The 129,533-nt window shown below is 36.6% G+C and overlaps 1 protein-coding gene across 10 annotated transcripts; it reads left to right on the top strand.

Annotated features, from left to right (window-relative positions):
- The first annotated feature begins 19,090 nt into the window (after window positions 1-19,090).
- On the top strand, window positions 19,091-110,853 carry LOC117215006 (synaptogenesis protein syg-2-like). Of its 10 annotated transcripts, none has more exons than XM_033461375.1 (18): window positions 19,092-19,347; window positions 25,570-26,053; window positions 65,369-65,407; window positions 92,584-92,713; window positions 93,156-93,364; window positions 94,408-94,515; window positions 94,712-94,795; window positions 97,637-97,843; window positions 99,363-99,517; window positions 100,922-101,066; window positions 101,184-101,314; window positions 101,502-101,661; window positions 101,903-102,202; window positions 105,232-105,531; window positions 106,137-106,361; window positions 107,009-107,169; window positions 108,608-108,670; window positions 109,539-110,853. In XM_033461375.1, exons 2-18 carry the CDS (start codon window positions 25,996-25,998, stop codon window positions 109,908-109,910), a joined length of 2,847 nt encoding a protein of 948 aa, XP_033317266.1. In that variant the 5' UTR covers window positions 19,092-19,347; window positions 25,570-25,995; the 3' UTR covers window positions 109,911-110,853. The 10 variants fall into 10 exon arrangements, with proteins under 10 accessions (XP_033317273.1, XP_033317266.1, XP_033317265.1 ...); XM_033461374.1 differs by having other exon boundaries at window positions 19,092-19,307; XM_033461376.1 differs by having other exon boundaries at window positions 19,342-19,361.
- The last annotated feature ends 18,680 nt before the right edge of the window (window positions 110,854-129,533 follow it).

Consider the following 129,533-nt stretch of genomic DNA (forward strand, 5'->3'; position numbering starts at 1 on the left):
TTCCGCAGCGAATTCCAAAAGCATTCGATGCGAAGGGTTACACTTGCAGGACTCGTCCCGTTTCGCTCTCGACGTCCCGTTTCGTGTCTCTTCTATCTGTTGCGAATATACAAGGTGATAAACCGTAATTAGTCGTGGTAAGAGAAGAATGCTCGATCATGTTGCTACGAAACATTCCGGCGATAATTCCTCGGAAATTCTCATCGTTAGTTGCGTACATCGCAATTTGTATACCTGTCAGAACTTTTCGTACACCAAGAGAAAATTTATTCGAAATAATATAGTCACATCCTGCAACTACTATGAAACTGTTACTAATTATTTGTCGCCTTACCTTGTGTTAAGATGAGGGCTATTCGCTACGTTTTTTTTTTTTTATCTCTCGTGCTTGTACAAATTTGCGAAAATCGTATTGTATCGGCTTCTCCTCGGTAGATCACCGTTAGATATTACCAGAAAACAAGAGTCTAAATCGAGTTACAATTAGTACAGCGGTAGTAGTAGCGGAAATGAATTACAAAACTCCCGGAAATGAATTAAAAACTTAAATATCGAATATCGATATATGGAATATCGAATATATATATATATATATATATATACATATATAACGAATATCGTCAGCGCCTTCCCAATGCATTTTCAGCGCGCCTTGACTTACAATTAACGAGGATGAATGCGATGACTATGTCACGTCGACGCGAGCATACATTTACATCTGGTTATAAATTTAACAGCAGCAAGGAGTTTCCTTTAGGTTCGTCCCTAGAGTCATTGTATCCTTGTAGGTAAATGTATTTTCCTACCTTTTGGAAATGCCTGATTTATGACAGTTTTCTCGTCCAAGATGCAGAATAATGCCAATTTCTTCTGCCCCCGATGATTATCAAGTATCCAGAATAAATCTCGCACGAGTTTCCAATTGTTTCTAAGCTGAAAGTCTATCTTAAGAAAATAGCGATCTGCCCGGCCATGCCATAAACCGTGCCACACGATAAACGGTTATTGCGTGTATTGCGATAAATGTTAATATACTTGACGAGATTTATAACGTATTGGACGATACACCGATTAAACTATACAGTGATTAAAACCAGAAATAGTAAACGTAACGTAGCATCGATCCGGAAATACGATCATGCGCTTGATAATTCAGAAATAAACGATAAGAAACACCAAGTTCGACATATTATTTACGGAAAACTTGTTACGTTACGTTAGTTATGAATCGTCTTTAATAAAAATCCGAGGAACGTTTAAAGAAGTCGGTAGCTGTAATTTCACAGATATTTTAGATTTTCTCTCCTCGTAAAACGTGCAGCGTATACCTAGGGTATACCAAGAACGACAGGGGTGAAAATTGCGCGTCAAGCAGAGCGCTCGGTAATTATTACTTTCATTTTTGCCGGGAGTAAACGCCCTATGAGAAAAGAAAAAAGAGGCGAAAGAGGTGGTGAAACGTACAACGAAGCTACGGCTGTTACTTATATCTATGTATATACCTGCCTCGTCGTTATGGAATCCCATAACCGCGGCTCTATTCTCGAGTGCTTCTTACACCAATCTCCCCGACGCGACGGCACTAATATTCCTGGCGTAACAGCAAACGTCGAGTTAGCTCTTGCTATTTTATTCGTCTGCACCACTTACCGCGTTAACCCGCATTAACTAACCCGCTATCAATTAATTCTATTCGTGGCAATTATGAACAAATTCATAACTTTGCTTTCTTGGAAATCAAATTGAAAAATTGTTACAAGCTAATTCTTCTGATCGTGTTGCGAAAGATTATACCGTTTTTAAGCTAGAATATGACGAGGATTTTCACAATTATACGTATGTCCGTATCGTATTCAGAACACAACTGCACGGATGCTACTACCATCGACGTTACTCTAAGCGCTTGTTTTATGCTTAGTTAGAGAATAATACGGGGCAAGTAACGAAAATCTGACCTTGGAATTCAATCTCAAAGTGAATTTTGTGGCAGTTTTCTCACACCATTTTCCATCGAATTGAAAATGTAGCCAAGAATCCAAGTATCGTAGTCGTGCGTATCGGAGCTGCGTACCATGCGAATGTCGCCAGTTGTTTTAACGTTAAAATCAGTCTAACGATCCGCAAGCAATAAAATAACAAAGCACACCAAGTTTAAGGAAAGGAAGAAAATGTACGTTAATTGTCAAAAAATCCGCGTCGCTGGATCTTTGTCCTAGTTGCAAACGGACGTGGATCCCTTAAAAATTAATGTTTTATTTTACTTAATTACAAGAAGCGTGGAAGAAACGACTTTTACGGTAGAACAGGGAACGCGTCTTGAAATTGATGGAACACCGCGGTGGAGACGGAAATCCATGATGTAGATTTAGGCTGGCTAAACGAGAATAATGAAAATAGAGGCAAATATTTTTGATTATATTTATGAAAAGCGATCTATATTATGTGCAAGCCGAACGAAGAATTCGCCACGTTCGAGTACAAGAGAAAACCTGTGGAATATTGGAATAGCGGCAAGTCAAAGCGATTAAAACTGAACACTGTACGTTCTAAATTCCGGCTTATAAAGTCTAAAAAAATAATGCTGCACGAATAGACTTCGGGAAGCTGAACAAAGAGGTTCGTAGAAATCTGGCGCGTGTGTGTGCGTGCGCGCGCGTGTGTGTGTGTGTTTGTGTAACTGTATCCGGTTTCTGGTGCTGTTGATTATTAGCGTTAATCACCGTTCTAGCATCACTCTAAAAACTCGATAAATCGCGATCTGAGTTGCGATAGAGTGAAATTACAGAATCATATTCAACATACGTAGGTACCTGTACAATATTACAACTTGTCAATTCACCCTTATAACACGATATAATATGCACTTGACTGAAATCAACAAAGTAATAACATCAAATTCACGTAACTCGTGCAACGTTTATGAATTCGTTTAACGCAACAATTGATCGTACGTACAGGTACAAAGTTCCGAAAGGAAGGAAAAAGAAGAGCAAATGCATTCGTCGAGGTGCCGTAAATGTACGAGGACGAAAAGAACGCCATAAGTTGCTCGTAAGACACTGTTTCTCATCTGTATAGCAGCACCAGTTGGCGCATGCATCATCCTCGGCATTTTCTACCATGTTATTCCATTCTAGCAGCGTAATCTGCATTCTCCGTTTTACGTTGTAGAAATATCGGGAGAACGTGGCCAAGCTGGCTTCACTGCCAAACTCTTTCAGACATCATTTCAGCCATATATATGTTCAGCCTACGTATGTGCGTATGTATATATGTATGCGAGTATACCCATCCTGTTCCAAACCTCTCTCATAAATACGATTATCGATCATATCGTGTCTCACCGTGTCTCATCGTGTCTCATCGTAATAAATTTTCTTAAAATACATTTCGCCCTTTACGTTATGGCATAAATAATATCATCCATTTTTATATGTTCGATTCGTCAATATCATTGGTACTATTCGTATTGCGCATATATTATAATTACGTAGTTTACTTAAGTAAAACGCGATACATGTGTATCAAAGACAGTGATACTAAAATAGATAATCGCATCGGTAATTTAATATATAATATTTATAGAAACACGCTTAAAAACGCTAATATAACGAAATTAGTAGCGGTCAAGGACAGCAGTATCCGGGTTTCAATCCTAACTGGAATTAACGATATCAAAGCTTTTTTACAGAAACCTAATCTGCGAATAATATATGACGAGATATGGCTGCACTCCTTATGAAAATAACGTGGACAAGCTTCATTACACGTGAAAAGTTTCATTACACTCGTTACTTCTTGTCATTCTACAAGCGGTAATACAATATAATACAATATAAACGGTCAAAAGACTAGTCGATCATGCGATATTTTAAAATAACGCGTCTGAGTTGCGACAAGCGTCTCATGAGAAAATTTTCGTTCGATGAAATCGTAGAAAGACCGATTACGCTCCGATTTCGATGATTTTTTAGATAGGTTTTAGATATGTTTAGATATGTTAGATATCGATATTTCGAACAATTTCTTCCTTTACATATAAAACGGGTGGATACGCTCAGTTTCCGAGATATTTGCAAAAAACTGTCGGTAACGTTACGGCGTATTACTGTTTATAGTTGTACGTCTGTGGCAGTGCATGCTACGAGTATTGGGTTGCCGGCCGCTTATCTGTCATTTATAAACGCGGATTGGGCGAGTTTAAGGCCCCATGCACAAAGGCCACGTGTAATAACAGAAAAGATATATACCTGAGTTAGACTACGAGTTAACTAGCATTAGAAGGACTAGTACCGAAGCCCTTTATTTAAGCATTTTATTTACACAATTAAGAGGAAGGCACTAAAAATACAAAATACTACGCTCTAATCGATGACAAAATATCGACTAATACGTAAAGTTTTCAAAGATCTCGTAAAAGGAATTTTTACGATTTCTCTACCTACGTAAAACTGCTACAAAGATAATCCATTCGCAAAGCCTTTACACTAGCACCGTATAATATTTGGAGCACATATATATGTCATATTATAATTTTATACGCGAAGTTATTAATATTTATCGAGTTATAAATAATTACATTATAATACACACGAACGATACACGATTAACCCGTCGGTGAGAACATACATGTATCGACAATGAATACACGCTGACTGGTTTATGATGGAAATGCTGTATCCTGCTGTATGCCATATTTGCCATATACCACTCACGATCAAATTCAGTTATCAAAGCGTGTCTGGTTGAATGAAAATCAATTCGTATTGATATATTTTAAGGAGCAAATACGAGGACGCAAGCGTTCAATTATTAATATTAAAAGATCCAGGCTGGTGTAAATTATGTATATTATTAATAAGACGATATAAATAAAAGGTAAAGCACGTAAGTATCACGAATAAGAGAAACATTGTGTCATAGGAAACAGAAAATGTCTTTCTTATTTATTGTTGTAACACACGAGAAAAAAAAACCCTTGCGTTATCTTAATTTCAATAGGTTATTATACGAAAGACATCTATAATTCCCCTTTTTCCTTTCTTCTATTTTGTTCTTTTCTTTTTTCTTTTTTTTTTCTTTTTTGCGCGAACATGTTAAATCGATGAATACCGCGTCATAGTTGAACAGTGGAGGATTGAAATTTCCTCATAATCTATACACGTATGGAAAGTTTCTACATACCAATTTAAACAAACCTCAAAGTAATACTTCGATCGACACGATTTACATCGTGACACATTCGATTACTAAGTTAATTGTAAATTTAATGGACATCTTTATCGGTCTACATCTGGTAATGCAAAGTAATGCAAAGAGGGATAAAAGCCAAGTATTTATAATAAGTATACCTGTATACAGTTACAGGAAAATTAACTAAAATTGTTTGAACGACCATTTTACATTTACTCTTCTTCCTATACTTTGTTTACACGTGGTTGTTGTTTCAGTGGAATGGAAGGAATTGGAAGTTGGAAAAAGCGAGCGTAAGCACAAGCCACTGTGTCGATTTAAATTGGTACGATAGTGTGCATATTTTCAGCGCACGCGACTGCCTAATAAGCTTTATTTGCTTCCGTCGGCATAGCACTATATTTAAGAGAGAATAGCGTGGTTCGTGGTGGCGGCGAGGCGCCAGGTAACGTAAATATCAGCCAGCATTATTAATAACCCAAGGTAATTTTACGTAATTGAAAATGCCTAAGAAGGGTCGTGCCGGTATTTTCCTCCGTGGGTATTCTCTCGCTCCTGAACTTAATGGCGGTCTTCTTTCTGTTCCTTGGTACTCATAGTCTGCGAAAGTTTGCCAACAGAGCACAATGAAATCCCCCTTGGGCCTCTGATTTTTCATTTTCACGACGTTAAACGTATGTATTTCGCCAAAAGCTACAATTTATTTGCCCCTTGTTTCGATGTTTGATAATACATGTGGCAAGTAAATAAATAAGTATCGTGTAGAGTCGTGCATTAGTCGTCGATATACGAAATCGAAACATTACTGTCCCCGATGTAGTACTGCCGTGTACAATAAAAGACGCTTTATATCGCCAATAAAAGATACAACTTTTAATTCGACGAAGAATTATCGACTTAATTGTTATTCTGTGTGCTGTAAAGTATGACGCAGCTATTTTCAAATAATTTCGTATAGTTCTTACGTTCATATATATTATAGTTCTATCGTACGTATAACAGCGTCATACGTATACTAAATACATATCACTTTGCTTGTTTATCGAAAGCATCTCTATGAATAAAAACTCAATTATGACGCTCATAAAACAGAGAATACTTTATTCGAATCTTCATGCATCGATAGGTTCGAAGGTAATGAATAATAAAAGTAATGCTCGATGATAAGTACGTAAGTACGGTTGTCGTAGCAACAGATCATGGAAAATCAGATGTGTAATAATAAATAACGTCGCGTAAAAACATAATGGTTCCGTCATTTGTGATCTTGTCGCAAGAAATATAATTAGCCACAGACAACAATAGCACATACGACGTTTCTTTCTTTAATTCAAGACATTACACGAACAAAACAAATAATTCCAAGAGCTGTTATAAAACTTTGTCTATATTGTGACAAAATTATATTAAAAGTTGTAATAGCAGTTGCTAAACTCATCGGACGAGTTTGATACCTTTGAAGAAGTTTACGACAAACTATTTGATTCGGATTTGTACCATATTGATGATTGATCACCACCTTACAACCATACGATCAAAAATAAAGTAATAATACAAAATAAAATAAGAAGCACAAATTTCCTTCAATTTTATATACGTTGTCTTCTTTAACTTTAAAGACTTCCGGTTCGAAATATGATTATTTCTAAGCAGTGACAAGTGTACATGCTCGTAATATGGGCACTTATACGTCCATATAAACGTACTTGATACGTACACCTGAGGCGGAGATTTTACGAAAAGATCTGCGCGTGATTCTGCAAAATGCAGAAAAATATTGAGGGAATAAAAAACGTGAAAATCAGAAACTGTTGCAACAGCGTGACGACCTGACGCGATATATCCTCGACGCAAATGCCTTACAGACCAGGATAACGGTGAACAGCGTACGACTTATTACCCTTGTCATTCCTGATTGACCATCGCCAAGCATTTCGCACCCACTGTACTTACACAGCCAGGCAGGCAATGCCAAGCTCCATACTGACCATGTATGCATTACTTACCTAGATCTCTCTTCCTTTCTTCCTCTCCTCCTCTCTATCTGTTTCCCTTCTTCGCTTCCTCGTGCCGGCTCGTGTTTACCCTCCCGCATCGCTATCTTTCATCGATATTATCTTTGAAATCACACGCACACACGCGCACACACACAAAAAACGCGCGCGCTGCAAATGGTAGACATTTGCTACGCTATTGCATCATTCGGTTGAAGATTGGTCCATCAGCAAAGATATCGCATCTCTCAGATGCGCGATTTGAACACGCGCTAAACGAGTGATAAATCCTGTGATCCCTGTACAAGCTTCTCGTGTACGAGATTTCAGAATCACTGTATTTCCCTATGATACATTGAAAACTCGCCCTGTCACGAGTGATCGACTGACCGAATATCTCCCGTTTACCGATATCTCTTTTTTGCTTTCGCTTCTCCGTACGTTTTACCTTTGTATTCTATTTTGTGAAATTTTAATTTACTTTCCATTTCATTTATTTCGAATGTAGCGTTTTAAATGTACGTACCTCGCAATGTAAATAATTACACAAGAAGTAGATATATCTTTCAAATAATCTATCGTTATTGTCACGCATATACATGTGTTAATACAACAACTCGACGACTATTTACGATCGTACTTTGTTCGCGAATAGCTAGCTATAAGCTATAAGCTATAAGTTACATCCGTTCGTTACGAAGAATCCGAATCGGACTTTTTATACAAGCGTCGTAAGCCGTAATCGATAGAAGATATCAAATCTGGAGGAAAATTTGTTCGAAGAAATCAATTTCATACTTAAATTTTCTAAGCTACGTACTTAAACGACTTGTTGCAGTCGGTTAAAACCAATCCATATATTGTCACAAATACGAGTATATTCCCGATACCCGAAATTTTAACAAAGTTTTCGTTACTACGGATTAACGTAATTAAACTTACTCTTAGATAAATACGACAGAAAATCGTTTCTAAATGCTGGGGCGGTGGGTAACAGGGCACGATAACACATTCAAAATCGAATCTCGTGGGCGCAAGTGATTCAAGATCAGTGATTCGAGCAATCTATCATTGATCGAAATTAAACGGTCGGTTATTATTGAGATCATCGAGGCACACTCTGCTCGCCTACTTGATTGGATTCTCGATGACAACCATGCTGACAGTGTTCCCATACAGGTGGATAACTCCTCCGACGCAACCTATCGTTGCTCGTAACATCCGCTAACAACCATACTCTGTCGAGCGAATATTTCGTTCGACGGCTTAACGACCAGCAAAACCTTCAAAAATATTCAACGTCGATTAAGCTGTGTTGTTGATGACGAGAAATATCGTTTGCTGTATCTCAATCGGTCATCCATCAATATTTATTATCTATACTTTACTTATTGTATTTGAGTAAAATTCATATAACATATAAACTCGTCGGGCTCGTTATACATCTTCGCTTTTCATGTATTTCGTAATAGCTTTCTTTAAAGTTAATGGAATATGCATTTAAAAAAGGTAGTTAAAAAAAGTATTCGGATACTAGACTTGGATGCTAGATTTGAACACCGTCAGAGTTTAATACATATACAGGTATATGCGTGAACCATTTTTTATAAATCACCAAGTATCAATCATGTCACGCGTCGTTACTATTACCTACTAACGTTGTAAAGCAACCCGCTGAGAAGGTACAGAGATAAATTATGAACCGCGTAACACGACTACCTCTAGTTTGTTCTTAATAAATTGATCAAAAGCTTTTCATCGCATATAATAAACCACCTTTTATCCGGTATGCCAATCTATGGCGCAATCTACGAAGCAGAAATGCGTGCATTGTTTTCAATCAATAAATAATTTATTTTTTCAGATGTAGAAATAGCAAACGAAATGTGACGCGTAAACACGGTATCGAATATTCATTGAAATAATTATCGTTTATTCTTCCGTTGCGTTAATATGACAATACAGAGATCAACTAGTTACTCCCTTGCGCATTTTACTTTCACGAAATCAAGAATTTCAACGACCAACGACATAATCAATTATGGAATATTTTACTGTCGCTGTCCCTTTGTTGAGAACTGTGCCGTGTAACTAAAACTAGAGTTCGAAACAATGTATCTCAATTCATATTAGTTGTCGTGTACGTCGTGTCGTTTTGCGTCGCGTTGTAAACTTGGATCGCAGGAAAAATTCGGTTGTGATTTACGAGACCTGAAGAGAGCATCGAAACGGCAATCCTGAATATCGATGACGCAGAAGCTCGGTTTGTTTGACGTTAAAAGACGCGACAGAAGAATCGCTTAGTTACTCGTAGAAATATAATTTGTCAAACCCTTTACAGTTTGAGAAAATACGAGTATGCAACGAATAACAAACACGCGTTACACAAACGTTACGATGTCCTACTAAAGATAAAAAGTCACATATTATCACAAGCGCGCGTAAGTTTCTTTAAATAGAGTGGTGAAATATCATTTAGAATAACTTTATCCATTAACCGTATTATTATTTTATTATTCCAGATTTATAAATATCTTCAATTTTGGAATTGCTGCGCTCGCAAGATTTTTCAATTTATGAATTAGAAACAATTAATCTACTAAAAAGCTATCTAAATGATATAAACGATGAGAAAACCACCTTTTTTTACCAATGTCTTGTACGGCAGCCTGTAAGAGAAATTTAGCCCACTCCTGAAACGGCAGCACTTTAGTCTAGTCACTTTTAGTAGCCGCGCTAAAAGGGACTTTGTGTAGCCATGTTTTCCCGGACTGCAGCCTCGCGAAGGGCCTTTTTTCGCCTGCTCTCGCTAATCAACGATCATCGCACGAAAGCGTTTAATCTTGTACCAACCACGCGCTAATCGCCGATAGATTATCGTATACGCCTGTTTCGTAAGAAAACGTAAGACTTCGAACGGTCAGAGCGGTTCCCTGCATTTTATCACCTCTGATTGTAGAAAGTGAGATAGCGAAAAAGATCGAGGATGCCGTAAATTATGCTGCGTCACGAGTCAAAGGAACCCAACGGACCCCAACGGTCTCGCGACTGCAACACCCTGTATACCTCGCTATTCCTCTATGTAGAACCGTCAAAGCAGAACCACGGATCCTGCGGCAGAAAAAACGATGCTACGCGTATTCAAGCATCCCGAGTAAAACGCAATACTATGGGTAAATCAGAGCGCGTGTATATAAACTATAGGTTATCTCTTTCCTTGACATTCGCTTATATTCAACCGTATATGCGAGGCTGCAGAAAATGTCTTGGAAAATCTGTTTCAACGACGGCACAACGACGGAATAATTAAATCCTTCGATATCGTGGCTGAAATTTGTCCAATTTCAAACGATAGTAATAAAATCTAGAGCTCAATACGAATTGTAATTATATTTGTATTTACTAACCAAACCTATATAACGTCACGGCGGCCGGATTTAAAAGACTAAGCCGCGTGATTAATGGTAATCATGTTTTCAATACGGAGTTGTCCACGGTTGCGTAATCCGAAGAACCCGTGAAATACGCTCAGTCTCGTCCAGTCTTCGTTTATACGTACTAGTTTATATAAAGAAAAGATAAGAGTCAGGTTTGGGAGACAGTCCGACAACCGATACTGTCGAACAAGTCGAAACGGCAGTTACGTGTATGGGCAAGAGTTGTTCAGAATCATGTTTTCCCGACAATTAAAATCATATTAAGGAATCATCGAAACCCAAGATACCGGCAGCTTCCTAAATAATCGTGTACCATTTTCTCTATTGAATTTGGTTCTTCGTAATAAAATATTATTAATTATCATACGTGGTAAAATCTGCGGTTTATTCTACTTGGCGTTCGATTAATTACTTCCATCTTCGAACAACAGCCACTGTGTACATTGTACATCAACGCTATTATATAACAGATATTTCTCGAGTAATATCCTTGCTTGAATTTCATTGATTCCGAAGATGTATTTAAAACCGTGTAGTGTTTTAAGTTAGCGACTTTTTAAATATTCTTTTAGTAATCCAGTTCCCTTTTTCTTGAAGACGAAAACTTTTTAATAAATTCTTCCGCTTACATCCATTCACTCGTTTACGCCTTTATGTTTGTATATGGCACTGTGCATAAACGCTTGAGTGTTTCTATTTCTTCCTTTATTTGCTTTTCGATCGCATGTGACTTGGCAAACGACGAGGAAATCGCACGATACCCGTAGTTTGACCGTGTCTAGTTTGTGACCCAACACTTACCCATTTTTTCACAGATATAAAATTTCAACTGCTTGCTATAAAACGCGGTGGCGTATAACGTTTAGAAAACGTTAGAATAATATTTAGTACGATAATTTGAATATTCCTTTTATTCGTAATCGATCAAACACAGAAAACAATAACTACAAACGAATATTAAAAAAACAAATTTCACGAATTATTCAAGACAGGCGGATTACGTATCGATCGTTGATCACGAAATTGGAGAACAAAGAGAGAACTGGACATTCTCTAGTTAGCTTGTTGGTTGCGCGAAACAGGAAAGAGGGAATACGGGCGAAAGGGCTTGTCCGTGCAGATCCGCAGGAAGCGAAAAGGGATAGAACGCGGGAATACACGCAAGCTCCAGCTGCATGCAATAAACGTGCGTTAAGCCAGCGCGTATGGTCTAAAGCCATCGAGATTATGGCGAAAACTAATTAACTCTCTTCGACCAATCCGTTCTTCGTTCTTTGTCTCCTCCGTTGCTTCCTCCGCTGCCTCCTTCGCTCGAATGCCGACAAACCGATAAATCTGTCAACGATTTGTGATTTTCAACTAAAGCAGTCGTTAAAAACTAGCTGATACGACAAAGTTACCTTGACATTATGTATTCAAAATCTGTTTACTGTTTCGTAAGTAGGAGAATCTCTTTCTTTTGTCTGCCCGTCTACGATCTACAGTCTACGATCTACAGTCTATGATCTACAGTCTACGATCTACCGAACCGATTGCCAGCGAACTGTATAGGCGAGTTCCTCCGAATTCACCATCGACTGTCATTCGATCTCGTGGCAATGCATCCATCGGACGTCGGTAGACCGAGTGTATCTTTCTTTCAGCAGGCGTCATCCGCCGAAAACATATTCGGCAAGATCAAACGCTCCACATTCACTTTGCTCTTGCTTTTGCTCTTGCTCTTGCTCTTATATACATATACATATATATATATATATATATATATATATATATATATATATATATATATATATATATATATATGTCGGGTTCACATTATGATTAGGGTTAGAGGCGTGAAACGAATCTTCATTTGGATTACACATTGTTGTTATGCAATAGAGAAGACATTGACTAGTGCAAATATGATTATTAGTACAAGTGTGGATATTCCAGAATTGACAAGTAACCGCGGTGATTAGACGCTAATGACAATGGTCTTAGGGTCGAAAACGAATCCGCGGTCGGCGGGATGCGTTGGGGTGCGTAGCTAAAACCAAGCAAAACCAGGAAGGATTACATTTTTATTCAAAACTTGAAAATTGACAAAAAATAATAGAGTAAGGCGTGCAAAAGAATTCGGGGAATAGCCGATATACGCGGTAAAGTACACAAATGGGGTTTCATCGAGGAAAATAATCAACTCAGTTTAGAAAAAGTGATACGTTATACGGAGCATGGCCGATATACCAAAGAGAATAATCAAATAATCAAACTTTTCTTTATAAGATATATAATAGTTTTAGTGCAAGTATAAAGAAAACATAAGGCTAAGTGTCACTTATATTACTTTTTACTAAAATTCTGACTTTTTACAGTAAGTGGTAATTTTTTATTTCACACGACGACTATACAGGTCAATCGCACCAAAATAGAATTTTGCGTGGATACAGATTGGACTCAATTAAGCGGTTAATAAAAGATTAAGACGCAGGAGATGACTCGATCAAAGATAATTATCGTTATTTCCGTTATCCTCCGTTACAACGATAATGAATATGTATACATGTTTTTATATTAGTAAAGTTATCTCGATAATTGACAACGATGATACGTATCGTTAAAGATTTCTATATAAAATATAAATATATTCGAAGGGGTTCGTAATGATTCTATAAAATTAACTTTTTATATATGTACGTATCTGTATCTTTATTTCGCTTCAAATCGCGTCAAATCGGTTCGAATCGCTACAAATCTCAGATCAATTCAAAATAAGATTATGTTCGAAAAACGGAACTTGAATTTGCTACAATCAGATAAATGGATACCTGACAAGCAAGTAAATATGTATGTAACAAAAAGTCGATGTTATCCGAGCGAGGGTTATGATTTTGGTAACACCATGTTCCTCCATATCGCTAAATAATGATCGATGTACCACCGTAAACCTTCGACAATAGTAGATTTGAAACAGGAACTGTGAGATTGCGGACCGGTTTGCCAAATTAAGGTCGTATGCAACATTCCCGCATTGCATGCCTGCATACCCTATACAGCTGCTTGTGTGGAGTGTATGCAAAATTCAGGAAACCACCCTCATGGCGTTCTCACGTTCTCACCTCTATCTGCAACCCTTCGGATAATCTCACACAAGTTACCACGTAGCGTAGGATTCGGCATTAAATCAGTTTTTCAAATTTAAATTTCATCAAATTCTTAATTACTACGTACTACCATTTAATTACTACTTTTATACTATTCGAATACTCGTGACATTATAAATAATTACCATTCGTATTCTTCGAGATTCAATTTCAACCAACCTACACGCTAGATACATCGTACAGATTTTCGTAATGGCTTCTCTCGGCGTACTTCGTCACTGTCGATAAGGCGAACACTGACAACCTCGTGTTTTCTATACAATAGCAACTTGACCTTTCCAAATTTGCAATGGAGTTTATCTTTCAAATTCAATGCGATAGATCGTACAGCGTTAAACCGTAAGCCGTAAACGAACGAAAACTTATTAACATAGACAATCTAAATTTTAATATGACGCGAGGTACAATTTTTCAATTGTACAATTGTCACGGAGCACGGTTCAAGTGTACAAACTAATACAATATCAAGCTATGCGACAATACGTTACTACACTTATACGTTACTATAGTAAACTCAATTTCCAGCACAAAAGTGAATAAATAATCAATGTAGCACGAATCTTCTCTGAAAGTATTGTTTTGTGTTCTTTTTAATTCGTAGGTTGACGGGCGACAATTTACCGAAGTGAATAGTTAAACGAATTGGTATCTCGAAACCCGATTGGAATACCGATACATTCGGTTATTGGAGCGCATTGTTCCTAGAGTTGGTGTTGAAACACGAATCGAGGAAGTATTTAAAGGTGTGATATAGAGGATAGCCAGGAGTGAAAACAGCTTTCAAAATTTCAATGAAATTAATTAGATAACATTTAATCTTTGTACAACGAAACAGGTTATTGAAAGGTCATGTAGTTTTAACGCGTTCCCGCTTATTCGTGACAGAATCATCTTATGTATGTATACGTAGCATATATTACGGTAAACATATAGAAATATATAGATCATAAACTTTGTAGTTCCGTTTGTACGAATAGAATGCAAAGTTAAAAGAAACAAATAAATTGCAAAAGCCACGACAAAAGTAAAAATAAAAATAATATTTTCTTGCGTATCGTAGCCTGTAGCACGACATGCCTGCGACATACAAAGAAACTGATACGAAGAAACACGGGAAAATGAAATAAGAAACATCCATGGTAGAATAATAATTTTTTGATAAAAATAGCAAAGCCTACCATGCACAAAATATATACATAATATTTGGGATAATCGCGCGTTGTATTAATTCAACGTTTACTCCATTTTGTAAACCTATCTATTCATAAACTTGAAATTAATCGTCGTACTAATAACATGTACATGTTTATCGAAATCCAAGTTATTCGAGTGCTTTAATAATATTATAAATTTTACAAAGTACACATAACTTTCTGGTCATGCAAAGTTGGCCTTGTATTATTCAATTTTTTATTTTTCAATTTCAACGAGATACGCAATATGTAATATATAGTAGATAGGTAGAGTAATCGATAATATCAAAGCCTGCTATAATACTATCGAAACTTCTAAATAGAAAATATGTTGAAACACGCGACATTCAGAATACAAATATCCAATGAAATATACGCAAACAACTGGATATAATAGATATTATTGTATTGAATACGAGTTTGTAGATGGAGTTTATAGATCGGATCACGGTAGTTGTATTTGAAAAAAGTATAGTAGCCTGGTAATGTAGCAGGATAATTCAGTGTCGAGCCGTTTTCATTGATCGAACGAATCGATAATTGGTATCTCGGAAGCAAATTAGAGTGCTGATAGAGGTAGCTGTCGAGGGTGCATTGTTGTCGTGGTCGTCGACGGAGCAATAGAGGAAACAAGCAACTGGACCCGACCGGCCAGGCGGAGGGGCAGGCAGGCAGGCAGGCAGGCAGGCAGGCAGGCAGGCAGACGCGAGTAAATGCGAAGCTTGCTGTTTGCTCCGCCACGGCGTGCAGCGGCGTCCGATTAATTTCTCGGGCAAAGCCTGCGGGCTCCAAGGACATTGGCAACGATTGTTTTCGGCTTTGCCGATCTCAAAACCGTGTAAACGTCCGGCAGTTGCTTTCGCGTGTTTCCTAATTAAACTACCACTATACGGCGAGAGAGACCTTAGCTACCATATCAACGACAAACCGCCTCTCCTATTTACATTAACATCTTAATACTTAATACTTATTAACTCTTAATACATGCTGTGTCTGCGATTCATTGTGTCATGCGGTTTTATTCATTTTCGACTTGATTAGTTTCATAATTAATTAATTAATTATTTTCAGCTTAACTATTAACTTGACATTAATCGTCCAAAAATAATGGAAGAATAATCCGAATACCAGCGATAGTCGTTAGTTTTTCGCTAAAGACTAAACCGTTAAGTGTGAAATTAAACGTAAAATGGATGTACAATAACGAGGCGCTATCGCTTGTTAACGCTTGTTAACGTCGCAGTAGAAAGCTTAATACGTTTCTGTTTTTCGAGGTAATCATCTGATTTTCGATTACTATTCGTTTCATTCGCTGCAACACCTTTTAATAGGAAATAGTCTATGAAATAAGGACATGGCTACGAAAAACAGTAGTTAAGAGCTGAACATGATAAGTGATAAAAAAAGGTAACATTTATTTATATCTTCTACGTACATACACGTACATATATGTATCTGTAATAATAAATATACCTGCCTGAGAGAAGTTGAAATGGGATAACATGTCGTACGAATGTACATAATAATTAATATCTTTAAAATAACGAGAAAATCTTCGATTCAATGAAATTTGCATGGGAAGAGGATAGGTACTAATGAAAATCGAGGATCTGCATTTCTCCAAGGTTAATGGGGCAAGAAGGAACTAACGAATTCAACAAACTGTAAGAGTTGGTTGATCGCACGAATTTACAACACAGCGTTATGATATTTTCCACGATATGCTGGCAAGTTTCCAAAACATCGTCGAACGATAAAGAATATATAAAAATTGCTAGTTTACTTACTAGCAATGTTTATTTCTTGCACGATATCGCCCATCGATGTGTCTTGATCTCACGTAATACGTAATTTCACGTAAGAAACGATTTAACGAACCGATGATGTACCGCGATATATAGGTCCATTTTACGATAAATTCTACAAGATGTTGGAACGGTATGAGAACCGGACCCAGTTGATCGATCATGAATATTAAAATAAAACGTTATGGAAAACTTAAATGTGCACAAATTTACACAATGTATACAAGAATATACGAAATACGAGTATCAAGGTAAAGTATTCGTTGTAAAATTTTAGGGTATGAAAGAAAATTAGAGCGTTTAATTGTCTTATTCTATTGCTCCTTTTTGACCCGATCCATGAAAATGTAAATTTCCATAAACATCCACGATCTAATAATAGGTGATTCGTAGTAGCAATAAGCAATAATTTCCTGAGTAGATGCTTTAATTTAAGATTTTTTCATAATTTAACAGCGCATCGTAAGATCGGCAGAAGATCGATATCAACGCATTCGTATCATTATCTGTACGATAGAACTCCATTTATCCGAACCCGTTGAGGGACAAACAGTTCATGTAACTAGAGGTTATACAATAGGAATTCACCAAATCTCTCTACTACCTATGATTTCTCGTTCGAATAATTGGCGTTCGTGTTCACTTAATCGAGCACTAGCTAAAATTTCGTTTCGATAAATGACATTCTCTGCCCTAGTTTACCACAAATGCAAATATAAATGCATCCACTTGTTCGCAACAGTCTGTGGATAATTACGACATCGACGCTCCCCCGCGTCACCACGATAGATACGTTTTTGCTTTCAAAGGACAAAGTTCAAGGGACCCAATCTTTGCCCAAGATTTGCCCAATCTTCGATGTTCAAAATTATTTTTTACAAACAAATTGACAAAGCTGCCTAGGGAGCTCGCATTATAAACTTAATTTCGTCTAAAAGGCAATCGTAGTTAAGTTATATCTCGATCGGCTTAAACAGCTTTAACGCACTGCTTGCATCGTATCTCGCACGAACATGCACGTGCAAGTAACCATGTAAATACATTCGTAAAAGGTTTCGACCGGCCTGTAAAATTAAAAACAGATACAAATACCTCATACGCCGTTACAAGACACTCGCCAGCGATAGATGCGTGGCTTACTTTCTGCTCCACTAATTATATTATAATCGGTCTTTCGGATAAACTATTGTATACATACATATTTGGCTTCTCTTTCTATCGAGCAATGTTCGGATCGCGACTGTTTCATTTTCTGTATCATTTTTCATAGCGCGTGATACAAGGGACAAATACGAGTTGGAATTTTCCCGTAAATGTACTGCCGCAAATGTACTGTTTCTCGTAAACGTTGTTGGCTTTTATTCAAAATGATATATCGCGTATAAAGAAAAGAAAAATTATATATATTTTAGATTTTATGCCATAGATTAAGTTCTAGTAGTTTAAGTTTCAGTAAACGCTTATTGGATTTTTACTTGTTTCGTTGTCACTTTTAAGCCGATCGATTACAAGAACAAAGTTGACAAAACTAAAATTCCACCATTGGGAATTCTATAACATTAGATAGAGCTCGTCTAAGAGCACCGATATACGTGGTATAATATTGGATGGGGAATAATCCACGAGGTGTGATAGAAAGCGAAACAAGGGGACTAAAGGCAGTAGCAGATTAGGATTCGTACAATAATTGTAGCAGTATCGATAGTTTGTGCCATTATATCGTTTTATTATTAATCGCTTACTGTCACTTACTGTACATTTTGTCACTGTATCGTCGTTCCTACGAACGATTCGAAGAAGATGGGCAAACGTATTTGAAGTTAAGTGTCCGAAGCAGTATCCAGTAGAGAGTTGTCATTTAGCAGGTAGCACCGCATCAAAAGACTGTACATTGTACATTGTACATACAGGTGATGATACGAGGCGTCACGGGGCGATCGAGAATGGAAATACGAGATCCGTCGAGTCTCGACGGGGTGAGGCATCAGAGGGCGAGAAGGGCGAGAAGGGCGAGAAGGGCCGAGGCGAGGCTAGGCTTGGCTAGTCTGGGCGAGGTGAGGCGAAGCGGTGGGAGGTGGGATGGGGTGGGTTGAAGTGAGGCGAGGCGAGGCGAGGCGCGGCGAGGCGAGGCGCGGCGAGGCGAGGCGCGGCGAGGCGTCGCGAAACGAGGAGAGGCGAAACGAGGAGAGGCGAACCGAGGGATACCGTGAAACGTGCCGGACGATTTGAGAGGGCCGGCCGGCTGACGCGAACCAAGGGCTGAAGCACGGAGTGGGGCGCGAGAAGCGTCGCGACGCTTCTCGGTAGCGCCGGGAACTAAAAGTCCGGGTGGCACGACGCGCCAGTATTCAGCCCGCGACGGTCGCGAGCGTTCGCGTACTTTCAGCTTTGCTAGTACATATGTATTTATTTGGGCTTGTTCTGTGCACGTATATAGTATATTAGTATATACACAAACATATATCCGAGTTCGTAAGGATAAATCTCGTAACCGGGGCAAGTGAATTTTTCTCAAGATTCTTTTCGACCACGCATATCGGTGAGGAGACGGAATTGAAGAAACTTTTAACTTGTGATGGGTGAACAAATTTATGTAAAATGTTCCAAAGTTCGAACTTACCGAAGGCAGTTGCTTTGCCGAGTTTCATTTCCTCCTCTGTTCTTCGTATCCTTTTTGTTCCCATAGGCAACAGCCGCATTTCTCTATCTAATGGCCATAAAATGAACTTGGCCGAAAGGAATCGCGTTTTACGTTATTATTATCCTTTTCTCGTTCTTTTCCTTTTCTTTCTTCGCTGTTTTTCTTATTAACCGCGGAAAAATAACAGAAATTTTGGTCCCGATTTCATCTTGCCATTGGAGCACACTTTTTACCCTTTCTACCGACCATGTATTAACATTAATCGAATACCGTGCGATCATTTACCAATATCATAATCCAACAGAGAATTCTTCAATCCCTATCGTTTCCCACTTTGACGCTAACGATTTAACGAAAACTTTCTACAATATATATTCCACGTTTTCCGCTTTTTCGTTTTTGCAGTCTCAAATATGTTTGACATTTAATTAAATACATACATTGTTTTGTCCGAGCATTCTTCGATAGACTATAAGTGTTATCGAATTTGATTCGCGATTGGGATGCGTGCAATTGTAATCGCACGTTTGCGATACCTGTAATTTCTGTAACTATATTTTACTCGACGATAAAGAGAAGGAAAAAGAGAACTGACTCAATTTATTTCCTTGCCGATACCTTGTCGTTCTATTCTGTCTATATGTCGCACGACAGTATGTAAGATGACAGGAAATTGTATAAAGAAAAGACCTCTGTCTTACAATTTACAGTCGTTCGCTTCGTAGCCTCCACTCTAGCATCAATTTTTATTTTCATTTCATTTATCGATATCGAACAACCTAGAGCATACGTGACTTCGGATACGTTACCGCCAGATACATCCTTGCCGTGATTTCATCCTCGTACGAATCTTATTCGACGTTGAATCGTTGCGTTGGGATTGGTAACAGGACCGCCGCTGCGGCTTAACGAGTTCAACGAGTTTTTCTCGGTCGACCGTTCGGTAATTGAGGATCTGGTGGCACACAAAATTCCCACCGATACGATACTTTTATCGACGAATTAATTCGTATTGATTTGCTGTGGTGGAACGAAAAAAAGAAAATAGAAAAAAGAAAAATAAAGAAGAGAACGTTTTTCAGCCATTCGATACTCTGACTTGAGTGATACCGACAAGTGTTTCCAAATGAATCGAGAGCACCTAGATTTTGACAAAGTATAAACGTATGCGATTCCTATCTTCGTTCGAATGAACAATTCGTTGCCGTTCGTGAGAATTTATAGTGATTTCGTCCTTATACCAAAGTCGTGAATTTCATCGATCACATACTTTAAAGATAGATACGTATCGTTTAACTAAATAACCTTAACAACTTTCTTGTCGTTCTGTCAACTTCTGTCAAAATCTTTTTCAATTCTAATACAAAGACTCTGTTAAAATATTTATATATACGTATTTATTTGTAGATAGGAAAAGATGAAACCGACTGAAAAGATGAAGCTTCCATGCTTCACTCGATATATACTCTCAAACGTTTCCGAATAAAACAGATACATAATTAGAAAATCGTCTAATCGTTCTGTTGCATTTCTTTCGTTCGATTCGTTGCGGATTAACGAATTATTAGCAGGAATGCGTTAAAATATACTTATTGAGACCGACTATCGCATTACGCAAAGTACCCATTAGAAGTTCAAATTCTTTAATCTTCTTTAATCTTCTTTAATGCGCGGTATATATAGATTGCGTTAATCGAAGGATATACTCGAACTTAGGGATTGCATTAGAATGCGACTACTATTAGAATATCCACTGCTTGTTAGAAAAATTGAGAAAGTAACAAGAGCTCGATTATTCTTTTAAATTACGTGCTCGTATGATAATAAATAGCTGTTAATATATACGTAGATATATAAAGTACATTTGTATTATAAAAATTGTTAATTGTTTCGTCGTATATATATATATATATATATATATATATTTATCAAAATAGAGATTTAAATAATAACGAATAATCTGGCGAATTCAGGGAAATGAATAATATCGATTTAACGCAGGAAGTGAAAATTGTCGAACCGACGCGACGAGCGGAGAATCGCATTCGAATCTAAATCCTTCTTGACGCGAACATCGCTTATAAACGTTTTCAGTAAATAAGTTGTTAGAAGTGATGTTTCTCTCCCTGCTAAATAACCTGGACAACGTTTCCTACCGCGCGACGAGTAAAGTCCCTCTGGGCTGCTGGGCGTATTAGCAAATTCGATTCGGTGCGGTAACTTCCACCGTTCCATCGTTCCACCGGTGTAACACGGATGGAAGGGATAATGCGAACGAAGCACGATGACGTCGACGTTTAATAAAGTTTTTCGCACTCGGGGTTCCGAGTTCCACCGAATTTTATAGATAAACATCACAGGAACCGACAAAAAGTGTTTCTATTTTACACGGTTATACGTATCGTTATACGTTCGATTAACGTGTTTAATGTTTGTAAGTCCACCTGAAGATGCAGTACAATCCTACTAAAACTTTTTCTATAAATTCAAACGAATTTGATAAAACGTCCGTTTCTTACGATATAAGTTAGAAGATGCTGTTAGTAAAAATCACTGTGGTTTCGATTTTGCATTCGTTCGGTCGTACAACTCACAATGAAATATAAACTGAAAAGTGTGAATCTTTGGCACTTGGTGACAAATCTTTTCGACGGAAAACCGACTGAGAGGAACTTGTGTTTCTCGAATGAAACTAGTTGCTTTTTAGTTTCAGAGATGCGAAACTTTCCTGAAATCCAGTAAATTCATTGATTCCTCCTTTCCAGCGAATCAAAACCTCTTCTATTCTTGTGCCAAGTTTTAAACTAGTAAAACTCGACCGGATCTAGACGTGAGAAGGCGAACAAGTAAATTCGATTTGATAGCGTAATCCAAACTATAAATCATACAGCTTTTTCCTTGAAATTATTTGTAAAAGAAATGTAAATTGCCAATGAATATAACTCGAGTAAAAGTAAAAAGTGGAGATTAGAATCCAATTATAATTAGTATAATATAGTATCCAAGTATAATTGTTTATCGTTATCATAAGTACGAAGCGTTTTTACAGTTAGCAAAATAGAATTTAGTTTTACATTAAATTGTACATCGAATCTGTAATTCTACGTATACGATTGATACACGGGTATCGATGTGCGTAGATATGAAAGGAGGCCAGTATAATTCGTTGCGCGAAAATCTCCACTTTTAAGAAAGAAAAGAATAACTTGCCGGAAATACATTTACTTCGTATCAAAATTAACAACATCTCTCTTCAAATTAAATGATTTTCACGCAAATATCGTTGCACGTGTAAATCTTTTATTTGCAACAACTTGACGAATAACAGCACATTTGCAAAAACTATAGATTTATGTATAATATCATAGATATTTAAGATAAAGAGAAAATGTTTCATAAATGTCAGTGAAAAGTTCAAATATTCTGTATTTTCAGTTTATTACGCGTCGAAAGTTATCGTTTTCTACCATAACGCATGGAAACTGTCCTCCGTTTATTTCTGTAGTATACATATACATATCTACATAGTTGGATACGTCTTCTTCTGTATTATTTCGCACGTTCGGCAATCCTATTAGCTTTTACCCTATTCTTAACCACAGCTGTCCGTGCATCGTTTTACCGCAAATTAGTCACTCGGAAACTTCGTTTACGATTGTGTCCTTATGTACTATATAGTAAAACTTACTGGTTCTGCGAAAATCATTCAAATATTATAAAATGTACATCATAGGAAGAACGATTATGAAAAGTATAGTAACACAAGAACAATAATAGGGGAATAATTTTGCGATACAAACAGAATATAGCACAGCTGTATATTTCAATTCAAACTTCTTCCGTGTAACAATTTCCAATGAACAAGCGCAAGCGTTATTGTTCACATCGAGAAATCTTTCTACATTAACTTAAAAACTAATGGAAAAATATGTACGTATACATGAAAACAACAACATTCATCGAAATAATCAACAATTTTTTAGAATTGAACATTTATCACATTCGAATTTAATGGAATCTCATAGTACCAATCTATACACTCGAAAAAATGATATTCTTCAATTATATGTTACGTTCGATCACATTGCTGAAATATAATTCTCTCGTGTTATTTATTGTACAATTATATTTGGATGTGGTTTTATTTGTAATATATCATTTGGTGCTCGTACAATTGACACGTCTCAATAAATGCCAGAGATACGTGTTATGTTGTATTATAAACTTAATAACGTTAATATTACGTCGTAATTGATAAATGAATACGAGTGGATGCTAATACATATGTACATTGTGAATAGAGGATAAATAAGGTTGAAATTCCGTCGAACCAAGGTACGCGTGTATATTGAAACGGCGGAAAAAGTGAAATGACGCGGTAAATGTCCTTTAAAGTCGAGTACGAAGTTAGTTGGCAAGGAAGAGCACCGCGAAGGTTCATACAATTAATCACTTAGCAGTTTTATTCAATTATGTCTTGCTGCGGCCCAGAGTGCCAGAACGCGAGTAGGAGGATTTAGGGTGGCTAGCGACAATGGCGTAGGTTGAAAGGAAAGTTGGTAGAAAAGGAAGAAGCAACGGAAGCCTTGCTAGTGGTATTTGATTTGTAAGCGAAAGCATAACACACTGTTAGAGTTACGCTATAAGGTTGCACAGAGAGATACGTGTTCCATGTTCATCAATCATCGACGATAAAATCCATCGAAAAGTCGAGTTGCCTTTTCAATATGCCGTTAGCATATTCGCGTCGTATCCCGTGGTATCGAGAAAGAGGGTCGATAACGAAACAGACAGAAAGCGAAAAGCAGTAGCATGAAACACAGGAAGAGGAAAGTTTTTATCGCAACTCAAATCCCTATGATTAGAAATTCTCCGTATGATTATTACTATTATGTTACAACTGGATAAATTATACGCAATTATATATATATTTTATTAAATAACAATTTTCTCAATTTCGAGCAGGCTTTCGAACAGAGGAGATTCTGGCCAAAGATTCTTCGGCTCTACCCTCTATTGCTCTGTATTACGGTATACTCGAGTATTTTGATTCTACCGAGTTTGCTCACTCGGTTTGCCAACTTTCTTTCACGATAGTTCTTTCATTCCTATTTCTTATTTCCTATCAATACGGTTTTTCCTTCCTCTGATCGAACAAATTTTCGATATGGAATCATGACTGATAAACATCGATATCTGTACGTAACAATTTACATAAACAACCTTTCATCAAAATGTTTTTCACATTATTAAATCTTTTTGAATTTTTCGATACTTGTAATTGGACAACTTGAACAAACACAAAGCGTTTGAATAAGAATCATGTCTTGATAGAAGATGATTGGAAATATCTTTGTTGTTTTATCGACGTAATTGTGGTGTGTATAGTTCTAGCGTAATATATCTGCGAGAATACCGTGATCTTTAAAATTCAAAAGCATTCAATACCTTTTCTCAACGCGGGATAAACTGCTGCGATCGCATTCGTGGAAAAAAGTCAGAGCGTTCTGAAATAACCGATATCCTTGTCGAATCAGTCATAACGGCGCAATAATTTCGTCATCTCTCCGCATTTAATTCCAATAGACTTTCGTCCATTGAGTTACGTCATGTGTTTGGCGCATTAATCGTACAAGAAAGTTATGCTGTTTACGTATTACCGGCCGTACGAATATACGTATTTATCAATTAAATATATTCGTTTCATAACTTATACACAAGCTGTCGTTAAAGTGTTGTAATAGAGATCATTCGAAAGAGCTTTTCTTTTGAATCTTGGTTGATACGTTTTTACGTTATACATACGTTATACATGCCATGTATGTAATCCTTTTACACAATACTATAAGTAATTTTGTTAGTTATTATGTAATATATAAGTAAATTCGGAATGTTACATGGTGTGATTTTCGCATCAAGTAATCTTTTTCGACCGTCGAATTTATACAAAGCATATTTCGTTTCGTAGTGTATTATTTTGAATTAAGATACACAGTGACCATGTATGCTTTACGAATAAATTGTTGCATCGTATTCGTATACTGCTTTAATATTTAGCAAGATTGTTGTAATATTAGTAAATGTTAAATATCGTTTTGATAAAAATCTAATTATAATTTTGTTTATCCAAGTCTGATATGTGACGTTACTTACATTCCAGAATGCAGAAACAGAGTATGTCGAGGAGAGTTTCCCGAAGAATCGCGCGAAAGTGAGAATCGCGACGGGTGACTACTTAAAAATACCGATTGTTTATTAGTGGGGAATTCTAGAAATAGCACAGTAAAAGAAGAAACGAAAACAGTGTAGCGGAAATCTTACGAAACGTGAACGGCGGGTGATATGAGTGAATATAGGATCTTTCGTGACGTTAAATGATCGAGTTACGGCCTGGTCGAAACAAACCCCGTCGATTAACCGGCACGCGATACGTCGGAAACACGATTAAAACACAGTGCGTCCTTCTCTTTTGCGCAAAGAAACCGACAGATTCGTGAGCTCGCGTGGAAAGTGAAACAACGTTGGATACAGGGGAAAGAAGCAAACGGGGTGTGTTCAAGAAGAGAAGTGAAAAAAAGGAAAAATAATGTGGTGTCACGTCCTCGCCACCGTCGTCGCTTTTTTGTGTGTTGTCTACGCTCAAGGTTAGTCTGATTTTCATTCATATTTTTATACATATTTTCATTCCAATTTCGAATCTGCCATTGCCTTCTACGGTCAAGGTGTAACAATGGGACGTTCGTTGTCAAAAGATATAGAGCATACACACGTACATTTATTTTTACGAATATGTAACAGACAAATGGTCAAGGATTTGTGATTTCCCTATTTAACAGAATCTTGCAGCTGTACCTTGTAACGGATGAACTCTTGAACAGATGATGTGACCCATGCGACCATATTACCTGCGTGATTAGTTCGTACGAATCAAGTACCCTCATTTTCATCCAAGATCGCATCACGTTTCTGGAAATTATCGATCAAAATTTCAAAGTATCTTCAGTCTTGCGTACACGTATACAGGCTTCGCTCCACAAAAGTCTGTATTCGATGAAACTACATATACGAGTACGTATCGCGTGCGTATTCATGACGAAAAGGTAAAAGCATCTATGGTTAGAAATCAGAAAAGAATTTCCAAGTCCGATCGATACGCTTCGAGATCCTTTGAGAAAGTTACCTCTGAACTCTGAATCTACATATATTCATACGTTGAACTCGAGCTTGTAAAAGTGTTAAAATGTCTCGTTATTATGTTATCTACGGTCAACGAATTTTACTTTTTCGTACAAAATTCAATATATAACCTATACGCATAATCTAGCAAATATAAACGAAACGGGTTTTTTCCTATATTATTCTGTATATACAGGTTTCTTTCACCCCCTTTCGTCTAAAGATCCGAACATTATCTCTGTATCTTATCTTTACACACATATTATTAAGCCATTTATATGATGAATCAGTAGCTCGAAAATAATGCCAACTTCATATTTCTTTTACTAGGCTGTGTATTAGCGCACCTAGGCATATTGTTTTATATACGTATCATACATATTTTACTATCGTATTTTACCACGTTTGTAAACATAGATTAGGTTCATACAAATTGTTAAGAATTTTAAAACTATCGATAACCATATACGAGTTCTCGCATATCTTGCAACTTTTAAACAGGCGCAATATTAAATTTCACAATAAATTACCAATGACAGAAAGAAATTCTAGTTTTAGGTAAATATGAATATATTTTGAGTTAATTGTATGTATATAAAATATCATATAAATATAATATAGAACATCAAACTTCAATAGAAATTAGAAAATGAATGTCTCTCTGAAACTTGCTTTGTAATAAAATAGGTCCAATAATACTTTTGTAATAAAGTAGGGCGCAATAACGAAGAATTAAACGAGTTGATGAAAACCTTATCTACTTTCAAATGAGAGCAAGCCGTGATACAGATCTTTCGTTGTATCTGCCCACCATACGATACGAAACGTATACAGATATGTTTCATAAAAATATTTCTTTTTAAAATGCTTCTCGCTCCGTCGCATCGTGCCGATCTAAAACACACACACACACACACAGATCGTCGTTCCGTTGTTTTATAATTTACTTTCACTTATGTTTTTAGATATATACGTTGTCGTAGTAGATATATGTAGTTACAAACTGTTGCACGTAATAAAGAAGGAGTGTAATTCAATGGGATTTATGAAAATCAAAACGATGCTATTTGTTCCGAAAAGTAATATTCGCGTTTCTCGTGCATTTTAATGCTACTCTTCCGACCGGAAAAACAAAAGGACTGAATCTCCATAAATAAATATTAATAATGTTTATTACGAAAAGCGCAATTGGATTTACAAAAAAAAAAGAAAAGAAAAGAATTTCTTTATGCAATAAATAACGGTGATTCAACTGCTTATATTTTATACGCGAATGTAGGTGCGTATTAGTGATACTCACTTAAATGAGATAAAATAAAAAAGAAGATGGATATTATCCGAGACATGTCGAGCAATAGTAAACTTTCATTAACTACAATACTATATTTTTCGATTGGCCGTCCTCCTTTCGTAATTTTTTTATTAGCAAGGTTTCTTATACACTACTCGAGTGGGTATACTAAATCGGTAATGCCTCGGAAAATGCAATTCAAAGGGTCACAAAATCTCCACCAATTCTTACAATCGAAATCGCTATCAAATTACACAGCAGTGTAAGATATTGTAAGGTGGGAGTGAGAATCGATGAGACGCCATTTGAATCGATGAAAGACGAAACTTTTACAATTTTTGCTTCGTTATAGTACAAATATCGCCATTTTGATTAAAACAAATCAATACACGATGCAATCAGACCATCTTTTAGGCGATAATAAATTGATAGATACAATAAAATATAACAGCCCAAGCCGGTATAAGATGTATTTTATATATAGTATGTACATACATGTATACAAATAGATATTATGAATTTCTCGAGTTCCGTCATTTTGTTTGCACTGGCAAAAACTATTCCCAAACACTATTCACATTTGGCGACAAGTACGTGCTTATTATACGTGCGTATCGATACATACGACGTTCGTAGATCGTATTGTAAAGTCAATGATTTTGTCACGCCTATTCTTCGACTTGTTTTAACGCAAGCGGAGACGCAACCCTAGGCTGTTGCTGTTGTGCGTCGCGAGACCCTTACGTGCAATCGAATCGAGGTCGCACGCGTGTTTGCGTCGACGAGTGCATGCGAATTTGTACATACGCACGCACTCACACTGTAGTCACAAGCATCGAGGCGTGGTCGGCAAATTATGTGCTACGTGTAGGGACACGTACGTAGGGAGTTGTGGCGTTACTGCGTCACCGACCTTTACTCGTGCACCCTCTGTTTCTTTCGTCCACCCCAATGGATCGTGCAGTTTACGGTTCCCATACGGCCGTGGATAGATTCACCCGTAGCTTCGTACACTACGTACATACGTGAAAACAGCTTTTGCTGAAACTGTCGAGAGCTTTGCGATGCTTCCTCGGGCTGATGACGAGGCTTTGAACAATACTGCAACATTCGAGGTTGCATTCTGTTTTTTATCTCCTCTCTTTCGTTTCCTTTTACTCGTATAATATGCCCAAAAAGAGTAAAATTTCACCTAGCGTTTGATAATTTTCGAAATTTTGTATCACACGCGTATCGTGCATGCATCGCAACGGCAAATATGCTGGTGAAAATAGACGAATTTCCTAGTTTGACAAAGTTTAATATCACCCTGTAATATTTAAAAGTCTCCGCAATTAGTACTGATAGTGTTTAGCAAAATAAAACGATATATAACATGACAGTGATTAGGCATGACTTTATTAAGAAGTGATTAGGTCGTTGCAATTATAAATGGAACATCAAGATAACGAACGTAGTCTACGCTAAAATGTCGAAAGTTTAGTTTTGGAAACGGTTTTGGCGTGTTTTATTGTAGCTGTTTTTTTTTTTTTTTTTTTTTTTTTATAATATCGACTAGGTATGACGGGCTATGGTCATGTTTTTGGAAAAGTAGACACGCACACGTTCGCTAGTGTGCACGAAGTGTACGAGTCAGTGGGACGTATGAGATTGCTAGCAGCGTTAGAACATTTTTGTATCAATGCTTTTAACGTTTGTGTCATTTTACTTTGAGAACAAGTTGTGCGCATCGCATTCACGCTTCGAAGTGGAATGCATTGCGCTCAATGTACGCAAGCATTGTTTACTAAAATTGACATTTAGCATGATACCGTTATAATAGTACCGTTATATCTTTGTGTCTTTTCCGTTTAAACGTAAATTTGTACGAGACGAAACTAGAATCGTGTTGATTTCGAAGCATTTGATATTTGCATATTCCCCGATAGAATATATTTGCTATGGTAATTCATAAATTTTCAGCCATTACGCTATCTACTATACTATAATATAATATAATTCTATGTGATGACTTCACTCATCACGATATACATCTGTCGATCGATATAACGAATTTAATTAATTCGGTTGACGCGCAGCGATCTTAATCGATCGCCATATGTTCTTACTGTCAGCTGACGTTGAATTCATGCGTTTCCGTCGCTAGATAATGTCAGTTATCTATTATTCATTATCTATTATTCAGTTATCTATTATTCTGTATTCATTTTAACGAATACCTTGATAATGCCCTCTTTCTACTTAAATCGTTAATTTAATATCTTATGTACAATCAATTATTTATTTTAATTGTATAAAATAAATAAATAAAACAGATTTAATTCCTTTATGCTCGGATTAACACAAACGATGTAATAATAAAATCTGACCAAATATTTAATTCAAATTTTAATACCTTCGGTATAAAAATAAGTAATTTGGTCGATAGTGTTACTTGTACATACATATACATATGATACATTTGCCGTAATATTTAATTACTACAAGTAAATAGTCTTGTGCCATTTTCATGTCTAGATAGCGATTAAACGCAGAATCAAATCACAGTATTATCGACGATCTGTGTTGAAACTAGCTATAGTGTAATATATTTCGAATATAAAATGTACAATTTAAAGCAATACAATGGAAAGAATGTGACCGGAATTTTCATCCATGCAGTTTATATACACATATATGGAAATACATATGTACTTACCAATAAAAGCATCAAGAAATGAATTCATACTGTGAACACGTTGCTACTACATGTACACATTACTGTACATAGTTATTTTAATAAACAAAGTAATAGTATACATTTGCTTATCGCTGAAAATGTTACTGTTGTAACTTTAGTTCTCTTTCTCTTTCTTTTTATCCTATTACGTGTATATATATATATTGTTATTTATTATATATGGATCGCCATAAATCAGCGAAGATAATAAAGAAAGAGAGGGAGGGGGAGAATGTCGAATTGCAGGAAGAAATTTTGCACTAGTGGTTTTTCGATCTTGCATCAGTGGTCGAAATAGTGGTTCTTTACGAACAATTGTTTTTGCGAAGGAATCGACTGGTCCGTCTTGGGCAAAGAAACGATACTCTGATAGGTTTAACGAGACGGGAAAGATTCTGACTAATTACCACCAGAGCTTCTTCTGTAAGTCACTTATCATTGTACAAAAACTAAAGTAGTGCAAAAACTAAAAGCTCTAGCTCGCAACAATCATCCTGGATTCAATTAATTTTCAACACGCGCATTATCGCACATCGTATCGCAATGTGTAGCGGCTTTTCAAAACTAGCATCGTAAGTTTGCATTTGCAAATTCCAACGAATTAGAAATCAGGCGTTTCGCGAGCGTTTTCTCGAATTGGGCTGTTTAGTTGGGCTGAATGTTCATTTTCTCCTAATGTACACAGAATTCGAAATGTCTTCTAAAGCCGTAATCAATTTTCAAGCTTTAATCAAACATGACTTTTCATTTAACGAATACAGATATCATTACATCGTAACATTTTAACGTATATCATATTTAATCAAATTTCATCAAATTTCATCAAATTTATTTCATTCTTAAACAACAATGAAAATTACAGCATAATTTTTGTTCAATTATAATGAAGGTGTATAATAATTTATAACATTTTGTAACGCGCTACGATGCTCTATCCGAGCTCTATAGGTTGAAATTATTTCGAATTAAAGATACATTTGCATACGCCTTTCACAGTGTAAGGACGAACGGAAAACGTTTCATTTGCAAAATCCGAAAAGTACTTTCTAAATCGACGATCTTTAATATTTCAAGTTTGGCACATAGTATTTAATTCGCTATCACTTGCCAAAGAGTTATCTTAGGAATTAGCAGGCCTCGTTGCCAGAAGGTAACTACGTGAAGCACCCGTCCGATTGCCTCTAATCCCAACTACCCTCTATTGCATTAATCCAGGTATCTGGAAGCTGTTACCAGCAAGAATACCGAGTTCTGACTCTACTTGTTCCGTAGATCGGTGTATCCAATACTGTGCAGTATTGTATTACGGGGCGGCAGTCATCATTCCCTTCAACGTGCCAGAAAATGTAATTGTTTGTCCACGTGGATTCGTCGCTTGTATCGATCTTACAAAATATTCTAAAACTTGATCTAATAATCTAATTAATAACTTAACCGTAATCACTATGCTAGATATTTAATGCCCGGCGGGAACTACATATTCGTTATCCTTATGCATATTTGGACAGCGACCGTTACCTTCGAATGTCGCGTGACACTACGCCATCTCTACCGTTGCTTCAAACAATGATCTTATTACTACAGTGACTTGTAATTTATTAGTCTTTGCGCGTTTCTTGTAAATTTATGCTTTGCTGAATTTCTTTCAATAGTATATTGCTATGCAATAGAGATTAATATAAGATCGTATTTTACAGATATCTCTTTCTTAAAGGCTTTTGAAAGTACGCAACGTATTACGTATGTATATAAACTGATGTATATAATGTATGTATAATATAATTTTAATACACCATTGATAATTTTGCACTCTTTTATAACGAAATCGTTCGTCTTATCGTGCCATATTGAAATTACAGTATGATCTCAAGATTTATAAAAGGATTTGTGTATGTTATTTAATACATCGGCTATCAATAACGTTCGAGTCGCGACTGTGCTTTTGTCTTCGTATACAGTATACAATACGTGTACTTTGTTGCTCCTCAGATTTATGTTATCGAATCACAAACGGTAGCGTGCAACGTTTATTAACATAAAGATATTAGTCCTTGATTATCGTTTAAAGCTACTATATAAACTGTTATTATAGACGATGTCTATTTTTTTTATCGGCATCACCAACCACGATAAACGTATAAAATTCGAAACGGGTTAATTTAATGAATGCGAAAACGCTTACCGTTGAAATCAAACGGTAATCTTTTTACACGCATGCACAGAGTTAGATTACGGTAATTATTTGGTAGTCTCCCCTCGCCACTGATTTCGATGATTTTTCATTCATCGACGATTCCGACGATTCCGACAATTCCTATGATTCCGATGATTTCGTTGCCGAGAGCATAATTCTGAACGACAACGACCTTTTCCCATACACGTGACCGTTGCTCGACCCTAGTTACCGGGATATTCGCGAAATACTGCCTTTACGGCACATTGAATCCTGCCCATATGCGTGTATCCGTGACACAGTCACAGGTATAATCGACACGTTTTGCCGCTTCGTTCGCCGCTTGACGATCTGTTTACATCCATCAGTCATCGATCTTTTTATCTTTGTATCATACTTTAGGCGTCTAAACGAACAGCCTGTGGGAAAATCTCGTTCATAAATTGAGTATACGGGACTGTAAGCAATTTCTTTGATAATGTTACTTCGCTATAGATCTTTCTTGCTATCTGTATAAATCAACAAGCTCAAACATGGATGATATTTACTTTTAATTCAGTTGTAACAAACATTTCTTAGCGCCCCGTGTATGCAGTTGCGCGTTGCAGTTTCGAACTTTCTTCCTAAGGATCCGCGAAATAACCAAGCTCACCCAACTTACGTTTATGTTTATAATATACTATAAAGAAAAGACAAGAGTTAGGTTTAGGTTAGATCATTTTATCCGGTCAATACTAATTCGCTGTAGTGGTTTTTTGCATAGGCAGAGTTTTACGAATACCTTGGTATCTAAGTCCCAAGCGGTGGTTACATGTATAGAAAAAAGTTGTTCAGAATCATATCCTCGACAAGATCGTAAAAAATCATCGAAACCTATGATGGCGATAGCTTTCTAAATAATTATCTATGTTCTTTATTCGCGATAGAATAGAGCATGATTAGAGGATTTCAGTGACCTGTAGCTCTAGAACGCGATATCACGCGAGGCTAAATGACGGAATAAAAAGACGATTCTTGCGTCATACAAGGTGATCGAAATAATGTAAGCAAGTTAAATTCTATTAAATTATAACGATTTCTTTCGCTTCTATTTTAATTATTGTACTTGGCAATGGTGTCTCTCCGACAAAGTTTTTCTCTCGTTCCGTGCTCTCTTCGAAAAAGTCTCTGCTATCGTATACCTCTTGTTGTTGTTGGTGTTTCTCTGCCTACTATCGTGTTACAGACTCGGAAACAGTAATAGACGAAACATCCATCGAAACAATAACAAGATGGTAACGGTATAGCCACGTCTGATCATATCTAAAGTCCGAGTCCTTTACCTTACTTGCGAAACGTTCGAACTACGACACGAGGAGATCACCGATGATTTGTTAATTTCGTGATTTCCTGTGTTTTCTACGTGACAACCGCGCTGCTTGTCACGGGCCTTATTGCCGAGAAAGAGACGCGACAAGACTTGGCTAAACGATGAGTCTGACTGGACGGTTTTGAGGGTCGTCGTGTCTTGGACTTTTCCTCCGATTCCAAACCAACGATGTCCCAACAGCTCTACCTTGGACGATGAATGGTCAGCGTAAAGCTAAACGGCGCATACACATAAAATCGTAACTGCAACGATACTGTTACTTAAAACTTGTCGATACGGTTGACCTTTCTTAGTACGCAATGGCCATAAAACTTCGTCTCTACGTTGCGAATAAGTACTTGTGATAGAAAGTAATTTAGGTAATTGATATTACGAATTCGTGAAATCTCCGGTATACAAAGATATTCTTCACGGTTAAAGTTACAAGTAATCAAGCATCGACACCGATCGATACAGTACCACCAAGGATTTTATTTTGCGCAATATCCTGCCTCTCGATAGACCGAATCAAAGTTAAGATACTGTACACTTGGTGCGTCTCTGACTGAGGTTTGCAGCCCTTATTTTCTCAGGTTTCTGTCAATTCCCTCGTCAAGATGTTCAAACACGTAAAATTCGATGCCCGATTTCGCTATCTCGCTATATTTCTTTCACCAACCTAAAACCTTACGGATTATACCTTGTAGCATGGTATAGCTCTGGTTGTCACCACTTTTTTCGTTACTTCTTCGGTCATTCGTCTCATAAAATTCGCCTCATCCTTAAAAACTGACATTCGCCTTTTCTATTCATCGGATACACTGCTATCTGCATGAGCAACTATTACTTTATCTATTATATCTAAACACACCATAAAGTTACAAACTTTCGCACACGTTATCGATGCGTTAATGCTATTTGATATCGATATTGATTTGAAACCAAATCAGTCTCATCGAAATCCATCGGAGTATGAAACGATAAATATGCCCAATGTCTTCTATACGATAGGATTCGTCTAAGCGAACAAAAGTACGACGATTGTTCTGTGAAATACGACTATAGTGGACGTGTCGGTTATTAAAACGTCTAATAATACGAATAAGAACGTATTTCGTGTCTTTGACAAACACGTTCTCCGGACAAATCGATTTGCTCTAATGTATGCTAGTTACGTTCCTTCTACGATACTTAGAATTAGAACAGACTACTACTCGAAACACGCACGTGGTCCTGTTACGGTTACTGGAGTTAATTCTGTCGATTCGATATATGTATGTCTGTATGTATGTATGTATACAGTCTGTATGTATGTATATAGTATGTATGATGTAGCTTCGATCTATGAATTTCCACTGCCATACGTTACTTAGCGTTATCTCGATTACCAGGGATTCAAATCGATTACTAACAATTTGTAGCCATCGGTACATACACATACACGCACTTAATCTCGCAAACCAGAATTCATATACATGTATATCTACGTTTAATTCGCATCTAGACTTAAGCTACAAAGTTAAAATAAATCACTGTCACTTTGAAGAATCGGGCGTCTTGCTTTTCGAAAAAAAGCAAAACTGATCTATCTCTTAAAGATTAGCGTTAACTGGAATTTGATAACCGACAGTTTAACTTTTCTTTTTTCTTTTCTTTAATGATCGATTATGCATTTGGATGGATAAAATCGAATAAAATAAAATGTTTCAATTTTGTAAGAAGAGCAACTAGGGAGGATCTCTCGAAAATATAAGAGAAAAATAGGCGTCTTGGTATTCATGGAAAAAACTCGATCCAAACCGACATGACGCCTCAAATCGAGCAAAAGTATTTCGGATCATATAAAATATGAAGTACCGTTAAAGGTTAAACAAAGTGATCGGTATGAAATGATACTGATAAAGGCATGTTTGATAGCGAGTACGTCAAAAAGTATGCAAGTACTATGTATGTACATACTAATGAAATTATTCGGATATAACGATGGTTCTATCGATGTATATACTCGTCTTCGGTCATCTTCGGAGACGTGAAACGTGCGAATGCGTGTAAGGATGGACGAACGCGAAGATATGTGAAATTTTGAGTCGATGAGAGAACGAAGACGGAACGCGACGAAAAAGAGGAAACGAATGTGGCATTACGCGACAGCTATGCCATGTGTCCCTTTTCTTTCGTCCTTATAATATCGTATTTTATTTCGTTAAATGTTACTTCGCTTTTACGTAAAACGACGACATTTTTGATCCATCATAGGAGATTCTATCCTACATGCGTTGTGAAAGAATAGCAAAAAAAGAAGATTGATATTCCGTGTCAGAATATGTTAGAAACGGGCAAAGTAAAATATTTTAAAAGTTTTAAAAAATGTAAACGTTGGAAAGATCAGGCGCAGAAGGGAGAATCTATCGAAGCGCGGAAAGCATTGATTACGAGAACAGAGAACAATGTACTAGATTAAAGCGCGATAATGCGGAATAGATTGAAAAAAAGAAGCTTAAAGGTATGGAGTGCAAATCAAGTGGAAATGAGACGAGAATGAATTCATATATGATAATTCCAGAAAATGAGAAACGGTATAAAAGTTAAACTGAAGTGGATGAAAAATATGGGCAGGTCAGCTTTCTGCTGATAACAGCAAGAACTTAAACCGGAGATTAACAGATAACGATTGTGACCTCTTAGTTTTGAAAAAAATTTATATCATATTGAATACTTCTTACGTGCAAATACGAGTACGGATGATATAGAAAAAGTTGTGAACGTTTCTTAGTAAACAGGTGATTTTTCAAATAAATGAAAAACTATATCGATCGATATCGATATATATATATTTATTTATTTATTTATTTATTATATACTGTGCTGTATAAGGATTTCTATCCTCAAGTCCCTTTTAAATCATTTTTTCTAGTTCTAATTTCTCTAATTTTCCTCGTATATATTTACATGTATCCGTATACATATACGATATACACATGTACGTACTAGAAGATGATTTGAAAAGTCTGTTCGTTCTGTAAACAAATCCGTTTAAATTTGTTCATCGGTATCGTTATCTTCGCTATCTCTTTTATTATTTGTACAATTATCGATAATTCTTGAACGATGATTACTTACAAACGATTTCTATCGATTTCTACAAGATACAGTGCATTGCCGCGAGTGTGAACGTTTTGCGACAGAACCATTTCCTACTCTTCTAGAAGAAATTCAAATGTACCAGTAAATTGTTTGTACAATATATCCGAGTGTATAAACGGCAGTATGCATTTACTTCTCCACGCTTTTCAAATGATTTATTCGTACGATGTAAATAAGGATTTGATGACCGATTTGAACACAATGTTGCAACGCAAGTTTTAATGTAACATGTGACGAGTTAGATTAAAAGACAAGATATTCCACAATCGCGAAAGATATTATTAAATTCAAGGCTGTATGCGCTAGGTACTCGATTCTAACTAAATTCTTCTCTAATCCTTTATTTTTACAGTACAATTTTTTGATAGTATGTCGAATTACTTAAACGAATCAATTCAATTCGCACTATTTTACTCGTCTATCCAGTCAATCATCATTATTTCATCGAGACTGTATCGTAGTAAGATTAAGATAATCCTCCTGTCCTAAACTAATCAATGATTGACCCGTACAAGCTGTTCAATACTTATCCGTATGAAATAACAAACTGCATCACGTAATGTATTAAAAATAATATGACTCTATATATGTGATCTATAGCTGACTTTAATACATCCAATCTTTAATCTCATAATGCTTCCTTTGCACTTTACATACGTATGCATGTACATACCTGTAAAAGCATTCTTTCTACACGGTTTATTTTTTGAAATACTTGCAACGATAGGTCGAAATAGGTCAACCTGTATTGTAGAAACAGTTTTTAATGTTTAATCGATGTAAATAAAGGTTATATAGTATAGAAACACAACTAGGTCAAAATGTATTCTTCTCGCTTTGCCAGTTCTACCTATCGATAATTATTGTAAAGTATTCAAAAGTGTTAAAAATATAGTGTTCTTTGTATCGTAGCGATTCATGTATTTAGTAATTACACGATGTTGTAAGGAGTTAAGATTTTTTATTAGAACGGCATTTAATAAAAAATATTTGATTGCTTTGAGTGTACACCATTTAATTCTAATTATTTCAGATAATCGAAACGCTGTTGAAACTCGACTGCAAGATTACACGTTTAATTTTCTATTAATGTTTCTTAAACATTGCGCGGTGGCATCAACGATGCTCTTGAAATTCAAGTTTATATCTGTAAACGTTACTCATCTGCCTCATACTTTCCTTGTAACTAGCTTCCCTTGTTTCGCTGCAAATTAATGCAAATATTATTCGACGAACTAATCAACGTTTCCTTTGTCTTTGCGTATTTTTCTGAAGTCACTTCCGAGATCTAGACATATTGTTGTAATAATTTCGCGTTACAAACTACCGCAGTGCAGGACGTTAACCAACGAATTTCCGCGTTGTCGGCACTCATTGCGCCCGGAAAAATTACACAGGAAAGTGGCAACCGTTTTATTACACAAGCGTAGCAATTCCAGCCGCTAAACTATTTTTCTACGCAACTACATCACTGTGTCCTTTACGCTTTACGAGTGACTTGGCTGTTACAGATCGTTTGCACATGCACATGTTTGCCCCATGAAAACGTTACCTGACACATACCATGCATCGAAGAAACCACTTTACAAACAACCATGCTGTATATTCGAACTATAAGAACCATTTCTATTGTAATTGCGAGTAAAGTACGTATATCGATATTAAAACGATCTCTTTTCTTCTGCACACAGCCTATCTCTTTTACTCGCTAAATACGTATAAATATATATAATAAATAAAAGTAGAAGATAAATTTTCACGTATCTTTGCCAAATTGTCACAACACGATACGCGAACGGAAGATAGAAAACTTTGGAGTAAGACAAAAATTGTTATGAAAAAGCACAAGAAGATAATCCGAATGAGAATACAAGAACGAATTGGATAGAGCATAGAAGAGATTGGCAATCACACGAACAACCCGCAAAGATATGCTTTAGCGGCATCATAGTATATAATACGGTAGTATATTCCAATCGAGAGTCGGAATAATCCTTAATCGACGATAGAAATCTTATAATTTTCAAACAATTTGATCCATTTTTAACTTTTTATGCTAACAAACCGAAACATTTTAATTTTTGTTATTAGCAGGATCGATCGATCGTAATATTAATCGAGCAAATATCCTGATATTTTGATCGCGTTAAGTGTTAAGATAGTGTTACGATATGATCGTTTATCGATACGATACAATTCTAACAACAATCGAACAGCGTTGCTTTCAATATTCAACATCAAATATTCCGATGAAATATTTAATCGATTTGGAAAACTTTTAGTTGTTGGCTATTATTTTTCCAGCTTACAATTAGAAACGGAAGGGAGTAGCGCCTGTTTAGAATTTCTAATATGCAAAGCAACTTGTGTTCCCGGTAATATAAATAAGTCTAATGGAAAAGGTTAAAGTATGGAAAAGAAGGTAAACCGATCGAGTAAAAGGAACAAAAGATACATTCTGCCTCTCTCGATTTTATGTAAAGCACAGTTCAATTACTCGATAGACCCTCGTTTCGTTAATCTTTTCCTTCTTTCGTTCCTCAGTTTCCAGTTGGTTCGTCTGCTTGATGGCAGTTCTCTTTCGTCTTTCTCGCAACGGCGAAGACAAACTCGTTCTATTCGTTGGCCTCGTGAGAAACCCTCCTTGCAGTAAAGCTCGACAACTTTTCGCTTCAGCATTGCAAATTGTTTGGCACGAGTTCTGTCGGAGGCTACTTACTGAGTTCTCTCTCTCTCTCTCTTTTTCTCTCTATACCCTTACTCTATCCTAGACGCGGTTACTTCAGCATTGGACTATCGTGTTTCAATTTATTCCTTTCTTCTCGACACAATCGCACCCGCTTTCATCGACAAAAGTTTCACTCGTTCGTTTTTCCAAGATGTCGTGACGGTAACTCTTTCGTGGTTGTATTTGTTAAAGAAATTAAAGGTTTCGATCCCGAACGATACAATCGGTAACGATCGACCACGCGCCAACGTATATACCGCAGCTAAACCCGTTTTATTTTATCAACACTTATTTTATAGTAATTGATCCAATCTACTAATTTCCAGTATCTCGACGTTATCGAACATTCAAATGTACGATAATGTCGTCTCATCTACGAATCAGATAGAGTGTCTGTGTCGATTCGTTGTCAGTGTTCGTTTAATGTCTTGCACGTGTTCTTTTCCATTCGTCGGATATCTTTGGCTCTGTCAGCTAAACGTTGTTCGCATAGGGTATAAATGGAAATTATTCGATTTACATACAAACACTCGATTAAACACACAATTGCATATCATGGTTATTCCGTGTCTGATCCATAGAGATTACTTTACGCAAAATTGTTTACTACTAGTAAATATATTACGATACATTTGAATGAAAATATAAAACTATTTACAGATATCGTATTAAGCAATCCTTAATTAAGAAGGGCAAGTAGTTGCGTGGATGCTTCTGGAGAGAGGAATGATCGACGCGCGAACAAAAACCGATAGTTATTGGGTCTTGTAGTACGCGTAGCCAGAGTTTCACTATTAATCAGCCATTTCTCTAGCAACTTTCCGACGACAACTACATGGTTTTCCAAAGTGCAAACAATTTTAATCGATGAACTTTGCTTTCACGTTCGATCCAATTAGTTTGCACAAAGGAATTTTATTGTAATCAGAACGCGATGAAAACGAATCTCGTTCAGCCAACTGCGAAATCATTTTGAATTAGAAAATACGATTGAACAATTTTACCCTTAATAGTCTTGTGAAATTGAATTTCGACTATTTAACGATTTAATTAGCACAGAATATGCTGGAATGTCTTGTGTGTTAAAAAGAAATTAATATCATTTAGTACGGCAACAGAAGTCGTGCAAATAAAACGCTTAAAATTATAACAATTAAATTTCATATACACGTGTATATGCCTTTTGTATAAATAAACAAGTAATAAATAGATAGACGCACACACACACACACACACACACACACACACACACACACACACACACACACACACACACATAAACACGTTATTTATTGAATACACATATAAGTAATAGTGTATAAAGAACTTATTTTTTATTACAAGTTTAACATCCTAACAAGACGGAACATAATAACGTATCGTATTTGAACTTTTGAATCGCAGTTACGTGTTTTGTGTTTAAACAGTGCCTCTGATGCTAGTTCTACCGATAAAACATAATATACTTGTTCTACATGATATTGCGAGATAAAGAACGGAGCGATTCGGTCAGACCACCCATGGAACCATCTCTGAATATCAGTGCAATTAACCTGCCCATAGCATTCACGTAGCACACCCATAAGCTGCTATGCAGGTCAGCCTGTACATTTATCGTTATTACAGTGCTTCGTACTATACATTATTGCACTTTTCGTTAAATTATAATTGGGATGTGTTCAACGCAATCGGTTACATATATATTCTTATACTTACAACGTTCTCATAATATACAGCTGGGTGTATGTTAAACGTTTCAGAGTTGTTATCAGAGCCTGTGCCAATGGACAACGTATTTATATTTACGATCTAACGAACGCTGAAAAGTTCTACATGGATACCCAGTATCTAGCATTTACGGATGAAACAAAAATTGTCACTTTTCAGCAGTGATAGCTTTCAAACATGTACGTACCTACTTGATGCACGTATTGGGTCGTAACATTGTAAAACGTTCGATTTGGAACAAATCTTATCTCACTGAATGCTAAAGAAGAGGCGTAAAGAAAGAAAATTGTGAAAGAATGAAAATTTCGCAGCAGGCAGAAAGTTCTTAGGTCTAGGAACGATATATAAAATGATAATTTTGATAAAGGCAAGTTTCAGAAAATTGCAATTGAAACTCACAACGAAATCGGATATGTCATACGTTATCACTTCACAGCAATCTTAATATGTGAATATACTATGCATGAGAAAACTGACTAACGATGCTAATGAAAAAACGACGAAACCCTCGGAAATCTGTGACGCGAGAAAGCCAAGAGCGATCACGTACTTACATACGGATACAGATATATCCGTTGAATCAATACTGTTCTCGACTTGCTATTTAGCCTTCTTTCTCTTCCAATTGAAAGCAATTCTCTGTATAACTTTAACTTCAAAGTGAGTGGAAAGCTGGAACGGGAAGGGGAACGGGCTATTTTAATATCTACCGATCGTTTCCCCTAGTCGGTCGGAGCCGATAAAATTGATTTTAGAGACGCAACGCTCTGTACAAATTTAGGCAAGCTGGTATTTTTGCAAGTAGAAGAACAAGCAGCTTCTTTCGAGTTGAATTCTCCCTTTGCTTGGTTCGTTTCCCTACTCGGCCGGTTCCACTTTGTTTTCTCACAGTCCGCAGCGTTCACCAATGCGCGGAGAAAAGTTGAACAAAAATCGAAGGCTTTTCTTGCTAATTAAAGAACGATGTAAACGGTCAAGTGGCTTTTATGGAAGGAAAACGAGAGCATAGCGGAGGCCTGAAGTTTCGCGGCAGTTCGCGTCAGGCAGAATCTATCATGTACAGGTACAGCGACCTCAAGTATGCAACTAATTAAATTCCGTATGTACGTATGTCGTGTGTCGTACTTAGGTAAAACGTGTACCGGCGCAGTAGCTGCATGCACTGCACACTCAACGAGAACTTGTTCGGAACAGCGGTCGCGAGTCATTCGTTTGCACGGTAACTAGCTTCGTCGTTTCTCATACCAGTGAGCCACCCTCTCTTCCTCTCTTCCTCTCTTTCTCTTTTCCCTCTACCGTCTTTGCTGACACAATTTCCTCTATGTTTACATATGCAGAAAACGCGTTCAAGATCAACCAGAAACGTATGTGTTGTTTTGCTTCCCCAAGTTCTCGATCGATTCAAACGTCAATTATACCTGAATGCGCATGCATCGGTTGCATCGTTTCCGAGATCCGTGTAATGCCATTTACTTCACGTACAATTCGTCTTATCGTGAAAAAATCTTTTCGTTTCATTCTTTTTTCCTTTCGTTTATTCGACCTATACGATAATGTACATACATATGTATTATTCTATATGATGAATATCCGTCGAATTAGCTAAATCGTTTGAACAAGTAAACGGTCAAACCGTCGCAGCAGTGTTTTTAGAAAAACACGCTTAATCATTAATCACGTACGGAGAAACGTTCTATAATAAGTATGCCGATTGGACGGACCGTAAAACTTTCTAGCGGAATTGAATTAGTAGCCATTTTTCAAAGCAAGGGCGTGTATAATTATCCAAGTATAATGATAAATATTGAAAAATATAATCAATGAATATCTGTTGATACCTAGAGGATGGATATAAACCGCGGAAAATTTAGTAACATCGATGTATGCGGTACAGGGCTGCGTTGCATCGGGACCGAAAATTTTGTTCGATTTTGTTGAGCCGACTAGTCGTCATCTCCGTTACATATTTCTCGAAACTACCTCCGCGCGATGCAACTCTAGTAGGCGTCACTGTCCATTGTATCTATTTATCTGCTTATTAATTTCACGCCGATGTAGAATTCCTGTTTGTTATTCACCTCTCCTCGTATTCTGAGCACATTCGGTGCCAGATCCGACTCACGATCAGAACGCAAACCGGTACCGTAAATGTTTTACTTCGATCGACTTGAATTCTTTTAACATTTCTTACGACGCGTTCTTGGCAAGCTATATTTTAATCAGCACTTAGCCCTTTTACCGAAACTATCCGTATAAAATTAATCCTTTATGGCAGTACATTTAGAACTTGTATCGAATTTTCGTCGTTCTCGATAGTCGTAGATGGTTATTGTCCACTTTCCCCGAAGCATAATTCAGCGAAGAAGCGCGAAAGGATATTTACGATAGCGTAGAGAAGCAGGTCGATTGCAAATTATCTACGAAACATTTGAAGTAGCATACTTAAATCTTGATTTAGCGTTCTTTCAAGTTTCGAATTCAAGTTTCGAATTTTCAAGAGTTTCAGCATCATCCAGATTAATCTAGGATCTATTAAAACAATCCTCCAACAATACATAGTTGGATGAAATTAACCTCTCGAACCATCGTTCAAAATTATCTGTTGATAAATTATTTGCTGTACAGAATAGCGAGTTGAAACTAAGAACCACTCAGTAGCATCATATATATCCATTCGTTCGTTATCTCTTGCCATTCAAACTTATCATATTTAAGTATTAACTTAAAGAATAACTGGTCGCAAAAGTTGGCGTATCAGGCTGTTTAACGACGAGCAGCGCGAGCAGTGTGATTTATAATCCCAAAGAGAAAACGTGGATGTCTGTGAGAAGTCCGATCGGAATGCTTCCAAGTGTACCTTGGTGCGATTTTCCAGGATCCCTAAAGACCGATAGACGATAGATACTTCATCACTCGAAGCAGTACGAAAACGCGTTTCATAAATATCGTTATTGGTGCGCAGTAATTCGAATGTCGTACGCAGAAGTCGTACGTTTCCTTTCTGTACAGCCATTTCCGTTGCAGCAGCAGCAGCAGCAGCAGCAGCAGCAGCAGCAGCAGCAGCAGCAGCAGCAGCAGCAGCAGCTCTTTCTTTCTCCATTTTTCTCGTATTCGCTCGTTTGCTTCTCCAATCTTTTCCTGTCCCATTCGCTTAACCCCCGCCATCTCTTTTGCCTTATTTCATATCCTCGGCCCTTCCGTGCTTTTTCCTCGAGCTTCCGCTCTTTTCACCGTTCCCTTTTCGTCTCTTTCTCCAACTCCGAAAATTGCACAGTCCTTTCGTTCTATGGGTACTCATTTTTCGAGAACGATCGAGCGAAACAAGCTTCGAAATATGACTACTTTTGCGCAAGTTTCCTCTTCCGATGGAATTCTCAACCTACTAGCTAAGATAAAATGCCACATTAAATCAGACATCTTAAATATTAAATATTAAAGCGTGGACCAGGCTTTTTCTTTTTAGAAATTCATTATCACTAAACGTACGTAAGAGGAACGCATCCGGAAAAATTGTGTCAAGATCGTTGAAAGAGATCGTTGTGTGAAGATCGATCTATCGTCAGATTCGACTTTCGCCGCTTTCGAAAAGCTTCGCCGCTTTAATCAGTGTAGAATAAGCATTATAATCTGTACGTAAACGATCGTGTTTACGTTTCATCGATGATAAATGGTAAACGTATATTTCATTATTATTTGTTCCTCGTTTCTTCAGTCATGTCTGATCTGATCTTTTGCATACTTGGAAAATGCTTGAACCGAATGGAGCGATGGTACTCGAAGTTTTCCGGTGGTTGAGGAACCAGGGTGTAAACGGTCGCTTTCGCGTACGGAACGCATATCGGCGTCAGCTGTAAATTCAATGGAAGAGGGTGGTAACAAGAAATGGACAGACAGATAGAGAGATAGATAGAGAGACAGAGAAAGAGTGGTACCCAGGATGCTAAGAGAGGGCGAAAGAAAAGGAAATCTGTTCGTAATGGCGAACTGGTTATCGGTGGTGGGAGTTTGGTCACAGTACGATCGTATATATAAAATGTGAAAAGGAGGTCGAATGTTCCTTTTGGCTGTGATCATCGCGGCAGCTCGCATTACGTTTTTCTACCGAGATCGATTCGGTGTTTAAAAGTCGTCTCGGTTTATCGTCCTCGTTGTAGCTCTTCTCCTCTTTTGTAATCTACGATGAATCGGAAACGCGAAGAAACGTAAGAAATCGTCGGGCACGAACAAAATAGAAAACATAATTTTCTCGTTTCTATTTCATGGAAATGATTATATTATATTATATTTTATATTATAAATGTCAATGATACATAAATGTCAACGTACCCTCTCCCCTTTTTATCGATATGAATCGACACCCTCGGTTACTGGCGGCCCACCGATTTTCCGTTTGCTTCCCTGCATCAAGGATAACTTCCTGCTTGTGTATATGATCTTCCTTCGATAGGCGGGGAATTGTGAAACCGCAATGCACAGAGGAAGATGCATGCATACCAAGAATGCAGCTCAATGTACAGAGATTCGTGCGGAAAGCCACGAAAACGGGTGAAAGCTTTCGGAGTGGAACGCGATGTTTGTCGTCAAAGACCAAGTCTTCTCTTTCTCCAGCGTTTCCCTCCTCCTTTCTAATGTACGAGACGATTCATAGAGATAGGGAGCGCAACAAAAGCATCGGGATTCTTCAGCTTTTCGAAAGAGCAGAAATATTTTAACATGGAGAATCGTAAATGTTGCGAATCCTTTCTTCGCAACTTATCTGCTTCGAGTTTCTAGTTGTGTTGCACGAGAAAACTTTGTTCGCTGTTATTAATCAGCTTCGTATAAATTTATCTTCCAATATCCTTTCTTATCGTTCTCGCTGAATACGAAACTATTTGCTACACAGCTATTTCCTTCAACATGCTCTTTTACTGTATTTACAAACAGTATCGCATTAACTCAGAATTAAGAAAGAATTAGGCATGTTAAATCCACGTGAAATATCCTTAATATATATAATGGTTAATCTCGTTAGTAACTATACTCGTAAGTTGCAATTAGTACCATCAAACGGGACAGTTTATTCTATCGATTAATGTCTATCAACCTTATACGTCTTAAAGCAAGGTATTTGATTCATAAAAATGTAAGACGAAGAAATGTAGGAAATTACGTATCATATGCAGGCTGTTCACGCTATTAGCGCCCGGCTGTTTTCTGGTAAACGACAGGTATGAGGAAAAAATGAAAAAGGAACGAGATGAATGGTTCAAAGTCCCAAAGAGCGCTACATGTTCGCGATAATATTTTTTCTTTTTAAGTGAAAAGATGCATGTCCCTCCTGTAGTTCTACTTTTCTACCTGTATCTTTTTTAAAGGAAATCTTCCTTCTCTTTGCATACTGACCATAATATAAATAAATAAATAAATATATATATATATATGTATACTTGTTATGCGACGGATTGCCCATGTTATTAGACCGTACGTTCTTCAAAGCTCCGAAGCGTTTGATCTTTTACAATTTGTCTGTTACGTTTTCAGCAACAGTTCGGACTGTTGAGCCACAGTAACGGTGTTGCAACAGTAGAGACTAGAGAGCAGAGGGTAGGGAGTAGAGAGATGGTGATGCGCATGTATCGATAAAACACGATACATATTTTCTTGTTCGTTATAAAGTCTGATTTACGCATAACGATGAATTATACTTTGTATAATGTTGTCAATGCCAATTGTTTTCAAAGCTATTCAGGTTATTTGGAATAGTTTCGAAAGTACAGATACATTTTAAAGTTGGATCATTGTTTTACCGTATCGTTTTCACGTAATTACTTAATCTGCATTTTTGTAATATCAAATTCGTTATCGATAATTTGTTCTAAACCATATGGAGCGTAGCAAAAGTAACGAAATACCGAAAGCTAATCGATAGTTGCATTTAATTGACAACAATGTCAGATTTTGATTAACGAAGAAAAGGAATGCTTCTTGTTCATTGACGAAGTTTGGACGCTTTATCCAAAGCGAGTAAGCGAGTAAGCCAGTAAGCGTGCAAGCGAGCAAGCGAATAAGCGAGTCAGAGAGTAGGAGACTTGATGTGTCAATAGGCACGTGCATTATTCACATAGTGAAACGAGGATGCTTCGACCTGGGAAGCGAGTTCGATGCTTAACGTCTCTTATTCCGCACGCGGATCGCAACTATGTAGTTCGCCCTCGAACACTCGAGTCATCGTTTGAAGTCTGCGTTCGCTTTGTGGTCGCTATTTAACAATTACGAAAACTCTAGCAAATATTTAACAACCATGATTGCTGTTTGATTCTAAATGCAGAATCTAGAAATGTTAATAGTCGATCTTAAAGTTTAAGTTAATTACTCCATAGATATTCTAACTAATTACCGGTCTTAATTACAATTAGCATAGTGGTATGTGATACCTATCGGCTCTATTTATGATATTCCCTATTGGAAACGCTTGTAATTATTAATTATTTTATCCTATTACACTTACAGTCTATTGTTCCTTCGGCTGTCAACATTATATAATAATACACTACGCTTCGCTACCTCTATATCGCAACATATCCAATTATTGTATTTTCTATAATAACGACTATTTATCGATTAACTATGTCGATATCTTTCCCACCTATTGTTAATTGTCTTTTAAAAACAATAACGTTAATACATAGAGGCATAATACAGAGAGGCGTGATAGAAATCTCGAAATTTTGGTTAACATTTGGCAAGTATAAACCTAAAGCGCCACACGTAATAATAAATAGATTTAGATTATATTTTGACTAATTCTTAGTCGGCAGATTGTGTTTTCTGGTAAATTTTACACAATTGGGATATACGATATAGCAGAAAGTAGTAGAAGGGAAGCAGGTACAGCAGACACCCTTGATCCTCTACTTCTACAACTCTGCTTGACGGTCAGAACCACAAACTCTAACAGATACCTAATTTCCAGTGGAGAAACCTTCTAATCTTAGTTAATTAGATGTTTTGCTTACAATTTGCTTAAACTTTCCTTGAATGTAATACATACCTAGGTGGTACAAATGTTCGTCTCCTGCTTCGTTTTTAGTTTGCTCGACAGCTTCAACTTTCAGTTTTCAGTTTACATATTTAGATAATCGATGATCGTTGCGAAATTAATTTCTGTTTGTATGACACGCCTCTGAAACGTAATATAATTCAGACTTAAATTACATTACATTATTTTAGAAATGTTGAACACTGAAAAGTCTGGAAATTAATGCGGAGTAATGAATAACAAAATGAGAAACTAACAAGCGTTGGACTAATTTAAACATAGGAGAATTCTAGTTTAACGTTTAATTTGACATGGATTTTTCCTAAAAAGTTTAATAAATTAAAAGTTAATCGATTATATGGATATCTTTCTTTCTCTTAATTAAATACTGTACTGTATAAATAACGGATTAATTTATACGTTCAAATTTGTAACGCGTAAATATTTGTACAAGAGAAACGAAACGTCATATATCTGTGTGTATATATATTTACTGTGTCAAAATAAAAGAAACGTATTCGTTTCCTTGTTCGAATGTCCGAAATGTTCTACGAATGAATTTTTGTGTCGGAAATAATAAAGAAGAAATTAAAAGTTAAATAACGTCTTCGTTGAAAATAACGAGCGTTGCGTCGTCGCGCCATTTGTTATTAATTCGCTTCGCGTAATTACATTTGTCTTGCGAATAAATAAAGGATACTTGCTCGTTCTATACCGCTAGCTCTGGCATTCTTTCATTTTTGTTCTTTTAAGTCTGCTTAACTCTTTGTACACATATTCACCGCCTAAATTACATCTTTGCCATTGTTTTAACGCAAAAGGAAAAAAGAGAAGGAAACAAAAAACGCACAAGTGCACAGAAGAAACCTATGAAACTTCATTTCATGACCTGTCAAGTGTTTCTCTTATCTCCGTTCCATATACTTGAATCGCGTAAGATTAAAAACGTTATCATCGTTACACTGTGAACCTACTGTTTCTAGAATTTTCTAATATCTGCCATCTACTAATTGGAATTGCACAGAGTCTATGGAGAATTTAGCACACGTTATTCACACATCTTATTCAATATTCAAACTGTTTCTTTCACCCTGTTTGTGCCTGTACGCGTATATACGGCGTTTGAACGGATAACACTGCACTTTGTTATCCGATCAATTAGCCTTAGGTAACTTGTTCACGTAGCGATATTTCAAATACTTTTCATCGCTTCTCAACGTACGAAATCATATTTTTCCCATTAATATAGGCAGGCAATGTTTGCGTTTATTTATTCGCATCGTTCGATCATAAATATTTATTAAATTTATACGGAATTGATATTTTTCTTAACTTTATTATTTCCACCGACCTTATACCCAACTATAATTTTCTATACTTTACTAGTAGAGTACTATCGTATTTTCTACGGATTATAATGAAAATTTCTACGGCTCGGCAAACATACGTATTAAACGGATAGTGTGCAGAGATTGGATGAAACTTGAAAAACAACAGATATTTCTCTTCCCTTTTTTAAAAAAGTTTTATCTCATTGTGGATGGAGCCACAGGTGCTACACACAGCGTATACATATGTATTACCCTCGTATTTAAATGAAATTATTTCAATGAAATATATCAGCATGCGACGAGAAAACTGAAATGTTTTCTTTGTTTGATCTTTACCATTGTTTGTTTATAGAAACTTTGAAGCTTTACACGTCTGAATCAACATTACATTTTTGTAAGTAGTGGATACAAGCTAACAAGTGTATACACACACGCGCACGTACTAAATCATAAATTACAATATACGATGAATCTATTATCAAATTGTTCTACAATTTCTATTGTATTTGATAAATATCGGGCTCTAATTAGTGCATCACTAGTAAAATAATAATGCTCGTTAAAATGTGTACACATACATCTATATCCTGATAATGATAACACATTCATAAACACATTGAGGTAAAAGATTTTATTCTATTTACTTTTTAGTGTCTTATTAATATTCGAATCGGTCGTTTAATACGAAAGTTCAACGCCAATTAGCCCTGTATCATGGTTTGATGTGCTTTGATGTGCACTCTATCTGCTAATTATATTATCATTATGCTTGCATTTATAATCACACGTGCTTTTAAGTATGTTTCATATATTACAATTTTTAACAGTTAAGTATCAAGATTCGTGTCTACTATTATTCGACATATGTAGTGATATGTAATGATATATGCGACCTATGTAATAACATAAATAATCCAATAACTAAAGAATTCGCGTGTCTCAACGTCACGCATCAAAATCGTATGGTGCAAAGTTGAAACCGTAAACGCTTTTATAACTTCAGCTTTTAGCAGCATTGAATTTCAAATGAAATGTTACCGATATCACGATTACACAGTTTAGATTAACGCTACATTGCACAAGTCGTATCTAAAACACGATTAGTATTGAAATTTGTAGTTGCAGAACCACTCGAATGCGTTGAATAAGCGCATTGAATAAAACATTACCATTTTTCTTACATCGCGTAACATAAATGTATGAACGCGAATAAAGTGGCCAGAAGCGTACAGAAGATTTACAGAGGATACGTGCATATAATTGCTCCTACCTAATAATGTAATTCGCTTTCGTCCTACTGCCAATGCAGGTTTTTGTTTCGGTTCCAATCGTTTAATAATCTCCCGTGCCCTGACTATATACGATCACTGCTTCTAACAATAAGATTAGTTTCAATCTCGACTTGACGAGCAATTTGACCGCCATGCGAGGGACAGTCTATATAGGTACGTAGGCAGATACTCGGATGATGCACGTAAAACGGAATACTTTCCACGGATAAATAGATAGATCGATGATCGAATATTTATATCTGTTCGCATAAACCTGCTGTTACGCAGCCATACAAGAGTGAAGGAAATTTCGTAATATGTTTCGTGGTTGAGGAAATCGTTGTTTCAGGACGTCGTGTCAGTCTCGTCACGGCCGTTACGCGAGCAACATCTACTTTCGTTCCATAATACGTATGTAAATCGATAACTTTCTGCCGTTTACTAGCAGTTACTTGTGTGTTATTCATTTACTCGCCAATATCCCTTGCTATTGCTATATAATATTTTTTCATTGACATCCAAGATAAGTAGTCCATATAAATATTACAATGAAAGAAACGCGTTTCAGTATAAACCGAAGAACGATTGCAATTTCGTGCAAAAAAGGGTGAAATATCGTGCGTTTCTTCGACAAAGGTCTCAGTTACGAAATGCAGAATTTTACAGTAAAAAGTTACACGTTATTGTTCGATATAAAAGTGGGTAACCAGAAATCCTCCGAATTTGTGGTCTGGCACGAATTCAAGTCGCAGTTTAACCGATACGTTCGATAAAAAAAAAAAAAAAGAAAAATACTAAATATGGAATTATATCTTGAAATTATCAGAGATAACTCGAATCGATTGATTTTCGTTCGATTATGACTTTGCATAAATATTGCAAAAAAGGAGAAAGAAAAAAGAAAAATAAAACGAGTCCTGAACGCGGAGAATTGTGGATACCTGACCAGAATTTATGAAAACGATACCATAAATCAAGCCAAACAGGCGTCTTTCATCGATGAAACAGTTGCAGCACGGACATCGATCTTTTTTTTTTTAAGTAGAGCAGTGTATTAACGTTTTGTTAAGTAGATAATCGTTATCGATGCTAGCAATATGTACTCAAAAGCTTTCGTTTTACTCTGCATAGTTTAACGCTTACAGCGAAGAATTTTCGAGCAACTTGCGAGAAACATCGGAACATATGCGAACATATACGCGTTTAATGTACGCTTAAAGCTCATTTTACCAAACGTTCAAAATACCGTCCATGCACTTGCACACATTTATTCAATTTATTTATTCTTCGCGTTTTGAACATCTTCACTTGCAAAAAGGCACGCAAAATTTGCATTTCTAACAAAAATTTTATAAACAGAGCGTTATACGTATATACATATACATAGCCTCCGTGTGTAGGTGGTATGTGTTATTCTTCCTTGTTCGTACCCATACAATATACCAATAAAGTGTGGTCGGAAAAGGCTGGGACACCCTGTATAAAAGCACATTTATACCAACTGTTTTAATCTGCATGAAGGCAACTTGTTCTTTGCTTTTTAAAATGGCAAACAGAAGTGTATATATTATACGCTGTATATATTGCAGCTTGTATGTGTGCGACGAAACTTTACAGTTACGACATATTACATGAATATTTCATCTGAACGGTTTAATCGATATGAAAATATAGTTACGTAAAGGAAAATTTAAGCCCTTATTCGGTATGGATAAAAGCGAATCCTTATCGGTAAAAACAAAAAGGAGCGATACCGCATGTATCTTTCAAATACGAAGAAAACTCATCCGATAACATATAGAATATTTAGTGCAATAGCGATGCAAACGATTTTTCCGTTCAGTCAATACTGGCATTACATAGGTTAACTGCAACTCGCGACAATACCTCCGTGTTGCTATAAAAGTGAAAAAAAAAAAAAAAACAGTATGTATTTCAATAGCTATTTCAGATATTTCCGGTCTTAGTACAAATTACCAAGTTACAAGATCCAGGCCACTGACGAACTTACGAATAGCGTACACGAACTCGAACTCGAACTCGAACATCGGTTGAACGAACATCGGCTCAACGAGTATAAATTCTTACAAGCTTTCTCTTCGTACTATATAATCATAATTGAAAGTAAGCGACAAAAATTACAGACGCAATTAGGATAACACTGGAATGGTTAAACAAGTTTTTCAAAATTTCCAATCTTGACAAAACAATTCGAGTATGAGAGAAACGAAGACTGACTGCCTGACTTTTTTCTTGATTAAAACATCAACACCCGTATGCAAAGAAGATTAAGCAAAGATAGTAAATTGAGAAGCTAAAATATGGAAAATATATTCCACTACTTTCAAGAATTGGATGCGAAACGTTCGAACGTTCAGGCGAGAATCATTCTAACATTCAAATCGTTAATGTAATAACACGATGACATAAACGTCGTTATAAATATAATATAAACTGTGCTACGTTTATACATTATTATGTTTATATATTGTACATGTATGTCCTGCCAATTTACGCATACATGTATGTAAAATGTATATATCACTTATATTATGTATATTATGAGTTTAAACGATAATATTATAGAATCGAAAGACAAAGTTGAAAAACATTTAATAAATCGATACTGCATTAGCGTATATCATCTTCGTCTGTTACAAATAGTTTTGCACGATGAAAGATTTAATCAATAAAAAAATCAAGTTGAACAAGTCGGTCAAAGTCTATCGAGTTCATATCCAATTCGAAAGTTATGAGATGTATTTTTTATCTTATCGATCGGTTATTACCTTGTTTGTACTGTATTCGTTAAATGAGAAACCGAGAGCTAAACAAACGATGATATTGATATAACGTATGTAAACAACGAAATGCAAATAAATGCAGCAACTACGATTCCTCGCATATTCATTCATAGGAATTGAAGCCGCAGGGTAGACCGCTTCGCATAATGTTCAGTTACAAACTGGTTTCCTATTTCCTACGGCGAGAAATTATAAATGTTTCGATACGGCTCGCGGCCATCTGCATCACCGTATAATTAAGCTATTTCTATGTAATACAGGGCTATAAGACGTATTATCGTTTTCTGATCCATCTTTCGACATGTAATAGGTATCCTCTTTTCATTACCGTACGCCATCTATATGTATACGGCGAACATTCGATGAAACAGCGTATCATTTTGAAACTGATCTCCGAAACGTATTTTTCTATTTTTATCGGCGTCAAGTTGTTTTCTGCTTATCCATCCTTTCGTTCGTTGAGCTGGAGATAATGCCCTCGGTAATACCTCGTTTGTTGCCATCAGAACATGCTACGTCTACAAGAAATTGATTTACTTTGATCGGTGGCTTCTGATCGCGATATTAATCGCTGTGTGAAATTTAGATACTACAATTAAATATGAGATTTCGTGATATCGAAGAGGCACGGAAAAACAATGCATTCGATCAGTATGATCGGTATGGACGGCCCAGTCTGGGATATTATCAGTAATAAATTTCAGAGTCGATCGGTAATTGCCGATATCTCATCCAACTTACCTAGGTTTCGATCATCTTCGAACATGTTGTAGAGATCAGCGTTTTTAAACCTATACGTATAATCAGCGGTCAGCTTTGCTTTCCGAGATACTCGTAGAAAGCCGTCTCTAACAACCAATACTGGCGCATACGCTGTCACGAACGCACAATTATAGACAGAATTCACTGTAGCTATACCGGTAGTTTCTTGCGAATATCTCGGAAACTAAGGCCAAGCAGCCTTATATACAGGGTGGTTGGTAACTGGCGGTACAAGCGGAAAGGGGGTTATTCTACGCGAAAAAAGAAGTCGAAAATATAGAATATAAATTTTTTTTCAACCTTTTTTCTTAATTTTTTTAAAAATCTACAGTGAGATCCGTTATAACGAGACGCGATAAAGTGCACGCGTACCGAACGAAAATTCAAAGTCGATTTTCTCGAAAACAAAGCCTCGAACGAAAAATTTTTTATTCTATATTTTCGACTTCTTTTTTCGCTTAGAATCACCCCCTTTCCGCTTGTATCACCAGCTACCAACTACCCTGTATATATATATATATATAAAAGAATTCGCTACGCGTTATCGTTCCATCTTCGGGACATATCTATATTACACATAATATTATAATATATGTACAATATAGGGAACAACCTAATTAAGAAAATTCTGATTTTAATGAAACCTTAGTTGGTCGTGTAGGCAAGTAGGTTATAGTAGTCAAGCGTACGAGAAACAATTTTTTCCGATAGAGATTCATTTTGAATGGATGAAATCAACCCTCGAGCTTCTCATTTCTTTTCTCTTCTGGCTATGCGTAAGACTCGACGTAGAAAAAATTTATTCAGTTTTAATATTTTATTCCATCAAAGTATTAAATAATATGATAAAAGGAAAGTTGTTTTACAATTCCTGACCAGGAAGAATAGCCATACGAATAGTATGATATTATAAAGTTTAGAATTTCAGTCGGTCTGTGAAATCATAAAGCAGCAAACGCTTAATATCTTCTGTACAATATATAGCGTTATTTTACGCTTGAACTAGTAGTCCGTATTTACGTTAATAGTAGCAAATTAAACAAATTTTTTATGTACACACATGGTATCGTAGAAATTGTCGCGTACTTCCTATGTTTATCTAGAAAATACCGAAATTACGGTTAATTATTCATAAAATTGCGGGTTTCGTGAGATTTACGATAGAATTTACGAAATCGTAGAAAATTGTAGGAAACGGAACTGTATTTAAATAAGATAGAGCCCCATGGGTGTATAAACCGTCAGGAATAGAGACTTAGAAACGTGACTACCATCAGGGACGATGAATTTTCAAGATTTATCTCTGTACTAACAACAAGAGTAGGTAACTACTTAATCGAGTTAGTCAAGGTACAGGCAGCGAGATTTTCATCGTGCCGCGAGCACGTTCGAATCAGCCTTAATTACAATTCCTTCCGGTGGTATCTACCGGTAAAGACGACCATAGCTTTTGGATTGGAATGTTAGATTAGGTGTTAGTTTCCTGCCGTGCTTAAGGTCTACTATGCCTCGTGTTTCCGTTTCTTCCCCCTAAAATGTAAAGCCGTTGATAGAAACACGAAACGCGATCTCGTCTTTGCATCAGGATATTGTTTCACTACAGAGATCTGGTATTCGTACCTGCGCAGCCGTGGAGCGAGATTTTACCTCTCTCGATACTACCTACTCCGTCTTTGAGACTATGCGAATGAACTTTACAACGTTGAAAATTACCGAGCTTGTCAGCCCTTGTTACATATCTTATTTCATAATGGATATTCATGCTACTTACTAATTTATGCACCACATAATATATATATATATATATATATATATATATATTTATATATATAATTATATTATATATATAATAAAGAGGTACCTTAAGAAATTTCCTTCCATAACTAATTTCTTTGTAACGAAATTCACAGTTTGTCAAAAGATGTTGTATCTCTATTATAAACATAACCTTTTACATCCTCCCTATATCGAGTTCTCTGCAAATTGTTACTTTTTCCCACTGATCAATTATTAAATAGATATTTTTATTGTTACGCTAGTCAATAGCTAATATTTACTATAAAATACCGCTTCTCCGTTCTTTATTAGCGCAATAAACATTTTTATTATTTAATCGGCGAATATTTTTTGGAACCGATTTTTTTACACCGATTTCGACGATTTCACAACCTTTGTAATAATATCTGCTTATGAAAGTAGCAAACAGACTAAATTTACTTCTTAACTTTACTTCCGTGACATAAAAATATGGAAGGAACAAGCACAGAGGTACATATTAGCACGATCACTTGTAATTTTCAAACGGTACTTGTTTCACTATATACATATGTTTCCGCTCGCATATCATAGGTATGTATATACTAGCACTGCCCTATACAGGATAGAATGCCAGATATTAGTACCTATCCTGTTTATTTCGCTATTCATATTTATCCCAAAACCAAAACATTAAAATATAACTAACATATTAACACAAGGCACAATGTCATTCAGTTTATTTTTCAGTGATAATAATTCCATTACGCAAATAATGTAATGACAAGTTTCCGCCTCTATAATCATTGCATTATAATTATAAAGTAATCATAATCATAATTGTGTAGTAAATTATCCATAAATTATCTAAATTATCTAATTTAAACTATCCTTTCCTTTTGCTATCGCTCAGAATGATGATAAACGCTGTAGTTCGTTAAAGAAGGATTGTTTTCTCGGGTTTTCATCAAAAGCGCTAAACCAGTTATCGAAGTCTATTTACAAGGGTTCGCACGTTTATCCATAAACGCGGAGCTGCTCTTTTTTCTTCGTGGGTCAATTTCATTCGAGACGATGAAGAAACGATCAAGGCAGGGACGATTTACAGGTATACGTGTATCCGGAGCAATGATTTTCGAACGATCAAGATTTCACGAGGATTCTTTCAACACCGTTAATTATTTAGATCGTAAATTGATAATTAGACCTTGTGCTTTTAATCGTGAAATTGATATCTCTTTGTATTCAGCCACAAACTTCCACCTTTACTCCTTCTCTTTTTATCGTTTATTTCATTTTTTTCACTCTGTTTCGGTAAGGCTGCCCGATAGATGGGGTCTGGCAGTTGCGGATCAATGGCGATTTAATTAAAGATTATGGCTCGACGAAAATTAAGATTAATCTCACCCCCAGCTATGGAAGAGAAGAATAAAAGGGGTAGAAAAGGAGGAGGGTGATGACGTCGAAGCGGTTTGCTCGTCGACCTCGCGGCCAATGGCCTTAATTATTCGATGGAGACAGATGGAAGGAGAGAGAGACAGAGAGAAACAGAGAGAGAGAGAGAGGGGGGGGGGGAATGTGCGACAGGAAGCAAGCGGGAATTGGTACGATGTCGAGGGAAAAATATGTACATATATATATAGAAAAAGCAGAAGTATGAGTGGAAACGTACAAAAATACAACTAGGTTATAAAATAAAGGAACGAAAGAACTAGAACAGAGGAGAATCCAAGAATCGTAAAAGAATTGCGAGAGGATAGAACAACCTACGAAAACATAGATATATGTACATACATATATACACAAAAGAGGAAAAGCTAAAATTTGAGAAAAGAAGGGGAATAAATGTAGAAGAAAAAAAGTCTGTGGATATACGGGTAAAGGAATGCGTAGAGTGGAAAAGGAAAGTATAAATGAACAGCGAGGAAAAGGAAAAGATTACCAAAGGGGGTGATACTGTGGGCAACGACGTCGACAACGTCGCACTCCGTCGAGACTCATGACATCCGGGAAACGAGGTCGAGGACAACGACCAAGATCTTAGCACCCTCCGGCTATCCGAGATATATATATATATATATATATGTATGTATGTATGCGTACGTGTATATATATGTGTGTGTATGTATGTATGTATGTATATAGGTGGAATAAGAGTATATCGCTACTACGAAAGAAACCGTCTGAGCTATGCCAGAAGTTTTAATGTGTATGCGAGCTAAAGATAAAGAGCCATGATGTGAGAAATATGTCAGATATACGATATATAGAAATATTTGCGAAATAAGGATAACGTTTTAGTATAATAGAAAACATATTCCCAATATGATGATTATGAGAAAAATTTGAAATAAAAAGAAATATTCCTATTAATTGCATAGAGTACAGGCTCGTTCAATTGTACGGTTCTTACTATTCTTACTTTCCAAATATATTTTACTTATTCACATTGATTGATAAAGCTTGTATAATATGATATATGAAAGTTCTTCGAAGAAATATGTATAATCTGCAACTATGGTAGCAGTCTCTGCGCACATACGCATTGAGCCAGTGGCATTCTCTCATTTGTCCGCAAGCCAAGGAGTCAGTCGAGTTCGTGCAAGCAATCAGAACAAACGACACAATTCTAAAATAAAGTTAGTTTTTTTTATAATCGATTTCATTATTTATAATTATTGCTATAGTTTGTCTCGTTGTATCGTGATTGGGGTTAGGTGATAGGCCAATATACAAATGATTGTGTATCAAGCGTCGAGGGATTTTTGAATCAATAACATTTTATTGCCTACGGAACGCTTCTAACGAACGAATGATTTTGTGTAATGTCCTGAGAAGTAACAAACGATTATCTTGACATACGCGTAAACGAAACTCAGGGGAATATAATCTTCAATTTATACAAACGCACTTCGATTCCATTCAAACCGCCGCGTTTTATCCAGTACACAAAATTAGGCATCGCAGTCGCAACGCAAAACCGTTTGGGCCCGCTAGTCCACGGTCCAACACGCAGCAAGGGAAAACGGCTTAATTTACAGCATCCTCGAGCGTTTTCGTTATCTCTTTGCAAGAGCCGAGGTTGACGAGAACCAGGTTGGTCACTGCAATCGTTTCTAGCCTGTGTACGTTCTTACACACACACACACACACACACACACACACACACACACACACACACACACACATCCCTACAGATTCTGATTGCATTTAATACGATTCCTTTATCAAATATGATAATTCTAATGCGGCAGATCCGAGTGCTAGTCCGTTTGACACCATGACTGATAAGTTCGATCCCAGATAGGAAAATTTGACTGGGTATGCTTCTGTTGTACACCGTTGCATATTGCGTTTAGAGGGGAAAGAGGTGGGCAATACGGATGTGAGGCTTCTAACGATAATAGGCTCCGATGCTGGAGCGAGTAAACCGTTACGCAAGAGTTAACCAACTCTTTGCATATGCGTTTACAATCTTATTTGCGACTGTTGAGGACGATGAATACACATTCGAAAAACGCCTTCGAACGAAACTAATTCGTTCCACCACTAATCGGCCACTTTCTTTCAAACAGACAAGGTAAAGAAAGTGAACAGACTCTGAGCGACTTACCAAATCATAAAGCAACAGAGATAGTCGTCTCGCATTGTTTCGAAAGGATGTATAAGAACAATCGAAAAGTGGATGTTATATGATAATCGGTGGTTTAAGTTTGTCTTATGATATTATATAATTTGGAGTTACGATCACGAGAAAAGGATATTACCACCTGTAATCGAGTCGATCAGAATGGAATTAACAAAGAAATAGCCTGCGATGGTGAGCAAATGCAAACGAAACCTGTTGCACGACAATGTAAGACATTGTGCATCGAAAATGTAAAATATATAAAACAAACATAAAATGCATACAAACGCTTCAAATAGTAGATCATCCTTGTTATTTATGGAAATCCCCATTACGGATCTCATTGTATCAAATTTCAGTCTGCAATAGTGAAATTGATCAACCGATTGTGAGAAAAATGCATCGATTAGAGTGAACATTATTTTAGCCGAATATAATATACAATGTAATATGGTGTTCTGCAGAGGTATGTCTAATTAATGGTTTATACGAAAATGACGCTCGGAAATGAAACATTACGATTAAACGGAACTTGTAAAATTGATAAGGTAAATATTTATACTCGCGAATAGTACGTCTGAGAATACAAGACTGAAATTCTAGCTACTTAAGCGTCCCGTGTCTCTCACACCAGGCGCCTAAAATCTGCAACGGTATACATACATGTACACGGTATATACATACTGCAGTATGTTCGTGCTACTTTTACTTATATCTCTTTCTCCGTGTGCCTGAAACCTTGGTTGCGTGTACACGAAGCAACCCCTCTGTGTTTCTGCGCTCTCGCTAAATCGAAAAACTTTACCACTCGACGCTCGAGTCAAGAGTAGAACGAATCGAAATAAAATGATAGTCGATGGTACGAGTTGGGATTAGGGCCAACTGGTTGCGGTGCTTCGCAATGATAACGACGGAGAGAGTACGTCCGCACGAGAATGGAAGAAAAAGGCCTGCTCTTCATAAACGTTGGAATGAAATGCGACGACATACAGTGGTGTTCCTCGAGATTACTAACTTTTTCCCATTCCACTATTTCCTAGCTTGAAAATACACTCGACGTGCATCACCGAACTATTGTAGTACGAAAGGACTCGAAAGCTTGTTCGACAAATATTTCTATTCATACTTGATAAAACTTGCAACGTATTGCAGATGTCACATAACGAGACGCATAATTATTTGTTTTATTATATTAGTATCCACTGCTATTATAAATTACATAGAAAGAAAATGGCGACCCCAAAGGAGAAGAAAAGAAAAGAAAAGAAAAGAAGAGAAAAGAAAAGAAGAAAAAGGGACAAAAAAGGAAAAAGGAAGAATGTATAGAATAATTACTTGGAGCCTATCGCTGTTATCGTATGTATCGAAGAAAACTCGATAAACGTCAATTAGAATGGAATTATGTCATAGCAGAAATATGTGACGTATGTATAAAGTGACGCGCTCATTGACGTATCATTAATCAAAGCTCAAAGCAAGTATAGGGTACCGGTAAACGGTTTAAATTATCGAACTTTCTAGGAAAGTGGAGTACCCCGTTATGGTATTGACATTATTGATTGATCGTGCATTTCTGAAGAAATAAATACTTCGAACCAAGTCGTAACGGCATAGAGAGAAGAAAAGAGAAGAGAACAAATTTTGTATTATTTTTTATATACACGTGTGTCTGGTAAATATGACGCTTTAGCGGTTAGGTATTTTAGCATTTCGTTAGAAATGCCGCGGAAGGTAAGCGTATAGGAAGAAAGCTTGGTTATTTAAGCATTGACATGTACGATTACGTTCGAGATTTCTTCCTACGATACTACGTATATAACTGCTTCGCTGTTTTTAAGCGATATCATCTTCAGACCTCTTTGGTCTCTAAATCTCGTTTATCCACAAGTTTTCTGACGTTGACACAACCGTGGCAACTAACTCTGACGAATGATTTTCCATATTCAATTCTGGAATTTGTTTCGCGATTCAAATATTCCGTTGTTGTTCGTACTTTGAAGGTTCGATACTTGCGGCTTGTTTTTCTAGCAACTAATCTCACGAGCATAGTATTTATTACATTATTATTAAATATTACGCCATATGCCAACGCCTGTTGTTAATTACGTGTACCACTTATTTCATACACATACATTTTTATTAACCAACTTCTTTTTTAGAATAAATATCGTGTACGATACGACAGAAACTGATCAAACGTGTTATTGGCATAACATTACTACGAAGTTTACGTACCAGTAACAGAGTAGAAGCATCGATTTTACTATGTTTCGCAGACTTGATACGTGTTGCCTACTTATCATCTTATCATGTTTATATTGCTAAAAATTATACTTTTCGTGATAAAATTTGTCCAGAAAATAGGGGGTACACACGATATTAAGAATAAAGAGATATATATTTGTTGTTGAAAGAGATTTTAATAGTTTGAAAGATACGCGTCCACTCGAGTATTTCTCGCCAGTGGACACTGCGTCACTCTCAACGCAATGTTCATTCACGAGAAATACTATCAGGAGCAATTCGCGATAGTTTTACTCTAAAGTGAAGATGCACTTAAAGATTTGACGAATAAATATACATATATGTGCACGCGTAAGTATATATATACGTATCCTATATGTACGTATTCTAGCGAGAAAATTAATAACTCGACCGTGTAAAGCAATTCAGGTCGGTTTGCCACCTTCGTTCCTTCTTCTCGTATATGACAATCGACCGCTGCCTGTATCAGTTGCGACAATGATAGGAGAGAACGCCACCTGTTTTCAAGTGTTATGAAACCTCCGACCAGCATCATCGTCTTTGTCTTAGATAACTTGCCACGTAGGTGCACATTGCACCCTACACACAGAGAGAGAGAGAGAGAGAGAGAGAGGGTGTGTTCCCCATGCTGCAATTTCGTTAACGTTGACGTTGACGCTATATTGCAACTCGCCACATATTGCAAACGACTCTTAATCAGACATTTTTCCCATTCATCATCTTTTCGTACTTGTGATTCTTCATACAACACACACAACTATAACTTCTTTCTTGTCCATTCTCCCGTTTACGCATCTTACAAATCGATCAAACACAAGGCAATAGCTCGAAATGATAATAAAATGAAGAATTCATTGATAAGTAATAACAAGAGCGGAATAATAAAGAAATAACTAATATAACATATAATATAATAAATAATAAATAAGAATGAATGTTATCGAGTAATTAATTGGGAATATACGCTTACGCGTAACCTCCAGGCATCGCGTAAAACAATTAATCGGCTCATCGCTCGTAAGATTCGCATGTAAAATTTTATTCACTCTATCACCACTGGCTTTCTTACTAATAATTTCAAAGTTCCAATCTTCTTAAGAATTTCCACGATTTCCACGCTCACTTACTCAATAACAGTTTATCAGATATTTTATTATGCGTATACGTAATACGCGTTGTATATTATGCAGGGTGTCGCGGTTTTATATGATCAAACCACAGCAGCATGTTATACGGATAGAAACGAGGAGAAACGAGGTACAACGAATATAAACGTTAATCTAAAAACGTTTTGTAAAAAAGTTGTAGAAGAAATATGATAATTAAGGACGATAGAGCGGAATTCGTTGTTGATACGCATCGCAAAATAGTGTAACAATGTCGTAGATGTTTACATGGAGTATGCCGTTACGACGAGATCTTCGACGAGCGGGCGAATTAGTATGCATTCGGCGTTTACATCTTTACGTTCCCATTTCAAAGTTTCCTCCCTTTGAAATACACTAGCTTGACATTGTAGGCAGATTGAGTTTATCACTCTGCGAATTTCATGCTTATTTTGTTTTACGAGACAACAACGGAAAGTGTACGATGACACAGACCTGTGTTTATATAATAACACTTTTTCCTACCATACTTTCCACTCGTGCAACATACCGCCACAGTTTGATCACTTAAAACTGGGACACCCGCATACTAATAACCTGTACGAGTATACGTATGTATGTGTGTATATACACGTGTATACTGTATAAGATAAAGGATCTTTGTTATGGTACACACTTTCTTTTTACTTTGGTGATTCCCTTTCTGTTTTTTATTTTCATTGTGAATATCTCATAACTCGCAATAAAATGGAAATACGTACAAATCGGTTAACCTTTAATTTACTTGGATCGAAAAATTTAAACTGTTCGTAAATTTGCTTCTGACGAAAGAAGTGAGACACAGGAGAGATAATACGAGGGGAAATACTGAAATAAACTTTAAATTGAAAACAAATTTTAAAACGCCTTTTTATTAAAATTCAAAATTATATGAGAGTATTTAAAAATTTGAAACGGAAGCACTCGGAACCACGTCGATAACCATGTTATTACACGCTAAATTAAATATCGATCTTATTTCACTTTCGTTTGCAGGAAAATTGAACGACTTGGTTTTTTTTAAATTCAGCCGTTTTCCGTTTCTGGCGTCGGTTAATCACTGCGAACGTCGAGTTTGCGATGCAAACTTTATTTCACGCCCGGTACCCATTACCAGATTCAACCGTACCCACTTTCCAAGCATGATCATATAAGCTGACATATTGCGCGTGGTGCCTATGGTGATGTCAAACGACAATATGACTACCTTTTCGTTCTCGTTGAATTTCATTCCGAGTTAACATAATTTACATACTATAATAATTTTAATACTATATACACCTATGATTAGCATCATTATTACTATGATTACAATATTATTGTTATTATTGCTATGATCATTCATTCAATTAATACCAAATCATTTCAATTTTCCGCTTTCGTTATATTATATTTCCAAGTGATCGTAATTTAATTGACAAAGTACATAGTTCATTGCTTGCTCATCATTCTGCAAGTTTGACGTTCAACTAGTAAATCGATTTATCTTGATCTCCTTTCCCCTCTCTTTATAAATGTCTATCGTCGTCTTGTTAGTAATGCGTCCTTTATTAGTAATGCGAATATTAGATCCTAATAGACTATAGTAAATATCAATTATCAGAGACAAATACGTTATTTCCTTCCGTGCTCAGATAATTTCTTATGATTTATATATATTTTTGTTACAGGAGGCCCGCGAACATTTTCTGCTAGGCCTTACCGTGGAGGTTGGTTGGTTTGTTTGGTTTGCAATTACAATTACATACATAGTCTGTAGATATTTTCTTCCAAGTCTGCCGTAATTTCAACCACATTTCTATGTTTCCATTCATATTATCCATAACTATAGCTATATTTATATCTTTATGTATCGGAATATCTAAACATATAGCATATGTATATGCGTATAACGACCGTACATTTTCATTTCCTGCTTTGTGTGTATTTTTCTGTCTATCGGCTATCTCCTTCCCGTTTATCTCTTGTCATCTCTCCCTTTAGCGTTTTCATCATCATTTAACCATGCCAACTTCTTTTCCGTATCTATGTATGCGATTCGATTAATGCCACGTTGTTAACATACGAAATGTTCTCACGAAATGATCCGTGTAAAATCGATGGGAATAATCGACGGATATGTAATAGAAAATTCTCGTATGAAATTTTCTTCTTTTATGTACATGTTACAACAATTTTATTACTTTATACTCAACGTAGGGGTATCAGTACAAAGTACAAACTGTAATTCGAAACTTGACGATATCTGAAAATTATGTATAACACTCTCTTTTCTTCTATACGTTGAATGTTTCACCGCATAAAAATATTACAAATTATCACATCTTCTTTTAGTAGGATGTTTTCGTACGTTATACACGCACATTTCGTGAAAATGTTTGTACACCGGTTCAGCCAAATTAACCATTACGAGCGACGCTTATATCGTTTAATTATAGCGTATGATATATTTACAGAAATCGATTACTTTAATCACACAAAACGCGTCTTATCCTATCAATTTACATTACTAGTTTTATTTATACATTACATCGATGATAAGCACGATAGCAAGAAATTTTTCCGAAGGTAGGTGACAAACGATACGACTTATCGTTTCACCATACAACTTATCATGGATTGTAGAATTTGTCCCGGCTCGAATAGATTATGTACCAACTGGGTTGTACTGTTGGATTATGCACCAACTTTTAAGCAATTTTGTTCGTAATCGGGTGGATCCGAGCCTGAAATGCAAGGAACTATAACCTGTACGATCTTTATATTGCAACACGAAGCAAGCTGTAGTTTGAAACCAACATCATATCTGACATGTATTTATATGAATCTTTTTTCTACTTTACTTTTACTAAAAATCAGAAACTAGGTTTCACAATTATATTTCAATGTCGTCATTAATCTACTACTTATCTACTGTCATTAATATTTCGCTAATTATTTAGAAGTTTACCCTCAAGTTCGATTTCGATGATTTTTGAATATGTCGTAAAACTTCAACATTTGGAACAATATCTCCCTCGCAAGAAAATATCCTACTCTCTTAGTAAATTTTGCCTATAATCACGCGTCAGTATTGGCCGTATAGCGGCCGACAACCAATACTAACGCATACGTTGTTACGGACGCACGATATGTCGACGATATAGGCAGAGTTCACCGTCGACGTTTACGCGAGAGGAGAAACATTGTTCGAAACGAACGATGTCGAGTTTTACAACGTACTCAAAAATCATTGAAATCAGCGTGGAGGAAAACATTTAAATAAATAACATTTAAATAAGGAACATTTAAATAATTACCGACATTTCTTGACAACGACACGGAAGGATAAAAGAGACGGACGACGAACGATTGTATGCTTGTTGCGTCGGAGGCTATGTAAATCGTAAATCAAATGTATTTATTATTTTCTAGGCGACGAGGCGACGAGGCAAATTAAATAAATAAATATACGTATATACGCGTATTCTTGAAAGGGATATTCGTAAAAAATTGCTTTACGAAGCGATTCTTGAGAAGAACGGCAGCAACGATGACGACGACAAGATTGTCGCTCGACTGACGCCTCGAGTATCAAATCTCGTTGCTCGTTGCGGGGCGGTAAACATTCGCGATATTCTCAACAACCATTGTCGGTATCATCGACGCGACGCGACGCAACGCGACGCAACGCGACGCGACGTCCGTCGATGTGCACTCGACGAGGCTTCTCACGTTCCTGACCGCCGCGTCGTTCTTCCAAGATGACCGCTCGGGCGTAAAATTTCTCCGCGACTAGAAAGCAAACGAGATATCGTTTCAAGAAAACGTTCGAACAGAGTAACCTTCGAAGGAACTTCGATATGTATCACTGTGAATATATGTATTAGATCTCGCTGTCCTGTCTCCTCCTCACTCTCTCTCACCCTCTCGCCCCGTGTAGCGGAGGCATCGGACCGCGGTACATAATTATCTATATTACATATATCCAAGTTCATTGAATTTCGTACCCTGCAAGAGATGCAGTCGGTAATCGCGGTTTCACGATTGTTCGCGTTTATTAGCTCCTGCATGGCTAATTTCAGCCACAACTAGTCTTTAGTTGCTCTTCGAATAGACTGAATTTTGAATACCAACTAACGTATATTCTAATTCTTATAGAGCGAAATTATCGATCAAGAACTTCCCTCTGAAAGAAGGAAAGAATTTTCCTGCAAGTGATTATGAAAATATGAGCCCGAGTCGTAAAGCAAAGTACGTTTCTGTCGTAAAAGGGAGTCAACGATTGAAGACAATTCGAGTATTCGGAGCGAATAAGGAAAGAAACCGAGTCTTGACCGAACCTGTAGATGAATGTAATTTCTACGATTTATATATGTAAAAAAGTGGTTATTTTTGCAAACGTTAAGAGTGCTTGAGTAGGGATAGCGAGAGAGAGAGAGAGAGAGAGAGAGAGAGAGCAGACAGATCGAGCTAGATTTATTCGTTCCTAAGAGAGAGATGAAATTTCAACGAGACAACACCTGTGTCCCGAGTTTGGGTCTGGGTTTGCACGAAACACTAGGAAACCCTATCTGCGATGTGCCTGTGCTGATATACGGAGCTAACAAAATTTCTTGCTGTTGTATCGTATCGTATCGTATCGTTCGAACTTTTTCGATAGAAACTACTGAATCAGCGAATTACGGAAACGTGCCTTATCCAAGATTTCCTACGTACTACCCGATTTATAAATGTAACAAATAGGAAATTACCCGAGGACAAATTAAGAAATCGACTAAAGACGTATTGACTTACTATATAACGCATTTAATATACTTGTATCGTATGATTGTACTCGTATTCCTAGAAATTTGTCACGCAACTAACGTTAGAATAGTCCAATTCGTACAACTTCTTCATTTAAATATGAGTGTGAAAAATGACGTGTATAATCGTAACAGAGAAAAGTACATGTTCGTTATACATATCGTATATCGACGAGCAGTATCAAGACACGGTACAGTTTTCCTAAGACTCTTTAGACTGTTTAGAGTTTTAGAGTAATGAAAATAAAATCCGAGAATAACGATTGACAGGTGCTATAAAAAGGTAAGTTGCTGGATGCTTTCAAGCGGTAGCAACCAATATCCGTCGCAACGGTATCGTTTCATATCACGGTGCACGTACGCAATGGATATTGTTTCCTCGTGGCCGAAAGTTGAAAGGATACGAAAGAAGTTTCCCTCGCGTCGTATCTAGATACGGCAGCCAGCCTTCCTTCTGGCTCTCCTTCGTGAGGTAATGGGCTTTGGAGAGCGGTGACAGTTGCGGAAGGAGGTGGGGACAAAAGCGAGGAAGACACTATGCCGAGCTTCCTAAAGCGTGTACTGGTAACAAATCATTCAAGAGGAAGCGACCTGCTATACAGTGCTTTCTACCCCTTCGTGAACGATTTGATTTATACGTTGGTCCTGATTACAATTGATTTTAGTCTGACGATATCTGTCTGTCCGACGACGGAGTACGTTGTAACATTCTCCACCGTATTTGTACCGTACAAATCTATCTGCCATGCGAAACACAGCCGAGGAATATTAAAATTTTAAACCGCGATGGCAGTGTTTCTGTATAAAAATTGAAAACAATTATTTTGTCAGAATGTAAGATCGAATCAACGATATACGACTTACTTTTTTCGATTTATTCGTCCGATGGAAGTCAGTCTCTAAAATCTTACGTATATGTATGCGATCGTTAGATGTAATACATACGTATATATAGCTGAGCGGGTATCGACCTACACTTACATATTTCAGTTGGTGTGATTTTTAATGCGTCCGTGTAATCGTGCGTGATAACCGCGTGTAATACAACCATCAGTTCTTATGATACGTCGAGAGAGAAACAGAAGGATTAATTGGTGAAATTTGATTAACAGAAGTTTCACCGGAGTTTGTTATTATTACTTGTAACTTGGAAATTCATCGTCATATTTTTATTATTATTATGAAAATTACTTTGATAAACAGACTGAAATACTTGGCTATCCGTATATTCAAAATTACAGGAATTCGAACGAATTTGATTACATTATAACTGAATTACAATAAATCGATATCTTACTATACTATATGTAACTCTAGATAGATATGTACACGTATATAAAATTAAATATTACAAACTGTTACAACATCAGATACTATTCCAACGTATTACGTAACTAAACAACACGATCGCTCTATATCAGTTACAACAGAATTATTGCAACTAGCGCCGGCTCGAGTTGTAGCTGCCAAACGTATCCAAGCTTTCGTTTGTACCGCTAAATCCAGTTAGTAAATTCGGTTATACCGCTAACTCTTCGCTGCACCACACCTAAGGGACGATGGGGCGGCGATTTAGGATAAATTTCGGTGTCAACTTTTTAGAGTATCGTTCATCTACGAGATCTAACAACCACCCGAGTGACAACAAGGAATTTTATCTTCGGGCCCCTTTTACTAACAATCAGTGGCTTAATCCACTTATTCGCTCACCGTTTTGTATGCCAGGGGCCCTTAAGCATTTTGTAGATAGCAGGCAACAACACCCAAAGCAGGAAAAACGGGTAGATTCGATTAGAATAGGATCTCTGTTTTCATCAAATTCCCAGTTAGGTTATTTGCCAATAAGCAACCGGCACAACGATAATTGAAATCGACAGCAACAGAGTGTGGACATGGCAAGGATCGTAACAATAGTTGCATTTGAAAATATTTCTATAAAACAGAGTATCGTTAGAAATCACGGCGAAGCCTGTAGTAGCTTCTGGCGCCTCGAAACAGTGTTTCCTACATCGAAACAACATCAGTTCTATTCGTTTTTACGACAACACGTGGTAGAATTGATAAACGGCAAACGCGATTCGTCTTGCCTTTCGGCGCATAGTTTGTCGTTAGGCGTATTTCGTATAGTCTTTCATTCTGTTCGCGTATGTACGCGTCATCGCACGTTTAGTTAATAAATTGAATTGAAAATGCATATGCAGCGAGTATGTGCCGTACAAGTTTGCGATCATTCCTCTGTCTATGGTTCGACTACGCGTACGCACACGTTATTGAATTTACATGCATACATTCATAGAAATACCCTTTGGTGTAGGGGTTAGATCGTATCTCGTCGCTTATTCGTAGGCAGACGGAATCGTTTACGTAGAATACGTTTCCGTGTTAAACGGCCGGAGTACGTGATTTCATTTGCGATACGAAGTCACGATCGTTCTACATCCGTTGGAAATATGGCGCCTCACGTTCGTCCCTTCGTCCAGTGATGCACGGTCCTGCACTCCATAAAGCACGCAAAACCGGATCAACTAGGCATTTAGTACGGAGGAACCGCATGAAACCCACTTCCGGGATTCATGTGCCACCTCGAGATTCATGTTTCACCCTAAATCAAATAATTTGGGTAGACGGGAATTTAACCTAGAAAGCAGGCAACAGTTCGACGAGTGTTCCATTTGGAATGGACGATTGCCGTGTGAGAATATCTCGACTAGTATTTTAATTATTGGTAAAATCTACGAACATACGGAATAAAATAAGCAAAAGAATCGGTCGCATGAGAAACAAAAGTGTACGCACAATCTCTTTCCTTTCTCTCACACCGAGGAAAGAGAAGGTAGATCAACGTGTTTGTGATTGTAAACTTGGATTCTAAACTTGCAGGTCTTCCGCTGTAAACATGCTTTCTACTCCTTCCACTTTGTCAAGTTATACGTCGTTGCGATGGTTGGATGGGTGAGTCATCCGGTACAGAGAGGTCAGGGGGAGGTTAAACCGAGGGTGGCGGCGGCGGCGGCGGCGGCAGCGGCGACGACGGCACGGTCCAAGAATCGCCAAATAGCCGGTCATTGTGCTTCGCTAAAGAGTAAAAGAGACCAACCAATCGACCGACCAACCCACGAACGTCCAACCGGTTGACTCCTCCTCCTTTTAACCTCTCCCTCTTTCCCCCTTCAACCTCTGCCGGGTGTCTGTTGTACGGCACTTCGTAGTCAACCTTTGATTTTCGAGTTTCGAGCGGCCAAATTTCTTCACATGCCACGCCGAATCGATCTCCTTCGTGTGCCTTTTCATTCCGTCTCCGGCGTTCTTCCCCTCTTTCTCCTCCCTTTCTTCTCCCTTTCTTCTCCCTAATCCTTCTTTATTCTTCTCTTCCACATTTTGCTGGCACGTTCCTCTATTTGCAGCGTTTCGTCCTGTTTTCCTATGTCTCTACCAAACCTCTTTTCCACGATCCTCCAGTCACCTCCTTCTCGAACGGCGTTGGCCAACCTGCACGTCTCATTCCTTTGTCCCGGCCACGAGGTGGTAGTTACAGCAAGGTTTTATAGCTGATCGTATATCGAGTAGTTGAACGTGTACGCTTTCGTTTCCAGAATTGATTTCTTTGATTTACTACCAACCCGTCGCAATTTCGTCGCTAGAAATCTACACTCGATCGCTTTACGCTGATCATTCTATTTTTCATATCTCAACGCGAAGTCAACAACATTGAAGATTAGCAAGAAGAATAATAACATTTCGAATGGAATTAAGCAAACGCGACAGCGAAGCAAAGAAACTGTCGAAGAAAATGAGTTTCGCTGCAACTTGTAATATAAGGGAGTAATATAAATATAAGTAATATAGGGATAGACAGCCATTATGAAAAGTAAATAGAACCGTTTCAAGGGCCTATTATTATCGCTAATGACAGATGAAACATGCCATGTATATATATATATATATATATATATATATATACATACATACACACGTACATATTGTATAGATATATAATCAGGAAACTTGGCGAACGATGATTTGATAACAATAAATATGTAAAACGTATGTTAAAATTGTTTTATCCAAAGGAAATAATCGTTTGACGATCATACAATATTTAGAAATAATTGGTTACAATCTCCTACACCTGGAATTACACGAAAATTAGAAATAGATGAAATATGAAAGTAACAAAGAATCGATTCGCATGGATGAACAAACGCGTGATAACAATAACGCTAGTTATATAGAAAATGACGATGCAGCAGCATTAATGATTAAATTATTTATTCTGTTACTTCTATCAAGTGCTCGAGGATTTTCAAGGTTTTCAAATATTTATTAAAGAATTTTCGAAGAATTCTCAATTTCTATAATAATCGTCGTTTTTTACACGTCTGCAACGTTATATGGAAATTATTTTGATTAAATATCCAATTTTCTGAAGATTTTCTGCAGATTTTCCGAGGCTACGTGCAGTTAAAGTTTTAAACAACATTTCGTATAACGTGCTAACTTGGAAAAACTTTTCCGAAGAAATTTTCAAAAATTAATTATTTTACTCAATGAAATATCGGGAGAAGACGCGGTAGATACGAAACAATATGTACATATAACGGTACAAGCAACGATTAACCGCAGTGGTGGGTCACGGATTTTACACATGTAATCATAAACAGTCTCAAATTATTAGATCGGCTCGACGATTTTTTTTTTTTTTTTTGGTTGCAAACATAACCCTGATCTTACGTATGGAGTGGTTTTCCTCGTACTTTCTTTTTCTTATGGAGCAGTAGTTCCCTTTGAAACATCGAATCTACGGAATTTGTTTCTAAGGAGCGATACACTCATTAGCGTATTAATTCAATATTCGAATTAAATCAAGACAGCGAGAGGATGGGTTTTTAGACGTTCGCAGCAACCACAGAAACGAGTAGGACGCGCGACGCTAACCGCAGCGTAGGAAGATGTTAACGGCTGTGTAGGATACGATAGACAGCGATAGACTTTTGTTTGGTCTAGAAGCGATTTTCAAATGTTGTGCCCGCGTTTAACGAAGAAGAAGAAAGCTACGAGTCGGCTGTAGTCGTTGACGCGCGCTTCTTTTATGCAACGAAACAACGTGCTCGCTGCAACAGTGAGCGACGAAGAAATAACAGCGCAAAACAAAAATTGTTTCAGCGTGCCGCAACACGGTAAAACGTGCTGAGTAGCCACTGCTGATTCGTGGTTAACTTACCAGATCTTACTGTCGCGAATATATCCTACTACGTGTATACGTGTATCTTAGGTCTTAGGGAAATCTTGTACAAATAACGTACCATACCTTTCGGCTCTAAGGACTCATCTCTTTAGACTTGGGGTTCAGATTTAGTTAACAACAACGTAGACTTATCGTTAACCGAGAAGGTTATGCTGTTTTATGCTTACAGCGTCAAACAGTAGCAAAGTAATCGAGATATATGTGGGTATTAAGGAGAAACCTCGGTACGATTGTCCAATAAGGTGGCAATCCTTGTTCTAAATCGCCAGTTACATAGCTTCTGACAATACTCTAGTTCGCTTTAACTAGACTCTAATACGTTGCTCAGCGACCATTCATCGTTACTTGCTTGTCAGCAAATAAATTTCGAATTTCACAAAAAACGCTCTACTTCGTAAAACGATTTAATCGTTGCGTTTAATAATATACATTATACATACATACGTACATACATATTAGGTTGTCCGGAAAGTGTCTTTCTTTCGTAAACGTGTTTTTTACAACAATGCACGTTCATACAAACATGAAATCAAGCCTGTGAAATGTCGCGGTGTTTATCTCAACAAACAAAATGAATCACAGAACAAAATGAATCGTATGTAATTCAACAAATAGAATAATAGAATCAAACAAATCTAAACAAATAGAAGAATATAAAACGAAAGGAACTTTTCGGACAACTTAATACATACATACATACATATGTTTCACGTTACATGTATTGATAGCACATAAGCGTATATAAGTGAAACACATTTTTCAACTATACTTTATACACACATACTGTGCACATTATGATCTTGTCGCGTTTATGTACTACCTATGTGGTTAATTATAAAAAAAGGGAATTGAGAAACAGGGTTATATTGATCGTATCGTGTACATATTTAGCTATACATGCACAGTATACGTGTATAATAAGCTTGTATAATGTGGAATTAAACGGCCTTTTTAAAATATGCCAACAAATACATATATATAGTAATTAAGATTTCGACAGATATCCTCTTTATTCAAGAAACTTTTAATTATTTTTATCTTTTTCAGCGGAATTATATCACTAGTTGCTTTCGATATTGCGATACGCATGTATAAAGGATCAGAAAACAAAACTACCAAACTGTGACAAATCGTACTAATAGCGAAAAGTCATACTGCTTGTGATATGGTTGTGATATTGATTATTAAGTATCCGAAATATTATTGTTTAACAGAAACGTTGATTATTCGAGAGATAGATCATCACAGATTATTTACATATGTACGTCACAATCAGTTTCACATATTTATACTACAATGTGAAATATGGAACACCTATGGTTCAAACGCACCGAGTACAGTTTTTTCGTAACTGTTCGCAGTTTTTCTGCGAATTTGTATTTCAAAGTCGAATTGTTACTTTCGATTCCAGTCTACCCTAGCGCGATACGGCGCAGCACCGCGGCACGACCCGCGACATGTCATGCGGCACAATGGGCTTGACAGGATGTGACAAGCCGACCTGTCACACGGCAGCCAAAATGTTAAATCTTTATCTGCAAAAAAAAAAATACATTTTTAATAATGTTTATTCGCTTTATTTTCAACGCCTAAAATTAACATTTACATTATTATTATTATTATTATTATTAAAAGTTCTTTTCTAACGATTGAAAATTCGTATAATGCTAGTGTTTCATCGGAACGAAGGTATTCGTACGCAACCATTAATAATAACGATATCGTAATTATTGTTTTATGGGATCAATTCTTTTCATCACGTCTCGTAGTTTGTAATCTATCTTGAATAGGATGCGTTATTGTCCTACCCGGAAGCAACAAAATGTGGCGGATGAAAAGAGTGTTGTTGTGCGATTCGTCCCGGGACTACCGGTGGACTCGTCAGTAAGGCTATGCCCGGTAGTCCCTGCCTTAGACGTAGAGGGAGTCTCGCTAGGTGCGGTATTTGTATCAATCGCTCGTATATTCGACCGCTAGCGAGTTAGACAGACTCGTTGTCGTCGTAACCCTCTAGTGTTGGCGGTTGGTACCAGAGGATCGCCCGGGAGCTGTTGTGCCGCGTTGATGCCTCGACCTGTCGGCGTCCTATTGATACCGATCCGCCACAAAAATATTGAATAATTTAATCAACACACTTTGTCACGCATATGTATATTCGCGGGAATTGAAATAATTCAATTATTAACGGGAGTATCAAACTTTTATAACAAGGTACGCTAATGTTTGAAAAATATCAGCATTCGTTGCGTAAAATTCTGTCAATGCGATTGCCAAAACTGAGTAGTGAAATAGAGAAAGAAAGCAGTAGATCAAGCTTGAAAAAAGAAGAGGGCAGAGAATGCGAGGGTTGGGCAAGTTGCGGCTGGTGGTACGCTATTGGTTGCACGGTCATCGCCGCGATTGTAAATCAATTAGTTCGCATTGTAAATAAATCACCATTTTACAACTCTACCATGCCGCACCATACGACATTCGTATGAAATTTATTGTCCATTTTCACCAGAGTCACTTCGATTTTAGCGCTCTGGCACAGTATTGCAATTATACAAAATTGTTGTAACATGCAATTATACCAATAATTCTTTCTACACGATGCTGAGGTATTATTTCCGCCTACGTTCCCTGGAATAGGTGAAATAAAGATAAATTTCGCAATTTAGAACTACTCCTGTCCGTTTATTAGGTTAATTCTGAAGTTTGTTAGCGTTACAAAATTTAACAATTTTCATGATATCTTTTTACTGAGTTACTTTTCCATCGTACACAACAATTTTTTATACAGTTTAAATTAAATATTCCTTGATTTCCTCTTGCCCACAATGCATGGTTTTGTGTGAGATAAAACCAAGATTTTTTAAGATATCTAAGACTTTAAAAGATAGTTATGTACTAATAACGTTAGACATGCGGAGGCCACAACTCGAGTAAGCGCACGGTGGTTCCAGCGAATGTTGTGTATGATTCTGCAGAACGTTGAAGCAATTCCATCGCGAGTTCCACTCGAACTTGTGTGGTTTCTCAAACGCCTTTCGAAAGTGGTATCCGAAAATATATGATTTTCTGAGAGTGCAAGGAAATTCGAATCGATATGTTTCTATGGTATCGGAGGGAAAAGGGTAAGCGATATCTGGACAAAAGTATTCGGACCTACTTCCGAAACAGCAACAAACAGTATAGATGCACTACCGGTACATAAATGCAATCAACGGTTGTCGATGGTCACCTGCCCTATCTGCTGATTCGTTATTCGATACTTGCCGTCAGCAACGACCGTTAATTAAATAATCTTTCGAAAATCTTCCGATAGACTTTATAAAGTTCAGCGAATTCGCGAAGCAACAACTCATCATACGCCGGCACAATTGTCCTTAAAGCCACGAATGTATGGTAGCCGTTGTACACTTTTGTAACACGTTTATTCCTAAGAATTTGCTATACTTTCTTTTTAATTCCCTTGTTTAATTGAACATTTCCAATAATTACTGTGCATTTATGAGAAGATAGCCAAGCGAAAGAATGCGAAGATCCGACTGGTATAACAAATAGGCCCGCATTTTCTCACATAATCGCAAATCATAAAAAAATTACATTTTCTATACTGATTGGGTTCATCACAGCGTCGATTATTGTCAAATCACTTTGTTTGTCTCCTTAAACGCTTGAATTTTCGAACAGTTTGGATTCAATAAATAAATCCTTCTACAGTTTTACGATCATCGAAGATTTCAAAGAAGTCACTTGTAACGTTACCTCTCGCAACTCAGTATCATTTAACGACGAGTTAAGAAATCAATCGAGTTATGTTTCCATAAGAGAAAGAAGATCTATTTGCTATGGATACGTTGCTTGTACAATGTACATACGACGATTAATTATTGGAGACGTGAGAAGTTTAACTTTTCCGACACGTATACACGGGAACAATATAATTACACTGTCTGAAAATTAAAGGAAATTCCACGTTGTTTCGCAGTCGGCTGATGTGCGCCAGGTAATTGTGTGTACTGTTAATTGCCACCGGCTGATGGAACAATGCTGTTATAAACTGCCCGCCTTTGGGATACACTGCAGAAATTTCGAGAAAGCCACGTCGCAGTCATCGGTCACCGACGAACGTGAAATTTGGAAAAACCTATCAGACACCTCTCATCTCTCATTTTCTATACAATCGTATTACTTGATTTAGACTTACTTGACAAACCTAATATCTTCGCACGTGAGAATCGCTATGGACCTCTATTTGGGCTTCCCCTCGTTCGATCCTCGCGAGGCATAGTTCATCTTTCGGCTTTCAACGCCGATATACTACGTCTCTACCTCGCAATGAGAACGCGGATATACCGGTGTCTCCCACGGTGGGCGCCAAGACCGGCTTTCACTTTCATTTCGCATTTACGTTTACGCATCCCAATGACTCGCGCAATTAACTTAATCGTCTACTTATTTAAAAAAAAACTCGTTAACCACTTTAACCCCTATTTCGTGGTTTATAACATTGGAATAGACAATTTTTATAAGCCTTACACAATAGCTTCCTTACATTTATTAATATACACGTATGCTGGCAAGGTTTCAGCGGAAATGTAACTGCCAGAACATTAAGTACGCTAATAACTGATAAATAATAATTTTGAAAAAATTACCCAACGATGGATATATATGTATGTATCTGTATTTATACTTTACATATATAACAGTAATATATAACCGAAACAGCAATAATACCACATTGATATTTTGAAATTTTAGGCAAATAATATCAAACGTAAGAGACATTTTTGTGGGAAATATTAAAATAATTTATACATGGAATCTACAAGCATTGATCTACGACTAATGGTCTATGGAATTTCTCTGATTGCTTGATAATGAAAAAAACTCGATGTTGTCGATAAATTCTAAATTGGTTTCAAATAGGTTTGGTATTGTAAAACTGTCTGTCGTGTCAATTGATTTGACTGTACGAATCCGAACATGATATTAGACATGTTCGATGTAAAGTAAATCATGGCAGGTCCGCCTAAACGACGAACCAGCCGTTTTGCGTGGACGCATGTAGGTGGCAACGGGTGGACAGAGGGCATAGACGCGACGCTCCTACCCGTACAGTGCTGGCGTTAATGCTAATGCTAATGCTGATGCTAATGTCGATGTTAATGGCGTTGACGGTGTCCTTTGCCGATCTGTACTAGCGAATAGACCTACCAACAGACACATACTACCTCCAGTCACTCAATTGATTATCATCGACTTATATCATTCTGGCAGGTAGTTCGATCCAGCCCAAACGATCGATCGTTTTTATCGATCATTTCTCAATTAACATTTTGTACTTACCATTATGTGTCTTTCTTAACACATGAAAATAAATTTTGCGTCGTGTTAATCACATTCTACGCGAACGTATCGATAGAAATTACAACTGAATCGCAATACGAAATCAATTTGTTAAGAGAAAAAATGTGCCGATGAACATTTTTAGCAAATAATTCAAATTACATCGAATAATGCTAATAGTAATAATAATAATAGCGAATAATACTAATACTATACCTATTAAAAACTAATTACAAGGGAATAACAATTAGTTACGATAAAGATTAACATAGCATTTTGAATCAAGAACTGCTGTGTTGAGTGCTAGTAACTCAGTTCAAACAGTCATTTATATAAAACACAGTTACCAAAGAGCCCAAAACCGAGTTAACAAAACGTTATCAAAGAGATAGCCGTGAATATATCTATTTGAAAATGAATAAATAAGCTTGAGTAACTGATTTTAAGCAAATTGTAAATTTGAGTTGTAAAAATCAATTGAATTGTAAAAATGATTTGAATCGATACTGAATGGGTAATGAGTTCCTAAGATTGAAATGATATCATTGATGAATAATCATGTAATGTAGTTCTTGTATCGCACGCAAGATCATCAATGTTCACTGGACAGAGCTGTCCAGTTGTGTAAGTTTTAACAACTATCTAGCATAAAACTTTTAACGACTGGAGAAACGCTCAATTTCGATTTCTGGGACCGAGTGTAGTGAATATTGAGAATGATAAGCGGAGAATTACGATTGGTTAATTTCTATTAATTGGAATGCCTGTTTAGATTCTCGATTTCATATATATATATATATCTCATCAAATATATATATATATATATATATATATATATATATATATATATATCTCAAATTATGTGCTAATCTTTTCACAGTTTTCTGTCTAAAAATAGGATTTTTAATTTGCTTTCGCAATTTAATTCGAAATTTTCATTTCACTACAGACATTTTTTTGGAAGGAAAAAGACAGCCCCTAAGATCGATTCAATTCTTAAGTCGAAATTACGTCATCGTCGTTGACGACCTAGACGTCAATTACTGCTACTACCTTTACTACCGTATTGCATTTGCATAAACAGCCACGACTCAATCTCTATGCTAATCGACTTGTTCGAGTCCGAAAAGTACTTGCGTTAGATGCACGTGTCTGAATTCCTGCATGCATATATGTATGTATGTATATACGTAATTTACAGATATTTTCAGTTTGCTTTTCACAATATCCGAAATGTATTCTGAAATTACAAGTACTCCACTTTACGTTCCATTTTATTAACACAACTTATTTTATTTTTTATTTATTTATTTCTTACCGCAATCGATCGAAACCACGAACAATTTACCGTCACTGACATCATTCGTATATCATACAATACAACAGGTCATGTACACAACTCATTTGCTTATGTACAGAATCGCCGAAACGATTTTCCTTAGCTATTACACATACATATGTTTGTCATATTTATCGCGAACTGCTAAGAAAGTTATTCAGTTTCAAAATAAATACTTTATATTTTTTAGCTTTTCACAAATCTATTTCTTCTAATCGTGTTTTCTCTGTTTGAATTTTCCAAAACGTCTCCTTTCAATTTACTATGTTTCATTATTTCATTTAGACATTAGATCTCATAAAGTTTATTTAAAAACGCACGAGTTAAGATAATATATTTAATAAATAAATTATAGGATCCAATTTACAATTCTAATCACGAAACTAATTTAAAAAATGGCTTAGAAATTATAAATACATATTTATTTTCTTTGTTTTGTCATTTTAAACGAAATCTACGTAATATCAATCACTTGCTTCTCAAGTTTTATTATTATCCATTATTTTCAATCGTCTGCCAATTAATATATTTTATAATTGATATATTATAATATATATATATATCGTTTATTAAACAAATTCCCGAACAAATTAACATTTACTAATGGCAAAAGTGATTTACAACATGTTTTTCGATTAATGCTTTCAACGGATATTTCACTGGTATGCGTACAATTGTAATACAAATGTAAATAAAGCGATGTTGTATCATGACAATTCTGATGTACATACTGAAACGAAGCTTCACAATTAATATACGAAAGGGAAAACACTGTTTAGTATTTTTCTGTTTTTAAATTGGATGCTGGGCGAGCAAGTGAACTCATTTCTGGAGTGAAAAATCCGATTTACGGAAATTAAATTAAACCTCCGCAATGGTAACCCTTGAAATTAAATTTTTTAATGCCATCTCTGTGGTCAACTGTTGACGCATATATACGTGCCTATCTAAAATGTGTAAAATAGTTGATATCGTGTAAAAATACTCTATTAAAGCAATGTAAAACTCGTGAAAATCGCAGTAATTTAGATTACACAAATATGTGTATCACTTTTAAGCGGTACTTTTCAATATCCTGGAACGTTATGTTATCTTAGTTATTCAATTATTAAGGATAAACAGGATATGGAAATAACTACTTGAAACTTAAATCCACTTAAGATGAATGAATTTTTAGACTAACGATGTTAATTCCGCAGAATGAAACGATTAAGCTACGATTAAGATTACTCGATTATTTCTTTTGTAATATCTTTTAGTGGACTTAAATCTAATTAACAATTACAAATTTCTCTCATACAGGGAAGAATAGCCACTACAGATTGGTTTACAGAGTTAATTACAAAGGAGTCACAATCGCAATTACATAAAGCACGTAGTCTTGTAATTTGAAGATTTGTTTCAAAACTAATTTTTCCAGGATGTTTCCCGCTTTCGTTAAAAGTAAAGTGACTAAGGCGATCGTCGTATCGCGAAAATCGATAGAAGAAAGAATTTTCCTTTTCTATTGATTTCCTTTTGAAATATGTATGTATCGGATCGCGGATTCGATGGTTTCTCGATCTATTGCAAGATGTACGCAGACTGTAAACTAGGATTGACTTCGATATCGAAGAATGGGACGGCCGCTAAGCTAGGATTCGCGATTTATATTTGATCGAACTCGATGCCAGATCCCAACGCGGTCAATCCTTGCGAGAGTACATCTACGAAGCTAGGTCTCTGGCAATAATTCGAGAAAGATCTTCCTGACGACGTTGACGGCTCCTTCGGGAACGGATCCCCGAGATAAATGGAAACTCAGAGCATTGGGACCATTTTCCGTCCCCCTCTTAAATTCGATCAAATGTCACATAGCTACACTCCATTGTGTTCGTTTCATCATATTCATAAAAAGTGTTTCAAAATTTGCTACTTTCGTATAAAATAACGTGTACTCGTGGATACTCGTGGATACTCGTCGAAAGTAAAACTAGAAGAATTATAAACGAAAACAATCTTTTGAAATCTGGTTAAAATATTCTAAAAGCTTGTGCAGATAATATACATGTATGTACCTATATAACAGGGTTTCTAATCCATCTTATTTTGCATCTCTGGATGCAATACGAAGGACTCTAAATTCTTAATATTGCTGATAATTTTGAGCTTATGATAAAATATTTATTACAGGCACAAAATTCTCTTTGTAGACGATCAATTTGTGGAATGGATTGAAATAAATCAATATTCGATAATATGCTTTTAGCTATGTCTACAAGATTTACTATTTTACAACGTGTGCTGCACTTTTTAAAATCACAAAACACCAAGTATCATATTACGAATATTGTCATGAAAGGTCGTGGATTTGATATTTGACATTTATCTTCTTTGATATATGTACATACTGTACACTCTACTTTCATCTGTTACATTTGCTTCAGTCACTTCCTTCTTGTTCGTCCTTTCACAATTTTATTATTAAGATATTTCGATTCTGAATTTGAAAAAGGATAATTTCTCTTTCTGGCGACAAAACTATACATATGTCTTACTTGAAATATATAATATATATAATACAATATCCCAATATAACATAACGTATGTGATATAATATCCCAAGGAAAATATCACTTGAAATTACAGTGCAACCTTTTTCGCTACTTTTCCGTGAAAGTTCATGTATAATACAACAGCTTACGTCAACTGACAATGAGTTTCTAGCAAAATAGACAATTTTTATCATAACACCGTCTCGGAGGATAAACTCTGGATGAACGACGAATTACGACAGCAGAGAGAGAACAGAACCGTTTCCGTCGTCAGAGGGTTGGTTAATCCGGTTAGTCCAGAAGTTACTAGTCGAATCAGCCGAAGAGAAAGACATGAACAGTTAAGGATAATCGACGATAGAAGCAAGAGAATTAGTCACCTCTACCGCCCTATTATTGGAGTCAAACTTTTACCTTTGCCAGTAGAAATCCAATCGACTCTTATTTATCGCGTGTCAGCCTGATCACTTTGTTATCAAGAATAAGATTCACCTCGGAAAAATGTTTCAAACTTTTCACTTTACCTTTTTAGATAAATTTGTAAACTAGAACCTGATTTGATCGATAAAGGTTCGCAATAACAAGGCTTATCAATATCTTACCCAGGATAAAATGTTCTTCTTCAAGTATTTCGAATATTTAACAATCCTGTATACATACTTTATTTCAACATATTGTATAATATTATGTACATCATATGTTGTTGATCGTTCCAATGGTTAAAATATAAATTAGTCGAATATTTAAAAATTACAAAATACGATAGAATAAAAGAAAGAATGGAAGAAAATGATGAAATTTAGAAATGTTTGATAAAAATTTAACAGTACTTTGCAAAATTGGTATTCGAATAAAATGAAACTGGGGCATTTGCGTAGCGAAAACAAAGTTTGAAAATTCGTTGGTTGAAATGAAAATGGAGGGGGTGCGGTGGGTGGGTGGGTGGTTGGGGGAAAGGAAGGTGGTGGCGGAGGAGGAGGAGGAGGAGAGAGCGGGAAGAATATCAGTTACCGCTTGGTTGGAAAGTTGGCTGAGGGTTGCTACGAAGAATACCCATTTTTAATCTGGTAGCTTTCATCTAATATTAACTGGAATTTAAAGGGACTGAGGTAAGAGATTGCGGGTCGAGAATAAAAGAAAAAAGGAAAGACACGGTTAAAATGGAATCACTGGGAAGAGAAAGAATGCATAAATGATTTTACGCCGTAGAAACGACTCATATTTTCATCGTTTAAAGCTCTCTCGACAATTTTGTATTTTCTCGCACAACTTTTTAATGCACAATCTTCCCCACAAAAACGGTCTTAGAGAATCATCGGTATAGCGTTCAGGAATAGTAGAGAATTCAATTAACGATTTAATTGTTGTAAATAATATGTTTCAAATGTTACATAACATGTAAGAATGATGTAAGAATAATTTAGTGGTTTGATCATTTTAATCGCTAATTTTTGTGGAACATTATACCATAAGAGTTGTTAATAATTTGAAAAAATTCAGCTACGTGAAATTTCAGTGTCTTGTTCACGATAAATTTCGAGGATAAAATTTGGAAGAGAAAATTGAACGAAACAGATCGTCGCGCTGTCGTGTCAATCGCAAAATATTTCTATTACTATCGTTATTACCATCTTTGTCCAAAAACTATGTACATGTTTGAGCTCGTTTCAAAGCCCAAAAGAAAACCATTTTCAAGTTTATTTGTAAGATTATATTTACCTTTTTGCTTACGTAAATACATCGATAACAGACACACGGGAAGAACATAAATTGTTAGTTTCACGCTAGTCATACGAATATGTCTTACTTACTTACTTGGTATGAAAAGTACAATCGTATCGCATTGTATCGTACAATCGTATTTTACGAGAAACATTATTCTTTGCAAAGGAATAATTCATTTAAAAAAGTTCATTTTTGATTTTTACATCTGTTTTTTTTTTTGCTCTCATAGAATTTCTCGTCTAATTACAATAAAAGTGACATTTCGTCTCGTTTGAATGGATCGACTTCGAAATTGTAACTAGGAGCTAGGCGTTCTGATTGATATGTTAAATTGATATATCAAAATAACATAGAATATACGATGTATTTTCATAATTTGATCGCGTTCGCGGATACAATTATTTTTCAATGTTCTACTTGTATAAAGGAAAGACTATAAATCGCATCATCCAGAGTGTCTGGAAATGTAAAATATGTTGAACAGACATTTTTTGTACTAGAAGAAGCCGCGTATCTCGGGTTCGTGTTTTCTTGAAACTCTAATATGGATTTTTCTAGGAGAACGGCCTCGATCGTTGAATCGTTTGCGTTTTTATCAAACGAAGTATTCACGGAGGTAGTAAAAGTTCAAATGCATCCAGGTGTGAAACGAGGAATCGTGCAAGGGTGTAGGCAAATAAAACTGTCGACATTGCAAGACTTTATTGCCAGTACGCCATTGCTTGGGAGCTGGTTTAGTCAGTTGAGCATTAATGTGCCCGATGTAAATCGAGCTTCGTGTTCTTTCTTTCCTTTACACCTTACACTCTCCTTCGGATCGTTATGCTTTCAGTACATTGGTCTAGCAAGAATGTTCTTGTGCTGTCTTCATTGTACTTCTGTGAGCAGTTCTTTCCCTGGCAGTCACCCGTGAATAATGGCGATTTTATTGTGACAAAGAATCGTTCTTTCGCCTTCTATTCAAACTGTATGACTTGCTTTTTCGTCGAACTAACGTCGAGTTAACAACGACTTTCAGTTATGTATATAATCTCGTATTGTCACGTTATTACTCGCATAAAAGCAATAGAAGGTTAATTTTTCAAAATCGTTTCGATACTTGAAATCTGTACGCTTTAATTTAGTAACAGTTGATATTGTGTTGCTCCCGATATGTTTAACTTTATAACTGCTCCTTCGATTAGATACATCATCGTCCTTCTAAATGTATGTCTATGTTTCTAACAACTGACTTCGCATTTCGAAGTTGATATCTGGAAATTCATTGATTTCAAATGAAAATTAAACATTGCGAGTGTTGTTTCACATACAATCTTTCTTTCTGACATGTGAACATGTAAATATAAAGCGACCAAAGAAGCGATTAACTCCATCGACATAAACCAAATACTTCAATATTTTAAACTAAATCAATTTTTTAAATCTTCAAACGAGATTGATAGGCACCACATTTCTAATCAAAATCATTGCTACAATTTGGATGTGTACGTATATCGAAGACCGCAAAATCTATAATACGCTAACATTTAATTTTAAGTTGAATTTTCGAATATTAGAAACGAAAGTCGATATTCTCTTATTGAAACCGATTTAAATTCTCTAATATCGTATGACAATTTATGTTCGTGATAAGAGATCGTAGAGGAGATTGCGAAATGTGTTGTCCAGCTGGGCTTATTACTCGCACCTGCATGAGCACGTGAAAGGCCATACATGTGGCTTTGTAACATGGCGCATGTACTTAAAGATATACATATCTACATATAGACCGTACTTATACACTACCACGACTGACAACGCGCGGTTAGAATATCCGAATCAGCTAATACAATAAAGCATTTAAGTTTTTACACACTTGTATCTTACAACTTTTACAATTGAATACTTACCAACTTCATTTATATACCTACATTAGTAGAATGGACGAAAATGACGAAGACAATATATATTAGCATCAGATCATGATGGAGAACTTTTGTTGAGTCTTCGATCGCTTGTAAATTCGATTAAACACAAAACATGATTTACTATATCGGTGCCATATCGGTCATCGGAATTAGATCGATCGTAAGATCGTGAAAGTGGAATCGGGAAAGATGCCTGGCCTGGACAGACATATCGGAGAAGCGGACGAGTACTCTGACTTTACGCTGCTTATGGAGAGGATCTAGAAGTCGTTGCAAGAACGTCAGGTAGTGATAATAAATGAGGTGTTGGGAATATAAGAAAAGTGAAAAGGACGCAGGAATCGTTCAAAATTAATTAAGAATATGGCTAACAGGCTAACAGTTGAAAAGAGCTTTAGGGGGTATGCGCATAATTTAGTAAGATTAGATTAATAAGAGATAGGTATCCTCGAATACTTCAAACTCTTATTGTTTCGTTTACAAGTTGAATAAAAAGCGATATAATAATAAATAAAGCGTGTAGAAGTAAAATAAACAAAGTACTAAAACTCGAGAATCGCAAACCAATTTTGAAAGACGAAATACGAATTCTGTAATAATATAGAGATGCATTTCATGTTCAAGATTTGATGCTATTAGACTACTATTCGTAGAGATAATATGAATATTAATACGAATGACTGTGTATACAGTATTATACATTCCACATTTAATTACGTACGTTCTTGTCACGTTTCTCTGCGTACAAATATGTTCATTCAAAAATTTTACACAAGATTTCATAATAGATAATTCATGCACTACACCGTTTCTATTTTTATCAATTATATATATATTTTGTCTGACGATGAGTTACTGCGGAACCACGGTTCTACTCGAGATATCCTTCCGGACGATGTTTTAAGTAAATACATTTATTAAATTACAAATAGGTGTAGCAATAATTATAATAATATAATTATAGATATTATTCATTTATACCCCTAGTTTAACCGCTACGTTACGGCTAAAGAAGAATGACTTCCAGTAGTTCCATTTGCCTGTTACAACCGATACTTATCGGTAGACTCGACTTATTGATTTAAATTGAACGATGAACTGAATTATTAGAAATAATTAGAGGTATTGAAAGTGTAACGACGTGGTCAAGATGTTATGTATCATATAAGCATATACGTATAATACGATAGGTACGTTAAACGATGGTGTCGGATGAACGTATTCGGTTGGATGTACAATAATGTACATATTAGAAGGGAGCAGCAGTTTGCATTGATACCGGTATTTCTCGTGGCTCGAGCCTAACCGACAGAATTCAGATTCCATTTGGCATTCTCGAGAGACAACGGCAGCTGTCGGAATGCACCCGAATCGTCTCTACTGTATAAATACATGCAAACGTAAACACACACTTGCGGAATAGCATAATCTCTTCCTCTCTCTCTCTCTCTCTCTCTTTCTCTTTCTCTCTCTTCCTGATTCTGTTTGAATCCATAGATACTTAACTTGCAAGTTTTTAATAACAACAGTTCATCTGTGCATTAATGCTCTTATTTATCGAAGAAATTTCAATTTTTATGTTTCACTCACATTTTTATGTATGTGCCAATGGGTACATATATGTATACAGGGTGGTTGGTAACTGGTGGTACAAACGGAAAGAGGGTGATTCTACGCGAAAAAAGAAGTCGAAAATATAGAATAACAATTTTTCGTTTGAGGCTTTTTTTTCGAGAAAATCGACTTTGAATTTTCGCTCGGTACGCGTGCACTTTATATAACTCTCGTTATAACGGATCTCATTGTAGATTTTTAAAAAAATTAAAAAAAAAAGTTGAAAAAAAATTTTTATTCTATATTTTCGACTTCTCTTTTCGCGTAGAATCGTCCCCTTTCCGCTTGTACCACCAGTTACCAACCACCCTTTATATATACCAACTTTTTCTTTAGCCTTCTAACATTTCTCAGTTTCACATGTATATGTATTTTTGGTATAATTCAATTTGATATAATAACGTGATTGAATATAACTTGATTAAAAGATTAGTCACGTATATATCGAGTGCCATTACGAAAGAGGCAATATAGGACGCACAGAGATATATGATTTGCTCCCATATAAAAAATTATAACATCATTCTTCTGGTTATCATTCTTTATTATTACGCATAATTCGTTCATAGTTATATTCGTAGTTATATTCATAGTTCATTCATAGTTGTATTCATAGTTCATTCATAGTTATAGCCAAATCTCAGCACGTTGATTAATGTAACAATGGATATTTCTATAATCACTATTATCGGTCATATTAACATATAAGCTCATATTAAAATATAGTATTTTCTGAACCTGATTAGAAATTAATACCGCAAATTTATTTGTTAATAAGTTTGAGGTTTGATACTCGAAATAACCAAGAAAAACATAGTTTACAGTGTCCTTTGTCGACTATTGTAGGAAAACTAAATTTAATTCTACTATGTTATCGAGTATACAACGTATATAAATATAATTCTCATTCTAAGGAATTCAATGACGATGATAATGAATATAAATAATAAAACATACAGATATATAAAACGCGAAAAGATTCTCTTGCTTGATGCTTGATTAATAGTAGTCCATGTATAAAGTATAAAGATATGTACAAGCTGTGCGAGGAAGCCTCGAGTTGCTCTCGCGTCGTCTCGTGTTGTCTTTTAAACTCATAAAAGCAAGGTCTAAATGCGCATCGAACGAAGCGAATAAGCAACTGCGAAGCATCTTTAATCTCGCCGGAAAACCGCCAATCATTAGCTCGTTCAAAGTCCTGCTGTATTCAACGTCAAACCGAAGCATGCCTCACGGTGAGGCAGGTAAGTATACATCTCGCCAGGCAACTCGCGGCTTTGCCTCGTACTATCTTTACATAGCTCAATTATTATCAAAACTTCGGGTATCCGTGATTTAGAGAATATTGTTGCAATTCCTGATTAACACATCTGGCTAACTGTTAAATGCTTCATTTATTTACACTTGCATGATAATTAAATAATTAGGTAATGTCTTTAATATAATCGATTTTTACGTTATTTTTAATTTATAATCAGACATTATTGATGGTTACGATAAAGCAGAGGTTTGCAAAATAAAGTAACGATAGGTAACGAATGTTACAGACATATAGTAATAATAAAGGATATTAAATCTTAATGGTAATGTCAATTAAATTCTAAAATTACCTTATCTATTATTATGATCTGCGATACATTCAGTTTCTACTTGAAGTTGCACGAAAGTTGTAAGCCGAGTGAACATTTTTTAAAACAATATCGGCTGTTTCATCAATTGAAGGAATATTTCATGGTTGACCGGAACAAAGTGTATAAGAAAAGAATCTGGAACAACGATATCATCAACTATTGGCAATTTAGTCACGATCTTGTAATATCGTCGTTCAATATCTAACGAATTTTGCCTGATTCGCAAACGACCATCTACGCAGGCAATAGCAGAGGCAATCATTCAAGCCGATTTATCACGTGGCCCGAGCGAACACCGGCGGTCATACATTCTGACTCCAATTTACATCCGAAATCCATTTGGCCGATATGGCATTCGTCACGACATTTGGGTCGATCTACGACTCCTTGAGCACATTCCTTCAGTCGGTCACGCGTCTCAGTTATGAAATCAGCAGTACGTACATGGGTTTTCCGAGCATGATTCTGCAACTAAGATAGTAATAATTCGACTATGTGGAATATCAAGCCAAATAAATAACGAGGGAAATTGGATATATAGGGAGGCAGTGACAAACAGCCAAACATCTCGCGTAAGACATATTAACTAGACTCCCGAGAGTGCTATAATCTCTCTTGTATGTCACTCGTTGCACCGCGCCCGTTACCTACCTACCTACATCCATATATGTATAGTGATAGTAACCAGACAAGACTACGGTTCCTTTAGGCAGAATCCCTAGTCGTCGGTTGATTCACAAAGTTGGCTATACATATTCGGATTAGTTTTCAAGCCTTGTTCCACAGTTGGGCATGACTACTGTCGAAAATAATTTTACTGTAGGTTACTTTCTAAAATAAGGTAAATAAGGTAAAAATATGTGTATATAATAAGAAATTCTTCAAATTTGATATACGATTAGAACTATATACTAATATATAGAATATAAGAAAAGAACAGCGAATACTTTCCATCGTTTATCTTTTTATTTTTCCGTGTTTGATTATGCGTGAAAGCATAAATGCTGTTTGCAACGTGTTTGCGATAATATTCTCACGATCTATTTATGTAAAATTGAGTATATCATGCTTGATTCAAATTGAGATTAAATAATATCGCATGTTTTTTTGATTGAAAATTATTCAATGAAATTGAAATTGTTAACCCAGCCATTTTTTTTGGATATTATTCATGCGTACCAATACCTATATGACTTGTATCAAATTCAAAAATTAGTAGTATACATACATATAAGGAAAAAATGATCAATAAGAGGTTGCGTATAATCGACCAGTTTCACCTTTAGATAGGCACTTAAGTACATCAAGTACATTTCGTCAGCATGTAACTAATACATAAATATTAATTTCTTATTGAATGAAATTAACTCGTGAAATTCCTGTAACGCTTTAACAGATATGCATGTTTTCGAAAATACGCGTACATAACTTTCTGTCGATATAAATATAAAATTATTAGTCGAAATCGTAAGAAATGGGAAATAAATAAAAGATAGAAATTAGAATCTAATTGACACGTATTGTCTTAACAGCAAAATCAAGGAATTTTATCGAGCATCCCATTCACGTAGGTATCTTTTTTTTTTTTTTTTTTTCTTTCATATTGATTGCCACTATAGCAATTTATCTTTCCTTCTACCCCACGCGAGGTCACCTTAGATATGAAAGCTTCGAGTAGCCAGCACATGCAAGCACGCAAAAATATCATTACATCATAAAACACGAGGTAATCCTTTGAAACTAGCGATGCATATCGGTTAGCTTATATTTTCGTTCAAATATTTCTTCGATTATGAGACTTTAATTTGGCTTGCGATTTTATTAAGGAACTTCTATCGATAGTTTGATCATCGATGTATACGTATATTACCTAGAATAAATTTTAATTCGATATTGAGACATATCAAGCATGTATCACCTTTTTAGTTCTCAGGTAAAAAGGTTATTCTTGACACGGTTGGCATTCATATACTCGTTTGTATGATAAAATTGTTGTCCATGTTGGCAAAATACCTCGAAGCGTTAATTAATCCATTAATTGATGCAAAAAGTTAATTATTGATACTTAATGGTCATGTCGACCACATAACTTACACGTATGTAGCTCGGATCTATTGTCATACGATTTTCATTACTTCGTTAAATATGAGAAAAATATATGTCTAAGAATCGTATATTATCGTCACTTATTTAACCTACCGTTACTTATAACGAGTCTTCGCGCCCGCTTCCCATCGTCCACGCCGCTTATCGGCCGTTATCATCCGTTTTCGGGAACCGTTACTTTACCGAGCCCGATATTCCTGTTTCTGGCGGTCAATACAAAAAGTTTATCCTTGAAACGAATGGCTCAAGTACAAGTATTCAAGCGATTCGAGTATTGAAGCGATGGTCGCCCTTACAAACATTTTGACATCGTCGGTGTTGTCATTATATAATATCGCATCGTCGCTGACTATATTATGGTGGTGAGCCGCGAGACAAAAGTCACAGAAACACTGGTTCTGCGGTTTGTCGATTTGCCACCCATCCGCCACAGATGTCTCCGAATCTCGAACACTTACATAGAACGTTTACATTTTAAATAAGATGAAGCAAAATAAGACAACATGTTTGCTAAGACGGAACGTTCAGGTTTCCAAATTTTATAAATGCTAGCATTATCTACCCTATTCTTGTTTCTGAAGATATTAATATCGTAATCGTTATAAATATTTTGTTAGAAAAATGAAAATTTCAAACGACAATAAATATTTCATATTACAGGATCAACAGTAACAACAAGAGCAGTTCTTCAAGGTACGGCAGAGTTGTCATGTGATATCCGTCCACCGCAACAAAATGATTCCGTAATTTTAGTTGTTTGGTACAAAAGCGATACCACACCTATTTACAGGTAAATGAACAAACTTTCACGTAGAAAATTTCTGCATCTTGGATATTAATCCGAGTGTTCGAACCTTATATTATGTTCAATTAGTTCTTTTCTTATTGTATTTTGTATACATTATTAGAAGTATATCTTAAATAGTAAATTTCGGTTATTTTATACAGTACGCTTCGTTTTACAGTTCGTTTATCGCAGAAAATTCATAATGTATAATAGTTTACAAATACAATTGTCAAGTTTGCACGAGGAAATTGAGGAATAATGTATCGATTCGAAAAAATAAAGAATAGCGAAAACAAAATTGCTGAAAACTTTTATCAGGATCATTTACAAACGAACAAGTCTCGCGCAAAGTTGGGAAAGATTACAACGAATCTCAGAGTTTTAAGAATCAGAATGTTAAATATAATTGTTTTCAAAGTATTAAATTAAGAATATATTGTTTCAGTTACGATATGAGAGGCAAACATTCTGAAAAAGCTTCTCATTGGAATAATAAGGACCATCTAAACGACCGTGCATTCTTTAGAACTGTCACTGAACCAGCAACATTAAACATCAATCACATTGAAGAAAGAGACGAAGGTGAATACAGATGTCGAGTAGATTTCGCGAAGAGTCCTTCCAGAAATTCAAGAATTCACCTGATGGTCATAGGTTTGTATTATACGGACTTTCACTATATTTAGTAACATTGAATTCGTTACATATCAATTTATTATGTATCTCATAAGTTTTATGTATTTGTAATTTTTTATATTGGAAAACATACATTTGCTGGTCAAAACTCACATCTCTCATAACTCACAAATACCTGATGATCTGACTCGGTATAAAATGGTATCTATTGTTAAAAATGGGGAAAATTTGTAGGTCTTTTGTGCAACATTAATATAGTTTCCATACACATACCGCGATATTATTGATCTGCGAAAGAATAATCGTTTCAAGAACTAGAAAGGAGGGTGTTACAAAATGTCAGTTTCGGGGATCGCTTTGAGTTGAAAAATTCATGCAAACTCTCTAAAAGTGTCTGTCACGGAACAAAAGTGTCCTTATCGCTTTTTCGAAAAATAATGGAAAAGTTGTTAAAAATGAATCCAAACACGCGAATATGATAGTGATCAAACTCACCTAACTCGTTATAATTCATCATATTTCTTGTCAAAATAATTAATGAAAAAATCAGTTTATCGACTTATCGTCGACTGAATTGTCCTGAGCGTATCATAAACTCTGCAGTCCAAGTCGCTTATTTTTATTCTTAATTTATTAACGCCAAAACTAACTAACGTTAACAACTAGTACTTGAGGGTTATTCGAATAAAATTATAGTCATACATAATCGAAACTTTAATTCAACGTTGCAGTCAATCGTTCGCTGAATAACCAATAACAATTAGAGTAATTTTATACGATATTATTTTATACGAAATTATCTAAATAAATCTTTTAACCCAGTAGTGCTCAATTCCGAATTCTAAACAAATAGTCACAAACGATGAACGATGATATGTCGCCACATAGATAATTAATTAATAATCCCCCTTCTTGGAGAACGGTTGGTTTATAAATCGGTTAATTGGTCGTGTCATTAGGATATTGTACCATCGGTTCGTGCCTTATAATAATACAAATAGCAAAGATACGTGCAATTAATAATATATTCAATAAGAATGTTTTATTTTCGTATATTACAGTACCACCGCATAAACCAAATATTATTGATGAACGTGGAACTGTGCCAGCGGTAGCAGGTCCGTATGAAGAAGGTGGTGATATGAAATTACAATGTCTTGTTTCTGGAGGTGAGTTTTCCCTATTGTTCTCTATTTATATTTCTACCAAGAGTGAAAAATTATTACGTTCGTATTCAAGTTTTCTGCATAAACATATCAAATTATTTTCAAGTAATAACATTGACAATTGAACAATTAACGTGGAACCGAGGATATCGTCCAACATGTAATATAAATTATCTTACAATTATTTTCTCAACAAAAGACGAACGTCTCTGTACGATACACGACAGCTTGGAAGGAATTGACAAATATTCGCTATTTCACGAGCTGTTACTGTCAGTGCCATGTAGGTATAAACAATATTTTTCGGTCGTTCTTGAAAGGTTCTTACGTTCGAAAAAGGAAAAAATGCTAGCAACCGTTTATTTTTCGTCCAAACGATATAGACAGTTCAATGCGGAGTAGCTGAATAACAATTAGAAGCAAGCAAGTATAGGTATGATCCGATTATGTTTGATGAAAGATCTCATTATAGAGAAATTTTATAATACTATTATATCGTTATTTTTTACAATTTTGTTATTATAAATCAACTTAGATTTAATTACACGTATAGTTAGACACGGTATTAAACATTACTTCCAAAATAACATATTTCCGATATTCAGAAAGTTATAAATCAATTAAAGATTTACAATATTTTAAATACTCTATGGACATATTGGAGATTATTGGTATTCAGTATTTGAATCTGCCGCTTTCGTTTAACATTTTAAACGGTCTTTACCGTCTCTTACAAGCGTGTATGTAGCGTTGCGTTGAGTATGCCCCCTACGCCCTGCCGTACACGATATGATTTGTCTCAAGGCATGCCTCCAGATCAGGTTTCATACGAGGCAAGCTGCATCTCTTGGGACTTACTTGCAAGAGTAGTTTGGACATGGGCATCTTCCATGAAATTGAATATCATTTCTGTGCGAAAAAAAGTTGCAATTGGTTAGTTGTAGTAGTAGTAGACGTGTGTATTGATACGATAATAGATATGTGTGTAATGAAGAGCAAGAAATACCACGAAAAAAAAGGGAGAAAACGGTCTCGAAGAATTGGCTGAGTGCCAATTTTATTATTACTATCGCATTCGATCTCATCTTAATCAAGAAAATTTCACCAATGCGTTAATGAAATTTTTAGAAATAAAAGAAAACCAAATAATGGTTGCATTAATGTCTTATCTCATTGGTACGAGGGCGAAATGGCGAAATGGTACGGCTCCGGTGTGCGACCCTCTCAAGTGCACGAGATAACGTCACGGGGATAGAGATGACACAACGACGGCGAAGATCGATGATATAAACAATGCAGTCTGACCGTATTCTGCACATACACGAGATCAAAAGTAATCACGAGGCCAAGTAATATCTGACCGACAAATGAACAAAAGGAACATAACCTACCGCTACATGCTAGAATATAGGGAACTCTCGATCCGTTTTCGGTGGTTTCGTACCTACGTCACGCAGTACAAGAAATTTAATCATGACCTATTATCGAGTTCCATTGGTATTAACAAAATATCTTCATCTACCGGACCTCATCCCGCCCCGACCATACGCTAGACCATAAACAAACACTAACCTTCCACGGCCAGCTACCCACCTCATCGAGTACAAGATCGTAATAGGGCTTAAAATTAAAGTTTACGACTTTTACTTTACAAATGAAGGGGTCTGCCTAATTTCTGCCTACCGCAAACAGGCGGCGGACCAGTTCTTCAACACGCACGACACGTTGGCTGTATTCGGTGAACTTGTAGAACCGTTTCGTCCATTTTCACTTCGACGATTCTCGAATATATTGCAAAGCTCAACAGTTTGAACAATTTTTCCCTATACGTGTAACCGAGATATTAAAAATGCTAACTCAAACCCCCAATAGAATTATAGACAGAAGACGGATGGGGCGATCGGCAACCAATACTGGATGCATACGCTATCATAGATACACACAACTGTAGGCAGAAATACACTGTATTTATACCTACAGGTTCTTGCGAATATCCGGAAAATTAAGCGAATCCGACGGTTATACGTGTATAGGAAAAAGTTGCTCAGAACGTTGATTTCTATAACATATTCAAAAGTCATCGAAATCGGGGATGACAAAACGGTTCTACAAGTTCAAAGTATATATTTTTTAAAATTAATGTCGATGCGTATAGATATTTATTTTGAATAAATTTCGGAATTTTTTATACGAAGTTCGTCGTGACTGAAAGAGGTTTTCAATTAAATCCTCGCAGTTTCTCGAAAAAGCCTGCAATACCCAGTACAAAAATATTACATCTTTTTCATACCGGTAATCCAATATCATTCGAATCACGTTGAGACATGACCCTTCGAATTTCTTGTTTATAACGTGTTATTAAGTGACTGAGAACGAACCACGAAAATTGCCATCTACAATACGAAATCAAGGAAAGAAACGTTATACTCGGAAATTATAGCCAATACGGTAAAACAAAATTTCACGTCTCCGTAACTTTTTTGCCAGCTAGATATCCAAGTATAGCTATCAAGCGTTCGTCGGCAGATACGGCCTCCCGCGTTACAGTATATTTTCCCCCAAATGTACAGTTGAATTAAATTTAAAACAATATCAAATTTTTCTTTATCCATTCGTACATAGTATAAAAAATCTTTTGCCTCGTTTTGCCGCAATTCTTCTAATAATACTACACGCGAAAATGCATCTCCTGCAATCAGCCAATATCTTCATCATTTTCTCTTTTTCTCTCTTTTACATGGTACCTCTCCCCCTTCGATTCGCATAGCTACCGCTACACCAATCGCAATCTCTTTTTTTCAGAGACACATTTTCTAACGTCATTTCGTTTCGAAGTCAAAACGGATACTGACTGTGAGTAGGTTTCATGAGGGCCACACTAGACTTCATGAGACCCAGCTCGCTTCGCATGAGCTTTCGTCTCGAGGCATACCTCGAGGAAAATCTCTTCATGTAGGGCCCGCTTTAAGAAGAACTGTGTAATAGAGTTATTTCTTTCTTTTTATTTCTAATAAGTAAATACATATTTATTTTATCACTTCGACAAATGATCTATTCAATAATTGGATTATAAATAATAGTCAACAGATATTTGACCTACTTATATTTATATGTTGTTTACTAGGTCGACCAGAGCCAAAAGTGAGATGGTGGCGGGGAGAAATGCTCCTTGATTCGAAAGATGAGCCAGGGGAGTTTCCATCCCTTCGTAGAAATGCCTTAATAGTAAGGGAACTTTCAAGAGCTGATCTTCATGCGGTATTTACTTGTCAAGCATCCAACAACAATATCAGTCAACCTGTCTCTGCATCGGTTGCAATTGAAATGCATTGTAAGTTTCGTTATAGTATATGATACTGTATTTAAATACCATTTAAGTACGATACGAATTTATTTGTTCAATCGCGAGAAGCGGGACGGGATAGTTCGTAGGACATTGTCCTGTAATAGAGTTTGTTCTTGGTTTTGTGTCAAAATTATAGTACCGAACCGTTTTAGAGCCACGTATTTCTTATTTTTAGCTAGCTATACATTTATATACATATATATATATATACATAATGTATATTTACTAATTGTAGTACATATTCATCATAATTAATATTGTAATTGTAGTTGTTGTTTATTTTTGTTCTATTTTATTCACTATGGATTTAGATCTTCGATAATACAATCTCAAACTAACTTATAGCAGTGTTATATTTTTCTCGAATGGAAAATGATTGGTAAAAAAGAAATTAACATAGCGATTCAATTACATACGATATTGTCGCCACGATATCATTCATTCTATGAGAGAGTTCATATGCGCGCGCGTACACACACACACACACACACACACACACACACACACAAATTCCATTCAATTAAACTCTTATATTTATATCCCTTGTTTCGTGAAAGAATTTCAGCTTACTATAACAATTACTTAATTTGTTTTGTACGTACCGGTTTTATAGTATATATAATTGTCTTTATTTACCATTTCTTTAACAATTATAATATACATTACAAGTTCATGTATCTCGAATCCTTGTTGAAATTATTTATTTATTTATTTCGTACGTATAAACAGAATACCAAGTTTCTTAAAACACATGCGACAGAAAATTTATTTGCTTCAATTGCCAATTTCATCGAAAAGGACGTAAAACGAAGAAAAAGAAATAGAAAATTCTGACTCCTCTGTGCTTTAAATTTAGGCGCGCGGGTGTGTGTATGTATGTGGTCTACTCAAATGTATTTAAGTGAATGTCAAGAAAAGTTAACAAAAACACTGTAATTCGTAATATAACGTTGCGAGTATTTAACAGGTACGGCGTGTGAAGCTAGTATTACGGCTGAAAATTAAGAAAATATTTGTCATTGATATCCGGTACATGGATTACATAGTTACTTATACCCGTGTATCGTGAACTGTACATACTTGAAGAAAATTACTGTAAAGAATAGTTGTAAATAAGGAACTATGCAAGAGAAACATCGATCGCATAATAACATTATTTATACGAATGGACTTTTTAAAAGTCTATTTAGTCATCACGGTCATATTCGTCACTCAAAAGCACAAAATTCTTTCATTCGTTCATAATTTCTCTATCTCTAATCATTTCCGAGATATTGTAGAAAATATATTTTTGATACTAAGTGTGGACGATTGCCGATTAAAGAAAGAAAGAAAAAATTAAAAAGAATACGTATGGGCTAGGCTGTGAATCTACAAAGTTTCATGAAAATTGGCGTTTCAGACCTAGGCGATGTTCCTTGTATATCAAATAGATTATTATCGACCTATATATAATATACTAAATCTATATATACTATTTCATTAAATCTGTTATTCTTTTCAGTGAAACCATTGTCTGTGGCAATATTAAGTAATGAGCACGCACCCCTTAGCGCTGGACGAAAATATGACATAAACTGTATGACTGTTGGATCCAGGCCTCCAGCAAAGTTATCGTGGTACATGGATGGAAAGAAACTGAGTAATTACACGGAGAAGGTATCTTGCTTTGTATCGTTAACTTTATAAAGATTTTCACTAATATATGATTTCATATTTTGTTAAATAGTGATAGATAATAGCAAACAGATTATAATAATACAATAATTTGCATTACAGAGTCTAGCTTCGTAATCTGTTCTAACGTTATAATCTTTAAATATGTTTTCATCGAAACATGTCTATAACACGAATTATCTTAAACACCTCTATAAAAAGACCTTTTTTGTACACAATACATGCTTCTAAGGTATGTAATTACATTATATTCACGTTGCAAGTTTGGAGGATAAAAGCTGCTCGCTTTACTACATTTCCATATATTGTACGTATCGGTGTAGCCTTTATAAAATCTTGATTGATCCTCGGAATATATTTGGAAGAATTAAACTCATGTAACTATACACATGTAGGTTTAGGAGGAAGAATCACGGCACAAACATAAGTCATGGATTGCGTTTGAAATCGAAGCTATAACGAAATTAAAATTGGAAGTACATATATTAACACAATCAATTGCAGATCTTACGATCAGTATTCGCGACTCACTTATTCTTCTCTCGCCGGACGGCCGTTAAATTTTCCGCATACAAATCTCGACGTACAGCTTTTTCCGAAAGCAATCCGACTCTCTTGAACCTCAATTCTCTATTCCATTGGTCTGCCCGTTCACCGCCGCCGTTTGTATTTTATACGTAGACAGTGTCGCCTCGAAATAAGTAGCACGACCGGGACCGGACAATTGCTTATTACAAGTCAGGTATGTTATTCGGCTTGACTTTTTTTTCGAACGAAACACGAGAGAACACACGGAGAACGAGCAAGAGGCTCGAGACAGCGGCCGATCATAAAGCGATCGGCATATAACACGCGATCATCGCCTAATACTGTTATGAGAAAGCATCATAAGTATTCTATTCGTCTTTTGTCAACCGGCGTTCGCTGTTCATTTGACCATACAAATTTACGAACAAATTACATTTTCTTTCGTACTCGTTCCCGGATCTCTTACTCTGTTGGCGACTTCAAATAAAGAAGAGGGAATTGTGAGTTGCTTATTTCGAGTCAAAATTCTGTGTGTTGTACTGATCGGTACGACGAGGCGCACGCTTATACGTTCAAACTCTCTTGCCGAAATTAAATTGTCGCGTCGTTGCCGATGAACCGGCTCTGACTTTTCCCTTTTTTCCTTCATTTTCCTGCAACGGTAAACGGTTCGTCTACGGTTCGGCTACAATTTTCGCTCTTGCCTCGCTGCCTTGCCGTTCCAACGGTCGCAAACATACATCTGTACACACACGTGCGCTCTCCTTATATATATATATATATCTTAGAATAGTAATAGTGCATAATAGCGTCCATGGGATAATTCCATGAATTTGTATTTATTTTCTCATATTGAAGGTATCTCAAGATGGTAACATGACAAGTTCGACGTTGATATTGAAACCTACGTTGCTTGATCACGATAAAGTAATCACTTGCCGTGCAGAAAATTTCGAAATTCAACGAGGTATAGTCGAAGACACATGGAAATTAAATGTATTCTGTAAGTATAAAATTATTTTATATAAAATATTTTTCATGAATACAAACTATTGCAATTTCAATACTTTTATGGATATTCACTTTTATAATATTTACTCCTTCTGTTTTTATTTTTCAGTTGTACCAATTTTACATCTGGAGTTAGGATCGAATATGAATCCAGACGATATCGAGGAAGGCGATGACGTATACTTTGAATGCAAAGTTCATGCTAATCCTGGCGCTTACAAAGTTATATGGAGGCACAATGTAAATTTTAGTTGAATATACATGTAAACATATTATGTTATATAACATGTTTACGTATATATATATATATATATATATATATATATATATATAGGTCTATTCTAAACTATATAAATGAAGCTAATAATAAGGCTATAAATAGGGCTAATGTTTGATTTAATCCATCAATTTGTCCATACCGTTACAGGGAAATATTATTCAGAACAATGCAAAAAATGGTGTAATAGTGCAACAATATGGCTTGGCTTTGAGGGAAGTTAATCGTTCTCAAGCAGGCAATTATACTTGTATTGCTAGCAACGTCGAGGGAGATGGTTACAGTAATACTGTCGAACTTAAAATCATGTGTAAGTTTCTGATGCTTCTAAACCTCTTTCACTTTAGAATATAGAATACGTTATTATAATATTATAATATAATTATGTTATTATAATATTATAATATATATATATAATATATATATTATATATCCCTACATCAAATATACGTATTTGTTACGTATAAAACGATTAATGTCATTTGTATGATCAATATTGTAGAATATATTCTTAATACTAGAAAATTCAACATTTTATTTATATTTTTTAGACAAACCTATTTGTTTACCTGACCAGAAACGAATTTATGGCGTAGCTCGTCACGAAGATGCCCGAGTAACATGCAGTGTAGAGGCATACCCATCTCCAGATAGTTTCCGTTGGACCTTTAACAATACGGAAGAAATGGTAGATGTACCTCAGGCACGGTACAAGAATTCTACACGTCATAGTCAAAGTATTCTTATTTATCGACCAATTACAGAAATGGATTACGGTACAGTGTTCTGTTGGGCAAGTAATACCGCTGGCCAACAAAAGAACGCTTGTATATTTCATATCATTCCAGCAGGTATGTGACATATATAAATTATTGTAAGATAATTATTGAGAACAGTTGTTGTTTCATTTTTCAAGCAAATGAAAACCATAGAATACCCTATTGTAACTTTTACCAGTTTGAATATTCCATTCGAACGAGATCTTATGTATAAATGTATAAATGTATATATAAAACATATACATGCATATATTAGAAGTGGAGGTACCTACATTTTTCTTTGTCGTGGATTCTGTACTCAATAAAGCTTCATTGACGTTTGACAAATCAATTGCACGAAAAATATCACGAATCATGTTCTTACTCCTATTTTTACCCAATCGTTATTGTATGCTGTATATCTGGAAAAAAGAAATGGATGTTAATATTTAGAGAATTGTTTTTAGACATCAAAGAAGTGAAAAACGTTTAGATATAAAATGATCGGTTAAGGTTTATATTTGAAACTTATACGCAATTTAACGTTATATTAAAATCTAATTACATTACCCGCATGCAAATTAAGCTGAGCCGTCATTAAAGACCGGTATCCATTTATCCTATATATATTTTCATCATTGCGTATCATTCAGTGATGTGTTGATTGTCCAAATTTAACGAATGGCATATAAATATTTCTTATAATTGTATAATATATAGACGCAAAAATTCGTTTCGTTTATCAGAATAATGCGCGAAATGGGAACGGTGAAATGATAGTACATCTACAAAATGCAGATACATGTACACACTTATATATCGCTATGTCTTGAATTTATCGCAAGAGAGAGTTAGTTTCTCTGCGTGGTTAGAGCAATTTCGGAAGTTCTTACTCTTGTAAAATGTTAAATCATGCCTTCACTTTTGTGAATAAAACATACGATTTCGAAGTGAGAGAGAAGGTTAGATACGAGATAAAGTCCACATTGATATACACTTATCAATCAAATATTTGAAGTTAATTTTCTTAAAAACATACCTCTGAGTGGAAAAACCTTGTTGCATGTTCTCAATTTATCTTCTCATATAATATCATCTTCTCTTCGGTTGTATCGTCAGTTACGAGATATATTGTAGAAGATGTAAGCGTAATGAACCTGGAATACTCTCATAAGAAGTATCCTCAGACGAAATAGAAAATTTTCATGCGTATGCTGTGTGTTACTACGTTTGCAGCATTCTTACATATGAAGTATTATAATTCTGTAAAATGTGATAAATCATAAAATTGGGGTGCAACCAACTCTGGAACTATTAGTTGTCTCTGTGCGCGCGCGCGTGTGTGTATGTGTGTGTGTGGTGTCGTACATCGGTAGCTAAACCATACGCGATGTCATTCAATGGCATTACACGATGCAGACAACTAGGGTTCAGCTATTGATTTACGTTGATCTTCGGATCTAGTTTGACACACTCTGCTATATGAAACGATATCATGTGGCATCTATTTTGGATCAGTTTTTAGTGTGTGATCTATTTTCGGAATATTTCTGTTTTATCATTGAGTTGTTATTTCATCGTTCCCATTTCACTAATTAACTTGATAATTTAGAAGTGATATACTGTCAAAGTCGATTTTGCGACACTATATTGTACTATTGTAGGAGCCGAGGAAAAATGAGGGCTCCGGCAACGGGAATCAAATCCGCAACACTTGTATCCTGTGATTGGCCAGCCGCACCTTAATAAACTTTGCCAAAGCGCCCTCGCTAATTCCTCGTTGTTATTGCTCCTTTTGACGGGTATGGAGGCCTCGGCCCCACACTATTACAAGGTAATATTTATACGCCATCCGTTAAATCTAGAGAATTATAAATATATCACTATAAATTTAATGATAGCTTATCTGTGCTGCATTTTCTCTGGTAGTACAGCCATATTTTTCGGCCCAGGAGCAATAATATCAGATCAGATAGTATATTTGTAAGCATCGGATATTTAAGCAAGGATTAATATGATGAACAACGTTCTGATATGAACCTTTCGACGATGATTGTATTTCAAATCACGTCGATTGCTATATTATTTGTCCATTTTTCGCCATCTTGTTCCCATACTGATCCCATCTCTTCTACTCTTCAACATCATAATTGCACTATTATACCAGTGTATGCACAATGCACATCTTACGCAGGATCTCAGCATCGCTGACTATTTTCCCGTTCCTCTAATTTTCCTTATCGTTTCCATCACTGTCATCACAACAATCTCAAACACTTCTGTTGTTGATCTTGGTTAGGTGCTTATGGTCCCTTCTATACTTCTCCTTTTTTACAGGTCATTTCTTCCTCTCCTTCTCCTCCTCCTTCTTCTCCTCCTCCTTTTCCTTCTTCTTCTTCTTTTTCTCTTTCGTCTCTTTGCACAATTTCTTACGGTATACTTGTAAATTGTTCGGTTAACAACTAAAAGTTGAATGAACTAATACGTGAAGATTCTTGCGTTGATTCTTGAAAGTTTTCAAAGGTTCGCTAAAGCTTTAATAAATGTCAAGTATAGTCTTTAATCTTTTATGAAACTGGAAAAAGATTAGTTTCTGCATATTCCACAGATAAGGTATACGAAATACGAGAACGCGCAAGCAAATAATCATCCCATAATAAACGTCTAAAACTAGGGCTATGCGGCATCGCCTCGAGTGTCGGAATCCTGAGTTTGTTGACGAGTACGACGATAGCCTCGATTTAATAATTTTAAGAGTGGTCGGTACGTTTTGCGTTCCTCCTAAATTGCCTCAACGTCTCGAATATGAAAATATCTGCAGAGAACCTCTTTTCCTACCATTTTAAGTAATTAATAATAATGTCCTATTGATCATTTTCGAGAACATCAACAGAGAATAACAACAGTAAATAAGCTATAAAAAAGCTTGTTCCTATATTTAATAAATTTAAAGATGGAGCTATCAACAATATGGTAACTCTGTAATGAACATGTCCTAACCCCCCCCCCCCCAAGATTTATATGTGTTCAATCCCTTACGGATATATTATATCGATGCATTCTTTCTCATTTTTAAATCATTACACAATCTATCGTTTTTGTTTATGTTTATGTTTCCACAGGAAAACCTGAATCTCTGTACAATTGCACGCTATCTAATCAAACAACCGATTCACTCTCGGTGGAGTGTTGCGTTGGTTTCGACGGTGGTCAACCGCAGCACTTTCTTCTTGAAGTCTTTGATCAGCATACAGGAGTACTGCAAGCAAATATTACATCCGAAGAAAACGCTGTTTTTACCGTTCACGGATTACAATCTGGCAAAATCCTTAACATGGTTTTATATGCCGTAAATGCGAAAGGAAGAAGCGAACCCACTTTGTTGGAAGGATTTACATTAAAGATTGCTGAGAAACAAACTGGTAAGTAATGTTATATACTGTCAATACTGGTATTATCCTGATCCTGTACTATTCGATTTCTCCGATAGATACATAATTGACTTTTAAATCACGTTGCATTTATTTCGAAAATATATTGCATCAAACTAGTCTTCTGCTGTTTCCGTTTGAAGTGTAATTTCGATATTTGCTCGCCTCAGATAAGTAAATGGTCTTCGATTAGCATTGTGTACAACAAGTTACTGTTATTTGTATGCGGGACAATAGTTTAAACCTTTCGTAGTACGTCGATATTAAATCGCAAATTGTTAATGTTTAAACATGTTCGACATGAAAGATAACATTTTCATTTGCCCTTTCCAGTTCCCTTTCATTGGTTCTGATCTTTATATCTATTTCAATCTACTATACCGAATGTATATATAAAAGTTAGCAATATTTTCTTTTGCCTTTTCCTGCATATCGTAACTTGTTAGTATGCAAATCATCATACTTGAATTATAGCTTTCGCATTATTTTAAATTTCCTGTTATTATGCATTGCAAGTATGGTATATTCCAATTTTCAAATGACGTACAAATTGTCGTTTTGACACAATTACATTGATGCATATATTTTGTTCGCAGGAATACCAGTACCATTCGAAATTTCCCCATTATTAGGAGGATTGATTGGAGTAGTAACTGCATTGCTTTTTGTTACTATTACTATTCTAATAGCTATGAAAATTAGAAATGAACGAAGAACTCAAAGACCAAGTGATTTACCGTTAAAGAAAAGTACTGCACCCAGTTCCGAAGATTTGTATGATACGGAAGATAGAAATCCAGATGTTGTACCAATAAATAAAGGTATGTATACTAGAATCTACATTATATTATGTAAAACTTATCAGCTTATGGGGAATAGAATGTGGCATGCACATCTCTGTTATTGCAAGTGTTTCTTTTTTCTTTTCTTTTTTTATTTATCAAGGACCAATACGCACTGTCGACCAGTGCCAGTCACCAGCGACCCCATTGGATTCATTGGAGTATATGAGCATATGCAATATATGATCACACGCATTTGGTCGCGGCAACCAGTGAGTCCCCAACGAGCACGGAAACACGAGCGACGCAAACGCGGTTCGCTGATCTGTAATCAGTAGAGACTAGTGCTTTTTAACAAATGTTGCGGACGTTCGCAACTTTCGTATGGTATCTTTGCAAGAATGGATGCATCCAATATATTTCCTTTTTCTTTCTCTTTTCTCTCTTCTTTTTTTTCCTTCGTTGGGAGTAACTTTATAATTGGAACAGTTTCTCCGACATCCATTCCGTCGACGTTCTCTACGATATTCAGAACTTTCGAGTCTCCGAGCTCGGTCTGTGCGTTTTGTCGCTTGGTTTTTGGTTGCCGGCGACTGATTAATAGTGCCAATAGGGGCCTTCAAGTTTTAAAAGTTCTCATAAGCAAGCAAGTAATAATAATAACAATAATAATAATAAATTTGAAGGTTCTGATTACCAATTGACGGGATCAATATCTGGCACTCCGTTAGCCACGCAAAATACACCGGATGGACTTACGGCGACTTCGCTTTCTATACAACAAGTGACTCACCTACAAGGATTGTCATCGTATCCACACGAGTATAATAATTATCCGGCATTATCGGTGAGTTACGTTGGTTCTAATACTTCAATTTGGTTTGCTTTCTTCAATAGAAAGTAAACTGCCTTTTCTTTCGGGTTTTCTTTTATTTTTCTTTTTTTTTTTTTTGTTTTGTTTTGACAGATAATTGTATTTACAGTAACTGAAGAGAACGTTGTTCTCTATGAAAAGACAAATCAAAACGTGTATACAAACATTATTGCATAAAGAGCAGTTTTAAATGAAAACTTTTGTTTCTACTACCAATATTTGCACACAGATACTTACTTATTGTATTTATATCAGAAGAATAATATGAAAAGGAAATACATATGTACATAGTACTAATTTTGTATAACTGAAAGTAAAAATAAAATAAATTTGCGAATAACAGCGGTGTCAATATAAAGCTGTTCAAACCATAGGACAAATAGCTCTTATTATATAATATTTGAAATAACTAACTTTTAATTATTTTTGTTAGAATTTTCGAAATTTGCTCTGTGACGAAAAATTAAATTAGACACTGATAACTATTATTTAACACATTCTAATAATTATCTAATAATAATAACTATACGTACATATTGTCATGATATTGATAACATTTATCTCAAGAAATATAATTTTTGCTTTAAATATGGCCCGGCCAGTACTGGGTTAATTCTAATCCTAAATATGCGGCAAAGTGGAAAGAGGAAGGGACACGTATACCGCCAAACTAAAAAAAAAACGTGAAAGTTTTAAATTATAACTGTTTCTTTGCTGTAAAAAGTTATTTAACAATTATTTGTTGTTGTTTCTTTCAGTTAGAATGTTATTTATTGAAAGGAATTACTATCGCTGTATGTCAAGACACCGTCTGACTTATATTTAGATACATAAATAAAAAACAAAAAATTGACGTTCACACAGAACGAGCGAATGTTAGATATTGGTCGCTTAAAGTTTTTAATTTGATTAATGCTTATGATTAGAAGAAATTAATTTTTCAAAATTGCGATTGGTTTAATCGATTGAAGAAGTTGGATATTAGTCGCTTATTATGTAATTGTCCAGACTAAATCATTGTTTTTTATTGCATTGAAAAGCTATTTGTGATGAGACGTACCAACAAAAGGTAAACGGAAATTTCTGAAACGTGAACACACAAAATATAATGATACACGAAAGCTATAGCTTTTTCGCTTCAATAGTAGTCGAATGAAAGAAAGATTATCAAATCTTTTTTCAAGAAACCATATCGTGAAACGATAAGACATTGTAAAATAATACCATTATTTTATAACGGATACCTTTCTCTTGAAGTAAGCGTAAATTTTGCCTTTTAAAATAGGTTCTGTACGAGTCAAATGCTCTGCTACTCTAAGTATTTATAAGCATTTTCATCGAGCATATTATTAATGTTCAAAGCTTTGAATAACCGAGAACATATTGTCTTGATACTTGAAATTTGTTTCAGAGAATCATACAAACTATCCCATCTTGTAGCGCCAGGTCGACCAACAAGGAATCATCTCCAAATGTAAATCACCGATTTTAATGAAACTTACGAACGATGTTGTTCTCGAAAAAATATTTGACATGTATTTGTTTTACGGGCCGAAATTTATGTCGAAGAGGTGAAGACAAAGCCCCAAAGCTCGGGGCTTGGAAACATATTTCACAGAATGTTTTGGAAGCCATTACTTTTAGAAAAACAGTTTAAAGTAACAGCCAATTTGTTTTTAAACAGCAGAATTCAGCTGTGTGAAAAACTTCGGGAAAAAATTAATTCGATAAAAAGATTTAATAAAAATTCACATGTTTCTGCTGATTTTTAGTGCAAAAAACTGGAAATGATGTTGAAAAGTTTGAGAAAATAGTACATATTTTCAGAGCATTGCGCCTAATCCAAGTTGGAAAGAAAAGAAGCGGAACGAATGCGAACGCGAATGATCGCAATGGAATCAGACCCAGTCCAATCTCATACGTATTTTCGGCTACAGCTTTCATGTACGGTGCATTGGCCGAAATAGTTACATTTATTAATCGCTTGATGAGCGGAGCGAGCATAGTATCTCTTCTCGTACTGATACTTTGTTTCGCTGGTTTTCTTTCCAACTCTGCATAGTACGTAGATAAGCGTTACGATAAATATATAGACGTAATTCTTATAAATGAGAATAAATATAAAAAGATCAGGACTGACTTAATAACAATAAAAATACGTAAACTCTTCGTGTTACGCCCATCATATAAGTAATGTACATTCTCACGTTTATGTATGTACACATGCAAATTTGTATATTCATTTATTGCGCAAATTTGTAAAATTATTTACTGTATAGTTTTATTGCATAATGTGATTTATTCTACAAGTAATAATGTAATGTTTTTTCAATCCTTTTCAGTTATCAGACGAGGTAACGTACGCCGAATTATGTTTGACACGTCCATCAGCATTATCAACGTTAGTAAGCGATACAACGTTGACTGGTGCAAGTGGAATCGGCAGTTTAAGTACACTCGACGGTTATGGTAGTGGGGTGATCGTAGGTGGTAAACCGTGTACGAGAGAAGCTACGATTTATGCTTGCATAGATCACAATGCAAGACCATTAAAAATCGATCCATCATCTACTTCGCCGTTCACATTGGCATCTCTGTCGACAAGAAATACATTTCGGGACTGTAATGTTTCAACGATGAATAACAAACACCCCACAAGAGAAATTGTTACTGTACGTACACCGTTAATATCAACCCAGGAAAGTTGTGTATAGGGATGCGATTTTGACGCGCTGAATATCAACGAATACTACGTTTGATCTGTTGTGCGCGTCTAGTTCTTAAATGTGGTTCTACAACCATTTGTCCTATAACGAAACGTACATACATACATATATGATATTTGATATGCGACAAGTGTGTAAAGTAGTTAACAGAATTAACGTCAGGTGGACTAATCAATCATTAATTGTCAAATATTAGTACGGTAGCGAAAGAATACAAAGGAACAACGTGTCCTCTTGGTATATTAAAAATAAAAGCGTGATATTAATGTTAATCTACGAATTGTTCAAAGACACTAATAAGTTAAGTTTAAATTTGGTCACTAAGACTGATTTAAATATTATGTAACCTTCCATGTACAGGGTGCTCCGTTTATTGTAAGCAACTAAATTGTTTCGCCCGTTACTCGAAATGCAAAAATATTCGCGGTTGTATGATTTAAAGATCTGTTTTTAATACTAGATGGACATTACAAGTTCACGAAGCTATACGCTTTTCGTTACTCGTGTTATAACTCGTACCAATTGATCGAAATGCGGAAGATCAGTGGTTATATCGGTTCTCAATTTTTCGCTAAAATCAATATACATTACATCATTACGCATTTCATGCATTAAGATATTAATTACCATTTTTTCACCCAACCTCCATATTTTTCGAATTACTTACGATATGTAAGTACTTAGCATTGTGTTTAGCGTATTAAACTATAATATTTTGTATAACTGATAATGATATTCATTCGGGTGATATGGAAATTTCTATGACTACTTTTTATCCATAAAATGCTGATTTACCTTTCACCATCGTATGATGATAAAAATTCATGGTGTTACACAAAATGATACGAATAACAGTGTGAGAATTGTCAATTCTGGCAATGTAAGAAATATATTTTTTGTCATCAATAAATATACAGGAAACATTCGATAATTGCATAAGAATATTCTCTTCGTAATTGCACAGTCGTCATCCTTGTTACGGGATGGGAGGTTGGGTATATCGTATTTGGTGTCGTTTTAATCATAAAAATGTAGGAAACATGTTGTTGATAAACATGTTTCATTTATCACAAATCAAAAATAAGAAAGGTTGATTTTTAAGTTAAACGTATCAGCTTGTCTCCAGCCTTTAACGTTTGCCGAACGTCCCTCTTCCTCTTTCACTCACGTTGTCCTTTTTCTACGTTCGGCACATCTTAAATCTCAGTTTCGAGAATCGAGAATCGTTTCTGCCTTTGCAGAATTGCAACACTCGATTTTTTTTGCAATTACCGAATGTTTCGTGTATTTTGTTTCGTTCTCTTTTCTTAATCGCGTCGGCCGGATAAAATACGACGGTGCGCAGGAAATATAAATCTCCATTGATTCATAAATTTTCGCGGTTTACCCCTTATAGTTAATATACATATAACGGAGGTTAAGCTACACAAGGTTGTGTCAGGATTACTCTTCTAGGATTAGCGAATTTCTTGTAACAAGTGATATTCGCAACAGGAAAGATTGCTGTCAGTCGGAAAGGAATAAAAAACAACAAACACATACAAACAATCTCGCTTGACATTTGTCATTCTTTCTCTAGTTAATTTGAAAATTCGGAGCCTTTATAGATCCGTGACTAGAGCGGAGAGAGATAGAGAGAGAGAGAGAGACAGAGAGAGAGAGAGAGAGAGAGAGAAAGAGAGAGAGAGAGAGAGAACTCCCATGTACATGTGTACATATATACTGTCACGACATGAGAAATTGCCTTAATCGACGAGATACCTTTCACGTAGTAGCACTGCTAGTCAACGAACGATTCAAGAACGGCCTCGTTCTCAACTTACTGCTAAGAAAGAAGTTGGGTGTACTGGATCCAAGTCGTCGTCGTGTGAGTCTTATTAGGCTGAAGGAGGACATTCAAAGTGGACTGCATAGGTTTTAATCCGGAGCGGGTCAAGAGTGAACGAGTAGAGAATATCGGAGAGGGCAACATCGAAAGAGAGTATTCGTACAAGTTAGTCTTAGCTCGTCCTCTTGTGACTCACAGTACTTTTATCTTCGCGCATATCGCTCGTCACAGAAAGCTCGCTTCTTGTATATGTTAACCATAAGCGAGATGCTTAGTTAAGCTATGCTGTATGCTGCCAAGTTAAACTATGATGTAGTGTGTGAGTCAAAGGAGATCATCATTTCTTTGTCGACTAATGTGAACAACATATTTTAAGGAAAGTCAACGTAAGAGCCTCGAATCAAATGCAACCTACATCATCATCTTTTTCCCCATCATTAATAACAATGAAAAAGAGTTGTGTTCATGAGTTGGAGATTACTATATATATATCTTCGCATATCTTGTTTAACTTATTATACCGATATAATTACTACGCTATAAATTTCAGAAAAGTATTTATGAGTTGATACATACTTGGACTATTTCAGAGTTCAATAGGCTTTAATGAATTTTTATCACAATTGAAAAATTAAATAAAGCTGATCAATTGAAACTGGGATCACACAATGATTTAATATTTAAACATGTCAATTCGATCATTATTATTTATGGCATTATTTTTAATGTCCACGCGTATGTGCACGGTTGATAATTATTTGAAATAGGGGCAATTTCAGTAATGATCTTGAAATGTGTTATCAAGGTCAATATTCCGAACAACTCTTTCTTATGTATGTAAACCGCCGTTCGGCTCCGGTCCAAAAGTTATAAAGCAATTTACATTTAATACCAAATGGCGTTATTCGATAAATCATTTCACAAATATTTATTTTGTAAACAATGTTACAACGACGGTAGGTATATTTGTATATTGTATATCTTTCACCAGTTGAAGATCAAAACAACATTCCATATGTGGCGGATGAAAAGAGAGTTTGCGTTCCGTCCCGGGACTACCGGTGGACTCGTCAGTAAGACTATGCCCGGTAGTCCCTGCCTTAGACGTAGAGGGAGTCTCGCTAGGTGCGGTATTTGTATCAATGGCTCGTATATTCGACCGCTAGCGAGTTAGACAGACTCGTTGTCGTCGTAACCCTCTAGTGTTGGCGGTTGGTACCAGCGGATCGCCCGGGAGGTGTTGCGCCGCGTTGATGCCTCGACCTGTCGGCGGCCTATTGATACCGATCCGCCACACGTACATATCAATCGATGCATCGAAAATTATTTAACGCTTATCTTGCCGCCATTCGCTGCCCGATGCTATTCTAATCCATCAGTTTTTCTTTTTTATTTGTCCAATGTTAAAAACGATTATCTCATCGATGAGCTAAGTTTAGGTTGGGTTGTATAAAAATGCGACTATCTAGAATAAAGCATAATCTTAAAGTAAACGTAATTGAAGATTTTTTGCAAATATCTTGGCAACTAAAGCATAGCGGCGGTTATACACACATATATGTATGTGTGTATAGGAATGTTTGCTTTGAGAATGTATTTCAAGGTCATGGAAATTGGTGAGGTTGCCTGTATTCCGAACCGAGTTACCGCACCGTTTAATATACATAGTATTGGTTGATTTTAGTTCCAATCAATATATAAATTTGATGTAGCACTGCTAGTATGATGATAGATAATATGTATCATAAAAAAACGTAAAAGTATATTGTAAAAGTGTAATATGACCAGAATATATGTGTCGGGTTTACATTAGAATTAGAGTTAGGGGCGTGAAACGAATCTTCGTTTGGATTACACGTTATCGCTATGCAATAGAGAAGACATTGATTAGTGCAAATACGATTATCATAGAACCAGACAAGTAACCGTGGTAATTAGATATTCGAGAAACTAATGACGATGATCCTAGGTTCAATAACGAATCCGCGGTAGACGGGATGAAAGATGAACGTGCTCACAAAATCTAAGTCGAACGCGTAATATTCACTGGTCGTAAGGGGTTACTCTTTTCGTTGATGAGATCGCGAGAGAGAATGACTTTCTCGTCCCGATGATGCCACAGAGGAAAACTATAATGGGGTGTGTCTAAGGACACGAGATCATCGGATTCGTCGAGAAAAGCCTTCGTTCAGAAAGTAAGGGAAATTGGCGTTGCTGCCAATCAGTGGTTAGAAAAAGATGCTAGACGAGGGAAAGTTGCTAGTGGGAGACGTCGCTCGTTGAAAAATAGGTATCCCCTATTTTCCCGTAGTTGGGACAAAGACTGTTTGTCTGTTTGAAGGACTTTAGTTAGCTAAATCTTAAGATTTATAACGGGTCCTCGGGCTAGCTGAACATGTACTGCGGAGACGCATCGACATCTGGCAATCATCTTACTCGAAGAATAGGGTCTGCGTATGGCGAGCTACGGGACAGAGACCGTTGGAATGTTTACTGTCGAGTGTTACAACTATTTCCTTTTTAAGGAGAGCTATAGAATTACTCCATACCTTTGTTAGACAAAGCGTTCATCCCGTGACCGCGGCTACGTTCGGCGACTGACTGTCGCCTCGAGCCCAAGCTCATTATCACAATTCTCGAATAATTACAATCGGATTGAATAACTATAATTGTTTAATTACAGCTATAGTATACTCTAGGTTACAATGTTGCGGGATTATCCAAAATTCCAAAGGCTCCGGTGTTCTTTCATCTCCGACAAATATTTGTCGGGTTTACATTAGAATTAGGGTTAGGGGCGTGAAACGAATCTTCGTTTGGGTTACACGTTGTCGTTATGCAATGGAGAAGACATTGACTAGTGCAAATACGATTATTATAGAACCGGACAAGTAACCGCGGTAGTTAGGTGCTCGAGAAACTAATGACAATGATCCTAGGTTCAATAACGAATCCGCAGTCGACGGGATGATAGATGAACGTACTCACAAAATCTAAGTCGGACGCGTAATATTCACTGGTCGTAAAGAGTTACTCCTTTCATCAATGAGATCGCGAGAAAGAATGTCTTTCCCGTCCCGATCATGCCACAGAGGAAAACTATAATGGGGTGTGTCTAAGGACACGAGATCATCGGATTCGTCGAGAAAAGCCTTCGTTCAGAAAGTAAGGGAAATTGGCGTTGCTAATTGGTCAATCTCCATATCGGTGGTTAGAAAAAGATGCTAGCCGCCCTCGAGGGAAAGTTGCTAGTGGGAGACGCCGCTCGTTGAAAAATATGTCTCCCCTATCTTCCCGTAGTTGGGACAAAGACTGTTTGTCTGTTTGAAGGACTTTAGTTAACTAAACCTTAAGATTTATAACGGGCCCTCGAGCTAGCCGAACATGTACTGCAGAGACGCATCGACATCTGGCAATCATCTTACTCGAAGAATAGGGTCTGCGTGTGGCGAGCCACAGGACAGAAACCGTTGGAATGTTTGCTGTCGCGTGTCGCCACGAATATTTCTTTTAAGGAGAGCTATAGAATTACTCCATACCTTTGTTAGACAAAGCGTTCATCCCGTGACCGCGGCTACGTTCGGCGACTGACTGTCGCCTCGAGCCCAAGCTCATTATCACAATTCTCGAATAATTACAATCGGGTTGAATAACTACAATTGTTTGATTACAGCTATAGTAGACTCTAGGTTACAATGTTGCGGGATTATCCAAAATTCCAAAGGCTCCGGTGTTCTTTTCATCTCCGACATATTTAATATTAAATACAAATCGTATATCAAATGTTACCCATGTTCGAATAAAAAGAATGATAGAATCGTTTATACACGGCTGTCTGAGTTAAGATAAATTAAACGTTACTAAATTTCCATGAAAATTAAATTTATAATCTATCCGCTGTTGGGCGACACATGCACGTCCACTACCACCATTCTTGCCCATTCGACCGCTACGTATCCGTTGCCGCGTTCCAGTGGATCCTCGTGGACGGACACCCCCGGCGCTGATGTCCAGGTGACAGCCATCCGTATCTCCGGCCCAGTCCGGTGCGTCCAGGACTCTGTATGGCTCGGCCACCACCGCTAGGGCCATCGTGCTCTCCAGGATGGGTTGAAAGAGCAGGTCTTGTGCCCGCCTTGACCGTCCCAGATTGATCTGGAGGATGCGCATCTTCTTAATCCCCTAAGTGCATGGCTTCCATCGCTTCCTCCGCTCCAACCTCCTTGCTCGCGGGTTCAGAGTCGGGAATTTCCTGCGGCGAGCCTTCCTTGTTACCGTTTCCTACCGTGCATTCATCGGTCGCGGGTTTGGTTCTGTATAAAGAAAAACTTCGAAACGAATTAATCGTCGCGCGCAATGTCTGTCGTGATCGTGAGGGATATGAAATTTTTCAAAGAGTCTAATTAGTCGTCAATTGAAGTTGATCTTGAGTTGATAGGGCGAACCTATAATTCAATGTTTTCTCTTGGCAAAAGAAATTGTATTTTGATGTTGTTAGCGGGTCCAGCCGTTCATAAATGTGAGGCGGATGAAAAGAGAGGGAGGGTGGTGCGTTTCGTCCCGGGACTACCGGTGGACTCGTCAGTAAGACTATGCCCGGTAGTCCCTGCCTTAGACGTAGAGGGAGTCTCGCTAGGTGCGGTATTTGTATCAATCGCTCGTATATTCGACCGCTAGCGAGTTAGACAGACAGACTCGTTGTCGTCGTAGCCCTCTAGTGTTGGCGGTTGGTACCCGCGGATCGCCCGGGAGGTGTTGCGCCGCGTTGATGCCTCGACCTGTCGGCGTCCTGTTGATACCGATCCGCCACAAATGTTAATCGACGTTACGATCGAACCTACCGCGGGTCATCGTTCGATAGATCGAATTAAGATCGACCCGCAGATGCTTCGATGATATCCAAATTCTTTCCAATAGCTTTTCTACATTTCCAACTTCATTTTTGCCGATTAAAAATATAAAATCGTATACGGACGTACCATTTCTCCCTTCTTATTAAAATATTATACTATTGCATCATTCAAATATTGAAACGTTAAAATATAAAATTTCTTTCATCGAGACATTAAAGTACAAACTGTTATCGTCCTTTTGTTAAGATCTCTTCGATTGAGAAAGAGATCTATCCAAGCATCTGTAATTTACTATTACAAAAAAATAAGCTAAAATTTGCCATATCAAGTCTAAGCGTGCAAAAGCCCAACGATGTTTGCTTTCTGGCGACAAACTGTTTCAAACGAGTCTCTATTATGGCCGGTACTGTAGAAATCCTTCGTCAAGGCACTCGTTAAATAAGAAGAAAATTCCGAAAGAACGAAAGTCTCCGTAGAGATTGGAGAAATGAAAATTGAATAAAATCTGACTTTCCAACGAAAAATCATTTTTCGAACCTCTCTGCGATACTCGTCTTAGATTGAGAATGGAAACTAGTCAATTTGAGGTAAAGATAAAGATGCGTCAGACTTTCGCCAGATTCGAGAATGATCGTTACTCTATCTCCGTCTTTCGTTTAATTTCTCAATGGTCTAATCGCAGCAAGCTGGAGTCCATACTGAACGTGTATCGTAGTTATTAATGTGATTAATGTGATTTGCCAGGAATAACATGAAATAAATTTTTATTAAAAAAAAGACAAGCTACAGTAGATCGAATCATTTTATACCTTTCTACGAAAATTCACACCCACGAAATCCCCGATAAGTTCACTCCTGTAATTATTAATTACCTAAAGATTTTTAAAACAGTACGAGTTCACAGTTGTACGAACTATTTTACGAAAAAGATAGTTATCCGACGATATTAAAAATCTGAGCATAATGGAGATGTACGTACAATAACTACTCACGGGAAAAATCAACGAGACTAATAATAAAATCAATGAATTAGAAAAATAAAAGAGCTATAGGCAAATATCTTATAATATACAGTAGCATAACCTGCAATTTATTATAAAATAATTGATCCGAGCAAAATTTATTATGAAAAAAGGTTACCAAATATGATAGACACTGTCGAATACTAATCGAATAAAATCATTTAGTTAATTTTCATAGAATTTGATACTTCTTCAAGCCTAATAAATCCTTTGATAGATCTAACGAAGAATATTATTCGCTACATAATTAATATCTGTATCACGTACATCAATGCAAGCGCTATTAAAGAAAAAAGAGCCATTTTATGTTACAACTATAGCGAGTAAATTTACTCGTTCAACTTGAGAGGAATTAAAAAAGAACCTGACTTTTAAGTAAGCATTAAGTAAGAGTTTTAAATATCGTAAACAGTGATGTAGGTGTTATTCAAGAAAAAAGAACATTTTATTTTTTAATTAGCACGAGAAAATGAACGAATATCGATAATATAATATAACGCTTAATATGAATTTTATCCGTCTGATTATTTAATAGCTTAACTTATTTCACAGTAACGTCATCGACAGCTGTTAGGCTCTTTTCTCTTTTTGTTCAAACTAATTGATAGTCGAAAACTAGTATCAAGGAGGTGCGAATTTAGTCTTAGTTTGTAGAAATTATTAAAATGATAAAAATGGATATCGTATTAAATCGTTGAAGGCGCTAATTTGCGATAAAAATTAAGAAATCGTTCAATTTGATTTTGTTATAATGGAAAAACCGTCTTCTGCTATGTCAAAAAATCGTTACCGTTTGATTAACAAACCGACACCTTGTCGAGGTATATAAGGAACACGGAAGTCGCGCGCGAGCTCTTTTGTGCCTGAAATTCCGGAGAGTGAACATCGAAGAAGAATTTAAATATAAGGTAAATAAAAAAAGAATCAAATAACAACATTGCAACCAGTAATTTATAACGTCTAAGCCATTAATTTACAACACTTAAGCTATTAATTTATAACATTTATGCTATTTATAACATTTAAACTATTAATTTATAACTTTTAAGCAATTAATTTATAACATTTATGCTATTAATTTATAACATTAAGTTATTAATTTACAACATCTAAGCCATTAATTTACAACATTTAAACCGTTATTTTATACATTTAAGCCATTAATTTATAACATTTAAGGAATTAATTTATAACGCCAAAATTATTAATTTATAACATTTATGCTATTAATTTATAACATTTAAGCTATTAATTTACAACATCCAAGCTACTAATTTACAATATTTAAACTGTTATTTTATACATTTATGCTATTAATTTATAACATTTAAGCTATTAATTTATAACATTTAAGCTATTAATTTACAACATTTAAACTGTTATTGTATACATTTATGCTATTAATTTATAACATTTAAGCTATTAATTTTTAACGTCTAGGCCATTAATTTGTAACTTTTAAATTGTTATTTTATACATTTAGCCATTAATTTATAACATTTAAACCATTAATTTATATCATCTGAGCCATTAATTTATAACATTTGAGCCATTAATCTAAAACAATTACTTCGTTAATTCTTAACAGTTATACCAGTAATTTATAACCACATTCTCCCATTAATTCAAAGTAATGATGTTCTTAATTTATAACAGTTGTACCGTTAATCGGAAGTAACTCTACATTCATTGATTTAAATCAATACCATCAATTCGTAGTGAGTGAATTAATGATTTATTTTGTTTTATATTATTAACAGAATCTATCAAGTCTTCGAAGTGCTATTTTATTTCTATATAGCATTATTTTTTAATTTTAAATACAGTATTCAATTTCTCATTTCACTATTTCGTATAAAACCAGTGGTAACACAGAGTGTAATTTTAAGATGTAATTTTCTATGTCTGCTCAAAACCAAGGAAACAACACACCATATTCATGGAATCAAGGAAGCGAGTGCAATTTAAACGAAGGCAACCACATCTTATCTGTAGCTGCACATGAGTCAGAGGACATTTCAAATCATGTTGTTGTTTTGCCTCGGAGTATCGAGACCGTTAGATTACAAGTAATGAAAGAACAAATAAACTCCGGGCAAAACAATATCGCCGCTACAATGTCGCTTTATTATAAAATAATTTTACATCTCTGCTTCCAATGCTTAAAAACTGTTTATGTAAATGGGACCCGAGCGTAGTTACCTCTTCGTGGTGGGTCCCGGTAATTGGTATCGTTTCCCAAATAATAATACACCAAGTACTATTTTGAATATTAGTATTATTATTTGAGAAACGATATCAAGCTAAAAACTACTTGAACATAGTCTGGTCTAGATCATCCAAAATAGTTTTGGTGATCTAGACCGGACTAAGACCCCCCCGCGGGGGCGCCGTGGGACATCGTGGGACACCGTGGGACACCGTGGGATGCGTGCGTCTTAGTCTTAATTAATCGTAAGGTAGATACCTATGTTATGTGCATTGTGAGCTCATTCTGTACAAAGATACTTATCTATCTTGGAACGAAAAATAAATATCTCGTCTCTCGTGATGCCCTCGGGTACCACATTGGAAAAATTGTTCCCACGATTTATCGGTTCACGGTCGCTCAGTTCTTTCAAACCGTAGCGTGACGTACTCGCTCGCGCGTATTCCGGGTACGCGCGGGTCAACGTGCACTGGGCAACTCTTTGGATTCGTAAGTCGCCCCAAGTACACCTCTGTCTTCGTGACTACTCGACGACTGCTCGTCGTTTGCCTCGAATCACGGGAGTTGTCATCGCACTGGTGATACCTGAGATCCGGAATACTGTCCGGTTGGTACTTCGGTACTCGGGCAGAGACCTGCTTTTCACGTCCTCCGTAATTCTGTTCAAGTGGCGAACCTGCGGGGGTGGACCCCACTGTTCAGTTGGGGCCTTGCCTTTGTAATCCTGTTCAGCGGTCCCTCCCCGGGCCCTCACTTGCTCAGTTGGAGTGTGTTAAATTGCAGGCCTATTTGCTATATCGCTAGTATCATCGGTAGGTGCCATCGACCGTGATAAGATCCAGACGACGTGACAGGAATCGGGCGAAGGTCAATGCTTGGGCTTTCCGCTGAACCTTAGGGTTATCTGGTACACGGGAGTACGTCACGTAGGTTTGTTAGTTCTTTCGAGAGATCGTGATTTCGTTCGTTCCGGGCGCGCCGCGGTGTTTCTTTCATCGTCTGATTGTTGGGGCTCGTTTTCCAAAGTAGCCCCATTTTTTTTTCTTTCGTTCCAAGTTAGACAAATGTGTCTTTGATACGGAATGTTGCGGATAGGGTTGCGAATTATTGTACGATGTTTGTACTGATCGATGTAAGCGTTGTGTGGGAGATGAATGTTGCGTTGCGTGGGAGATAGATATTGCGTCGTTTTGCGTTTGTAAAGATTCGTGTAACTGCTGCGTAGGAGATAGGTGTTTCGCGGTTAGGCTACGAAATAACTATCTCTTTACGCAGGCCCATGATCAAGTAGAGTCAGAACTCGACATTCTTGCCAATAGGTTGAATGTCGAGACCGATGCATAATGTTGAATAATTCATGGGCGGGTCTCGTGCGTAGTCACCTCCTCGTGGTGAGACCTGGTAATTGGCATCCTTTTTCAAAGATTAATCAAGTGATTAATTTTTGGAAAACGATGCCAAGCCAAGAACTACGCAACAGTCCAGTTTGGATCACCAAAAGCCTCTAAGAGAATTTTGGATGATCTAGACTGGACTGCACCGTGGGACATCGTTGGACACCGTGGGACGTCATCGGTCCAGTGTGGGTCACCAAATGCCGCGAAAAGAATTTTGGATGATCTACACTGGACTGCAACGTGGGACATCGTCGGTCCAGTGTGGGTCACCAAATGCCGCGAAAAGAATTTTGGATGATCTACACTGGACTGCAACGTGGGACATCGTCGGTCCAGTGTGGGTCACCAAATGCCGCGAAAAGAATTTTGGATGATCTACACTGGACTGCAACGTGGGACATCGTCGGTCCAGTGTGGGTCACCAAATGCCGCGAAAAGAATTTTGGATGATCTACACTGGACTGCAACGTGGGACATCGTCGGTCCAGTGTGGGTCACCAAATGCCGCGAAAAGAATTTTGGATGATCTACACTGGACTGCAACGTGGGACATCGTCGGTCCAGTGTGGGTCACCAAATGCCGCGAAAAGAATTTTGGATGATCTACACTGGACTGCAACGTGGGACATCGTCGGTCCAGTGTGGGTCACCAAATGCCGCGAAAAGAATTTTGGATGATCTACACTGGACTGCAACGTGGGACATCGTCGGTCCAGTGTGGGTCACCAAATGCCGCGAAAAGAATTTTGGATGATCTACACTGGACTGCAACGTGGGACATCGTCGGTCCAGTGTGGGTCACCAAATGCCGCGAAAAGAATTTTGGATGATCTACACTGGACTGCAACGTGGGACATCGTCGGTCCAGTGTGGGTCACCAAATGCCGCGAAATGAATTTTGGATGATCTACACTGGACTGCAACGTGGGACGCCGTAGGACAACGTTGGACACCGTGGAACATCGTTGGACACCGTTGGACACCGTTGGACACCGTTGGACACCGTGGGACTCCGCGGGACACCGTGGGACACCGTGGGACACCGTGGGACACCGTGGGATATGTCTTGGCTATGTCGAATCCATTCTGAGCCCATTCTGTACAATGATACTTATCTGACTTGGAACGAGATATAAAAATCTATTCTTTTTTTCCACTGAATATTGCGGTTATTTTGTGCACAGGAGTGCGTCGCGTGAGTCCATTGATTCTTCTGAAAGATCCCGATGTATGAAATCATCCTCTTATTTCAAACCAATTTTTAACGAATTATCTTACTGTTTCAAAGTGAGTTATAACGTCATAAACTTGCAAATTAGTAACAGGTAGATTCAAATACCTCGAAACAAGGTTTCGCGCGCGTTTGCACAGTATTCTTTAAATATATTTAGTGGCGAACTTTTGAATTCTTGCAAATATTTTCCATTATTTAAAACACGCGACTGTAGTGTATTTTTGGAATGTATATTTCGTATTCTAATAACGAAAATTCACAGTATATATTCTAATTGCGAACAATATTATTCTTGCAAACGATTGCATTGCATTCACGTTATTCATGAGCATTTGTTTGCTATCGAAAAATATCTCACAATTTTCAACTAAATAATATTTTTCAAACTTGTTCCAATTTCTTAATAATAATCTTTAAGCGTAAAAAAATAGCAGTATTTTCTAAATAAACGTTCGATAGGAAAAAGTAGAAAATTGTCGAAACGACGTTTCGCTTCTTCCTCAAACACCCCCCCCCCCCGCCCTTAAACAACCACCATTTCCACCACTGGACTTTACACGGTTCCTGCCTGATGTTAGTCTCCCTGATGATATTCGCTGGGGTGGCGCAGCATCCATGGTACGTCCTCTGTTTCTCCGCATCAAACGGTGAGTCGCATGCATTTTTGTTCCTCCGGTCACTCAATCATGTCGTAGGATGAAAGGTCCGAATCGGCACGGGTGACCGGTTGTATTACGTAGAATTTTTTGCGAGCATAGTGACCGCGGGTATATTTTATACCCGTGAGTAGTAACATTCTTTTTTTAAATTTATTAGTTTAGGATAGGTCTTCTTGCACAGCGCGATTATAATAATTAGTTTAAATACATACACTTGAGAATATATTCGTGTTATTTATAAATATGCATGTTAACATTCCGTATAAATATTTGCAAATGGCAAATATGTACACGAATATACCTGTTTAACATACTTGATTTTAAGCAATAAATTGATCGTGACAATATCAAGTCACGTTCGTTTATTTCATTTCGGTTAGAATTTAAAATATGAGTCAAAATTCATTTTTTCCCGTACAAGAATGTGTGAAATTTTACGTGCAAGAAGACACTTCGCGGCAGGCAGATTTTTGAATCAAAGCAATAATTTTGAACACTGCTTCTGCACTTTCGAGTATGTGCTTTGATAAAGAGATCGCCTGAGAATATTTCTTTCTTAGTAATATATTTAGACTCAATTATTTCATTTGATCGAGTTTCAGTCTTTTTCAATTAACGCTACCTTTTTTGCAATATTAAAGTTTTGTTCTGATTTATTAAATTAATAAAGTAGAGTTACTTAGTTACTATTAAATTAATAAAGTAGATTTAATCAGAAATGAAGTAGTAAAATATAAAATCAAAGAACGTTAGTCCGTTAAATAAAAATTATACAAACTAATCATTTCTTTTAGATCAGGATTTTCAGGTTTAACCCTTTCCGTGCCCATTGTCAGGATCTCATTCACGTGCCCAGGTGCTACTTGAATGGGAGAAAGACACTGGGCACGATGATTTAGAATTAAGTAATGTAATAATTTGTCAGCGACTGACGATGTGTTAGTGTACCGTGCACGACGTATTTTCCACGTTATGTGTGTGTGTTGTTAGGCCGTGGAACTGCGTCGCTTTCTCTCTTTCGTTAAAACTTCAAATATTAAAAATATCGAGACATATATCGATTCAATTTACGTCTCGATACAATCACAATTTGTGATAATATCGCCCACGCGATTAAGTGTAACCACGCTTTAAATATTGCCGTAAATTACAATTATAATTCCAAGTTTACTTACATTTATTTTAACGATATCATTTCCTCAGACGTGTTTTATCACGTTTTACGCAATGGTCACTAGCCTTCGTCAGTCGATTTCAGGAAAACGGTACGTACCTTAGAGTGTGCATGGTGTGTGTTAAGCTCGGGTGTCGGAGGCGTCCCGGGACGTCCTCTCTAGTGTAGGACCTTTGCGCCCGAGCGTTTGTGTGAGAACCGTGGAGCGAGTGTGTTGGTGTGCCTGTTTTGCTATTTTTTAAATATAGCGCTAGGTAGGATAGGTAGTATACTTTCTGGTGTGTCTGTTAATTATAAGTAGGTAGGGCCGGGCAGGTTGGCACAGTCTCTGGTCGGGTAGGCGCGTTTTCGTGTGACCAACCTGTTTCTGGAAATCTAATTTGAAAAATCGACGGTGAAACTGGCACGAGTAGAGCATGCACTCGTCTCTGGTTTTGCCTATCGATTTTTCGAATTTCGCGGTCGCGGTCGCGAATGGGTCGAAACGAACGTTTATTGCTCGAGCACGCACATGCGAGTGAGCAACGATCACTGCTGCGATCGTTGGTCAGTCCATGTGCACTTCAATCAGCTTCCGCGGTTTATATTTTTATTTTCAAGTTTTTTTTTTTGTTTGCGATTTAGAAGTCTCGAGCTTAGATGTAAGTTTCAGCGGGCATTGCGCCCGAAGAAAGAAGAGGCTATAAGCCGAAGAGGCCCGGCAAACTGCCACTCAAGAGGGCAACTACTAATGGCTGCCCATCCTCTGGGTCATCCAGAGCATGGGAAGTCATTATTGTTACTACTTTGTCACTATGCTCGATTTTAGTATTTGTAGTAGTAGAAGTAGTAGTAGTTTGCTTTTTGGCCGATGTATATATCGGTCCATCGTCCCATTGGGCAAATCGCGATTTTTCTTATTAGTGTCGCGATAAATTAATTACGGGTTGTATTAGAATTGCGAAATAACATCGCGGCTTTTAATTAGTGTGGCGAGAAAATGATTACGGTTTGAATTAGAGTTGCGATAAAATGATAATCGCGTTTGCTTTAGAGTTGCGAATTACGATATCGCGATTGTCTTTTGCAATTTTTATTATGAATTTTTATAATTTCTTATAGAACTATACGTATCAGAATTTATCTTGTTTTCTATTGTTTGAAATTACATTATAAAAATGTTAGTTTTCAATTAATTTATTAGTATTGCAAGTAGCAATACCAGAATATTTGAAGTAGCTTTTTCATATAGTAAATAGTAATTTTCATTGAATTCACTGTAAAAATTAGCGTTGCGATAATGAATGATCGCGTTTTGTTAAGTAGAGTTGCGTTTACAAAATGCCCAAACCCTCCGACTGCATTTATCGGACACTGTTCCTGGATCACACGTACAGCTACAAGAACTGTACATGTGTGATCGTTCGTCGGCAACCTCCTAAATGGTTGCACTGCGATATATCGGTCCTCCACTCGCGATTTTTCTTATTAGTGTCGCGACAGATTAATTACGGGTTGAATTAGAGTTGCGAAATAACATCGCGGCTTTCTATTAGTGTCGCGAAAGAATGGTTACGGTTTGAATTAGAATTGCGATAAAATGATAATCGCGTTTGCTTTAAAGTTGCGAATTACGATATCGCGATTGTCTTTTGCCATTTTTATTATGAATTTTTATAATTTCTTATAGAACTATACGTATCAGAATTTATCTTGTTTTCTATTGTTTAAAATTAGATTATAAATATGTTAATTTTTAATTAATTTTATAGTATTGCAAGTAGCAATACCAGAATATTTAAAGTAGCTTTTTTATATAGTAAATAGTAATTTTTATTAAATTCACTATAAGAGTTAGCGTTGCGATATTGTTCCATCGCGAGTTCTGCTTATTTTTCCTTTTAGCGTTGCGATAATAAATGATCGCGTTTTGTTAAGTAGTGTTGCGTTCACAAACTGCCCTAACCCCCCGACTGCAATTGTCGGACACTGTTCCTGGATCACACGTTCAGCTGCAAGAGCTGTGCAAGTGTGATCGTTCATCAGCAACCTCTTAAATGGTTGCACTTCGATCTCTCGCTATTAGTGTTGCGTATTGCTAAAAAACGAGTGCGTAGATTTATACTTATTAGTGTTGCGTATCAAATATCGGGAATTTTCAGGCTTAATTTGTTTTTTAATGGTAGATTATCGATATTGCAGATATAACGAAGCACTCATCGCGGTTTGATTTTGAAAATTTTCTGCTTCATAAATATTAGTAGTAAATTAGTGTTGCGAAACAAGAATATTCAGTTCCACTCTCGGCGTGTTGATCGGGTTTATATAGAGTGGAATACGATTGAATTTTAGTAGCCCTTCTGGCTACTGCTTTGTTTCCTTTTCAGCGCCCCCTCTTACCACGTTTATTACTGAAAATACTGCTATAAGACATGTTTCTTGGTCAGCGTTAACGTTACCATAACTGCTAAAATACAAAACTTTATTACGAATGTATATTATATATAGATTTACATATATGAAACTGTGAGCGATTTCATGCACAACAAAGTATTATAATGAAATATCTTAATGTTGCTATGAAGGCTTAAAATATTTTTTAAAATTTAATTCATTGCAATTTGAATCAGCGCTGGTGATTGTTCGTTCTTAGAACCATGACTTTTAACATTTTTTCGACCGCGATATTTTCAATCTTTTAACAGTAATATAGAATTTTATAAATATTCGAATTTCATATTGAATTTTTTTTTTTTTTTTAATTCAGATTAAATTCAATTACTTAAAATTCTATTTTTCAACGTAACCCTAGTTTCGATTAAAAAGATACAAATGATTCTCTATATTTGCTAAAATTTAATCAATAGTAATTTGATCTATAATTAACCATTATTAGTAGTTTATTTTTCATGTATAAAATGTTCTCGTTTTAAAGATACCTGTTTCTTTCATATACCACATCAAGTTAATGAGTTTGTTTCAAATTTATCAACTAGCAGAAAGTAGATTTCAATTACATACATGAACATTTCATAGCATACTAAATATGTATGCTAGATACCGAAATGATTTTTCTTCCATTGTCTGATTGTTCAGGCTTCTTCCCGTTTCCCCATTTTTAAAAGAAGCATATTGCGGTAACGTTGGAGTATATAACTTTTCGATATTTTCATAAGCTTAGTACAACGAGTCGTATGTCTCTTCTGCAAGATCCTAAATTGTATATGCAGTATCAATAGTTTCATTTCCATTCTTTCGTTCCAAGTTAGACAAATGTATCATTGATACCGAATGTTGCCAGTACGGTTGCGAATTATTGTTCAATGCTTGTACTGATGGATGTAATCGTTTTCGCAGATTCATCAGTCGATTAACTTTTGGAAAACCACTACATCGATAAGTACAAACATTGTACAATAATTCGATACCAAGATAAGAACCACGCTAATACAGTCCAGTTTGGATTACGAAAAGACACGAAGAGAATTTTGGATAATCTAAACTGGACTGCAACGTGGGACGCCGTTGGACACCGTAGGACGCCGTTGGACACCGTGGGACGCCGTTGGACACCGTGGGACGCCGTTGGACACCGTGGGACGCCGTTGGACGCCGTGGGACATCGATGGACACCGTTGGACGCCGTGGGACATCGATGGACATCGTTGGACATCGTTGGACACCGCTGGACACCGTTGGACATCGTTGGACACCGTTGGACACCGTTGGACACCGTTGGACACCGTTGGACACCGTTGGACACCGTTGGACACCGTTGGACATCGTTGGACACCGTTGGACACCGTTGGACACCGTTGGACACCGTTGGACACCGTTGGACACCGTTGGACACCGTTGGACACCGTTGGACACCGTTGGACACCGTTGGACACCGTTGGACACCGTTGGACACCGTTGGACAACGTTGGACGCCGTTGGACACCGTTGGACAACGTTGGACGCCGATGGACACCGTTGGACACCGTTGGACACCGTTGGAGAACATTGGACGCCGTGGGACGCCGTGGGACGCCGTGGGACGCCGTGGGACATCGTGGGACATCGTGGGACATCGTGGGATGCGTACGTTTTTGTCTTAATTAATCGTAAGGTAGATACATATGTCAAGTGCATTGTGAGCTCATTCTGTACAGCGACATTTATCCACCTTAGAACGAAAAAAAGAAAAATCTCGTCTCCCTTCACTCGCTTACCTCACAGTACTTATTGCACTCGCGATTTATCGGTTCGCGATCACTCAGTTCTTTCAAACCGTAGCGTGACGTACTCGCTCGCGCGTATTCCGCGTACGTGCGGGTCAACGTGCACTGGACAACTCCTTGGATTCGTAAGTCGCCCCAAGGAAACCTCTGTCTTGGTGACTGCTCGACGACTGCTCGACGTTCGCTCGACGTTCGCATCGGATCGCGGGAGTTGTCGTCGCGCCGGTGATGCTTGCGAATCTGTTGGGGATTCAGTCGTGGATCCGCAGTCCTGTCCGATTGGTACTTTGGTACTCGGTCAGGGACCTGCAATTTCACGTCCTCCGTAATTCTGTTCGGGCCCGCGGGACTGGACCCCACTGTTCAGTTGAGGTCAATGCCTTCGTAATCCTGTTCAGCGGTCCCTCCTCATGAGTGGACCCCACTGTTCAGTTGAGGCCTCTTGCCTTCGTAATCCTGATCAGCGGTCCATCCCCGGGTTCCACATGTTCAGTTGGAGTGTGTTAAGTTGCTGGCCTATGTGCTGGATCCACGGCTGAATTACCCGTGGATCACTAGCATCATCGGTCGGCGCCATCGACCGCGACTCGTGTAAGTTTCGAACGGCGAAACAGGAATCGAGATACCTCGGGGTTATCTCGTGTACGGGGGTACGTCGTGTAGGTTTGTTAGTTCTTTCGAGAGATCGCGATCTCGTTCGTTTCGGGCGCGCCGCGATTTTTTCCTTTATCATCTGATTCGTCGGGCATTTTCTTGTTTACCCATTTTTAAGGGATACTTATTTAGATCACGTTAGAGTTTATAACTTTTCAGTATCTTCAATATCGTACAGTGTCGCAAAAATAGAACGATAACTAGTTTAGTACAGCGACTCGTATGCCCCTTCTGCGAGACACGAAATGGTATATACAGTGTCAGTAGCTACATTTTCTTCCTTTCATTCCAAGTTGGATAAATGTGTGTTTGATACCGAATGATGCCAGTAGGGATGCGAATTATTGTACGATATTTGTACTGATCGATGTAATCGTTG

This window comes from Bombus bifarius, unplaced genomic scaffold (genome assembly GCF_011952205.1).
Source record: "Bombus bifarius isolate JDL3187 unplaced genomic scaffold, Bbif_JDL3187 scf7180000009306, whole genome shotgun sequence".
NCBI classification, from domain to species: Eukaryota; Metazoa; Arthropoda; class Insecta; order Hymenoptera; family Apidae; genus Bombus; species Bombus bifarius.

What these genes read in the sequence shown, in the direction of transcription:
- LOC117215006 (XM_033461375.1), top strand. Translation starts at nt 25,996, where the DNA reads ATGTGGTGTCACGTCCTCGCCACCGTCGTCGCTTTTTTGTGTGTTGTC. An exon ending in GGTTGCAATTGAAATGCATT is followed by an intron (nt 97,844 to 99,362) that starts GTAAGTTTCGTT and finishes TATTCTTTTCAG; the next exon opens with TGAAACCATTGTCTGTGGCA. An exon ending in ATAATTATCCGGCATTATCG is followed by an intron (nt 107,170 to 108,607) that starts GTGAGTTACGTT and finishes AATTTGTTTCAG; the next exon opens with AGAATCATACAAACTATCCC.